The sequence below is a fragment of the Pseudorca crassidens genome, chromosome 19 (genome assembly GCF_039906515.1).
Source record: "Pseudorca crassidens isolate mPseCra1 chromosome 19, mPseCra1.hap1, whole genome shotgun sequence".
Classification (NCBI taxonomy): Eukaryota; Metazoa; Chordata; class Mammalia; order Artiodactyla; family Delphinidae; genus Pseudorca; species Pseudorca crassidens.
The window spans coordinates 12,972,363-13,107,887 of NC_090314.1; the positions used below are offsets into that span (position 1 = coordinate 12,972,363).

General features: G+C 45.4%; 2 long non-coding RNA genes across 2 annotated transcripts in view; both read left to right on the top strand.

Annotated features, from left to right (window-relative positions):
* The first annotated feature begins 21,465 nt into the window (after positions 1-21,465).
* Positions 21,466-115,607, top strand: LOC137212736 (uncharacterized). Its single transcript, XR_010937603.1, has 4 exons — positions 21,466-21,663; positions 78,409-78,483; positions 82,740-82,799; positions 114,635-115,607. It is a non-coding gene; the product is annotated as an uncharacterized lncRNA (long non-coding RNA).
* Positions 115,608-134,870: 19,263 nt separating this feature from the next.
* Positions 134,871-135,525, top strand: part of LOC137212737 (uncharacterized) — a 2,468-nt gene continuing 1,813 nt past the window's right edge. The window contains exon 1 of the long non-coding RNA XR_010937604.1: positions 134,871-135,525. This exon is cut by the window's right edge and continues 517 nt beyond it. This is a non-coding gene — a long non-coding RNA (uncharacterized lncRNA).

Here is a 135,525-nt window from a genome sequence, read left to right on the forward strand (position 1 = left end):
GAGATCAGCTCGGTGCTTTGTGACCACCTAGAGGGGTGGGATAGGGAGGGTGGGAAGGAGGGAGACGCAAGAGAGAAGAGATATGGGAACATATGTATATGTATAACTGATTCACTTTGTTATAAGGCAGAAACTAACACACCATTGTAAAGCAATTATACTCCAATAAAGATGGAAAAAAAAAAAAAAAAAAGGCAGAGCAACCTGCTCCCTGCCCGAGTGGCTCAACGTCCTTTGGCTTTTCTTGAGAGCGGTCGGTCGCCTTCCGTTTCTGAGAACTCAGCTACTCTAGTGTGGGTTAATTTCTATATTCCTGGGCCAGTGTCCTGGCTCTCCTGTGGGCACTGAACCCTGGGCAAGTAAGTCCCCGAAATCAGGCCTCACTCTCTCTGGACTGCAAAGCCCACTCATATACATGGTTTTCTTTGATTCCTCCAACAACCTGTCAGGTGGGCATTAAGGTCCCATCTGAGACAGGGAGATGCAGAGAGCTGCTTTGTGATTCCGGGCCTCTCTTTCCCCATCTGTAAAATGGCCAGGTTGGGCAAGATGCTCTCCAAGGGGCTGTCCACATTCAGCCTCTCCCACGTGGTATGCATTGGGACTGAAGGGTTTCGTCCTGTGTGGGTCCACAGGATGGACCCTTCCCTGGATAGCGCTGGTGGGCACTGGACCACAGCAAGCTGCAAGGCATGGTGGGATGCTTTGGTCTGAGGTGTAAGACAGATTTGGCTTCAGTCCCTGGCTCGATCCGTTTTTAGCTGTCTGGCCCCGGGTAAGTCACTTGATTTGGCTGGCTCTCAGCTTCCTTCTCATCCACAAAGTGGGGGGTCACAATCCCTTTTCTGCCTGCCTCACTCTAGCGTGAGCATCAGATTGATAGGAGAATGCCTTGTGGACTAGACAGATGTAAAGGTGGTGTTTGTTTCTTCTGTGGAAACAATACACGCGAATTGTACAAAATTTAAACATTGTGAAAGGATGATGAAAGATAAGCTTCACCCTCATCCTGATTCTTAGTTTCCCAGTTCTGCTCCCTGGGAACCCATTCTCTCTCTCTCTCCCTCTTTTTTTTTTTTTTTTGGCCCTGCCACGCAGCATGCGGGATCTTAATTCCTCAACCAGGGATCGAACCCTTGCCCCTACAGTGGAAGCATGGAGTCTTAACCGCTGGACCACCAGGGAGGTCCCAACCCATTCTTAATTTCTCGTGTGCTCTTCCTTAGAGATTCTCTACATGTCAAGTGTATAAACATGTATCTCATATGTAGAGGATTTTTAGGATTTTAAGGAATATTTGTCCCTAAATATTCCCTCCCCTCCTCCTCCCAGGAGCATACTTCCTGGCCCTATTGATGTTGGGCTTGGCCATGACTTGCTCAGGCTAGTGGCATGTTAGTAGGTGTGACATGAGTAAAGATTTGAAATACACTTACTTGGTGGAGCTCTCCTCTTGTGCTTCTGTTCTGACCATGAGAGAAACACACCCCAAGTAGATGGTTGGTCTTAGAAGAATGAGAAACATGTGGCTCACAGCTGTTCCAGCCTCTCCTCAGACTCCCAGTCTGAAGAAGTAAAGTTGCTCCAACTGACTGCACACCTTTGAGGCTGATAATAAATGCTTATTGTTGTATGGCACTGAGTTTGGGAGTTGTTTGTTATGCAGCAATAGCTGACTGATACAATGTATATGTCCACTTAAAAAAACCCAAATCAAGGTATATATATATATATATATTCACACACATTATTAAGGACCTTGCTTTCTTGCAACATAATATATGTTGGAAGAAATATGTGTTGGATGTTGTTCTATGTTGAGACATGTTCATGTCTCCCATTCTTTGCAATGTCTGTATAATATTCTATTGTCCATTGTGGAGCATGTTCCTTACTGATGGACATTTAGGTTGTTTCTGTCTTTTCCTATTACCAAAAATACTGTAACAACTCACAATTATATTTGTAGGACAAATACCTAGAAGGAGAAATTACTAGATCAAAGGATATGTTCAAAGAAGTTGAACCAGTTTTTGCTCCTACCATCAGTATATGACAGCTGCTATTTCCCCACACCAGGGATAATATTGGGAGGATGACTCTTTACCCCAGCAGTAAGCCTTTTGACTTTCCATCTACAGCCCCATGGTCTTCAAACCTCACCACAAGGTTTCAAAAAAGCAGTGTTTTCCCAAAGTGGTATATGATTTTAGGTGACACCAGAGATAATTTTTCAAAGGTGCACAGGGCTTCCCTGGTGGTGCAGTGGTTGAGAGTCCGCCTGCCGATGCCGGGGACACGGGTTTGTGCCCTGGTGCGGGAGGATCCTACATGCCGCGGAGCGGCTGGGCCCATGAGCTGTGGCCACTGAGCCTGCGCGTTCGGAGCTGGTGCTCCGCAACAGGAGAGGCCACAACAGTGAGACGCCCGTGTACTGCAAAAAAATAAAAAATAAAAGGTGCACAGACCAGGCACTCACTAACACTGAATCATGCGGTAAGAAAACTTTTCCCTTTTCAAATCTCACTTCTCTGATTACATTAAGGGGATAGCCCCAATTGGATGCTGATATATTTTAACACTATCTAATGGTTGCGAATTTCCCTTTTATCAAAGAGGGAAGAGGTCTTGAGCTCAGAGCCTTCAATGGGCAGCAGTACCCGACTTTCACTGTATTCATTTTTACCAGTTAATTTTATTGTGGCTAATGACCCTCGTTTTTCATTTTGGGCAATGATAGCAAGTTTCCCTTGAGAAGAAAAACTTATTTCATGAACAAAAAGCTACTTTTGAAAAGTTATAAAATATACATACAAGTGTATATGTAACTTATACAGTTTAAGAATAACAAAACCAAACCCATGCTCCTAAAACAGTATCTTGAAGCTACCTGTGGCACAGGACATTTTCTATCAGAAGGATGGCCACCGCTTCCCCCCACCCCTGAACCTCCAACGCAGGAATCACCGGGGCAGCACTTGTGTTTGTGCTGTGACAGCTTCTGGTTCCCCTGTCAATTGCACCAGCTTCTGATTTTAAAAAATGACAAAAGCAAACATTACTGACCACTCTGGGTTTTTTTGTACCAAGCCCCATACTGAGTACTTTACAAAGAGTGTCTCACTTGACTCTCACAGCAGCCGTGAGGTGGTAGTAACAAAAGAAAAAAATTCAGTACAAAATAAAAGTTTGTGGTCAGATTCTTTTTCTTTTTTTGGAACTGATTTTAGACTTACACAAGAGTGGTAAGGATAGTACGGAGCACCCCTGTATACCTTTCACCCAACTTCCCCTAATGCTAAAGTCTTATGAAACCATAGTACAATGATTGAAACCGGAAAATTAACATTGATTCGAAGCTATTGACTAATCTACAGATCTCATTCAAATTTTGCCAGTTTTCCCACTAAGATCCTTTCTCTGGTCCAGGATCTAATCCAGGATCCCACATTGCTTTCCGTAGTCCTATCTATCTAATCTACTTCAATCTGGGATAGCTCCTCAGGCTTTCTTTACCTTTTGTAATCTTGATACTTTTGCAAGAACTGGCCAGTTATTTTGTAGAATGTCTCTCAGTTTGGGTTTGCCTAATGTTTTCTCATGAATACCGCGGAAGTGATGTTTTGCCCCTACTCATTGCATTATACGAGGCGGTATCTGTTTTCAATGGTGTTTTATTTTTCAAAAATAATAGCAAGTGATATTAGTATGTCTAAACAGAGACTGCAAAGTTTCATTTTTTTTAATGGAAATATAGTTGTTGTACAATGTTGTGTCAATCTCTGCTGTACAGCAAAGTGACTCCGTTCTACACATGTATACATTTTTTAAAAATATTCTTTTCCGTGATGGTTTATCCCAGGAGATTGGATATAGTTCCCTGTGCTATACAGTAGGACCTTGCTGTTTCTCTATTCTAAATATAATAGCTTGCATCTACCAACCCCAAATTGCGTTATACCAGGAGGTATCTGATGTCCATATGTCTTGGGGACATATGTGTGGCTGAGGTTTGGGAAACCCTTCCACAGGCAGAGGTAGTTGGTGGCTGTCCCCTGGTGGCATTTGCGACGTGGATTCACGTCTGAACAACAGTTCCCCCATCCTGGCCTCCTGCAGAAGCCTGACCATCCTTGGCCCGTGTCATAAGTCATGGCCCAGCTCCATAGTGGCCCTTATGGGGCTTTTTGTTGGGGTGGTCGCCCCAACCCCAGGAAGCCAGTGTCTGCATCCCATCCCCCTGCCCCCACAGTTGATCCTGAATGGTGACTGGGCTAAGACTCTATTTAGCTTTGATTCCCGTGCTTTCTCAGAAACGCTCCTGCGAGTTCAGATGAACCGTGTGAGACAGCTCTTTGAATTTGATCTTCCGTCGGACGAAGCTTTTTAGGTTAGAAAATAAAGACGTCCCAAGCAGGTGGGAGCCATGATGCCCTCAACGGAGGCATCTCTGCAGTTTTTCCTTTCATCCCCCAAAGCGATTTTCCCAACTGATCTTGTTCACCATCTGTTGCCAAACTATTGCTTTGTTTGACTTTCTTTCCCTTCATGCTCAGGAAAATGTACTGTGAAATCACAACCTGTCTTCCCTCTGTGATCTGAAGAAACACTCTCTTTCGGCTTCTTTCCCACCTGGATTCTCCCTGGAGCTCGGGGGAAGCTGCTGGGGGCTTGGATCTGCTGCTGGCCCCTGGGCAGCCTGCATTGGTTCAGGTCTTGGATAATATTGTCCTGAGGAGAAAAGCCGATTACCCAAAGCTATGACTAATTAACTGCCACAGAGGGCTGAATCTCAGAAGAAAATACCTGACTCTCCCCAGGGCCTGTTTAATGAGATGGTGGCTCCACAGGGAGGCCTTGGACAATTTCAAGGCCTGAAATGCATCCCACCACTCCACTCTCCCTGAATCTGGCCCCCCCCGAACATCACCTCTGCTTAACTTCTGTCTCATGCACCGACTGGTTTCATATGCGGTCAAAGCTGACAGATGAAGATGAGAAATAAGTTAGCTACAATTTTTTTGTCAAGATGAGTCATTCCCTCATTTTTCTCTCTCGTGTGCAAAGTCCTGGTTTAGGTACCAGAAAATGCGCAGGAGACTTTGAAGAGCCTCTATCAAGTAGTGGGAGGCAGGGAGGCCAAGTGGGCACAGTAGAAGATGACTGGCTGCTCCAGTAGAGTGATTGATTAACTCAGCAACTATTTATTGAGTAACTACTATGTGCGGGGCATTGTAGTTGCTGCTGGGGAGACCGCAGTGAATGGGCCATAAATATGATTCCTGCCCTCTCGGGGCCTGGGGTTTCGTTCGGAATTCCAGATAACATCAATGAAGAAGGATGAGGTTTAAGACACATGCTATGGGAATGAGGAGGAAGAGACCTAACCCAGTGTGAGGGTGAAGAATAAACTTCCAGTCGGAACTTGGATGATGGGTAGGAATTATGCTAGAAGAGCCAGAGGTGGATGGGTAGGTGTGTTTCAGGCAGGAGCAACAGGCCACGCTGCTCAGAGATGAAGAAGCATGGTGCATGTGAGGAGCTGTTGGAAGGTCAAAGTGGAACCAAGAATTCAAGGAGAAGAGTGGAGAGAGGTGAGGCTGGGGAGGGACGCAGGGAGGGCCTTGTAAGCTCAGGGGTTTTGACTCTTTCTAAGAGCAATGGGGAATGATTTCAGGGTCTCATATGAGGGGGATGGGATCAGATTTTCATTTTAGAACAGTCAACCTGGCTGCATTGTGCAGGATGGAAAAGAGAAGGCAGGAAAGGGGGCAGGGAAAACAATAGGGCAGATGTTGCAGAAGACCTGGGAAGAGATGATGGTGGCTTGGACTTGGGTAGGATGGAGAGAAATGAATGGATGGAGAAGAGGTCTTTAATACCACCCCAACCCCAGGAATAACAGCATGGGAAGTACACTGAGTCTGAGTCCTGCTAGGCCCTACACTTTTTTTTTTTAAATGGTCGTATTTCTCTGTGAGGTCAGAATTTACTCTTCGTGGCAAAACCACTGTTATTGTTTAACACACAATGAGTTATAACCAATGGAGCGTGTGAGCAGAAGTGATGTAAGCTGCTTCCAGGACTGGTTTAAACACATCCCACATAACCCTATAGTCTGTACCCAAGAGGGTGATTTTATAAGATGGAAAGAGCCTGGATCCCTGAGTCCCCACTTGGAGGAGAGCCCCAAGGACAACTTCCTAGCTTGCTTTGGCTGTGACATGAACAAGAAACCAACCTGTATTTTGTTAAGTCACTGAGATTTTTTTAAAAATTCAAGTATAGTTTTACAATGCTGTGCTAGTTTCTGGTGTGCAGCAAAGTGACTCAGTTATATATATGTATACATATATATGTATACATGTATATATTCTTTTTCAGATTCTTTTCCATAATAGGTTATCACAAGATATTGTATATAGTTCCCTGTGCTATACAGTAGGACCTTGATTTTCTATCTGTTTTATATATGAGTGTGTACCTGCTAAACCCAAACTCCTGATTTATTCCTCCCCCACCTTTCCCCTTTGGTAACCGTAAGTTTTTTTTTTTTTTCTCTGTCTGTGAGTCTGTTTCTGTTTTGTAAGTTCATTTGTATCATTTTTTAGATTCTACATATAAGTTATATCATATGATATTTGTCTTTCTCTGTTTGACTTACTTCACTTAGTATGATAATCTCTAGGTCCAACCATGTTACTGCAAAGGGCATTATTTCATTCTTTTTTATGGGTGAGTAATTTTCCACTGTATATATATGTGCCCCATCTTCTTTATCCATTCATCTGTCAATGGACATTTAGGTTGTTTCCATGTCTTGGCTATTGTAAATAGTGCTGCTATGAACACTGGGATGCATGTATCTTTTCAAATGAGAGATTTATCCTTATATATGCCCAGGAGTGAGATATATGGTTCATGCGGTAACTCTATTTTGAGGTTTTTAAGGAACCTTCATACTGTTTTCCATAATGGCTGCACCAATTTACATTTACCACCAATAGTGTAGGAGGGTTCCTTTTTCTCCACACCCTCTCCAGCATTTGTTTTTTTGTAGACTTTTTCATGATGTCCATTCTGACCAGTATGAGGGGATACCTCATTGTAGTTTTGATTTACATTTCCCTAATAATTAGCCGTGTCGAGCATCTTTTCATGGGGTCACCGAGATTTTGAAGTTATTCATTACAGAAGCTGATGTTAATTCCCAGGCCAACCGTAAACCAGCTGGACTCATAGTTTTCCTACCTCTTCCATGGCGCTTCAATGGCTTCCAACTCCCTTCAGCCAGGGAAGAGGCAAGGGTCACATTTCAGACACAGATGGAACAGGACTGGGATGTCAATGAGGTGGGGAAAGAAGTAAAGACAGTCATACGGATACGGAAATGTATATACACACAGAGATGCAAGGCGTGATCAACCAAGCTCCCTACACAGGTCTGGAAAATCACTTAGCAATAATGATAAAGATAATAATCAAATTGAAATCTCCTTGGTGTCAAGGACTGTACTAATATTTCATTAAACCCCACAACAATCCACCAGATGGATACTCTTATGATCCTTTTTTTTTTTCACATGAGAAAACTGAGGCCTAGTGAGGGTGGGTAACTTTCCCGAGGCCATACAGGATTTGAGCCTAGGATCCTGACTCAGGAATCTGCCCTCTTAGCCACAACACAAAGACAAAGACACGACGACAGAGTGCTGGGGATGGGAACACGCACGCACACATGACAGAGACAGAGAGGGTCTTGACTGTCCTTGTCCCGAGTGTGAATACCATTCCATTTTTGGGGAAGAGATGGCCCGATTGCAGTGGTGACAAGAACAGAGTATTACTTTTAACAAAGACTTACTTTAATGAAATCCTCAGCTGGCTCAGGACATTTTGTTTCTCTCTGGATAACTTCCTGATGCTATCATTTTTGCATACCCTGTTTATTTCACCTGCTCTGTCTTTCCCTGGCCCATAAAGGTTTGTTTGATGTTCCTTAGATACAAATGCTCCTTCCCCGAATAGCAAATAGGAGGCACCCTTCAGAGGAATTTATGCTTTTCCTCTTGTTCTTCCAGTTTCTAAGTGGGATACTTCCCTAGAAGGTGCCTCTTCTCTGTCCGGTCCTGAAATTTCTTAGCAAATGGGTTGTCTGCTGAGTACATGGGCTTGGTTTTTCAGACCCTGGGCTTAAGGTGTCACTCAGACTCTGACCTCTGAAGCACTGGGGTCCTCAGAGTGGAGAGGTCATTAGCAATGAGCAGCCCTGTCTTGGCATATTTGTGGGTGTGGGGAGTAGTTCCTATGGGTAGTGACTGGGCTAAGAGTTTCCAGGTTGGTCATGACTCTGAAGGTCACCTCTTCCAACGCCCGTCAGTTCCAGTCACTAATGCCGCAAAACCGAATGGTATAATGCAACCATTTTATTACGCTTAAAGATTCTGTGGGTCAGGAATTTGGACAGGACCCAGCAGGGATAGTGTATCTCTCCTCCACGATGTCTGGGGCCTCAGCCGGGCAGACTTGAAAGCTGGTGGAGGTAGGGGATTGCTACTTGATGGCTTTGGAGATGTCTTCATTCATATCTGAGGCTGACACAGGCCGTCATCTGAGCTGTGTGCCGGAGCACCTGTACTTGGCATCCCCATGTGGTTTCTCTACATAGGCTGCTTTGGGATTGCACACAGCACGGTGACTGCGTTCCAAGAGTAAGCATCCCAAGAGAGGCAAGGCAACGTGCGTGGCACTTTGTCATCTAGCCTTGGAGGTCACATAATGTTACTTCTATCGTGCTCCATTGGCTGAGGCAGTCACAAATGTCAATGGAGAAGAGGCGAGATTCCGGAAGAGGGTGTGGGGCAGCAGACATCATCTGAGCCAACTTTGGAAAATACAGTGTCACACCACTTTATATGTGAATCCCTTCCTTGTAGCTTATCCTATGTCCACGTGGCCTCCGTGCCTCCGGCGGGGAATTAACAACCGTGACCAGTTACGGTTCTTTGATTTTAAGCAACAGAAGCCAATTCTGGGTAACTTAAGCTATAGGGGATTTACTGGCACAAGGTGGGGGGTATTGAAGGCTTGACATAAAGAAGCACCACTGCACCACCAGAGGCAGAAGAGCGGGAATGTCTTATCTAGGCTCTGTCTGGGGAAATACATGAATCCCAACTCACATTTGAGTCTCTTAGTCACTCTGTCCACAATTCAAGTAATGGGGAGGGAAGATCTGAACGGACTTGCTTGCTCCATGGACTGAACCACTTACTACCTGCTTAACTTTGAGCAAGGCACTTAGCTGTTTCGTGGCTCAGTTTCCTCACCCGTCAAACGAGGACACTAATAGTAGCTACTTCCTAGGGTATGTGAAATTAAATAAGATGCTGCTTACAAAGTGCTCAGCCCAAGGTCCAGCACATGATAAATGTTCAGTATTAACTAACAACAACTACTACTGTTATTACTGCAACAACTATTATTATCCATATTTTGGTTGGCTTACAGAGTTAGGCACAGAGTGGATGCTCAGTCAATAGTATTGAATGAATGAACGAACAAAGAAACGAATGGCTCTGCTCTAATACATGGCAATCAGGTTATTCAAAGCCATCTTTGGACACTTTTTATAACTAGATCAGAACAAGAAAAATCAACCTACAGGAATCTCAGTGCATTTAAATACTGGATCCACCCTCCTTAATAACTGATTTCTACCTCTCCTGTCCTCATTCTGAAAAATAATCCCTGGGATTGCTCCTTGCCGGAGTCCTTGACAAATGCTGCAAACAGTAAACAAAGAACTCCGTCCCAAGGAGGTGAATAATCTACCAACAGGTTTGCCTGTCCTCATTCTGAAAAATAATCCCTGGGATTGCTCCTTGCCGGAGTCCTTGACAAATGCTGCAAACAGTAAACAAAGAACTCCGTCCCAAGGAGGTGAATAATCTACCAACAGGTTTGCATTCCACATCAATTCTTGTGTCATATTTGATTAATTTTATATCTAGCTTCATTACATCTCATCCCTCATTTCAAAGGTGTCCTTCAGACGGAACACTGAAGGAGGCAGAGAGGGGCGACTGAACAGGGAAGAAACAGATGCAGAGAAGTCATGCACGCACCAAAGGAGGAGTGACTGAGAAATTTAGCACTCTCAGAGTCTCCCTGGTGCTCACAGAATGAGCTCATTGCTGGCGCAGCGGCATCTCCCGGGCTTGAGTCAGGGCGCCCCAGCCACTGCAAGAGAGATGGCCACTTTACACACTATTAATCAGCAGAGTGGCCGGGAAATGCTGACCCACTTAGCTGTGATACCCAAGCAGGTGACCGCTCCTGGAGCTAACAGAACCTGGCCCGGGGGGCACATATCTCCAGGCGGGCTGTCTGGGGCTCTGTGATCTCTGCTTGGGTGACCGTGCAGCCAAAGGTAAAGAATCTAGCTCCTCGGCTAAGAAGTTGCTTAAATGGGTCAGGGCAAGATTTAACTCTTTCTGGAATACCTCAATTCTGGATCCTTCTTCATCAGGGCTGACGACATCCTCCTTCCCATCTCCTCTCCCTCCTGCTTCTCCCCGTGTCCCACCTCATCTTGGAACTCTGAGGAATCATCTAGCATTTATTTAATTCATTTCAATAATTATTTATTGAGTAGTGTGGCAGGCACCTCAGGTGTTGGTGTCAGGTCTGTCCCATTGGTTCACCTCTAATTTCAGCTGCAACTATATAGATGTGTGACCATAGCTGTGACTATGGGTGGAGGCTGAGCTTGGGTCTTGGCCCTAGACGGTGCCCTGATACTGGTCACAGGCTGAATCCCAACTCTCAGCGTAGACTGAGCCCTGATCCTGGTCACAGGCTGAACCCCAACTCTCAGCATAGACTGAGCCCTGATCCTGGTCACAGGCTGAACCCCAACTCTCAGCATAGGCTGAGCTCTGATCACAAGAGAACATGGTGGGAGAAGGATTGAGAATGGCTCAGCTCAGGTCACCCCCACTTCTATAGTCACAGGTGGGATCCATGCCCTCTCAGTGAGACACAAGGAGAGGAAGAATCAGGGTAAGGGCCTCCTGTTCATGTCCAAAGATAGTGACAATTATGGCACCTTGCATTTTCAAGTTTCTAACTCAGAAAAAGCCACTGCAGTTCCAGGCAGAGCCTAATGAGGTTTTTAGAGCTGCATCTTTCCTTTAGCTTACGGAGATTATTGTGTTTTGCAGGAAAAGTAACTGGCAATTAAATTTCTGAGAAAGTGTTTGAAACTCCTACAAGCTGTGCCTCATTGTTTTTCCAGATTGGGTACACAATGTAATAACTCCATCTGCAAATTAATTTTCTCGCACTCTCAGCTTCTGATGTAACTGCAGTGTCATTCATTTAGTTATTCATTCATCCTTTTATTCTGTGCACATTTACTGTGTATCTCGTGTGGACCAGGCAGTCTGGGGAAGACAGAGGTTGGTCAGACACAGCCTCTGTCCTGCAGGCACCTCCCTGTCTGGAAGGAAGGCAGAATTTTCTCAGAAATAAAGGTCACAGGAGACAGACTGTGACCATTCCTTTCAAAGGACATGGATAGGGCTTTGGACTTCCAGATAGGGGAAGGATAACTCCTGACTTTCTGTGGACAAAGAATAGAAGGAAAGCTGAAGATGATAGGAACTGACATTTTTTTCTCCTTTTTTGTTGAAATATAGTTGCTGTACAACATTATATAAGTTACAATATAGCAATTCACAATTTTTAAAGGTTATACTCCATTTATAGTTATTATAAAATATTGGCTGTATTCCCCTGTTGTACAATATATCCTGGTAGCTTATACCCTAATAGTTTGTACCTCTTAATCTCCTACCCCTATATCGTCCTTCCCCCCTTCCCCCTCTCCACTGGTGAACACTAGTTTGTTCTCTCTATCTGTGAGTCTGCTTCTTTTTTGTTATATTCGCTAGTTTGTTGTATTTTTTAGATTCCACATATAAGTGATAGCATACGGTATTTGTCTTTCTCTGTCTGACTTATTTCACTTAGCCTAATATGCTCCAAGTCCATCCATGTTACTGCAAATGGCAAAATTTCTTTCTCTTTTACGTCCAAGTAGTATTCTAGTGTGTGTGTGTGTGTGTGTGTGTGTGTGTGTGTGTGTGTGTGTGTGTACCACATCTTTATCCATTCATCTGTTGAAGGACACAGGTTGCTTCCATATCTAGGCAATTGTGAATAGTGCTGCAATGAACATTGGGGTGCATGTATCTTTTTGAATTAGTGTTTTTGTTTTTCTCAGGTATATATCCAGGAGTGGAATTGCTGGGTCCTATGGTAGTAGCTAACATTTATTGAGCACATGCTGTATGCCAGACCCTGCCGTGGGTGTTTTGCACATGGGATCTCATTCAATCCTTAGAACAGTCCTGTGAGGTAAGGTTGTTACCCCCACTTACAGATGGGGAAACTAAGGCTCAGACTGGTTAGATGATTTTCTTGGGATCACGTAGCTAGCAAGTATCAGAGTCTGTACTGGAACTCAGAACTGTCTGATTAAAACATTTCCCACTAAACATGCTACTTCTCTAAGGATGATTTCTTTGCCATGTGGTTTGTAGCCTTCCTGCTTCCCACCAGCACAAATGAAGGAGCTGGTGAGGGTCTGGGTGGCAGGTATTCCAAGAATGAAGTGACTTGAAATGTGCTCTGAAGAAAGAAGCTGCTGAGATTGGAGGAGAGATGGATAATCTATCATGTTTTGAGTATCTGCTGCGTGTCTATTTGATGGTTTCCATACATTTGTCCGTTTAATCCTCACATCCGCTCTGTGAGTTAGGCACTATTATCTGCATTTTTTAAAAAAAGAAATGGAGACTTAGAGAAATAAAATGACCTATCCAAGGTCACATGACTGGTAGATGGTGGAGGCCTGATTCAAGCTCAGGTCTGTCTGATTCTGAAATCTGACTTTTTTTCATCTCACCGTGTTACCTTTTATGTGGTGTGGTGTACATTCAACCTCAGAGTGTGATGGGCTGTCACAGGGTGTACGATGGACGTTGTTCTTTTGGTTAGTTTCTGTGGTTAGGAATAAAGAAGAAGGGATGATTTATTCTGACACTACGCCCTGATAGAGTCAGGATTCATCCTGATTCTATGTTGCTGTCCCTAGCTGGATCCTCAGACAGAGCCAATCATCTTGTCTACCTCTTTCTGCGAGGTCCTAACCTATCCCATGGTAACTACTAATGCCTGGACAGAGACGATACTCTATCCTACCTGGATTCTTGCCCTGAGCTTCAGACCTACATGTTTGTCTCCTGGACACCTCCCTCCACATGACCTAGGAATGTAAACCCAGCCCAGGAATGCAAACATGGCATGCCCAAATGATATCACCTTTTCCTTTATTCCTGCCCTGCCACTACGTTCATCAGGACCGTTTTTTTAGATTCCATATATATGCATTAGCATACGGTATTTGTCTTTCTCTTTCTTCAGACTTACTTCACTCTGTATGACAGACTCTAGGTCCATCCACCTCATTACAAATAGCTCAATTTCGTTTCTTTTTATGGCTGAGTAATATTCCATTGTATATATATGTGCCACATCTTCTTTATCCATTCATCCGTTGATGGACACTTAGGTTGCTTCCATGTCCTGGCTATGGTAAATAGAGCTGCAATGAACTTTGGGGTACATGACTCTTTTTGAATTATGGTTTTCTCAGGGTATATGCCCAGTAGTGGGATTGCTGGGTCATATGGTAGTTCTATTTTTAGTGTCTTAAGGAAGCTCTATACTGTTCTCCATGGTGGCTGTATCAATTCACATTCCCACCAACAGGGCCGGAGGGTTCCCTTTTCTCCACACCCTCTCCAGCACTTACTGTTTCTAGATTTTTTTAATCATGGCCATTCTGACTGGTGTGAGGTGATACCTCCTTGTGGTTTTGACTTGCGTTTCTCTGATGGTTAGTGATGTTGAGCGTCTTTTTCTGTGTTTGTTTCTGCCTCTGCTCTTCATCCAAGCAGTCTTTATGTTGTAGCCAGAGCAGTGGTACTGGGGACATGGGCTCTGAACCAGTCATGTGCTTTCACCTATGGCACACTACTTTATCTCTGCGTCTCATTTTCCTTGTAAGTGAAATGAAGACAACAGAATCTACCTAGTAAGGTTGTTGTGTGAATTTTCAAAGTGGTAAGTGGGAAGCATGTAGAAAAGGATCTGGCTCATAATCGACATTCAATAACTGTGAGCTAATGCTGTTATTATTTAGGTAAATTTGAGGATGCCCTACTACTGCTCACATTTTCTTTCTTTTTTGATTGTTTCTCATTTCCTCCAGAATGAAATCTAAGGTTCTTATCAGGCCTTTTTTTTTATCAGGCCTCTGACTATCTGTCTAGTGTCAGGTCCTGGTGTCATGGAACTCATCCCTAGCCCCTGTCTCTAACTCCCATCTTTCCCCACGTTTAGTTATTTATTTATTTAACATCTTTATTGGAGTATAATTGCTTTACAATGGTGTGTTAGTTTCTGCTTTACAACAAAATGAATCAGTTATATATATATATACGTATGTTCCCATATCTCTTCCCTCTTGCGTCTCCCTCCCTCCCACCCTCCCTATCCCACCCCTCCAGGCGATCACAAAGCACCGAGCTGATCTCCCTGTGCTATGCAGCTGCTTCCCACTAGCTACCTACCTTACGTTTGGTAGTGTATATATGTCCATGCCTCTCTCTCACTTTGTCACAGCTTACCCTTCCCCCTCCCCATATCCTCAAGTCCATTCTCTAGTAGGTCTGTGTCTTTATTCGTCTTACCCCTAGGTTCTTCATGGCATTTTGTTTTTCTTAAAGTCCATATATATGTGTTAGCATACGGTATTTGTCTTTCTCTTTTTGACTTACTTCACTCTGTATGACAGACTCTAGGTCTATCCACCTCATTACAAATAGCTCAATTTCGTTTCTTTTTATGGCTGAGTAATATTCCATTGTATATATGTGCCACATCTTCTTTATCCATTCATCCGTTGATGGACACTTAGGTTGTTTCCATCTCCGAGCTATTGTAAATAGAGCTGCAATGAACATTTTGGTACATGACTCTTTTTGAATTATGGTTTTCTCAGGGTATATGCCCAGGAGTGGGATTGCTGGGTCATATGGTAGTTCTATTTGTAGTTTTTCAAGGAACCTCCATACTGTTCTCCACAGTGGCTGTATCATTTTACATTCCCACCAACAGTGCAAGAGGGTTCCCTTTTCTCCACACCCTCGCCAGCATTTATTGTTTCTAGATTTTTTGATGATGGCCATTCTGACTGGTGTGAGATGATATCTCATTGTAGTTTTGATTTGCATTTCTCTAATGATTAGTGATGTTGAGCATTCTTTCATGTGTTTGTTGGCAGTCTGTATATCTTCTTTGGAGAAATGTCTATTTAGGTCTTCTCCCCATTTTTGGATTGGGTTGTTTGTTTTTTTGTTATTAAGCTGCATGAGCTGCTTATAAATTTTGGAGATTAATCCTTTGTCAGTTGCTTCATTTGCAAATATTTTCTCCCATTCTAAGGGTTGTCTTTTCGTCTTGTTTATGGTTTCCTTTGCTGTGCAAAAGCTTTGAAGTTTCATTAGGTCCCATTTGTTTATTTTTGTTTTTATTTCCATTTCTCTAGGAGGTGGATCAAAAAGGATCTTGCTGTGATATATGTCATAGAGTGTCCTGCCTATGTTTTCCTCTAAGAGTTTGATAGTTTCTGGCCTTATATTTAGGTCTTTAACCCATTTTGAGCTTATTTTTGTGTGTGGTGTTAGGGAGTGATCTAATTTCATACTTTTACATGTACCTGTCCAGTTTTCCCAGCACCACTTATTGAAGAGGCTGTCCTTTCTCCACTGTACATTCCTGCCTCCTTTATCAAAGATAAGGTGACCATATATGCGTGGGTTTATCTCTGGGCTTTCTATCCTGTTCCATTGATCTATCTTTCTGTTTTTGTGCCAGTACCATACTGTCTTGATTACTGTAGCTTTGTAGTACAGTCTGAAGTCAGGGAGCCTGATTCCTCCAGCTCCGTTTTTCGTTCTCAAGATTGCTTTGGCTATTCGGGGTCTTTTGTGTTTCCATACAAATTGTGAAAGTTTTTGTTCTAGTTCTGTGAAAAATGCCCGTGGTAGTTTGATAGGGATTGCATTGAATCTGTAGATTGCTTTGGGTAGTAGAGTCATTTTCACAATGTTGATTCTTCCAATCCAAGAACATGGTATATCTCTCCATCTATTTGTATCGTCTTTAATTTCTTTTATCAGTGTCTTATAATTTTCTGCATACAGGTCTTTTGTCTCCTTAGGTAGGTTTATTCCTAGATATTTTATTCTTTTTGTTGCAATGGTAAATGGGAGTGTTTTCTTGATTTCACTTTCAGATTTTTCATCATTAGTATATAGGAATGCCAGATATTTCTGTGCCTTAATTTTGTATCCTGCTACTTTACCAAATTCATTGATTAGCTCTAGCAGTTTTCTGGTAGCATCTTTAGGATTCTCTATGTATAGTATCATGTCATCTGCAAACAGTGACATCTTTACTTCATCTTTTCTGATTTGGATTCCTTTTATTTCCTTTTCTTCTCTGATTGCTGTGGCTAAAACTTCCAAAAACTATGTTGAATAAGAGTGGTGAGAGTGGGCAAACTTGTCTTGTTCCTGATCTTAGTGGAAATGCTTTCAGTTTTTCACCATTGAGGACGATGTTGGCCGTGGGTTTGTCATATATGGCCTTTATTATGTTGAGGAAAATTCCCTCTATGCCTACTTTCTGCAGGGTTTTTATCATAAATGGGTGTTGAATTTTGTCAAAAGCTTTCTCTGCATCTATTGAGATGATCATATGGTTTTTCTCCTTCAGTTTGTTAATATGGTGTATCACGTTGTTTGATTTGCGTATATCGAAGAATCCTTGCATTCCTGGAATAAACCCCACTTGATCATGGTGTATGATCCTTTAATGTGCTGTTGGATTCTGTTTGCTAGTATTTTGTTGAGGATTTTTACATCTATGTTCATCAGTGATATTGGCCTGTAGTTTTCTTTCTTTGTGACATCCTTGTCTGGTTTGGCTATCAGGGTGATGGTGGCCTCGTAGAATGAGTTTGCGAGTGTTCCTCCCTCTGTTATATTTTGGAAGAGTTTGAGAAGGATACGTGTTAGCTCTTCTCTAAATGTTTGATAGAATTCTCCTGTGAAGCCATCTGGTCCTGGGCTTTTGTTTGTTGGAAGATTTTTAATCACAGTTTCAATTTCAGTGCTTGTGATTGGTCTGTTCATATTTTCTATTTCTTCCTGATTCAGTCTTGGCAGGTTGTGCATTTCTAAGAATTTGTCCATTTCATTTGCATAGAGTTGCTTGTAGTAATCTCTCATGATCTTTTGTATTTCTGCAGTGTCAGTTGTTGTTTCTCCTTTTTCATTTCTAATTCTATTGATTTGAGTCTTCTCCCTTTTTTTCTTGATGAGTCTGGCTAATGGGTTATCTATTTTGTTTATCTTCTCAAAGAACCAGCTTTTAGTTTTATTGATCTTTGTTATCATTTCCTTCATTTCTTTTTCATTTATTTCTGATCTGATTTTTATGATTTCTTTCCTTCTGTTAACTTTGGGTTTTTTTTTTTGTTCTTCTTTCTGTAATTGCTTTAGGTGCAAGGTTAGGTTGTTTATTCGAGATGTTTCCTGTTTCTTAAGGTAGGATTGTATTGCTATAAACTTCCCTCTTAGAACTGCTTTTGCAGCATCCCATAGATTTTGGGTCATCGTATCTCCATTGTCATTTGTTTCTAGGTATTTTTAAATTTCCTCTTTGATTTCTTCAGTGATCCCTTCGTTATTAAGTAGTGTATTGTTTAGCCTCCATGTGTTTGTATTTTTTACAGATCTTTTCCTGTAATTGATATCTAGTCTCATAGCGTTGTGGTCGGAAAAGATACTTGATACAATTTTGGTTTTCTTAAATTACCAAGGCTTGATTTGTGACCCAAGATATGATCTATCTTGGAGAATGTTCCATGAGCACTAGAGAAAAATGTGTATTCTGTTGTTTTTGGATGGAATGTCCTATAAATATCAATTAAGTCCATCTTGCTTAATGTATCATTTAAAGCTTGTGTTTCCTTATTTATTTTCATTTTGGATGATCTGTCCATTGGTGAAAGTGGGGTGTTAAAGTCCCCTACTATGATTGTGTTACTGTCGATTTCCCCTTTTATGGCTGTTAGTATTTGCCTTATGTATTGAGGTGCTCCTATGTTGGGTGCATAAATATTTACAATTGTTATATCTTCTTCTTGGATCGATTCCTTGATCATTGTGTAGTGTCCTTCTTTGTCTCTTCTAATAGTCTTTATTTTAAAGTCTATTTTGTCTGAAATGAGAATTGCTACTCCAGCTTTCTTTTGGTTTCCATTTGCATGAAGTATCTTTTTTCATCCCCTTACTTTCAGTCTGTATGTGTCTCTAGGTCTGAAGTGGGTCTCTTGTAGACAGCAAATATATGGGTCTTGTTTTTGTATCCATTCAGCCAATCTGTGTCTTTTGGTGGGAGCATTTAGTCCATTTACATTTAAGGTAATTATTGATATGTATGTTCCTATTCCCATTTTCTTAATTGTTTTGGGTTCGTTATTTTAGGTCTTTTCCTTCTCTTGTGTTTCTTGCCTAGAGAAGTTCCTTTAGCAGTTGTTGTAGAGCTGGTTTGGTAGTGCTGAACTCTCTCAGCTTTTGCTTGTCTGTAAAGGTTTTAATTTCTCCATCAAATCTGAATGAGAAAAAAAAATCTGAATGAGATCCTTGCTGGGTAGAGTAATCTTGGTTGCAGGTTTTTCTCCTTCATCACTTTAAATATGTCCTGCCAGTCCCTTCTGGCTTGCAGAGTTTCTGCTGAAAGATCAGCTGTTAACCTTATGGGGATTCCCTTGTGTATTATTTGTTGTTTTTCCCTTGCTGCTTTTAATATGTTTTCTTTGTATTTAATTTTTGACAGTTTGATTAATATGTGTCTTGTCATATTTCTCCTTGGATTTATCCTGTATGGGACTCTCTGCGCTTCCTGGACTTGATTAACTATTTCCTTTCCCATGTTAGGGAAGTTTTCAACTATAATCTCTTCAAATATTTTCTCAGTCCCTTTCTTTTTCTCTTCTTCTGGAACCCCTATAATTCGAATGTTGGTGCGTTTAATTTGTCCCAGAGGTTTCTGAGACTGTCCTCAGTTCTTTTCATTCTTTATTTTACTCTGCAGTATTTATTTCCACTATTTTATCTTCCAGGTCACTTATCCGTTCTTCTGCCTCAGTTATTCTGCTATTGATCCCATCTAGAGTATTTTTCATTTCATTTATTGTGTTGTTCATCATTGTTTCATCTTTAGTTCTTCTAGGTCCTTGTTAAATGTTTCTTGCATTTTGTCTATTCTATTTCCAAGATTTTGGATCATCTTTACTATCATTATTCTGAATTCTTTTTCAGGTAGACTGCCTATTTCCTCTTCATTTGTTAGGTCTGGTGGGTTTTTATCTTGCTCCTTCATCTGCTGTGTGTTTTTCTGTCTTCTCATTTTGCTTATCTTACTGTGTTTGGGGTCTCCTTTTTGCAGGCTGCAGGTTCGTAGTTCCCATTGTTTTTGGTGTCTGTCCCCAGTGGCTAAGGTTGGTTCAGTGGGTTGTGTAGGCTTCCTGGTGGAGGGGACTAGTGCCTGTGTTCTGGTGGATGAGGCTGAATCTTGTCTTTCTGGTGGGCAGGACCACGTCTGATGGTGTGTTTTGGGGTGTCTGTGGACTTATTATGATTTTAGGCAGCCTCTCTGCTAATGGGTGGGGTTGTGTTCCTGTCTTGCTAGTTGTTTGGCATAGGATGTTCAGTACTGTAGCTTGCTGGTCGTTGAGTGAAGCTGGGTGCTGGTGTTGAGATGGAGATCTCTGGGAGATTTTCGCCATTTGATATTATGTGGAGCTGGGAGGTCTCTTGTGGACTAGTGTCCTGAAGTTGGCTCTCCCACCTCAGAGGCACAGCACTGACTCCTGGCTGCAGCACGAAGAGCCTTTCATCCACACGGCTCAGAATAAAAGGGAGAAAAAGTAGAAAGAAAGAATTAGTAGAAGTATAAAGAAAGAAAGAAAGAAAGGAGGGAGGGAAGGAGGGAGGGAGGGAGGGAGGAGGGAAGGAAGGAAAAAAAGAAAGAAGATAAAGTAAAATAAAATAAAGATAAAATATAATAAAGTTATTAAAATAAAAAAATAATTATTAAGAGAAAAAAAAAACGTACGGATAGAGCCCTAGGACAAATGGTGGAAGCAAAGCTATACAGACAAAATCTCACACAGAAGCATACACATACACACTCACAAAAAAAGGAAAAGGGGAAAAAATCATAAATCTTGCTCTCAAAGTCCACCTCCTTAATTTGGGATGATTCGTTGTCTATTCATGTATTCCACAGATGCAGGGTACATCTAGTTGATTGTGGAGATTTAATCCGCTGCTCCTGAGGCTGCTGGGAGAGATTTCCCTTTCTCTTCTTTGTTCTCACAGCTCCAAGGGGCTCAGCTTTGGATTTGGCCCCGTCTTTGCGTGTAGGTCACCGGAGGGTGTCTGTTCTTCGCTCAGACAGGACGGGGTTAAAGGAGCCGCTGATTCGGGGGCTCTGGCTCACTCAGGCCGGCGGCGGGCGGGGGGTGGGGGGGGGGCGCGGGGAGGGAGGGGCATGGAGTGTGGGGCGGGCCTGCGGCGGCAGAGGCCGGCGTGACGTTCCGCCAGCGTGAGGCGCGCCGTGCATTCTCCCGGGGAAGTTGTCCCTGGGTCCTGGGAACCTGGCAGTGGCGGGCCGCACAGGCTCCCCGGAAGCGGGGGTGTGGAGAGTGACCTGTGCTCGCACACAGGCTTCTTGGTGGCGGCAGCAGCAGCCTTAGCGTCTCATGCCCGTCTCTGGGGTCCGCGCTTTTAGCCGCGGCTCGCGCCCGTCTCTGGAGTTCCTTTAAGCAGCGCTCTTAATCCCCTCTCCTCGCGCACCAGGAAACAAAGAGGGAAGAAAAAGTCTCTTGCCTCTTCGGCAGGTCCAGACTTTTCCTCGGACTCCCTCCCGGCCAGCCGTGGCGCACTAGCCCCCTTCAGGCTGTGTTCACGCCGCCAACCCCAGTCCTCTCCCTGCGCTCCGACTGAAGCCCGAGCCTCAGCTCCCAGCCCCGCCCGCCCCGGCGGGTGAGCAGACAAGCCTCTCGGCTGGTGAGTGCCGGTCGACCCTGATCCTCTGTGCAGGAATCTCTCCGCTTTGCCCCCCGCACCCCTGTGGCTGTGCTCTCCTCCGTGGCTCCGAAGCTTTCCCCCTCCGCCGCCCGCGAAGGGGCTTCCTAGTGTGTGGAGACCTTTCCTCCTTCACGGCTCCCTCCCACTGGTGCAGGTCCCGTCCCTATCCTTTTGTCTCTGTTTATTCTTTTTTCTTTTGCCCTACCCAGGTACGTGGGGACTTTCTTGCCTTTTGGGAGGTCTGAGGTCTTCTGCCAGCGTTCAGTAGGTGTTCTGTAGGAGTTGTTCCACGTGTAGATGTATTTCTGGTGTATCTGTGGGGAGGAAGGTGATCTCCGCATCTTACTCTTCTGCCATCTTCCCCCAGGTAAGTCTTGATTGTTCCAATTTCTCCCTTTCCCCACTTTTAATTCCATCCATATTGATTGGGTTTCCAGGCTTCAGCACAGGGAGGGGAACCAAGGCAGAGCCCAACAGATTTCCTGAGTTGAGGAACTGGTACTGAGAGTCCAGGAGATGTGGAGAGGAGAGAGCTGCACAGACAGAGAGCTCTGGAGATCTCCAGAGGGTCCCACTCAAGTGTTCAATTGAGAACTGACCAGGGCCTGCATTTGAGGAAACTACCTGAGACCAGGGAAAGAACCATCCAATGGATTCGAAGTAACAATGCTCAGTGCTCGCACAGGGCTGATAATGCCTATTCCCACCTGCCAGATTAGAAACCCTGTGATTCACAAGGTGTGTTGAGCGGAGCATTAAGAAGGCTCCAGCCTCAGCAGGAGGGAATGGTGAACTGGTATCCAATAAAAAGTTATCAGTCAGGGCTTCCCTGGTGGCACAGTGGTTGAGAGTCCGCCTGCCGATGCAGGGGACACGGGTTCGTGCCCCGGTCCGGGAAGATCCCACATGCCGTGGAGCGGCTGGGCTCGTGAGCCATGGCCGCTGAGCCTGCGCGTCCGGAGCCTGTGCTCCGCCACGGGAGAGGCCACAACAGTGAGAGGCCCGCGTACTGAAAAAAAAAAAAAAAAAAAGTTATCAGGCATGCAAAGAATCAGGAAAATACGACCATAATATTCGTATATTTAGACCAACCACTATCCACAGACTCTCTGGGCTTAAGAAAAACTATTCCTTAGGGAGATTACAAGAAGGAAATTGCAAACGTTTGTCAAAATATTTGGCTGCCAGAACGTTCCTGTTTGCTTAACAGAGACAAATGCATGCACGTCACAGCACTATCTGTTCGTTGTTTCATGATCCTCCCCCAAATAACAGCCTCTGTTGATACGCACTGGCAATTTGAGAATAAGAAACTTTAAAAAGTAACTAGATCACCAATTCAAGACGGTGGACAATGAACGTGGGGCATCACTAGATCACCAATTCAAGATGGTGGACAATGAACGTGGGGCATCCCCCCCCAAGCTAACTTCCGACACAGTTAACGCTTTGTGTGTGTTGAGGATGCTTAAGATTTACTCTCAGCAATTTTCAAGTATATAATACCATATTATTAACTCTAGGCACCATGCTGTAAATTAGCTACTCTGAACTTATTCTAATAACTGGAAGTTTGTACCCTTTGATCAACACCTTCCCATTTTCCCCTCCATCCAGTCCCTACAACCACTATTCTACTCTCACTTTCTATGAAATTGGCTTTTTTTAAAAGTTCCACATATAAGTGATACCATACAGTGTTTGTCTTTCTCTGTCTTATTTCACTTAGCATAATGCCCTTAAGTTCCATTTATGTTGTCACAGAAAGCAGGATTTCCTGTTTTTTTTTTCTTAATGGCTGAATAATATTCTACTCTGTGTGTGTGTGTGTGTGTGTATGTATGTGTAGTGTGAATAATGCTGCATTGAACATGGTGTGCGGATATTGCTTTGAGATACTGTTTTCATTTTCTTTGGGTATAGGCCCAGAAATGGGATTGCTAGATCAGATGGTAGTTCTATTTAAAATTTTTTGAAGAACTGACATAGTGTTTTCCCGTAGTGGCTACACCAATTTATGTTTCCACTGACTGTGCACAAGGGTTCCCTTTCTGCACATCCTCACCAACACTTTTTATCTCTTGTCTTTTTGATAATAGCCATTCTAACAGGTGTGAGGCGATATCGCATGGTTTTGATTTGCATTCTCTGACAATTAGTGATTTTGAGCACATTTTCATATTCTTATTGGCCATTTGTATGTTCTTCTTTGGAAAAAGTGTCTATTGCGGTCCTTTGCCCATTTTAAAATTGGATTATTTGCTTTTTTTGTTACTGAGTTGTATGAGTTCTTTATTTATTTTGGATATTAACCTCTTATTGGATATGTAATTTAGAAATATTATCTCCCACTCCGTAGGTTGCCTTTTCAATTTATTGTTTCCTTTGCTGTGCAGAAGCACTTAAGTTTGTTTATTTTAGCTTTTAGCTTGTTTATTTTAGCCTTTGTTGCCTGGGCTTTTGGTGTCTTACCCAAGAAATCATTGCCAAGACTAATGTCAAGGATAGTTTCCCCTATGTTTTCTTCTTTTACATAATGCTAATGAATAGTATTAGAAAAAAGTAAGTTTTTTAAGAACCACTTTATTGAGGTATGATTTACCTGTAAAAAGCTGCCATATTTGCACATATTTAAATATACAACTTATGAGTTTGGGGATAAGTATACCCCCATGAAACCATCACTAGTGTCAAGGCCATACACATATCCATCACCTCCCCAAATTTCCTCTCACTCCCTTTACTATTGTTATTATTAAAAAAATGTAAGTTAAGTATGTGTGATTAAAAGCTAAGAACACCAGTGAGAGAATACATAAAATGTGTAAATTCCAAACCTAGAAGAAAGATAAAACAAAGCAGATTTCATCAATTCAACCAAAGCCAGAAAGGGAAAAATAAGAACAACGAGAAAGTGTGGAAAGCACAAAATCATTTGACCGGAGTAAGTCTACGTAACCATAACAATGTGTTAAGTCGACTTATTAAAAGACAGAGACTCACAGAATGAGTAAAAAACCTAAAATCCAGATATATGCTGTTTACATGAGAAATTCTTAACCCAATGACAAAGGAATGTTGAAAATAAAGAAAAATATAAAGAAATATTAGCAAATAAATCTGGAATAGTGATATTAATATCAGGAAGAGCGGAATTTAGGTAAAAAACACTATAAAGGGTAAATTGAAGCCCTGTTTATAGAAAAAAGGAATAATCCACAAAGAATGCTCACTCGTATGAACTGTTACATGCCAGCAACATAGATTTGAAACATTAAAGCAAAACCAGGTAGAAATACAAGGAGAAACGTACAAAGCCACAGTCGTATATAAAACTAAAATGTGAATGCAAGAAAAAATGGACAAAGCCTCATACTGTACTCATAAGTTGACATAGCAAATAGATTTGAGAAATTAAGAAAAAAGGGAACTTGAATAGAAAACAAAAACCTTGATTTTGTTAGTTTTGTGCCTAACAGACAATATAGTTTTCTTTTCAATTATATTACTTGTAGTTATGTTTTAGATTAAAAATCAACCCAAGTAGGGCCACAAAGGAAATTTCAATAAATTCTGGAGGGCAGAAGCAGGCCATTTTCATATAGCCTGATTTAAACAGGCCATTTCCATTTGCAAAATGCAATAGAATTAGATATTAACAACAAAAGGATAACCAAAGAATCCTACATAGGTGAAAGTTTTAGAAAATCACATACATATTTTGAACCTCTCTTGGGTTAAAGAGGAAATCAGAAGGAATATTAAAGTCTCTTTATATACTGATAAAAATAATATTGTGGAGCAAAATTTGTGAGTTATAGACAAAATAGTATTCTGGGGAAAATTTGTAACCATAAATAGTACTTTTTTTTTTTTGCGGTACGTGGGCCTCTCACTGTTGTGGCCTCTCCCGTGCCGGCTCAGTGGCCATGGCTCACGGGCCCAGCCGCTCCGTGGCATGTGGGATCTTCCCGGACCGGGGCACGAACCCGTGTCCCCTGCATCGGCAGGCGGACTCTCAATCACTGCGCCACCAGGGAAGCCCCAATACTACTTTTATAAAAATAAAAGAGCTTAAGATCAAATTAATCTTTCAGCCCAAGAAGATAGATGAAGCACAAATAAAAAATAAGACCCCATTCCCTGTTAAAAATAATTTCCTCAAACTATATATAGTAGAAAACTTCCTTCATTTGATAAAGGATATTTACAAGAGACCTACAAAATAAGTCAGGAACAGGGTAAGGATGCTGCCTCTCACCTCCACTTAGCGCTCTACCTGCTCTCCTGGTTCAGTCGTCCTCAGTCCAGGTTGTCTATCAGGATCACATGGGAGTAAAAATAGCACACACACGCACACCAAAACACGAAAGAAGGATTTGTATAATTTGATACTATATTCATTATGTATGTATCTGTATATATATCTATATATACACAGTTCTGGAAGTATAGTCACCGAAGAGAGACCAGTGGTACCTTTGGGGAAAGGGCTTGGAATTAAGGGATATGGTAGAGGGAAGTTTGCTTTACTTTACTTGTAATGATTGAAATTTGTATTTTTCACTGATAATTATTTTAAATTACTTGTGTAATTAAGAAGATATAAAAAGAATGTAAGAAGGTAACTAGGGTCTTGTTGGAGTTGAGGCTACAGACAAGTGATACCAATGGCCTGCGTTTGACATCTGGAGTCAGGATCAGTAGAACTGGTTTCCAGTTCCATTCCTGAGTGGGCACTCATGTTCTCTGAGACAGAGTTGGATGGTGATACCCACCCACAGAAGAGTTGTTGAGATCATGTGGGACAGTTGATGGACAAAAGCTTTGTACGGTCTACTGGTGCACACAGATTATGATATACTATAATTATGTCTATTTATATTACATTGTATATAATTTATTATATAATTGTATTACAGTGTACCACTATGTAATTATATTGTAACGTGTAGCACTTTGGGGAGAAAGCAGAAGAAGTAGAAGATAAAGAAATATCAGTGAACTTTATGTGAAAGTACCAAGTAAAGGACTAGGTATTTAAAAGCTCGAACTCAAAGTAACAAAGTTGAATTTTAAACAGAGGTCACCCTACTCTAAGCCCAGATCTCTTTCCATGTAACTTAAAAATTTTATCTAGCCCACCCCCTTTTCAGTCTAATTATTATATCACAGGTTCACTGACTTGTTTTTCTTTTTCTTTAGATTCTATTTACCCTTATGACATGTTATGTCAACACTGGAATTTCTTAGGTGGCCAGTAACTTGCAATTCATTTAGTACAACACAAAGCTGTTGATTAGTTCTGTCGAGCCTAGGACCAACACATCTTTCCTGAACTAGGAGGGTAGAGTACTTATTTTATAGAGTTGTTAGTATCTAGGAAAAATATGAATGTTTATTCTGAAAGGTTTAACAGATTCTTTGTGTTGGACATAATTATCAATAGTTTTACTATGAAGTTGATATTTAAAAAGTTATCTGGAAATAACATGGAATCTATGAGCTTCCGGGATCTGTCTTGAAAGGAAGGTAGGGATCAGGGTCTGTGACTGGTATCTGGAAACTGATGCACATGATGAATATAAAATCATGGGGATTGTGGAGGAACTTAAGATACACTTAGTCACCAAACGTCTGGATGCATGAGCTAAGACCTGTGTATGGAGAATTAAGCCTGGTAGCAAGGAACTTCCATGTTGAAAATTTATGAATCATTATTTACTCAACTTCAAAAATTGCTTTTGTCTCGCTCTTAGTATTCACAACAGAGCAATACAGTAAATTAAATGCATCTTCAATTCTTCAAAGCTGCTCCTACCGAATTATTATACCTAAATATTGTGTTTTAATGAACTGTACTTAATTTCAACACAATCAAGTGACGGTCTGGGCTGCATCTTCCTCCCAGGGGTCTGAGACAGTCTGCCTGGCGCTGCCTTCTACGTGTGGTTTCCAATGTCGTTCTCGAAACCCCCTGCTGCTCCCTTTCTCCTGCTGTCCTGCTAAGCCAGGTTCAGCAAGGCTCTCCTTCTTTACTGCATAAGTTTCTAGGAGGTGAGTGGGGGCAGGGAGGGGATGCTGCTAGTAATTACCAAATTGGGAGGTCTTTATCCTGGAGAGAATAAATGAAAGTCTGGAAACCGTGAATGCCAGTGTATGCTCTTAGAAAAGGGAAGCAACAACAGATGTCACGCCACCGCCCCCTCCCCAGGGATTAAAGTCTGGAGACCATGAGATCCAAGCTCAGGAATGGGAAGAAAGTAAGGAGATAAAAACGGCACAGTTCAAAGTCAGCACACTTTCATAGTCTGCCTTTCTGTCCCAGGTACAAGGTAAATTCACGTCAGACACACTGGGACAGAAAACCTCCCTTCCTCTGCTCAGCTAAAGCTCTATCTGGCCTCGATGTTCCCCTCATTAATCCATGAAATGGACTCGTTCTCAGAAGCCAGAGCTGCAAAATTCACCGATGGCCTTGAAGCCTCCTTCATCTTTTCTCTCAGGGTTTCATGCAGGGAAGGAGGTTCTCCCAGCCAGGCCAAGAGAGGCCATGATCTTAGCCCAGATTTGGTTCTTAGGGCCCCTTCTGCCCATTTTCTGTTAAGGTCTAACCATACAGCTATTGTTAGCCAGGGTTACAGTTAAGATACCTTATTTTTTTCCATAACACAGATCCTCTTCCAATATACTATTTATTTAATTTTGTTTATTGTTTGTCTCTCCCCCACTAGAATGGAAGCTCCATATAGGACCAGCATTTTGATCATTTTGTTCACTAATGAATCCCTAGTACCTGCCTCATAAACATCTGTTGGATAAATGGATTGAATGAATGAAGTCCTCCCTATACTAGTTTAGCACCGCACGTACTCACCACTCAGACACCCATCCTCCCCAAACCACTGCATTAGCCAGGACAGGTTAGGCCATGTTGCAGGAAAATGAACTTTGAACTCTCAGTGGTTTAATGCAACTACAGTTTATTCCTCACTCATGCTGCCTTGGTTAGCAGGGGTCAGGGTTGAATTCACATGGTCACACAGGGACACAAAGTGATGAAGTTCTGCCATCTGGAATGTTGCGGTCACTGCAGCACAAGAAGAGTCGCCTAGAGGGCCACAAATGGGCTCTTCTGTGCTTTAGCCAAGAAGAGGCACAAGTCATGTCTGCCCACAGCCTATTGAATAGTCACGTGGGTCCTGCCTAACTGCAAGAAGTGGCTGGGAGGTGCGGGGAGAGAATGGACTGCTGGGGGAGCATCATTGTCTCTGCCCACTCAAGCCCATTCATACTCATTTGTATACACTCACACTCACCCACACCCATTCACACCCACTCACGCTCACGCTGACCCAGAGCTGTTCCTATCCACCCGTTCACCAGGCCCAACCATCATATACCCCTGTGCAGTGTCTAACTTATGCCTCTCCTGTTCTCCCCTCTCATTATACCCACCATACCTCTCATGTCTGTTCATAGCCAACCATATCTAATGCCCCAGTCTATATCTAATTCCTCTTGTTTCTTCCAAAACAAATTGCTCTTTGGCATAGGGGGACCTCTCTGGATAGAGCACTGGACGCCACCTTTTGAAATACGGGGATTCCTTTGTTTTGTTAAAAAATGTTATGGGCTCACATGTTAGCAGCAATATTTGTAGTCATTCTTTTTTTAAATTTTTATTTATTTTTTTAATTGCAGTAAAATTGCTTTATAATGTTGTGGTTTTTTTTTTACATCTTTATTGGAGTATAATTGCTTTATAATGGTATGTTAGTTTCTGCTGTACAGTGAAGTGAATCCGCTGAATGCATACCGACATCCCCTCCCTCTTAGACCTCCGTCCCCCCTTCCCCCCCAAACTAGGCCATCACATAGCACCGAGCTGAGCTCCCTGTGCTATATAGCAGGTTCCCACTAGCTATCTATTTTACACATGGTAATATATTTATGTCAAACCTAATCTCCCAATTCGTCCCACCCTCCCCTTTCCCCGCCATGTCCACATGTCTGCTCTCTACGTCTACATCTCTATTCCTGCCCGACAAATAGGTTCATCTTGTTGATTGAACAAACAATGTTAAAAAAAGCTGCCTTGAATTCAGCAACTCTGAAGCATCGGTACCGACTAGAAACTCAATTGTGCATTGATACAGAAGCGTACAATTTATCGAGGTTGCACACAATGCTTCGAGTACATACGGATTCAGGAGTCCTTTGCAGTATGCCATGGTTCTTGAGTTGGAAGCTGCTGAGGTAGAAGAGTGCTAACGAGCTTGCTGGCCGGTGAAGCCGGCCTCAGGGTGTGAATCTAATGTGTCGCTCCAAGAGTGGCTCGTGGTTGGTTGTAATCCTTAGTCAGTAGCCGAACGTCACTTTAACCACATCGCCTGCTCTCTCCTCAAGCACAAACCCCATTTGCAATACAGACCTCGGCTTGCCATGAATAGAAACTGCTATCTAGAAAGTGATCCATTCTCTCCCCTGCTGTGGTCCACTCACCTCCAGGGTTTCATTTCGCCTTTGATGCCCCCTGAAGATGCTAACATTATGTCAAGAATTTGCTGCAAGCGAAAAGGATTCATTTCGGGAGCTCTGCCTGAGCTGAGGAGAGATTCCAGGACATGTGGGTGTGACGTGGCCAGAGAACGAAGCCTAGACCCCTGGGCCCCCATAGTCTAGTGCTGATTTCATCACTTTCTCCCACTTTCCCACCCATCCTCCCTGTATCACCCAGACCACCTGTCTCGTCAGTCTTAAGGACTTCCAGCCTAGGGTCAGCTTCTGCCAAGGGCAGTGAAGGATGGTTCTGGAAGCATAGCTGCTTCTTAGAAATTCCTGAATCCTCAGTCTGCCCAAGGTTCTTTTGACTTTCAAGGGTGAAGTCAAATTGGTTCACGTCCCTTCTCGAGTACGGTGACTCTCGACTATGCACCCATCTCCACAGCTGAGATTGCCTCTTCGACTGTCGTGCAGCCCGTGTGGGGTTGCGTAGGGAGCTGGCTCTTTTTAGTGAACACTGAGGATGGTGGGATGGGTTATGCCAGGGGGCAGGGTACCTCAGTGGCTGGTTTTCTGCAGGTGACTGGTCCCCATTCTTCCAAGGTACGGCCAGCTTCCCTGGCCACTGCTCTCTGCCCCCCAAGTCCTCACGTTCACTGCACTGACTAGAGGCGGTCCACATCCCCGTCTTCCTCTTGTGTTACAATTTCTCCTGCGTGGTCCTGTATACCAGCAGCCTGTGGTTCCCTCTTCGACTTGGAAATGAAGATCCCTTCTGCATCTTTCCTTCTCGTACAAAGTCTTCTCAGTTTCCAGGTCTCTAACAAGTCCCTCCCCAGTTTTCAAGCGAGGCTGTGTGTGTACATACTTATTTTTATTTTGTATTTATTCTTCTTTTTAACCTTTTCATTGGAATTTATTTTTTAGAGCAGTTTTAGGTTCGCAGCAAAATTGGGCAGAAAGCACAGAGTTCCCATAGACTCCTCACTCTCACGGCATGTCTGTTTTTATAGCATCTACAGAATTTCTATGGATTTGGGGGTGTGGGGTTGTCCGCAGCCTGGGCTACCATCTTGAGACCAGAAGTGCATCCCATGTGCAGGAGGAAACCCAGCATCTCTCTTAACACCTCAAGGATGTGCTAAGCCCTAGCCTCTGCTGAGTTCTTGATCACCCTCTGGCACTCCTGAACATTCTGTGCCTTTTCTCCACTGAGTCGCCCCTCTGGGGATCACATCACCTCACCGGGCACTTCCCCATCTTCTTCACTGCCCCGAGCGTCAAGGTGTGTGTGAAGCACAACTTAGGAAAGTGCTGGGACATTGGGGAAGTTTCTTTCTCAGACCGGCACAGTAAAGGATGTATCATGGATATTAGGAATCCTTGGGCACAGAAGCCCCTGGGCCGTTCCTGGTTACTAAGTAATTTTTCTGGTATTCTTGTCTCTTTGGGCTCCAGGCTCTACTGCCTGCCTTCCTTCTTCTCTCTGGCTCCATCCCCCAGCCCCCCATTCTCCCCATAGTTAACACAGAGCTGGTCAGCCGCATCTTTATCCAGGTCCTGACCTTCCAGGCTATGCACAGAGGGTCTTGTTTTCAAAACCCAGCACCCACGGAGGTGTGTTTCTGCACAAAGACGCTTCTCTTTGTGAGGAGAGCTTGTGATCTGCTCTCTGTCCTTCTTTCCCTTTGCCTGTGATACTTTCAGCCATAGATTCACAGAAGCTGGGGCTGAGTGAGACCTCAGAGTCCATCTGATTAAACACCCCCACTTGATGCTTGGCAGTCAGAGCCAGCTTGCACCCCTCCCGCCTCCAGGGCGAGTGGTGGACCCCCTTATTTTGTCACGTGGACAGTTGATGCATCTTCTTGAGCTTCTGCTCCCTAATCCGTAAAAGGGAGACAATAGACTAAAATCTGCCTCCAGGGCTGTCCCGAGGATGGACTGAGGTGTCGGAGCCTGGTATAGACTCAGTGGTGGGCACGTGTGCACTATTGCTGGCCCGTCTTGGAGCAGATCTGACGGATCGAAGGAAGCGGTCTCACAGAGTGAGCAGATCTGTCCTTGACCCTGTTTGTTTTTAGCCAGAGCCACCGTGGCATGGCACACTGGGCAGCCAGAGATAAAGAGTGCCCCTTCTTGGAACTTCTGGGGGTGAGAGTGCCTGCCATTGGGCAGGGCTGATTTTGATAAAACTACAGAATTTCTGGGAGATTGGTGGCAGAAGGAGATGCAGGGGCTGGGGAGAGGAGCTCTCTGGGAGGCCCGGGGCTGGCGACGTAAGCCTGATGGCGTGTAGGCTTGGGTATCAGCTTTGACGGGACCTCAGCTATGTGGGATAATGGGGAGGTGATGTAGTCTGAGCCACAGGACTCCTGTAGGAATCTTTGTGCCTTCACGACTTGGCCTTAGAGAGTGGACTCTGCCTGACAAATGGCATTGGCCACAGACAAAGCTGCTATAGTCACAGGCTGAACCCTGACCTGGCCCCTCTGTCAGGCCAGGCACGTACTGGTTTTCACCTCTGGGTGAAAGCTTGTCATCACTCAGGGTCCCTTCCCACGCCTGCCCCTCCAGGGGCCTCTGTCACTGCCTGTTGGCGGCAGCTCTGAAGCTGGCAGATGGCATATGTCTGCCTCAGAAGGGTTCCCAGTTCCGTTTGCAGCTCCCCTAGGATACCACTGATGTTCTCCAGAGGGGCTGTGAAATTCTCGGATAATTCTCAACATAAAAGTAATTTTAATACATTTTCATTTAAAAATAATAAGTGCTAGACAGAATCAGGAAGTCGGTTGCAGAAGGAAGTCAAGAAATGAAGCCAGCCACCATGGACCACCTCCCCTGGGAGAGCAGGCGAGGTGCCTATGCTCACAGCCACCCTCCGTAGGTGTCAGATCCCCAGATCCAGCTGGGGGGGTGGCCCACACACTCCATCAGCACTCCTACTACATGGGAGCCTGAGCCCCAAACTCCTTGAAGGCAGAGCTCGTCCTTTGGCGCTGCTGAGACAGGTTTATTACAGATCAGGGAGTCCCAGGGACCCCAAGACAAATACACTGACTTTCCCCACCTCTCCCCGGCACTCTCTCCCTTCTCCTTCCTCCAGGTTAATGTGCTGACATCGTCTCTCTTCTCACCGCCTCATTTATCCCCACAGCTCCTTAATTTCTCAGACTTCCCCTTCCCTCTTCTCTCTTCCCCTCATCTGTCTCTCTACCCTTTTCTTCTGTCTTCTTTCTCCTCCTTTGGAGTCAGAGAAACAAGGACTCAAAGGCTGGATAGAAAAGAGTGGATAATCTGGTCCAAACTCCCCCTTCTTTCAGAGTATTCCTGTCCCCTCCCATCACTGTATTTCATTCTCATGGTCTTCGACCTTCATCTACTTTGACTTCTCCCTGTTTCTGACCCTGTCACTATTGCTGGGTCTCGTCTTGCCACTTCTCCCTGCTCCATTCTTGTCCTCCCCTCTCCCCCCATCTCTGTCCCTATCATGACCCTGTCTTTGTCCCCACATCTCAGAGGCTCTAATGCTTTATTTGTCCCTTCCCCCTGCTGCCACCTCCTCTGTCTCTATCCACACCACCTTTGCTCTCCCTGTCTCCTTTGTCTGTCTCTCCTCGTTCTGTCTGTCTCTGTCTGTGCCTTTGTCTTGTCCCCATCTCTGTTTCATGGCCTTTCTTACTGGAAGGCCTAAAGGAGGTCATGGCTTCAGCCCTCGTTTCTTAGTCATTTGGGAGATGTTGAAGACTGGGGGTTTCGGTGATATCTGACAGGGTGAGGAGTCAGGTCCTGGGACTTTCGTTCGGTCCTACAGGTGACTTTTCTTCATTCTCCCCCATCCCTCCCCCTTCTAGTGCCCCAGGATGGGACCTGCACTTACGAAGGAGCCGTCACACTTGAGCCCTGGGTCTGAGCTGCTTAGAAGCTGGGGAAGGACAGGCTTCCGTCGTCCTTGGGGCATCAGCTCTGAGGTGGACGTTTGTTGGTTTGGGGGTTATCTCCTGGCTGCCACCTTTCGAGTGGATTATATGGAGAAGGGCAGTGAGCTGTTCCTGATCTGCTCTGAAGGCAATTCTCAAGCTCAGACTCCTCTGTACTACAGTCTCCTGGAATTTTTCGTGGTCTTGAGAGATGGAAGAACACCTGGGTAGAAGAGACAGGGAGAGGTGGGGCTGGAGAGGGAGACACACACACACACACACGCACACGCACGCACGCACGCACGCACAGGCTATTTTTCAGTTTGTATGTGTGTGTTTTCTCTCTCCTGAGCCTGACGTGACTGCCTTACTATTTCCTTCCACCTGTCAGTATCTTATTCTTCAAGTCTTCCTGATTTGCCTTTCTCCCCGCTCAGCATCCCTGCCCCCTGCAGTAACTCCTTCTTCTCCTCCATCTTGGCACACATGACTTCTCCCTCTTCTCTTATGACCCGTATCCTGCCAATTTCCTACCTCCCTTTCCATTTTTTAGGGAGTGACTAATAGTAGGGGTGCAACGATAGTTGAATTGGTTTCTCCTCTATACAGTTGGCCGTTTGCCTCCATCAGCCCTGCTCAGCACCTGCTCACAGGTGACTTCCCTTCCCCAAAGGACCACCAGCACAGGAATTAGGTGTCATTGTATTAAAGGTTTGGGAGGGATAGAGGGATGTTATTAGATTGCAACCCTGAACAGCAAACAAGTTTGAATAATAGACGTTTCTGATCTTTTGGGGGGAAGTTTCTTTTTAAAATTTTAAAAGCTTTTCATTTTGGAACAATTTCAGACTTAGAAAAATACTGCAAGAGTAGTACAAAATATTTCCATGAACCTTTAATCCAGATTTCCCAAGTGTTAACATCATACACACAGTACAATGATAAAAATCAGGTAATTAATATTGATAGAGTGTTATTATTCAAATCATAGACCTTATTTGAATTTTCCCAATTGTTGCAGAATGTCTTTGGTGTGGCCCAGAATCCAACCCAGGATCACCTGTTGCATTTAGTTGTCACATCTCCTTAGTCTCCTTTAATTAGTCTTTCTTTGTCTGGTGAGCTGTATTGTAGAATGTCCCTCGATTTGGATTTATCTGATGTTCTTTATGATTAATTCAGGTTATATATTTTTGGCAAGAATACCACAGAAGTGATACTGCATCCTTCTCAGTGCTTCCTACCAGGAGGCACATGATGTTGAGATGTTCCATCACTGCTGATGTTACCTTTGATCCTTTGGGTTCAGGTGGTGTCTACCAGGCTTCTCTGATGTTAAAGTTATCAGTTTCCACTTGTTGCTTAATAAATATCCTTTGGGAGGATACTTTGAGACTGTAAATATCCTATTTCTTGTCATATTTTTGGCCCACTGATTTTATTTTATTTATTTATTTTTTAACATCTTTATTGGAGTATAATTGCTTTACAGTGATGTGTTAGTTTCTGCTTTATAACAAAGTGAATCAGTTATACATATACATATATCCCCATATCTCTTCCCTCTTGCGTCTCCCTCCCTCCCACCCTCCCTATCCCACCCCTCTAGGTGGTCACAAAGCACCGAGCTGATCTCCTTGTGCTATGCGGCTGCTTCCCACTAGCTATCGTTTTACATTTTGCCCACTGATTTTAGCACCCATTAATGATTCTTGACAGAAACATTACTACTATGGTGTTTGCCAAATGGTGATTTTCTATTTCCATCAATCCTTCTATTTTTTAATTAATTAATTATTTGGCTGCGTTGGGTCTTCATTGCTGTGCGCAGGCTTTCTCGGGTTGCGGCGAGGGGGGGCTACTTTCTGTTGTGGTGCGAGGGCTTCTCATGGCGGTGGCTTCTCTTGTTGCAGAGCACGGGCTCTAGGCACTAGGGCTTCAGTAGTTGTGGTTCGCGGGCTCTGGAGTGCAGGCTCAGTAGTTGTGGCACATGGGCTTAGTTGCTCCGCGGCATGTGGGATCTTCCTGGACCAGGGCTTGAACCCGTGTCCCCTGCATTGACAGGTGGATTCTTAACCACTGCGCCACCAGGGAAGTCCAATCCATCTATTTTTATTAGTTGGAACTCCAGTGTAAGAAAGGGCTTTCCTTTATTCATTCATTCATTTTATTCATACTAGTTTTGGCTCATGGACACTTGTTTTATTCTATAGATTATAATCCATGATGATCATTATTTATCCTGTTCAAGCTATCTTAGATTTGACCATTGTGAGCCTTGTTAAGTTAGCGCTTATATCCTATACACGCTCCATCAGTTTTATTTAGCATTTCCTTACTTTCCGATGATCCCAGGATCATCTTGTACTTTCCCTGTCCAGCTCTGGAATCAACCATTCTTCAAAGAGCCATGGTTTCCTTATGCTAAGTGAAATAAGCCAGGCACAGAAAACAAATACCATATGATCTCACTTACATGTGGAATCTAAAAAAGTTGACCTCGTAGAACCAGAGAGTAGAACAGTGGTTGCTAGAGACGGGGGTGTGGGGGAGATGGGGAGATGTTGGTCAAAGGGTAAAACTTTCAGTTATAAGATGAATAAGTTCTGGGGACCTAATATATAGCATGGTGATTATAGTTAATAATAATGTATTGTATACTTGAAATTTTCTAAGAGAGTAAATCTTAAGTGTGCTTACCCCCCCCACACACATGCAATGGTAACTATGTGAGGTGATGTATGTGTTAATTAACTTGATAGTGGTCTTCATTTAACTATGTATCCATATCTTAGATCATCATGTTGCACATCTTAGAAAAATTGATAGCTTAAAAAAAGGAGCTATGGTTCCAGTTAATGGAAAATGATATTTAGAAGCCAATATCTGGTTTTTCGGTATGCTTATAGATGCTGGGGTGTCATTCCTTCTAGGCCCTCTCTGCAGACAGAACTAGGAAACCTGTGTTGTGAGACAATAAATGTTTGTTGTTTTGAACTGCCAAGTTTTGTGTCAGTAATAATAGTTTTTAGGTAGCAACAGATAACTAATAAGAAGGTTTCGGATGGGAAGGTCTTTTCAAACATTTTTTAAACTAGAAATTTTTCTAACTTCTAATTTTATTGCCCTGTGGTCAGAGAGTGTTGTTAACACTATTTCTACTTTAAGGAACTCACTGATGTTTTCTTTGTGACCTAATATATGTTTGATTTTTGTGAGGTTCTGTGTGTGCCTGAGAAGAAAGAATATTCACTCCTATCAGAGTAGTATAAACTTTGAGATATATATATATATATATATATATTCATAAGGTCTACTTTCTTGATTATGCTAATTAATTCAACACTTTTGCTGAGTGCCTACTATGTGCCAGGCTGTATACTGGGCTCTGGGGGTAGAAATGAAGAACTCAGTTCCTGCTCTCATGGAGCTGATGGGTTTATACAAATAGGTAATCTGGACTGTAGGAATCATTCATTCCTGTAAGGTCCTTTGCTTTCCTCAAAGAAACACCACTGCGTCCAGATCCTCCTCCTCTCTCTCTGATGGGCCATGTATCGTGATCTTAGAGGGGTCTTGCCCCTATCACATGGAGGGGAGTGGCTTTCCTGGAGCTGGCTGTGTATCTGAAGGCTCTTTGTCCTTACTCTGCCTCTCATTACACGCAGCTGTACTGGCTGACCCTCTCAAGCAGGTTTCATGTCACAGCCATGTTTTCCAACCTCCTGACCCCCAGTTTGACTCCAGACAGAACCTGGTCTGCTTGGTGCCCATGCTGGACCTGGTGGTTCTCTCCCCCAAATTTCCTCCCTCCCTCACGCGTGGGTGAGATGACTACATGCAGTGACCGTGCTGTCTTTAGAGCATTGACACGACTCTAGTTCCAAGAGTTTATTCTGATTTCTTTTTACTCAGTCAGGTTCCTAATCTCACCCCCTTGCTACAGTGTCTTGTTCAGTTAACCCAGGCTTAAGTCAGTCAGTACAAGGCCTTTCCTTGGCCAAAGAGGTTAGCTCAGGGAGGGGCATATGACCCAGACTGTGCCATCTGGATGTGAGGAGAAGATTCCCAGGGGGTTATAGGAGAGAAGGTTCTTCACTGGCCTGAGGGATCCATTGAAAGCTAACCCTCCTCTCTCCAGATGGTGGAATATAGAAGGGATACCTGGAACTTCTGCAGCCATTTTGCCACCATGAGGGAAGCTGACACTAAAGAAGGCAGAAAGAAATAAAAAGTACCAGGTCCTTGACGATATTGTTTAGCCACTGAATCCAACCATCCCTGAAGACTGCTTTTCCTCAAGAACGTCCAAGTCCTGAGTGGATGAATCCTTATATTGTTTAGGCTGGTTTGAGTTGGGTTTCTGAACTTGCAACAAAGATTCCTGATAGGATCAGGGTCTGTAAAGATTTCTACTGACTGGTTCTTCAATCCCTGCTCCCTGCATGACTCTTCTCAGTCCCATCAGGGAGATGCACAAGGTTCTACTCTGCTGACAAGGCTTCTTGTCTGGTGCAGCATCATGTAGGGGCTGCACATGTAGGGGCTTTGGGTCAGATGCACATGGGTGTTCAGATTCCATCAGTGTCCCTCACAGCTGTGTGGCCTTGGGACAAGTTACCTAACCTCTCAGTGTTTAAGTTTTCTTCTCTGTAAAATGGAACCCTCCCCCCGAAATGAATGCCATTCTTCTTAGGGTTCTCGTGAATGGGGCCATGCATATAAAACCTGGCACACAGTAGGACCACAGCCAATGTTGCTTCCGTTTCACTCTGTTCCTGCCTCTTCATCATAGAGCGTGCTTTCCTGTGCATCAGGCCTTAGAGGAGACGCTGGTCCTCCAGATGTAGGCATCTCTGACTTAGAATCTCAGTGATTTCCTGAGAAGAAAACAAATCTCCTTTGCCAGAGAAGATGAACAGCTCAGCCATTTGCTAAAACAAATATTAGCTCAGTGTTGTCCGGGGAAAGCAAATGGCTCCAAGAACTGCTTGTGTTTGTATCTTTCAAGGAGCTGATGAATGTGCCGTTGAGGATAAACATCTTGGGGGGTTGTGGGAGGAGGGGCAGCCATTCTGAGAGCTCCCACCTCACCTCCTGTCCCTCCTGCAGGCGTCATTTATCTGGGACTGGGATGTTTATCCATCGCTGCCCTCCCTGTGTCTTAGGGCTGGTCTTCTGGCCGCCATGGCCACTCACACCTGGGGCCTAGAGCTGGCTTCACCAGTCAGACTGGCTGTGCATTCAGGTAAATCCTGGGAGTCTCAGGGGGGAATTCAGCCCCTGCTTATGGTGTTTATGGCACACATGTCAACCCAGGACTCATCCACACTGGCACCATTGATACTATGGGTCTGGTCATTCTTTGTCGTGAGGGGCTGTCTTGTACATTGAAGGATGTTGACAGTACCCCTGGTCTCTCCCCACTAGAGACCTGTAGCACATCTCCCCCAGTTCTGACAACCAGAAATGTTGCTAAACATCCTTGGGGAAAGGCATCGCCTTTGTTTGAGAACCACTGTTCTACCCGAAGGCAGGGAAGAACTCTGGAATTAGCTATATCTTGGTTCAAAGTCTGGTCCTATCACTCACCAACTGTAATGTTTGGCTGGTTAATTTAACTTCTCTGAGCCTCGATTTGCACACCTGTAAAATGGGCAGCACCATACTACCTGTTTCATAGGATGGTTGTGAGAGGATGAAGTGAGATCATTTATAGGGAGGTGCCTGGCATTCAGTCTCCTTGATACATTAGACCGTTCCTGGTAGATTATAAACTGCATGAGGGCAGGAATCCTGCCTGTATTGTTCACCACTATGTCTGCCTCACCAGCACAGGGCCTGGCATACAGATGGTGCTCAGGAAATAAATTTTGTTCTTGGGGCTGCTCTGCACCCCACTGAACTTTCACTTTACTGCTACTTCATCCTCTTGGCAAATCCTGGCCTCCCGGGGTGGAGGGAGGAAATCTTTTCTCCTTCCCATCTGGGTTTTATACACTTATCCTAAGTTCACACTTGCCTCCCTTGCCCTCCCCAGGACACCCTGAAGAAAGGTTCTAGAAAGCCCACTTTAGCCCTGGCTCATTCTCACCACCGCTGTCTCAGTTTCATGGTACCCAGGAGCATCTCTTTCTGAATTCCTATTGCTGACTCCCAGAGCATCCTCCAGATCATGGCTCATTGGCAGAGCAGAGATGACTGACCTGTATCTGTGTCTAATGATCAAATCCTTTCCTGCTCAAATGACCAGTTCTGCCCACCTTACCAGGTTCCCTGGATGACTCATACATAAGTACTCACATTGGTGGACTTTTTGTCATTTCTGTAATCTGAAGGCTAGTTTGAGAAGCATAACTAGGTTCCCAGAATTATTTCTGTCAAAGGAGGAAGGGCATCACACTCTGATAATACGTGTCTAGATCTGTACTAGACTTCTGAGGACTCTGGAGAACAAGACAGGCTTCTCCCTGAAGGGACTGACAATTAAGTAGGGAAGCCAAGACTGATAAGGTGACAAGTAAAGAACATACAAGCTCTAAACTGATGACAAGAGGTTGTAAGTGGAGATGGAGAAGCCTCTCAGGAGGCTAGTTTTTCTAATCTCTGTCCTCCACCTGCTTCACCTCTACCGCCAACAGTGGGGTTTAAGCTTCGTCATCTCTGACCTGGAATGTTTCAACCAGCTCCAACTGGTCTTACTGCTCCCATTTTCCTTGAATCTGCCTCCACAGAGCTGCCAGGGCAATTTTTCTAAAATGCTACTATGATTATATCACAGAACGCCTAGAATCTGTTTAAAGTTAATCACGGTGTTATCTGTAATCATGGAACATCGGAAACAATTGGGGAATGGTAGATAAGGAAATATTTCATAGCCATGAAAACCCACGTTTTAAAGACTAATTAGAGACATGGAAAAAGATTTGTACCATTACAAGAAAAAAAAAATCTGGATTCAAAACTATGGCACTATACAGATTTAGTAACTAGATATGAATATAATTGCATGGAATCACAAGATTGGAATTACCGGTATCTGGAGAAAAGAACAATGGCTCTTTCTAGTTCAGAAGATACAGAAGAGTTTTAATTTCTTCTAGACTATAAATTTTATGAGGTTTAGATATGGTCTATCCAGCTTGGCATTAATTTCCCGTGCCTAGCAGAGTACCTGGCATACAGTAGGCACTCAAAACATTTGTTGAGTGGAATTGAGTCTAGTTTTTATCATTTCTAAATCTTGTCCAAAAACATGGGCTTAGGTTGCATTTCTCCAGAAGCCGACACTGAGACAAGGATTTGAGTGCAAGTAATTTGTCTGGGAGGGGATCTCAGGTAGGGGGTGGGGAGGTGAGACAGGGAAGGGAGAGGAGCCACATGGAGAGGTTATCGAGGAGATTACCACCGTGGGCAATGTTGGTGTGGCCTTGCTGGGCAGCTCTGGAGACTGTGTAGAACACACTCTTAAAGTTATGTTATCAGAGGGGCCGGGAAGCTGCAGTATTGATCCTCCAGTTCCCGTCCTCCATGGCTGAGGGCAGCACCTGGGGGAGATGAGCCCCCAGGTGACCGCAGCGGGACGCACTCATCACACCCTGGAATGGCATGTGCTGAGGGGATGGGGCAGGGCACTGATAGGTCTGTTACGTGATGATTTAGAGATAATAAGAGAAATGTTTTTAAAAGATGAATGTGTCATTAATAATAGTCTTGGGTAAGTTGCTGAAACTCTCTGAGCCTCAGTTATCTCATGTCCAAAGTGGGAACAGCAGCACCCGCCTGGCCTTGCTCGTGAGGCTCAATGGGAGAGGGTTTGGGGTGTGTGCGTGTGATGGATAAATGTCTGTGTCTCCTTTGAATTCATATGTTGACGCCCTAACTCCCAGTGGGACTGTATTTGGAGGTAGAACCTGTGAGGAGGTGATAAAGGCTAAATGAGGTCATAAGGGTGGGGCCCTAGTCTAATAGGGCCGGTGCCCTTATAAGCAGAGGAAGAGACACAAGAGCTCTCTCTCCACCATGTAAGGACACAGCAAGAAGATGACTCTCTGCAAGTCAGGAAGAGAGTTCTCACCAGGAACTGAATCTCTGGGCACCTTGATCTTGGGCTTTCAGCCTCCACCGAACTGTGAGAAATAAATGTCGTTTAAGCCACCCAGTCTCTATGGTATTTTGTCATGGCAGCCTGAGCTGACTAGTACAGGGTATGTATTTAAAGCAAGAAAGTGATATAAATGTAGCTCATGCTTTCCTGGGTCTGGTTCTGCAGAAGGTGAAAATGAGATCATTGTAAGAGTCAGTTCTCACTTTGGGTGCAGGAACTGCTGCAGGTCTGGGCTCAGTTCCTCCTAGAGAATTCTGTGAGTGCCCAGGGGGTGGATTCCGGGTGCTCTGTAATGAGTCCTTTCAGGGACCCCGTGGAGCTGTGTTTCTCTCTCTTCTGCGCTGCTCACGGTGGTGACGTCTCGTGGCCCTGTCCGCCCAGAGGGAGAAGCAACAATGCAGAGGCCGTGCTGCCTGGGTCAGGACTGCCGGCGTGTGGTGGTGATGTTGGTACTGAGGGTGTGGTCCTTTCTTTACCTTGTTTTCTCCGAGGCTGCGGGAACCACTGCTGGGATGCCCTGGGCTCTTGATGCTCCCAGAAATGATCCCAGTGTTTTATTACTCTTGCATCTCTTTCTCGTTCTCTGAGTCACTGAGTGGCATGACCCATACTCAGAATCACTCCTCCTGAACCTGGGCCCTTGGTCTTTGAATTATGCGTGTGGGTCTGACTCTTTTGTCAGAGTGAGCTCTTCCACAGGAAGTTCCTCCATCCCTTGTGTACATAGATGCACAAGACCTTCAGACTGGCCCAGATATGACTGGGCTGTTCTAGGCTGACTCTAAGTTAGGCTGAGACTGGGCCTCTCCTGCTGCCTGCATCCTGGTTAAGCCTGTGTGCTCTCCAGTTACCTGCTATGTGGCTTTGGCAAAGTTAACCTTACTTAACCTCTCTAAGCCTTCGACTTTCTTATCTGTAAAATGGGGGTAACAATAGCACTTTTCTCATTGGGTTGTGAGGATTAGAAGCAATATTGCATGCAAAGTGCTTACCATGTGCCTGGCAGATGCTAGGGACTGAATTGTGTTTCCCCCAAATTCATAGGTTGCAGCCCAAAACCCCAGTGTGATGGTATTTAGAGATGGGCATTCGAGAGGTAATTAGGTTTAGATGAAATCATAAAGATGGGACCTTCGTGATGGGATTAGTCCTTTTAAGAAAAGACCCTGGAGAGCTTGCTTATTCTCTGTCTCTCCAAGAACATGTACCATGTGAATACATAGTGAGAAGGTGGCCGTGTGCAAGGCAGGAAGAGAGCTCTCACCAGGAACGAAATCAGCCGACACGTTGATCTTGGACTTCCTAGTTTCCAGAGCTGTGAGAAATAAATTTCTGCTCTTTAAGCCACCCAGTCTATGGTATTTTGTTATGGCAGCCTGAGGTGACTAAGACAACAGTTAGTAAGCTTTCTATATATATATATATATATATATATATATATATATATATTACATCTTTATTGGAGTATAATTGCTTTACAATGGTGTGTTAGTTTCTGCTTTATAACAAAGTGAATCAGTTATACATATACACATGTTCCCATACCTCTTCCCTCTTGAGTCTCCCTCCCTCCCACCCTCCCTATCTTAACTGTTGTTAAATAGCGTAGCAGTTGTTATTGTTTACTACTTTTATTAGGGAGAGAATACAAGTTTCCTGACAAGAGGCTGAAGTGATCAGAATTATTGCTGATCTAGTGTTGCTAAGATCAATAATATTTTCAAATGAAAATCAATCTGGAAAGAAGCCTAAATACCACCTGGGTCCAGATATAAGACCTGCTTCCAAGCTTACCTGGCAATTTACAAACCCTCAATGATCTAATTCTTTTTCTTGCCCTTCTGTCCTGCCTCCTCCCCGAGTGCAAACATTCCGCTTGGCCGGTCTTTCTGTTCCCTTATCTGAGACTCAGAGTTGAAAGGATCAGGATGGTCCTGCATCCCAGGGACGAGATGAGCTGATGTTCCCAGGAATCTTGGGTGACCAACTCTCCTGATTTGCCTGGGACTGTCCCAGTTTTAGCACTGAAAGACCGATGTCCCCGGAAACCTCTCAGTCTCAGGCAAACCTGGAGGGTTGGTCACAGTACTGGGAATGCATGTGATATCCATTCACTTCCAGGCTGGCCACCCCACGGCAGGACTCACCAGAACCTCCATCTTGACCATGCTGAGCAAAGCATCACCTCTCTCCCTAGTATCTTTCTGGTTGGAATCACCAGGACCCTACTTCTGGAAAGAATTCTTGGAGCCGTGGTGGGAAGACCACTGCGGGGTGGCATGGGGTGGATCCATCACTGACATTTAAGCTGAGCGGAGCCACCGTATGATCAGAAGTCTTCTCTACTAATCTCCTCGGTGCTTTGATTAGGAGCACTGAGAGGTGAGAGCCCTGTTGGGAGCCTGTGCTCAGGGCCACAGGGCCAGGGGAGGGGACGTTCCCCAATGGGAATGACACCACCTGCCTTTCCCTGGTGATGATTCCAAAGAGGGTCGAAACATGCCCTGAGGATGCCATAGTGATGGAGTAGTTTTAGTGTCTGTTTCAAAGTTTCTCAAGAGGTCTCTTTATACAGTCAAAGGCTGCAAGGTCAATCTCAAACTCTTCTTGTGTCTGCAGCAAGAAATGAGAAATACACAGGAGAAAAGATTCTGCCCGGGAACGTGAGAAGGGAGGCAGGGAGGTGCAGCAGATAAGACGGAGAAACAGACGGATCCTCTGTCCCTCACCCCAGGCTTGGAACAACTCAGTCCCCCATCCTGGACATGGGCCAGTCACCTCTGATTGGCCACATACTGACCTCTAACCCTGACCACCAACTGAGCTCTGACTCTCATCAAAGACCCAGGCTCTGGCTACACACTGACCCTTGATCCCTGACCCCCAGGCAGCTACTGGGAGAGTTGTCCATGGGTCTTGTTTGCAAATCTTCTCCAACATAGTTTAGTTTATTGTAACTGAGTTTTCTGCTCCTTTATTTTTCGTATATTAAAGGACTTAAGTATTATAACTAATTTGCTAAAATTTGATAACACATGAAATCTGCCATTATGAAAGGAAACATACATGGACAAAATAATAGATTTTATAAGATCCTTGAATAGCAAGCAATATAGTTATAGTTGTCACCATTTTGATGTCAAGATAGTTTAACAGCCTATAGTCGTAGCAAAGTTAGGTCTGGTTTAAGCTAGAAGTATAAAATAGCTCTTTATTTTAGGGTCACCTATATTTTAAGTTGAACATTTGTTTATTTAGAATTTTAGTGTATGGTTTTGGAAAGAGAAAAGGTGGTCCTTGATCCTGGGCACAGATAATTGTCAGCCCTGCCTGTACTGTTAGTAAGAAGAGGCGTCGCAAGCAAAGCATATAAGTGGTTTCTGGGTCAGTTGGTCCCTGGCTACCAATGATGCTGTCAGAGGAGGAAACTCAGAGGTGACCACAGGTTAGGCTGGAGGGGGCCCCAAGTCTTGGACCCCTTAGCCCAAGTCTCCGCCTCTGTCCTGTCCTGAAGTCTCACAACCTCTTCAGCTCCTCTGAAGGCTCCAGGATGGTTCCTGGGTCCAGCCAGAAGGGGTCTTAAGCTTCGATCCCCTGTAAGAGCAGACAGCGCAGCTCCGTGTTCACACACTGGCTTGCTGCTTTCCTTCAGCCTCCACCAATACCCCAATTACCAGCAAATTGCAAACCCTCGAAGCCACTCTCTCTGCATATTAATTCAGCAAGAGCGTGTGCATTAGGTAGCCCGGGCCTGCGCGTGCCCGCTGCTGTTATTTGCTCGGCAGAACCAGGTAATTTCCTTGCTGGACCTTGGTGGGAAGTTGAAAAGCAGTGTCAGCTTCTCCCACTCTTAATTAGGGCTGGGCTTTCTCCAGTAAATCACTGATCATTATCAATGAGCTTGTAATTTGATGTCCCAGAATTAGAGGCTGATGATGAAAGAGAAAAACTGAGAGGCTGCAGTGCAGACCCAGCCTCCGTAGATCTGGGCATTCTTTTAATCTACATAATTTATTCCACGGTGACCTTTTCCTACAGTTTTGCCTAGACTTCCCAGAGTTGCAATATCCCCTTCTCTTTGGGAAGGGGAGGGCAGTTTCCTCTTGACCTTCGGCAGCGGCCAGCCATCCTGACTTGTGCGGAGTCAGCTGGTGGCATGTCTGGCCTTTGTACAAAGAGGAGGCACAAGGGGCTGGCCCGGGAGCTCTCTCTCCTCTCTGCCTCGCTTCCTCTTGGTCCTGGGCGAGCTTAGGGCTGCCTCTACGTCCACTGCTGGGGTGGTTGTATGCAGTGCAGACAGAGCTCATGGGGCTCCATCCACGCCACACCAGAATGGCAGAGGCCCCAGCCTCTCTGGGCTCTGCTGCTCCATCAGGACCCTGAAGCCCGTGCCCCTCTGTGGGGCAGAGCTGGTAGCTTTACCTGTATCCAGTCCCCTTTCTTCCACCGTGACATCTCACTTCACCTCCTCTTCTCTCAGTCTAGTCGTCAGGGTGACATCTCCCTCACTTTCAGATGGTCTTGGGTCCCAGCCCCACCGTCCGCTCAGGAATGGGCCCGTGATCTGAGTAGTTTCAATGAGACTCAGTCCTGTTGGAATGGTTGGAAAAGGAAGCTCTCTTTCGGCTTCAGTTACTAACCTGGGACGGAGTAAGCGTGGAGCTTCCAGAGTGTTCTTTTTGATGACTGCATTTAAAGACCATGCCAGGATGACATTTACAGGCGGCTATTGAATGCCTACCATGTACTTAGTCTTGAAAGAATATGGCGGACAGAGAAGGGGCTTCAAATATCCTTGAGAAGAAAGGAAGGGTAGAATTTATAGAGGAAACCAAAGAAACATCAGTAAATCTTTAATGAACAAGTCTCTAGATTAGTGTGTTGACTAGATCACCCAGGGAGCTCCATCAGGATGGAGGCTGCTGGCTTGTTCAAGCCTGTGGCACGTTGCCACTACCCACCTGGCTCTCGGTGAGCACAGAGGGGTCATCTTAGTGCCACAGATAGGTCTTTTTTTTTTTTTTATCATGAATTTGCCTGTCTGCACAAGGCAAGTGTTTTTATTTCTTTTTTAAAAAAAATTTAATTTTATTTTATTTATGTTTTATACAGCAGGTTCTTATTAGTCATCAATTTTATACACATCAGTGTATACATGTCAATCCCAATCGCCCAATTCATCACACCCCCACCCCCACCCCCTGCCGCTTTCCCCCCTTGGGGTCCATACGTTTGTTCTCTACATCTGTGTCTCAATTTCTGCTCTGCAAACCAGTTCATCTGTACAATTTTTCTAGGTTCCACATATATGCGTTAATATACAATATTTGTTTTTCTCTTTCTGACTTACTTCACTTGGTATGACAGTCTCAAGATCCATCCACGTCTCAACAAATGACCCAATTTTGTTCCTTTTTATGGCTGAGTAATATTCCATTGTATATATGTACCACATGTTCTTTATCTGTTCATCTGTCCATAGGCATTTAGGTTGCTTCCATGACCTGGCTATTGTAAATAGTGCTTCAATGAACATTGGGGTGCATATGTCTTTTGGAATTATGGTTTTCTCTGGGTATATGCCCAGTAGTGGGATTGCTGGGTCATATGGTAGTTCTATTTTTAGTTTTTTAAGGAACCTCCATACTGTTCTCCATAGTGGCTGTATCAATTTACATTCCCACCAACAGTGCAAGAGAGTTCCCTTCTCTCCACACCCTCTCCAACATTTGTTATTTGTAGATTTTCTGATGATGCCCATTCTAACTGGTGTGAGGTGATACCTCATTGTATTTTTGATTTGCATTTCTCTAATAATTAGTGATGTTAAGCAGCTTTTCATGTGCTTCTTGGCCATCTGTATGTCTTCTTTGGAGAAATGTCTATTTAGGTCTTCTGCCCATTTTTGGATTGGGTTGTTTGTTTTTTTAATATTGAGCTGCATGAGCTGTTTATATATTTTGGAGCTTAATCCTTTGTCTGTTGATTCATTTGCAAATATTTTCTCCCATTCTGAGGGTTGTCTTTTCATCTTGTTTGTAGTTTCCTTTGCTGTGCAAAAGCTTTTAAGTTTCATTAGGTCCCATTTGTTTATTTTTATTTCCTTTACTCTAGAAAGTGGATCAGAAAAGATCTTGCTGTGATTTATGTCAAAGAGTGTTCTTCCTATGTTTTCCTCTAAGAGTTTTATAGTGTCTGGTCTTACATTTAGGTCTCTAATCCATTTTGAGTTTATTTTTGTGTATGGTGTTAGGGAGTGTTCTAATTTCATTCTTTTACATGTAGCTGTCCAGTTTTCCCAGCACCACTTATTGAAGAGACTGTCTTTTCTCCATTGTATATCCTTGCCTCCTTTGTCACAGATTAGTTGACCATAGGTGTGTGGGTTTATCTCTGGGCTTTCTATCTTGTTCCATTGATCTATGTTTCTGTTTTTGTGCCAGTACCATATTGTCTTGATTACTGTAGCTTTGTAGTATAGTCTGAAGTTAGGGAGTCTGATTCCTCCAGCTCCATTTTTTTCCCTCAAGACTGCTTTGGCTATTCGGGGTCTTTTGTGTCTCCATACAAATTTTAAGATTTTTTGTTCTAGTTCCGTAAAAAATGCCATTGGTAATTTGATAGGGATTGCATTGAATATGTATATTACTTTGGGTAGTATAGTCATTTTCACAATATTGATTCTTCCAATCCAAGAACATGGTATATCTCTCCATCTGTTGGTATCATCTTTAATTTCTTTCATCATTGTCTTATAGTTTTCTGCATACAGGTCTTTTGTCTCCCTAGGTAGGTTTATTCCTAGGTATTTTATTCTTTTTGTTGCAGTGGTAAATGGGAGTGTTTCCTTAATTTCTCTTTCAGATTTTTCATCATTAGTGTATATGAATGCAAGAGATTTCTGTACATTAATTTTGTATCCTGCAACTTTACCAAATTCATTGATTAGCTCTAGTAGTTTTCTGGTGGCATCTTTAGGATTCTCTATGTATAGTATCATGTCATCTGCAAACAATGACAGTTTTACTTTTTCTTTTCCAATTTGTATTCCTTTTATTTCTTTTTATTCTCTGATTGCCATGGCTAGGACTTCCAAAACTATATTGAATAATAGTGGTGAGAGTGGACATCTTGTCTTGTTCCTGATCTTAGAGGAAATGCTTTCAGTTTTTCACCATTGAGAATGATGTTTGCTGTGGGTTTGTCATATATGGCCTTTATTATGTTGAGGTAGGTTCCCTCTATGCACACTTTCTGGAGATTTTTTATCATAAATGGGTGTTGAATTTTGTCAAAAGCTTTTTCTGAACCTATTGAGTTGATCATATGGTTTTTCTTCTTCAGTTTGTTAATATAGTGTATCACATTGATTGATTTGCATATATCGAAGAATCCTTGCATCCCTGGGATAAATCCCACTTGATCATGGTGTATGATCCTTTTAATGTGTTGTTGGATTCTGTTTGCTAGTATTTTGTTGAGAATTTTTGCATCTATATTCATCAGTCATATTGGTCTGTAATTTTCTTTTTTTGTAGTATCTTTGTCTTGTTTTGGTATCAGGGTGATGGTGGCCTCATAGAATGAGTTTGGGAGTGTTCTTTCCTCTGCAATTTTTTGGAAGAGTTTGAGAAGGATGGGTGTTAGCTCTTCTCCAAATGTTTGTTAGAATTCACCTGTGAAGCCCTCTGGTCCTGGACTTTTGTTTGTTGGAAGATTTTTAATCACAGTTTCAATTTCATTACTTGTGATTGGTCTGTTCATGTTTTCTATTTCTTCCTGGTTCAGTCTTGGAAGGTTATACCTTTCTAAAAATTTGTCCATTTCTTCCAGGTTGTCCATTTTATTGGCATAGAGTTGCTTGTAGTAGTGTCTTAGGATGCTTTGTATTTCTATGGTGTCTGTTGTAACTTCTCCTTTTTCATTTCTAATTTTATTGATTTGAGTCCTCTCCCTCTTTTTCTTGATGAGTCTGGCTAATGGTTTATCAATTTTGTTTATCTTCTCAAAGAACCAGTTTTTAGTTTTATTGATCTTTGCTATTGTTTTCTTTGTTTCTATTTCATTTATTTCTGCTCTGATCTTTATGATTTCTTTCCTTCTGCTAACTTTGGGTTTTGTTTGTTCTTCTTTCGCTAGTTCCTTTAGGTGTAAGGTTAGATTGTTTATTTGAGGTAGGCTTGTATAGCTATAAACTTCCCTCTTAGAACTGCTTTTGCTGCATCCCATAGGTTTTGGATCGTCATGTCTTCATTGTCATTTGTCTCTAGGTATTTTTTGATTTCCTCTTTGATTTCTTCAGTGATCTCTTGGTTATTTAGTAACGTATTGTTTAGCCTCCATGTGTTTGTGTTTTTTACGGGTTTTTTCCCTGTAATTGATTTCTAATCTCATAGCATTGTAGTCAGAAAAGATGCTTGATATGATTTCAATTTTCTTAAATTTACTGAGGCTTGGTTTGTGACCCAAGATGTGATCTATCCTGGAGAATGTTCCGTGCGCACTTGAGAAGAAAGTGTAATCTGCTGTTTTTGGATGGAATGTCCTATAAATATCAATTAAATCTATCTGGTCTATTGTGTCATTTAAAGCTTCTGTTTCCTTATTTATTTTCATTTTGGATGATTGGTGTAAGTGAGGTGTTAAAGTCCCCCACTAGTATTGTGTTACTGTCGATTTCCTCTTTTATAGCTGTTAGCAGTTGCCTTATGTATTGAGGTGCTCCTACGTTGGGTGCATATATATTTATAATTGTTATATCTTCTTCTTGGATTGATCCCTTGATCAGTATGTAGTGTCCTTCCTTGTCTCTTGTAACAGTCTTTATTTTAAAGCCTATTTTATCTGATATGAGTATTGCTACTCCAGCTTTCTTTTGATTTCCATTTGCATGGAATATCTTTTTCCATCCCCTCACTTTCAGTCTGTATGTGTCCCTAGGTCTGAAGTGGGTCTCTTGTAGACAGCATATATATGGGTCTTGTTTTTGTATCCAGTCAGCAAGCCTGTGTCTTTCGGTTGGAGCATTTAATCCATTCACGTTTAAGGTAATTATCAATATGTATGTTCCTATGACCATTTTCTTAATTGTTTTGGGTTTGTTTTTGTAGGTCCTTTTCTTCTCTTGTGTTTCCCACTTAGAGAAGTTCCTTTAGCATTTGTTGTAGAGCTGGTTTGGTGGTGCTGAATTCTCTTAGCTTTTGCTTGTCTGTAAAGCTTTTGATTTCTCCATTGAATCTGAATGAGATCCTTGCCAGGCAGAGTAATCTTGGTTGTAGGTTCTTCCCTTTCATCACTTTAAGTATATCATGCCACTCCCTTCTGGCTTGTAGAGTTTCTGCTGAGAAATCAGCTGCTAATCTTATGGGAGTTCCCTTGTATGTTATATGTCATTTTCCCCTTGCTGCTTTCAATAATTTTTCTTTGTCTTTAATTTTTGCCAATTTGATTACTATGTGTCTCGGCGTGTTTCTCCTTGGGTTTATCCTGTATGGGACTTGTTGTGCTTCCTGGACTTGGGTGGCTATTTCCTTTTCCATGTTAGGGAAGTTTTCAACTATAATCTCTTCAAATATTTTCTCTGGTCCTTTCTCTCTCTCTTCTCCTTCTGGGACCCCTATAATGCGAATGTTGTTGCATTTAATGTTGTCCCAGAGGTCTCTTAGGCTGTCTTCATTTCTTTTCATTCTTTTTTCTTTATTCTGTTCCGTGGCAGTGAATTCCACCATTCTGTCTTCCAGGTCACTTATCCGTTCTTCTGCCTCAGTTATTCTGCTATTGATTCCTTCTAGTGTATTTTTCATTTCAGTTATTGTATTGTTCATCTCTATTTGTTTGTTCTTTAATTCTAGTAGGTCTTTGTTAAACATTTCTTGCATCTTCTCGATCTTTGCCTCCATTCCTTTTCCGAGGTCCTGGATCATCTTCACTATCATTATTCTGAATTCTTTTTCTGGAAGGTTGCCTATCTCCACTTCATTTAGTTGTTTTTCTGGGTTTTATCTTGTTCCTTCGTCTGGTACATAGCCCTCTGCCTTTTCATCTTGTCTATCTTTCTGTGAATGTGGTTTTTGTTCCACAGGCTGCAGGATTGTAGTTCTTGCTTCTGCTGTCTGCCCTCTGGTGGATGAGGCTAAGAGGCTTGTGCAAGTTTCCTGATGGGAGGGACTCCACAGATAGGTTTGATGTCCATCCCCTTCTAGCTCTGATCTCCTGCACTACCTTCTAGTAACTAGAGTCCTGTTTGATCTCTGCTCACATCTGTCCCCAGGGGGAAGCATGATGCAGTGGTCAGAGCAGTGAGGCTGGAGTCGGGAGAACTGAGTCTCCATCTGGTGGGGTCACTCATAACTAAATGACTTTGGACAAGTGGCATAACCAAAACAAACTTCCACTCCCTGAAATGGCTCTCCTTCCCTCCCTGCATTGCGGGGAGCATCCAGGGAACCATGGAAACAAATATAAAAGTTCCAGTGGACTTGGTGCCTGATGGCGTAATCCTTCTGAACTCAAGGCCTGCCTGTCAAATACCCACCCCAGGGAGGCTGTGATACTTGCTAGTATATCTCCTTCCAAAATACTCTGGCAAGTTGCTGTGGACTCTGAACACAATTTGGAGCTTACTTAGGAACTCAGGAACTCAGGAATTGCCCTTGTTCTCCCGATCATCACATCACTTCAGGAAGGAGATTTCCCTTTGGATACTGAGATCAATAACAGGTTTAGATCACCGAGGGCCTACCTGGGTCCTCTTCGGTTTTTGACTTATTAAATCTTGAGGAAACTGAGGCTGAGAACTTGGGCACTGCTTTCTGTCAGCTCTGCCTGTAGAGTGAGTCAGAAGAGGCTTTGCAAGCAAAGTACTTGAATGGCTTCTGAGCCCGAGTTGGTCCCTGGCTGCCACGATGATGCAGCCAGAGGAGGAAGCTCAGAGGTGACCACAGATGAGGCTGGAGGGGGCCCCAAGGGTTGGGCCCCTTAACCCAAGTCCCTTCCTCTGTCCTGTCCTGAAGTCTCAGAATCTCTCAACTGGGCTCAGCCCTCACCCCACCAGTGGGCTCAGCTCCTCTGAAGCTCCAGGATCGATCCTGGGCCCAGCCAGAAGGGGTCTTAAAGCCTTCATCTCCTGTTCTGGGATGCAGTCTAGTTCTGACCTCGTGTACCACTTCACATCAGGGTCTTCTGCTGTGTTTTGTTCCCCATGGCTTGGCCCCATGTGAAATCTGACTCTATTTCCTCTGTGACTCCAGGCATTGTAGGTTTTGTCTGATATCAAATTTCACGTGTATTTCAGCTCCTCTGGGAGTCTGGGGACTCCTGTCCCCTGGACCTAGCCTATTCATACTGTGATCTTCCAGTCAATCTTCTCTTAAGTTAAGGCATCGTTACCAGACAGAGTGGGTGCTTGGTAAATAGTAATTGGATGGATGGGTGGAAAATGACTTGGAGGAAGAATGGTTGGCTGGCTGGGTGGGTATATGAAGTGATGCAGTGATGATGGATGGATGAACTGGAGGACGGACATCGAGTACGTTGGTGGATGGATGCATAGGTGGGGTTCATTTTGGCAATGGTGAGCTTGGCTTGCAGCCCCAGATCCCTTCACTGTCACACTCCACTGCCTCATCCTGGCACCTCTGGCCACAGCCAGCCTGTCCCCGGCTCCTGCCCGCCTGCCTGTATCTTTGCCTGGTGCCCCCATTCAGCTGTATGGGGTGTGCTGGCGGGTCTGGTTGGTTTCCGGTCCCTGCCATCCTCAAATTTGGCCTGCCGTGTGCCAGGCACCTCCAGCAGTGCCACTCATGATCAAAGCCATGGATGAGAGCCAGCCTGGGCAAGGAGGTGTGGAGCAATGTCTTGAAACGCTGGAGGAGTCAGCCCGGGGCCCACTCGCCATTCTCCATTCTTCTCTCCAGAGGGGCAGGAGCGTGCTTCTGTCAGGAGCTGTTTCTGACAACTAGCTCTGCTTTTTCCTTTATGAAAAAATAATCAAAGCCCAAATGTGGCTGGCAGAGTTTCTGAAAGTCAACAGAAAAAAGCAAAGGAAAGGAGCCAGCTGAGATGGAGATAACGTTCAATGCCTCTGACTGAGGCAGGCCTAATGAAAACAAATCTTTAAAGCACAGAACTTGGAAGTTGGCCCCAGAGGGAACGGAAATCTCTGAGATGGACACTCCTCCTGGGGTGAGCGGGTAGTGATGCTGGGGTACACACCCTGACTCCAACTCCCCCGGCTCCTCCTAGAGCGTCCTGGCTACTGAGCAAAGGGCCCAGGTCTCAGGTCTCAGGATCCTGATCCTTACGCCCCGCCACCCAACACCCCCCCGCCGCCTCCCTGCCCACAAGGAACCTGCAACCGGGGCTTTGGGGAGACACAGTGCACAGCCTGTCAAGACCTCCCTGAAGCCGGCAGCTCAGGGACAGGACCTTGCCTTCCCAAGGCTTCTGAGGGGCTTTCTGAGTCCAAGAACATTTGGTGTTTGTCCTTCAAATGTGCCTGTTCCTCACCCATCTTTTTAACTCTTACTTAAAACACTCCCCTCTGGCATCGGCCTCCTGATGGGTTTTGCTGCCTCTCCTGCACTCCTCCTGGCCCTTCCTATTTGCAACCCCAGGAAATGTCCTGAAGTACCTGAAGTGATGTCACTCCTCTGGCTGAATGTTCTAAGACTGGGTTGAGGTCCTCAAGAGCCCCTCATCCCCCATGAGACAGAGGCAGCAGCATGGAAGGCCCTTGGTTATTTGGCCCTGCCCAACTCCCACCCGTAGGCTAAACCTCAGCTGTGGCTTCTCTACTTTTATTTTTACTTGATTTTATTGAGGTAAACATTGTATAATCTAAAATTAACCACTGTCCCTTTAAAAATGTACAATTCGGTGGCATCTAGTACTTCACAATGTTGTGCAACCATCACCTCTATCCAGTTCCAAGACACTGTCATCACCTCAGGGGGAGACCCTGTACCTACTAACAGTCACTTGCCCCGCCCCCTCCCCTGGCTCCTGGCAACCACTAGGCTGCCTTCTGCCTCTGTGGATTTGCCTGTTTTGGACATTTCGTACAAATGGAATCATTCAATATGTGACCTTTTGCGTTGGGCTTCTTTCACGTAGAATAATGTCTTTGAGATTCATCCATGTTGTAGCGTGTGTCAGTACTTCATTCTTTCTTTGGTGGTTGAGTAACATTCTATCGTACGTACACATCACACTTTTTTTTCTCCGTGCTTCCGTTGATGGACATTTGGGTTGTTTCCACCTTTAGGCTCTTGGGAGTAGTGTTACTGTGAACGTTTGTGTACAAGTATCTGAGTCCCTGTTTTCAGTTCTCGTGGGTCTATACCTAGGAGTGGAATTGCTGCGTCATATGGTAGCTCTATGTTTAACTTTTTGAGGAACCACCCTGGCTGTGGTTTCCTGATGTTGTTTGCGCCCAGTGTGCCCTTTCACCTCTGTGTGCCTCCCAACATGACGCTCCTCCGAATATTACGCTCATTCTCCCTTCTTCACCTGACGAACTTCTATTCATCTTTCCAGACTCTGCCCGAATGTCACCTCTGTGAACCACGCCCCCTTCTGCACACCATGTGCAGAATTAGGTGCAGATGCTCTGGGCTCCATGGTGCCGGGTACTAGAACTCTTGTATTATATTATAGTTTTATTTTTGCTCTCTCTTCCTTCCCAGACTGGGTGTTCTTTGCATACAGGTATCCTGTCTGGGTCAAGTTCACCTCCTTAGTGCCCAGGCAGGTGCTTATGAGAATGTTTTCTGGAGAATGAGTGAATGGGGGTGTCCATGTGTGGGGCCCGGGGTGGACATCTCTGAACTCTCCATCACAGAGGTTCTGGGAGGCTGTGGCTGGGCTCTTGGCGGCCCAAGGTGCCCCAGAATGGCCTCACTTGGCTCCTGGCAGCTGTAATATTTGTATGCCTTCCTCTTGCATGCAGTGGTCAGCTGCCGGCTTTGCGCCAAGCAGACATTGTCATGCTTCATTAGGATTGCTTTTGTTGCTACGAGCTGAGGTTTCCACTGTTGCTAGGTTGTCTTTTGTTTCATATATATCTCAACATTTTTTTTTCTCCCACTGGCAAATAATCAGCACCCAATTAATTCTGAATTTCTCATTGTTTGTTCCAGCAGTTGAGCTCCTTGCATGAGCAGAGAATGATCATTCAATGTTTTCCCTGCAACGAACCGGGAGTGTCAGCAGGGTCACACCTGGTCTTGAGGAGAAGAGCAACTGGGAGAGACAGAGAGAGACAGAGAGGTTTGAGAGAGACAACGAGAGAGGGAGATAGAGACAGAGACACAGAGAGAGGAAGACAGAGATACAGAACAAGAGTGAGGCAGAGACACAAAGATAGAGACAAAAAGATTTGGAAACAGATGCACAGATACATCAGAGCCATAGTCACAGATGGACAAAGAGAGACACACTTGCAAAGAGAGAGACAGAGACAGGGACAGAGAGACGGGACAGCTGGCTAGGAGGAGAAATGTCAGAGGCTTGGCCCTCCTCCTCCAACACAGAGACAGCGCTCTGTGAAGAGGCATAGCGGGAACTCAGCTTGCCTCTTTTGACAGAGGGACAGAGCTCTATGAGGAGAGAGGTGGGTCGCCAGCTCTCCTCCTCAGACAGGGACAGCACTGTATGCAAAGAAATGTTGACTGTGCAGCCCTTCACCTCAGAGAGAGGACGAGCCCTCTAGGAGGAGAAATGCCGCAGACTCAAACCCTCTTTTCAGTCAGAGACAGCACCCTATGAGGAGACATTCGGGATGGCCAGCTGACTTTTTCAAACAGAGGGACAGAGCTCTACGCGGAGGAATGCTGGATGTCAGGCCCTCCGCCTCAGACAGAGGATCAGCCATGTATGGGGAACGATTCAGGAGGGAAAGCCCACTTTTCAGGCAGAGACAGCGCACAATCAATGAAGTCAAAGGCTGAATGGCCGGCCTTTCTCAGAGAGAAAGCCCTCTGAGGAGAAATGCCTGATGTCCGGCTCTCTTTTGCAGGCAGGGAGGCAGCTCTTCATAAGGACAAATGCTGCTGGGTGGGATGGGTCCTCCCCCTCCCCCTCCCCTCCCCCTCCCCTCCCTCCCCTCCTCTCCCCTCCCCCTTCCCCTCCCCTCCCCCTTCCCCTCCCCTTCCCCTCCCCCTCCCCCTCCCCCTCCCCATCTAACATAGAGACAGAGAGAGAGCTCTGTGAAGAGAATAAGGCGGTGTGGTAGGTCAGCCCTCTTTTTTTGGACAGAGAGATAGAGCTCTATCAGGAGAAATGCAGCTGACCCACTCTCTTTTTTAAACTGGCCGCTCCCTCTAAGGAGAAATGCCAGAGGGTTTTATATTACGTGTATTTTACCACAATTAAAAAAAAAAAAAGACCTGTAGAAGTCCAATTAAAAAAAGGCAGGAAGTGGCAGGATGGATGGATGTAGGCCTGGCCAGTGGGCTGTTGGTAGAGAGGAAGGAGGGAAAAGCTTTGGGGACACCAGGTGGGCGACCCTGGACAGAGGGTGGGGGCTCTGAACGCACAGAGCGAATAAAGAAGGCGAGTCTAGACCGAAGCTGAGTTCACAGCCCTAACAGTGAACCCTGAGGTGCAATTGAAAAAAATGCTTAGATGAAAATGACTTTTCCTCAGAAGAAAGAAAAAGCAAGAACCACAGATATTTCCTTCCCCAGCCGAGGCTCTATGGCATGAAACTGTGAACAGTATATAAACACTTTTTTTAGGGAAAAATAGACTCGTAAGTATGTTTCTTAGTGAATCAAGCAATAAAAAGCAACCGTCACCTTCTCCCCTGTAGGAATGCTTGCCTGTAGGGTGGGCCCTCCTCCGCGGTGCCCCACCCTGGGATATTCTTCTCTCCTGTAGGAATGCTTGCCTGTAGGTTGGGCCCTCCTCCGCGGTGCCCCACCCTGGGATATTCTTTAATCTGGGGCCTTGTCCCTATATGGTCTGGCTTGGCTTCTCACGGGGAGGCAGACAGTCAATATTTAGGATTTATTTGCCTTTATCAATGTGGCTTATAACCTGCGGGTTTCCTCCAGTGATGGCCATGTTTTGCTGTTTGGTCGTCCAGAGGTTTCATTGAAAGATTAAAAAAGAAAGTACCTTGGTAATGAAGCTTGTTCACGAAGCGCTGTGTCCACCTTCCCCCCGCTCCCCCAGCAAGGGTGTAGGGGAGGCGAGCAGAGAGAGGGGAAGAGAACCAGAATCTGCTAAATACCTACTACGGGCTGAAACCCTGGTAGGTGCTTAGTCTTGTGAGTTAGGAAATGTTCGTCTCATCAAACTGTGGAAGCCGAGGCCCAAAGTCTAAACTGTTGATTAGTTGGCAGGTGAGGGTTTGGAATTGACTCCGTGCTCAGTGTTCTGCTCGCTCCGTCCGATTCACGCCGCTTCTGCTTTGGAGTTTAACCTGCGAGCCACAGGCAGCCACCAAGGGTTCTGAGCAGGGTGACGTGGTCAGAAATGAGCTTTAAGAAGTTTCTGGCAGTGGGGTGGCTGATGGACGGGAAGAGGAGTGTCCGGAGGCAGAGAGATCAGTTCTGAGATCGTTGCCGTTGATTTGGTAAAAAATGATGCCTGCACTAGGGCAGAGGCAGCCGGAAAGGGACGGGGAGAATGTATTAACCGTATGCGCATATTACGTCATTTAGTTCTTAAAAAATGATTCTTGGGAATTTCCTGGTGGTCCAGTGGTTAGGACTCCTCGCTTTCTCTGCCGAGGGCCCAGGTTTGATCCCTGGTCAGGGAACTAAGATCCCACAAGCTGTGTAGTGCCACCGGCAGCACACCAACCCCACCCTCACCCCCCCAAAAAAAGACTCTTGGTGGTGGGAATTATCATTGCCATTTTATGGATAAGGACACTGAAGTAACCTGTCCCAAGTTCACAGCCAGAATCTGAACTCGGGTTCACATGACTCCAAAGCTCCTGCAGTTTCCTCTAAAGCACGCTGCCGTAGCTCTTGCACGGGTGGTGTCGGCTGGCACTGGATCAGACTCAGGAGAAAGGGAAGATGGAGGAGAGTCAGAGGTTTCAGCCTCGGTGGTGGAGCCTTACTCTGAGAAGGGGGGAGTCTGGGGGAGCAGGTTTGGACCCAGCAGGGCATCCCAGTGATGACAGTGAGCCAGCGTCTGGACGCTGGGGAGGCTGGTTTGGGAGTCTTCAGGGTAGATGTGATCTCTGGAACAGTGGGAGTGAAGGGAAGGGAGGAGAGACGAGGGAAGGAAAAGGAAAGAGAACAGAGGAGGGAGGAGGGGAAGAGAGGTGCTGTGAGGACCTCAGGGAGGTCAGTGCCCAGGGGTTAAATGGGGGAGGAGGGAGACTGCAAAGGAGACTGTGGGTGGAGGCGAGGCGGGGAGAAGGGCAACAGGGCAGTCGGGCCAGGAAAGGGGAGAGGACGATCACAGTGAGATGCTGCCCAGAGGGGCGGAGCAGGAGGCAGAAAGGACGTCTCTCGATTGACCCTCATTGGCGGGGGGTCAGCGGCCTCGGAGAGCTGGGGAGGAAGGTGTCTGGATGGGGGCTGCACTGCAGCGTCCCCTGAGGGTCTCCCGTGAGGACTCAAATCAGACAGTCTTTCTGTGCAAGTTATTTTTGCTGTTAACCCACGTGGTCGTGCCTGGTAATTATAGGGTAAAAGGAATTAAGAAAGACATAATTTCCCCCCATCAAAGCCTGACGGTTTTACATCTCCACCTCGCACTGGCAGCCAGGCTTTCTGACTTCACAGGTGCCACTTTGATTTCAGTCACGTAGGAAGGGAATTTGAAACACTTTCAAAGTGATTAAAGAGAAGAAGCTATTGCAAATTGGGGATAAATGCAATAATCACATTAACTGTTTGTGGCCATGGGGCTTTCAGGAGGGGGGTCCTTGCGTTAGCGGCCAGTGGGGCTGGGGCAGGTCAGAGCAGTGGTGGCAGATGTGGCGATGGCATTGCCGATGCAGGTGGGGGTGCCCTCACTAACCAGAACGTTACTTCTTCTTGCAGCTACTGTTTACCGAGCATTTCCCCCTCATCCCATGTTCTCCCTTTAACCTTCATCAAAGCCCCATGAGCAGGGTGTTATGATCTTTATCGTAAGGACACCGAGGTCCAGAGAAGTTCGGTCTCTTGTTCTGGATACACAGCTGGAAAGTGGCCGAGTACGGATACAGAGTCATTCCTGCCCGGCTATTGAAACCGCTCAGCCTCCCACCTCACTGTGTGGGGTCTGTCTGTCCTCTGCGGTGTCCCAGGGTGTCCCTTTTTCACGTTTAGCAAAACAGACCTGGACTGAGTGGGTGGGATCCTGGCTGATTATTCCCCCGATGCTCCCGGACTTGAGGGAATTCGTGTGGCTCAACCCCTCCATGGGGGAGGCAGCTGCGAAAGCTCAGGAAGGGCGATAAGAGGCTGAAAGCGCCACCCAGAGGAAGGATGAAGTGAGGTCACGGCATGAAGAGCCAGGTGACCAGGCCCATGAGGAGGGTCCAGAGGAGCTGATGTGAGGAAGCAGCATCTTCTTCTCCCACGGGACCCTGCCGTGGCCGCAGTGACGGCATCTCTGAGCTCTGGCTGTGGGTCCCAGGAGCCCTTCCATTACCCGCACATCCTCTCGACACTGGGATCAAATCCACACATCTCTCTCCGTCACTGAATGTTCAAGCACCAATATTTTCTGGAATGAGCAGGCGTCTTGGACATCTTCATGGCGCAACTTCAGTTTTTCCCCTTTAAACCGTCACTGGGGGCCTGACTGCCCCCTGCTCTGATGAGATCTCCAGGAACCCCACACTTCTCAGCGTACACTTGGATCATAAAATATCCTCTGGTCACCTTAGCCCCCAGGATGGTTTCAGTTCAGTAATTAAAATGTCCTGTGTCTGGAGTAACACCCAGAGCTCCAAACTGCGTTTCAAGCTTGCAGTCGGAAAAGGGAGTAGCGAGAGGTCTGTCTCTTCACCTCTCTGTATTAGCTTCCTACTGCTGCTGTAACAAGTGGCCATGATTTTGTGTTATGTATCATCTTACAGTTCTGGATCTATTATCTTACAGGTCTGGATTTATGATACTACAGTTCAGAAGTCTAAAATGGGTCGCAGGACTGCATTCCTGGTAGAGGCTCTAGGGAAGAATCCATGTCCTTGCCTTTTCTACTTTCTAGAGGCTGCCTATCCTTGGCTTGTGGTCCCACGTCACTCCAATCTCTGTCTCCATGATCACATCTCCTTCTCTCCAGGGCGTGCTACCCCGACAGCGAATCCCCTAATTTTATCATGTGCAATGTGAATAGGCTGAGATTTTCCCAAATCATTTCTCCAAAGAGGTTTTTTTTTTTTTTGCGGTACGCGGGCCTCTCACTGCTGCGGCCTCTCCCGTTGCGGAGCACAGGCTCCGGACGCGCAGGCTCAGCGGCCATGGCTCACGGGCCCAGCTGCTCTGCGGCACGTGGGATCTTCCCGGACCGGGGCACGAACCCGTGTCCCCTGCATCGGCAGGCGGACTCTCGACCCCTGCGCCACCAGGGAAGCCCCCAAAGAGTTCTTTTCCTCAATTTCTTTCTTTCCTCTTGCATTTTACTAGAAGCAGCCAGAAGAAACTAGCCTGAAGCTTCAACACTTTGCTTGGAAATTTCATCTCCCATTCCAAGCTCATCGCTTACCAGTTCTGCTGTATTACCAGTTCTTCCACACACTGTAGGACACAATTCAGCTAAGCTGTCTGCCACTAGGCAGCAAAGATCCCCTTTCCTGCAGCTTCCAATAACGTGCGCCTCATTTCCTCCTGAGCCCTCACGAAGCATCCTTAACATCCGTATTTCTTCCAGCAGTCTGTTAGCGATGATTTAAGTGTTCTCTAAGAAGATACAGGTTTTCTTACCGTGCCCCTCACGTCCTGCTAGACCCTGACTGGCAGAGCTTTAACACCCACATGTCTACTAACAGTCTGTTCCAGACAATCTTGGCTTCTTCTATCATGTTCCTCAATTTTCTTCCACCCTCTGCCCACTGTCCAGTTTCAAAGCCACTTGGACACTTTTGGTTGTTTGCTACAGTGGCACCTCACTTCCGGGTACCAAAATCTGTATCAGTCCGAGTGCAACCAGAGAAACAGAACCAGTATTAGATTTGTATTAAGAGGTTTACTGAGCAGAACTGGCTCACAGAATTGTGGGGCTGGCTAGGCCAAGCTGACATCTGGAGGGCAGGCTGTCAGGAGGAGCAGGGTGAGTTCCCTGGCCTGAGCTCCCTGCTCTCTGGAGGTGGAATTTCTTCTCCTTCAGGGAAGTTTCGGCACTGCTCATAGGGCTTTCAGCTGATGGAATCAGGCCCGTTCAGATTTTCTAGGACAGAATCCCTGAAAGTCAACTGGTTATGGACTTCAATCACATCTATGAAATACCTTCAGAGCAACCCCTTCGTTAGTATCTGATTGGATAACTGGGGATTGCAGTCTAGCCAAGCTGCCGTATAACCCTGACCACCGCGCTCTCCCCCTCTCCCCTCCCCACGCCACTAGCTATTGAGGCGCCCGCGGGGCTGGGCTGGGGCAAGAGGAAAGGTCAGAGGGCAGGAATGGTCCCCATAACCGGTGGGGAATCTGACAATTATTTCTTCTAGTGTTGGCTGCTGTTTACAACTGACCCTTTCTCTCCTGGGTGCTTTTGAGAGCTTTCAGATCCCTGGTACATCAACATTTGCCGGATAACGCTGCATAACAAATGGCTCCAAAACTCAGTGGCTTAAAAACCAGCATTTATTCTCATGGTCGTGAGTCTGCAGGTCGACTGTGATTCTGTTAACTGAGACTGTGCTGGGTTGGTGCGTTAGCTCCAGGCTGTGGGTCCGGTTCACCGCTCTTCCATATTCATTCTGGGGTCTGGGTTCAGGGCCACCCGGGGAAACTTCTTCCCATGGTGGATCACTGGAGGGCAAGAGGGGAGGCCTAACCAAGCAGGCACATCTGTGGCCCCTGCTCCAGTAGCACGCTTTCCTCCGGTCACGGGCACTTTTCTCCTTCTCAGTCAAGCGTGTCCCCCATGCTGCTTGCTTTCTGCTGGACACTGCATTTGTGTTTGGAGATGAGACATTTCCTGTAAGGTCCGCTGTGCTCCACTGAGCTGGGCGTTGTGTGAGCTGTTCATTAGGGCTGCCCGTTAGCTCTGATTCCCTCAGTGACTGAGAACAGTTTATTCTGCTGAAGGACCAGAATCTTGGCCCCTCCCAAACCTCAAACCCAGAGGTTTTTGGCCACCTGGGCGCCATAAAATTAGGGTAAAAAGTCCTGGCTGATGGCTGGATGTGTGTTTTACACCATGTGACACAGAGAATTCGTTTGGGTAATGACAGGAATGAGTGTGAACACTGATTACATCTGCAGGTACCAGCCAAATGAAATGAAGTGTAACTATATAATGTTAGGCAAATTTAAAAGATCGTTATTTCTGCTGGGCCAGACTGATACTTCCCAGCGTCGAAGAGTCACCTCTGAGGTCAAATCCAAATTGCCTGGTTTATGCTTCCGTGAATCTAAGTACAATGCGAGAACACTTTCGGCTAAAGAAGCGGGTCCTGCTAGCCAGCCATCTGTGCCTCTGTACCGTTCCCCACTGTTAAGCCCCCTCTGAGTGGTGGCCTTGCGTGGCCCAGCCGGGTAAGTTGCATCTTTCCTCTGTGAGAGGAAGAGAGGCTGGCTGTCCCCCAGGGGAGGGGAGAGCGCTCGTGTGGCTTCCCACCCTGCTTCTGAGGCTGGAAAGTTCCAGGGCTCAGCAAGGCCTCAGCAGTCTGCTAATGGCCTCACCTTGCCCGAATTGGCCACTCACCCTTCAAGTCCCAGTGGGATTCAATCCTTGCAGAAGCCTCCACGCTGACGTGGATGTGTCTTCCTCCCGTCTGCCACAGTGTCTGCTCACCCGTGTGCTGTGACACGGTCCACATGGCATTGTAGTCACTTGTGGATTTATTCTGTTTCTCCTAAGCTGTGGGCCACTGCAGGCCTGGCTCGGGAGTACCTCTGGGGCCCCTGACAGGCAGCAGACGCTCACTGGGGGCCAGCTGAAGACGTGGAGACAAGAGGGGAGGCAAGGAAACATCTTTCCCCCTCAGCATCCAAGGGACCCAAACTGGGCTTCTGGGTTGAGGCTGAAATGCAGCCCTGTTACAGGGTTTCTGTGGAGATGCCGGGTGGCTTGGTGTTTGGCCATGACGTTGAGGTGATGAACTGAACATTGCTTTTCTCTCTCTGGGGATGCTGAGGCATCAGCCCATCTCATCCCAGCTTCAGTCGCCCGGTGGCAAAGCAGACCTGTCTAGCAGGATCCATTGGTCCCTGACTGCTTGTCAGGCAACACGGACCACTGGATGGAACATTCTGGCAGAAAAGAACTATTAAGTCATCCAAATGATGAGCTGACTATTCAAAAAATTGTTTCAACTCCCTCAGGAACTTCACAGCTTTTTAGCAGTGAGACCTGGAGAAAGTGACTTTTTCTGCAAAATGGGGTCAATAATAAATCTACTTGATAGGGTAGTAGTGAGAGTTAAATGAATTAATATATACAAAGTACTTAGAAGCCAGCCAGGTACGTAGTGACTGCTACGTAAACGTCTGTGATAGGTCTCTTCTTTATTATCATCATCATCACCATCACCACCGTCATCAGACTAGGTTCTTAGCCCCAAACATGGGTCTCTGGTCTGTGGCTGGTCTGGGAGGGAAGCTTTCACCAGCTAGTCAAAGTGAGAACTAAATGCCCGTGTATTATATGTATAGCGTTGCCAACTTTTCTTTTTGTGGAAGGTTATCTTCTTTTTCTGCAATGATGTCCTTCCTATGCTCTTAGTGCTAACATGGGATTCTTCAATGAAATATTAATAACTGCAGATTTTTTAAAAGTCCCATCTGAAAACAAGAAGCTGCCCATGCTGAGGGTCTTAGACATCACGAAGTCCAGCTTACTTGTTCTTTGGGTGAGGAGGCCCTGCTCAGCGGGTAAGTGACTTGACCAAGGTCACGAGCCAGAATCTCAACCCATCAAGAATCTCGGGAGTAAACTTGCTCTTTGCTGGGTTTAAAGTCGTTCCCTCCGAAGGAAAGGAAGGGACCCTGAAAGCCAGGTGAAATTCTCCTCAAGCATCAGTAAGTCAGAAAGTATAACTAGGAGAAGTTGTAAACATTTAGGTCAATTCCACAGAACTTGACTGAGCACCAGTTAAGGCCATTTGCATCCTAACGAATGCCTGTCCGACCCCTGCTGCCACCTCCCTGCCCCACAAGGCCAGCATTGCTTGTGCCCCTAGGAAGCACCAGACTTCACAGGGAGGGATGCATGATTAGCTCCATTTGACAGGGGAAGAAACTGAGACTTGGAGAAGTACCGTAACTTACCCAGGGTCACACAGGCAGAGGCAGAGCCGAGAGGAGCCCAGGTTTGCCACCACTGCAGGCGCTGAGCGTGCACTCGGCTGTACCCAAAGTCTGTAACTGAGTGCATGTTTGTGTGTGTGATTATTCGATTCACGTCCATCCCCTAGTGGCTCTCCGGGGGAACAGAGAGTGAATGCCTTTTGCTTACCTCTTCTCCCCAGCACCCAGCACAGTGCCTGGCGCAGAGTAAGAATTCACTGAATACTTAGCGAATGAATGAATGACTGTGTTGAGAATCACCTGGGGAAGCTGGTTAAACATCAGAATCCAGCCCCTACTCCACCCCAAGATTCAAATCCAAACCTGGGAGGCGGGGTGTACACATCTGCCTCTTAAGCAAATGCCTGGGCAGTTCTGGTGCCCACGTCCTTTGAGAAATCCAGCAATTGGGAAGTGAACTTTTCTGATCATCAGATGGGAGGAGTTGGTATTTTGTTCTGCAGGCAATGGGGGACCACTAGAGGTATTTGAGGAGGGGAAGGGAAGCCGTCCGGAGTTGTGCTTTATAGAAATTCCCTGATGGCTGTGCTTGTCTCCTTACCTGTTACTGATGCCCACTGCCCCACCTCCCCCTGCCTCTTTTTGACAACCAGACTGACTCTGAACAAGAGAGATTCATGACAAACGTCATCAGGCAGCAGCACAGAGAGGCCTGTTCACTCCCAGCCTTTTCCTGCCTCTCTGACAGCAGGCAGGCCATTAGGGGCTCCCTGGCCTTCCGAAATGCCTTGTAAGCACATTTAAGCCCTTTGTATGAGGCTCTCCTCTGCCGTAATTGGGCCTTCACTCCGCTGCACTTCCTGGCCACAGAGCTTGTTAGCTGCCTGGCAAAGTTGTGAATTCACGGAATGGTCAGCGAGGCTCATCTTCCATAGGCAGCCCCTCGACGTGATCACCCACGGGACTCCCATGATCCAGGAGGGTGCCCCACTGCAGAGGAGGAGAGAGGAGTTAGGGTTCAAGTTGGGAACGAGGTACGTGACAGAATGGAGGTCTCAGCCCTGGGGTTTCTACAGATCTCAGTTCAGTTCTGTGCATGTTTGCTGAATGTCTGTGTCTAAGGCTGCTGTGTTGGGTTTGCTGCCAACCCAGTTACCACAAGGGAACAATAACAGCGTCTTCTGATCCTAGGCTGCGTTTCCTTGGATGCTTTTGAGAAAGAGTCTCATTTGGGCTGTGTGTCAGCATGAGGGGAGTAACCCCCCTGGATGGAAGGGGGCTGGCAGCAGTGCTGGACTTAGAACCCAGCTTAGTGGAGAAGGCTTCCGCGGGCCTGGCTCCATGGCAGAGGGGACCCTGTGGAGCCCTGTGTCTATCCAGGGCTCCTAGATCCCGAATTTTTGGAGTGGATCTCACGTGTTTTTTCTTCTGCTCCTTGGTTGACATTACCAAAGTGCTCTAGGCTCTGCAAAGCTGCCTTGGACTCGGGACTTAGGTAGACCGTGTATGCGAGGGAATGAGAGGAATCTTTGTCCAAAGAGAGTAGAAAGGAATTTGTAAAGAGAGGAAGAGAGGACAGGAAGCTTCTGCACCCTCAGGTTTGAGTCTGCAGGTGGCCTTGTAGACTCAAGCTGGGGCAGATGGACAGGATTGCAGAAGCAAGACAAAGAGCGAGAAATGTTTTCACAGCACAACTTACACCCAATGCATTAGGAGGTGTGGGAATTACCTTCAAAGTACTGTCTTTGAGTCACATCTCATTCTTTTTTTCTCTAATAATTCAATACATAATTTTTGAGTGACTATTATGTCATATTATCCTAGGGGCTGGGGATATAGTAGAGAAAATAAAGACATATACCCTCAGGGAATTTATATTCTGGAGGCACAGACCAAAAAACTGAATAGATATTTAAAATAATGGCAGATAATAGGTGCAATGGAGAAAAGTGAAGCGAGAATGATAGGAATTGTTGCTATTTTAGATGCAATGGTCAGAGAAGTCTCACTGGAGGGAGTGACATTTGAGTAGGAATCATGAAGCAAGCCATGGGAATACTTGAGAAAACATTTTGGGCAAAGGGAACAGCGAAGACAAAGGGCCTGAGCGGGAGCCTCCTTGGTGTGTTTAAGGAAGGGAGGAAGGCAGTGTGGCTGGAATGGAGTGAAGAGCAAGGAGGGGAGTGAGAAGAATGCAGTCAGAGAGACAACATCTCTTTCCTCCTCTTTGACATTTAACTCCTTAAATCCTGAATATTATCATTTTTGAAAAAACGTTTTCTGGAAACTCCTGGATTCCACATTAGCGGCTTCCAAAAATGTGCTCACTTCTGGTCCTGTATGGGGGTCTCATAGAGCTGGGCTGCCATACCATCTTTTACCAGCAGTCGTCACTAGTGCACCTAATGCCTTCAGTTCTCCCCTTCCCCTTACTTCCAAGCCGCAAACATTTATTGAGGGCGTGCCCGGGGCTAGGCACTGCAAGGCTCCTAGGCTATGATGACAAGTTAGATATAGTCTGGTGGAGTTGAAGTTCAAGGCTCCCGTGAAGTGACCCTTGTGATTAACTGACTTCTGACTTTACTGAAACATAACTGGCTGGTGCCCACTCTGCTCTTGTCCTGCTGTTGGGGACAACGCAGGCTCTGTCCCCCATCTTCCTGCTTCCTCAGTCTGGGCCTCAGACTACTTCCCAGTCGAGTCAAGGCCTTTCTGCAACCTCAGCTACCTGACATTTTGCTTTTCGTCTGAGGTCAGCCTTCCAGAAAGAGAAGCTCCCTTGTGATCTTTCTGAGAAGCAGTGGAAAAGAACAATCCTTCCCACCTTTGAATCTTATGCTTTAAACCCCCACCCAGTCCAACTCGCTGGATTCTCACCACAACCCTGAGGACTGGGTGTTATTATTTCTATTTTGCAGGGGAAGCTAAGGGTCAGAGGGGCAAAGTCATGTTCCCCAAAGTATTATATTGGTTACAAAGTGACTGCCTCTCCCCTCCAGACCTGCCCTTCTCTACTCTCCTTTGCAAAGCTGGGACTGAGACCACATTCTCACTTGGCCAGTTGCTTTCCTGTTGGGTTTTGCCTATAGGGGGTGCTAGAAGGGTTCTGGAAGGCAGGAGAAGGGAGAAGAGACACAGTCCTTGTTTTGCCTGAAATCTCTTCCTTTATGGTGGGGTCATCTTTTGGTCTAGCTGTCACAGATGCTAAATGTCCCCTGGGCTGATTCTCTGGTTCCTGGGATCCTCTCCAAAGAATCGGGGGGGACTCCTCTCCTGCCACAGCTGCCTGGAAAGTGCCGCAAACTCACTCGTTCTCTTAATTTGTGTAACCTCCTCAACTTGTCTGTGAAGAGCTCCTCAGAAACACCCTTCTCATTACAGTGTTAAATTAAAATTTAGTAGACAAGGCACATAGCAGAATAAACTTTCAATTAAAATATACACACTGCAATGGTGGAGGGAGGCTGGAGAGAACTTGCAGGCATCTTTGCAGCGGATGTGCTCGAGATTTAATTTTGCTATGACATCTCCTTGGAATTACGCTGCTAATTGATCACATTGTGTCGGTCTGTTATTTAAACTTTCAATAAAACGGAGATTAATGGAAGGTGTAATCCTCCCGGGCAGAACAAATATTCCCATTCCTCATGTCAGGTACAGAAATGGAAATCCTCGGCTAACAGCCTTTTGCATTCAATCTGGGAACATGAAGTTAATCTTGAAAAATGCAGTTATTCTTTAATTGCGTAAATGAAATTTTTTCTGCCTGCCCCATTTCTCACCCAAAATAGCCACCCTTGTCAGAGACTGGAGTGAAGTGGCAGAGAGGCAGGGGCAGTTTTCAGAGGCTGGGGCTCTGGGAGGGGCTGGCTAGGGTGGCCGGCGTCGGTCTCTGAGGGCAGCATCCACCACCCCTGAAGAGCATGGCTGTCAGGTGGGATTGGAGCTGGGAAGGGACAAAACCCAGCTACTGCAGGGGCCAAGGGCACCCCCTGCCCATTTGTGACTTTGATAAGAGTGTGTAGCGAGCCATTGGGAAAGGTGTGTTTGTACCTGAGACTTCTAAGAAGGGAGTCACAGATGCTGGAATCTAGAAGGCCACTTAGATAGAGACCCTTGCGTCCTAGTTCAGGTTGGGGTGGGGGGCAGTGTAGCAGTTAGGAGCATTCCAGCTCCACCGCTTACTAACCAGTGACCCTGGACAAATTGCTTAAGTTCTCCATGCTCTGTTTCCCCTCTTGTAGATGGGAATAATAGTCACTGTCTCCAAGAGTTGGTGAAATAAGTGTTGTGATATATGTAAAACACTCAGGATCCGAAAAAGAATATATATACCTATATGTGTATATATAAAACCAAATCACCTTCCTGTATACCTGAAACTAATACAGTATTGTAAATCAACTATACATCAATTAAAAAAAAAATTGGGCCCATCCCATCATATGTGCCATGCAGGTGTTGGCTATCACCATTACGATTCTCTCAGCTGATGCTTCTGTCTTTTTCTGTGGTACCTCTGCCTAGTTCAGTAGCATTTAAGCACATAATTTGGGGTCAGAGGATAGGGTCTTGATTCCCAGCTCTTCTGCCATCTAGTTGCTTAATCTCTCCAAACCTCAGTTTCCTTCACTGTAAGTGGGACCTAGCCGCTGGGGTTGCTGTAAAGATGAAATACACGTAGAGTGCTTATTTCATATCAGTGTGCAGAAAGCACTCGATGAGTGGGAGCTGTTATGATTATGAGCATTGCTTCTGTCCAGGCCCTGCAGAATCCATGCAGCCCCCTTCCTTTTAAGGCAGCTTAAGCCAGGAATATGGGAAACACAGACTCAGGTTTAGTTGTGATCCATCTCTCAGTGGATTCCATCGATTTGGATTCCTGAACTAGGTCTGGATAATGAGAACCCACAGCTGAAGGCTGTTCGTTCTGACCCAAGACAGCCCTTCAGGTCCTCGAAGCTGGTCTCCCGTTCCCTTCTGTCTTCTCTTCTCCAGGAGGAACACTCCCAGCTCCTCCAAATGGTCCTCCAACACAGTGGATTCTGATCCTTGATATTATCTTCAGCCACTTTCGTTTGGTCAAGTCCAGTTTGCTCATGTCCCTCTGAGAGTGTCAGAGGCTCAGTACTTCGGGTGAGCCTGGAGCGGTATAAAGGAGAGTGACATGGCCACCTCCCATATTCTGGACTCCACGTTTCTATTGATGTGACCCAGATGACACTTATTTCTTGGTAGCCATCTCACACTTCTAATTCAATGAAGTAGAACTTAACTTGTTTCTTCCCGAGTTCTTTTCTGTGCCTTTTGACGCAGAGCCACGTTCTTGCATCCTGTGCTAACACAGCCAGATTTCTGGACTCAGATGCAGGTCTTCACTTTGTCCTTCAGGGATTTTCTTACATTCTTGCCTGCTGGTACTACTTGGGCTCCTGATTCTGACACGCATCCTGTGAACGTCATGTCTTTTAAATATTTCAAAGCATGACATCCAATCTCTTTCTATACAGATGAGAAAAACAAGACCTAGATTGAAAGAAAAGGTTTGCTTAGGAGCAGACAGGTTCTCTAGAAAACTGAACCTGGGATGAAAACGTATGCGTCATTGCAAAATACAACCTCAGGAAGCAGGAGTGAGGGAAAGGGTGTGAGTAGGAGTTGAGGGAGGGCACCTGGAGGAGAGTGGCTAAGCTGCCACAGCTTCCAACAAGCTGATTCCTTGGTACTGTGGATCAGAGAGGCCATATGAAACTACAGCGTCTCCAAAGAGTCTGTCTAGACAGTGGTTCTCTCCGGGGGTGATTTTTGTCCCCCAGGGAACATTTGACAGTGTCTGCAGATATTCTTGATGGTCATGACTAAGGGGAGTGCTATTACCTCTAGTGGGTGGAGGCCAGAGATGACGCTAAACATCCTACAATGCCCAGGACCCCTGCCCCCCAAACAAAGAATCATCCAGCCCAAACTGTCCACAGTGCTGAGGTTGAGAAGCATTGATCTAGGCTAGATGCGAAGGGGAGCAATGGACAGGTTGATCTGTTGGCTCCCATAGCCCTTTGGTTAAAATTCGCCCACCCCAAGGGTGTTAATTCCTGACATTTCTGGGTTGTTGGTGTGGGAAATCCGGTTGGGTCTGGTGGTGTCTCTTGTCTCAGCAGCAACAAGGAAGTCCTAAGTCGGGAGGCAAGAGGCCTGTGGAGCAGGCATAAGGGGGGCCATCGCCCTGAGGGATTTAGGCAAGTCCCTCATCCGTCCCAGTGGTGGAGGCAAGGGCAACCTGAGACCACAGGAGCAGGATAAGCTACGGCTGCAGCCGTTCCGGCTAGAAATCAAGGCAATTTGCATGTCTCCAGTGGCACATCCACTGAACCCTCTCTAGGCTCATCATTTTGAGTCAACAGCTCTAAGACACGGTTTTCTGGCCAGTGAATAGATTGGCAGCATGTCAAGTGCCCAGCCCAGGGCAGTCAGCCGTGGCTGTATGTGGGGAAGAATGGCTCAGGGTCACGGGCACATGAGCTATAGAACACGACTACTTATTCAGCAGAAACTGTGGGTAGAAGAAGTTCCATTAGAAGTAGAAGTAGGGCTTCCCTGGTGGCGCTAGTGGTTGAGAGTCCGCCTGCCGATGCAGGGGACACGGGTTCGTGCCCCGGTCCGGGAAGATCCCACATGCTGCGGAGCGGCTGGGCCTGTGAGCCATGGCCGCTGAGCCTGCATGTCCGGAGCCTGTGCTCCGCAACGGGAGAGGCCACAACAGTGAGAGGCCCGCGTACCGCAAAAAAAAAAAAAAAAAAAAGTAGAAGTAAGTGGGACTGGCAGTGATTAACATCCTTGATACTCTAAACTTTGTAAAATCCACCTTGTATTCTTGGTGGAAGGAGATGGATGTAAGCAGTGGTGTGCTAGTAAATGTTTAACAACCGGCTCTGTGGAGGGGAGAGGTGTGCCCCCACCTGCAGTGTTGGCCGCTTTTCGTGATGTAAATACTTTAACATGGCTGATTTCAAGTTATGAATAGATTACCAGTCAGCTTGTGGATTCCCTGAAAATGGAACAATTAGCTCTGAGAGCCAGTGTGAGCTGCTATAGCATGCAACTGCATAAGTAAATCAATTAATTAACAGAGGAAGAGCTTTGCATGGTAGGAAAGTAGTTGTAAAACGTTACAGACCTTTCTTTACCTCCTTTAGTATAACCTTCCCTCCAATTTTAAGCAGCCCCATCATTCTTTGTTCCTTACTTCAGAGAAGGGGCATGGTATGGCGGAAAGGAAACAGTTGTGAATTTCTTCCTGGAGGTTATGTTATAGAAAGCTCTTTTGGACATTTAGACAAAAATGTTTAAATCTAGGAGGCTGAGAGAAGTAGCTGCCATCTGGTCTCTGGAACTGAAAAAATTCCAAATGCTGGGAGAAGGAAAAAAAAAAAAAACCCAAAATGGTGGCGGAAAAGGCTGAGAGTATAGTTGTACGCGGGTCCCAGGTGGGGCACCCCCAGCCCTCCTGGAATAGCCCTGAGGAGGCAGCACCACCTGAGAGGTCCATGGGATCTGGGAGCGGAGATCTGTGCCCCATTCCCTGGGTGGACCCAATGGAAGCCCAGAGAAAGAAGGTCCAGCTATGACGGAATTCCTGCCGTACCATGGTGTGGAAGTGGCTGACTGGTTCCTGGGTTCTCAGCGACCCACCCATCCTGGCAGGCCCACCGATACCTGGGAAGGGCATGGGAGGGGAGACACCTGCAGCCCGCAGGTTGCTGAGCAAGTGGAGCTACCTCTCTAGCCAGGTGGGACAGCAACCCAGCTGAGGGTCTTGGCAAGGTCATGGCGCCAGCAAAGCCATCCCAGAAAGCTGATCTCGGGTCTCATTCTAACGCTTCCTGAAAACAGCCAGGCGCCTAGTGGCTGCTGGGGCACTAGTGGCCTGGCAATCCTTCGCGATTATACTTCTTCTCCATGGCAAGCAGAGCATTTGCTCCTAACTTCAAATAGCTGCAGCATAATCAAGTTGCATCAACCTGTTTTATGGTTTTTATTTTACATTTTTTTATCTTTACCTTTTCATTGAAGTATAGTTGAGGTGCAGTATTATATGTTACAGGTGTGGAATATAACGCTTCACAATTTTTAAGGGTTAGACTCCATTTGTAGTTATAAAATATTGGCTGTATTCCCTGTGTTGTACAACGTATCCTTGTAGCTTATTTTATACGTAATAGTTTGTACTTCTTAATCCCCTCCCCCTAGATTCCCTCCCCACCCCCTGTCCCCACTGGTAACCACTAGTTTGTTCTCTATATCTGTGAGTCTGCTTTCTTTAAAAATAATCAATAGTTGTATTTTTTAGATTCCACATATAAGTGATATCATACAGTATTTGTCTTTCTCTGACTTATTTCACTTAGCATAGTGCCCTCCAACTCCATCCATGTTGCTGCACATGGCAAAATTTCATTCTTTTTTTTATCAGCCTGCTTTATGTTTAAGGCCAGTAAGTTTCATCTAACTTGGAGGACAGTCTTCAAGCAAAAGGAAAGTACCTGGTTACAAAATGCTGTATTTAGGGCACTCGTATCCCCCAAAGAGGACTTTTCTGGGGACTTCTACCAATACATGGGTTCACACGTTGGCACTATTACTTCCTACCCATGTGATCTTAAGCAAATTTGCCTTGGTAAACTCATTTTCTCTTCTGTAAAGTGAAGATAGTAATTGTGTCTACTTCAAAGACTTTCTGTGAAAATTAAGTGCATAAAATTAATTTATTAAATTTATAAATTTAATTATAAATTAAATGTATATGCATATAAAGCACTTAGCACCACACTTGGACACACAGGAAGCACTCGGTGAATATTCACTACTACTGTTACTATTTTGCACTGTGATGCTGCCGTCAGTCGGTCAGTCGGTGTAGTGGCTGCAGAGGGTCAGGACCAGGGCAGAAAGCAGCTTCTTGGAATTCTTCCAGCAGCCCCGTTTGTCGATACCCTGTTAAATTAAGACCCATTAATTCATTGTGAAAACAAGCCTTCAAAAGGGCCTGGAATTTGCAGCTCCTTGTCCTGAATTAATGCTGCACAGCACTGCCTTATTTTAAGAGTAATAAATGCTAACTCAAGGGTGGAGAAAAGCTTGGCTGCTGTGTTCACTGGATGGCCAAGCTGGTGGCTCCTGGTGTCATCCGTTCGCTGGCTGGAAGCGGCCACGTTTTCCCGGCAGTGAGTCAGCCCAACGCCACGGTCCCCAGCACACACTGTGGATGTGAAGTGGGTACAGATGCCTTGCCAGTGGTGAACAGGTGGTGAAGACAAGGCTAGTGCCTGACTGAGCTGGATCTGTGCTGTCGCAGGGAATGTACTCGGCAGCTCTGTGAGGATGCAGAGGGAGTGCTGGGGAGGGCGGGGCTAGGAGAGTCCCCAGTGCAGGCAGGAGCTGCCCTTGACTGGCCAGGTTCAGGGGTCCATCTGGGGTAGGAGTTGGGGGGAGTCTGCGGAAAGCTGACCTGCCTCCAAATCTCATCCATCCTATGCTTTACCACCGAATCACATGGCTCAGGGCAGCCGTGCCAAGATGAACCCAAAAACCAAGCACACAGAGAAATGAGCATCTGATCTGTTTGCTGACTTAAGGGGGTCATTTCACAATCGACAAGTGACCCTGAAAGCCCTCAAGTTCAAGAAAGCTGCTTATTGTGATTCCTAAAAAAGTAACTTCGAGTTACAGACGGTTATAGCTGAAAGAGACTTCAAAAATCCTTCTGTTCAAATGCCCAATATAAAAATGTACAATTTGTTTTTATTTTTATCAAAGTTATACCTAATTTTTTAAAAATTAATTAATTAATTAATTTTTGGCTGCTTTGGGTCTATGTCGCTGCGTGCGGGCTTTCTCTTGTTGTGGTACGCGGGGGCTACCCTTCGTTGCGGTGCGCAGGCTTCTCATTGCGGTGGCTTCTGTTGTTGTGGAGCATGGGCTCTAGGCACACGGGCTTCAGTAGTTGTGGCACGCGGGCTCAGTAGTTGTGGCTCGTGGGCTCTAGAGCGCAGGTTCCGTAGTTGTGGCACACGGGCTTAGTTGCTCCACGGCATGTGGGATCTTCCCGGACCAGGGCTCGAACCCATGTCTCCTGCATTGGCAGGCGGATTCTTAACCACTGAGCCACCAGGGAAGTCCAAAGTTATACCTAATTTAAAGAGCCTAATATATCTATGAAGCTTGTTACTAGAAAGAGTCCCTCTCCCTTTTTTCTTTCCCCAGGGGCAAAAATTTTCAACTTCTCAGTGCGTTATTTTGGTATTTATCTTTTATCTTTTAAATATGGAGCTTGTAGCAACTTCTTGATTTTTCAGTTTTAGGCACTATCTACTGGTTTCCTTCTGTAGATGACAATGATATTCCTCTGTCACGTCCCCCTGGCCACCCCATTCCCTCTCCTCCCGGGAGATGGTAATGGTTTTGGTGAGATCACCCAGCAATGTTCACATTATGATGCCTCTGTAAGTCCCTTGACAGCAGCATCATCTAATCTCTTAGGCTTACTTTTCCTTCCTTGCCCAATCTTCCATGCAGTTCATTATTGTCTTGGTTTTTTTTTTTTATTTCATTGATTTTCTATGGACTTATCACCAACCCAACACCAAACTCTCTGCCCATTGTCTAAATCTCTCCTTAAGGTGTTCAGACATACCGGGAATTCTGGACTTTCCATTTCTTTGACCAGTTCTGGTCTGAGCTGTGCGTCCTCTCAGACTGCTGCTTGGTTGTTATCTGGGACCTCCTGTCCCAGCATCCTGGAGATTCGCTCTGCAGGGAATCTCCCCTGTTGGAGCTCCTGTTTCCTCTGTTCCATGTTTCTCTTTCTCTGTTTACTCCCCTTGTTTGCTGAAACACATCTCCAGTGTCTTCATGAGAAATACTACCTGGGTAGTAGATTTGTTTTGACATCTTACATGTCTGAAAGTACTTTTATTTAATCTTTACACATAATTGTTAGCTTGGCTGGGTAAAGACTTACCAGTTGGAAATCATTTCCTTCCGAATATTAAAGACATCACTTATTTGTTGTCTAGTTTTCCAGTGTTGCTGTTAAGTTTTAAGCCATTCTACTTCTTGATCCTTTGTATGAAGTCTGGAAGCTTGTGGAAACTTCCTCTTGTTCCCAGTGCTCTGATGCTTTGGGAGCACGTGCCTTCGTATGGGCTTATTTTATCCACGTTGTTGGGCACCTGATGGCCCCTTTCAGCTTAAGGCCTGCAGTTTTGAAAATTTTTATTCAATTTTTCCTTTCATGATGTTCTGTCTCCCACCCCACTTCTGAAACTCCTACTTTTTTTTTTTTTTTGGCCACGTGGTTTGTGGGATCTTAGTTCCCTGACCAGGGATTGAACCGGAGTCCTCAGCAGTAACAGTTCAGAGTCCTAACCACTGGACGACCAGGGAATTCCCTGAAACTCCTATTGTGTGCATGTTGGACCTTTTGGACTACTCCTCCAAGATCTTATTTTTTTTTCTCCTATTTTCCTCACATCTTTGTCTTTTGTTTTACTTTCTGGAACATTTCACTCAACTTTATTTTCTGCCTTTCTATTTTCATTTCTGCATAATTTTAGCTTTCAAGAGCTATTTGTTGTTTTTTTTGTTTCATTCCTCTTTTGATGACAATCTTCTCCTCCCTGCTATGATTGATAGCTTCCCTCCCACTCCTTGCATGGTCTCTGCTTCCTCCAAGTTGCTTTTGCTCCCATGTTTGTTTAAGTTTCTTTCACATCAAAGTTTTCTTCAAATATCTGGGGGACTTGGTTGTGGTGTGTAGAAGCTATGCTTGTGGGGGAGCTGGTAGATTATAGCTTTACTATAGTGGTCTTTGGGGACCCCCCCCCAATGTTAGCATCTTCAGGTTTTTCCTTTGGGGATTGTCAGATGACCTAGAGAAGGTCTTCCCCTGTCCTGCTTGGCTTTCTGGGAGCTGAGGGAGGGAAGAGGCTGGCAGTGGGGCAACATCAAACATGTGAAGTTTTACTAACCCCCTCTGCTCTCAATTGTTCTTGGTGTTCTCCAGTCCCTATGCTTTTTGTTTCCCCAGAGAATAGACCTTCCAGAGGCTAAGTCTTCAGTCCTTCGGTGGGAGTGAAGAAAGGGTCTTGGGATCTAGCTATTACTACTTCAATAGACTTTCAGCCAATGGCATTGTTTTAGTCACATTTTAACCCCCATTTCCAGGGGCACAGGGTAGTAGTGGTGGGTGGTCTGAGATGTAAACCAGGTTATTTCTTTACTCCTAATTGAGAATTCAGATTTCTTAGTTATAACTCCTCCAGCTTCCAACATTTTGTTGCAACTGTATCCTTTCACTTAAAAAAACAAAGCCAAAAAACCTTATGGGCTTATGCCTTAAAAGAAAATAATTTTTTTGTGTGTGTGATACACGGGCCTCTCACTGTTGTGGCCTCTCCCGTTGCGGAGCACAGGCTCCGGACGCGCAGGCTCAGCGGTCATGGCTCACGGGCCCAGCCACTCCGCGGCATGTGGGATCCTCCCGGACCAGGGCACGAACCCGTGTCCCCTGCATCGGCAGGCGGACTCTCAACCACTGCGCCACCAGGGAAGCCCAAAGAAAATAATTTTATTGCTCTTTTAGTGGGGTTTGAGGTAGAACAGAACAAATGTATGTGTTTCATCCACCACCTTTCATGGGAAGTTTCTTTTTAAAGTCACAAATAATACATGTTTACTGTAGAAAAACTAGAAAATAAAGAAGAAAATATAATCATAATAATAATACCTTTACTCCAGGAGGACCAGTGTTAATATTGTAGAGGTAGATCCTTCCATTTTTTTCACATATATCAATTATATATAAATATATTATGCATATATACAATGATTAGGAATCAGTAAACATGTTTTTTAACTAGTTTCCTCACTTACCAATATATTATGAACACCTTTCCAAGTCACTAAATATATTCCTAAAATTATTTTAATGGTTTATAATACTTCACCAAATATCTCATAATGCAGTATATTTTGGTCCATTTCTGTATTATTGGACATTTCGGTTTTGTTTACCAATTTTTTAGGATCATAATAATAAAAACTCTAACAAGTCCATTCCCCAAGTTTTCTGTAATCCTTATTTCCTGAGGTGAAATTTCTAGAATGGCTGCACCAAAAGTGTACTCATTGTAATTCTGTTAATTCTCATTACCCAGGTTTCCCTACGGAAGAGGACACGCATTTCGTCGTCAATATAGCAGAGGCTGGTTTCTTTGCCTTTGCCGACACAGGTATTAGATTTTAAAACACCTCCCAGCCAGGGGCCCAAATGGTGTATTACTGGTGTTTTGATTTGTGTTTCTTGGATTATTGCTGAGGCCCAGTATCTCTTCCTATTCACTGGCGGTGTATATTTCTTCTTTTCTGGATGGACCTCACAGTGGGTTTGAGGTTTACAGTTACACTCAGATGTGCAGAAATGTAACTTTCTTAATTTTTTATAAGTAAGCTTCACTCGTTCCTGGGCGCCCCCATTTCCACTCAGCAGAAACGAACCAACTTTTGATTCAAAGTAACTCACTGCTCAGTCACCTCTAGGTGAAGGCATCTTGCCTTCTGGTCTTCTCTCTCATCCCTTTGTGGGAAGGGTGCTTGGTCCCTTTACTACTCTCAGGCAGCCTCTGTACCTACTGCTGGTGTCCCCTGCTCTCCAGACCCCTCCCCAAGCTGAAGCAGGAGCTGCAGAAGCCCATGAGGTTTGGGTACAATAATAGTCTTTAGATGCAGACAGGGGACAGGTCTCTGGGCCACATGGGAGGACAACTCAGAAGGAGGGCTCTTTCTGCCACCACTTCTATCCTACTGATATCATCCCCCCACTCCTCCAGGTAGTTGCCAAGGTTCCAGGTGGAAAACATAGAGAAGACCCTCTGCTCTCCACCTTATCTGGTAGCGAGGGAAATTCATCTCTGTCTCCCTTGCTTGATCTCCTTTCTAAGAGTCCTAGAAATTCTGTCTCCCTTGCTTGATCTCCTTTCTAAGAGTCCTAGAAATTCTCTCCTAAGAGAATTTAATTGCCTTTGGAGTGGAAAAACTGCTCTCACCTCCTGTCCAGCATCCTTCCAACTCTGTTTTCTTGGCCCTCCAGACTTTGATCTTTTTTTTTTTTTTTTTTTGGTGGCATTTAAAAAGAGAGCTGTTTCTCTCGCAAATCAAAAATGCTCTATTGTTCCATGGAAGTCTTTAAAATCTCCTTTTTGAAAGTTAACTCTGAGCAATAACCTTTTTTTCCTCTAAGCCAGTGGTTCTCACCCCTGGGTGCTCATATACTCATTAGGATCACCCCAGAGCTTTAAAAAATCCTGATGCCTAGGCAGCACCCCAGAATTCAGAACACCTGGAGGGGTGTCTCAGGCATCTGTATACTTTTAAAGCCCCCCAGGTGACTCCAGGGTATAATCAGGACAGAGAATAGCTCTTCCAGGCTGTGACTGCCCTCCCCATCCCTGGGGCAATGGATTTGACCTCCCCGTCCTTGAAGGGAGAAGGGCTCCAGGCACCTGGGTGACAGAGCTGGGCTCTGCCACTGAGGACATGAAGGGTTGCCAACTCCTGGGGCTCACACCTTTATCTGGGGGGACTGGAGGCAGAAGAGGCCCTCAGCTGGGTGTGGAGTCCTCCTCAGCTGGGTTGACAGGCCTGAGACTGAGGTTCTGTAGATGCATCCCCACACGGGCCGGAGAGGACGCCTCTGCCCCCCAGGCAGGAGGTGGAACAGGTTCTCATTAACTCAGCCTCAGCCCGTGCATGAAGGAAAGGGTTTCCTTGTTGCTAGAGCCTGTCAAGGACCGATATGTTACAACATATGTTTTACAGCTTCCTGGGGTCTCTGATAAACCTTTCGAGACTCCTTTATTTGCCTTTTTTCCCCCAAGGTTACGAAGCCAACTGTTTCCCTCTGCTCGCAGATGCTCTGAGGCTGAGAGCTCATTTCCGTGGGAAATTAGCCTCCGAGGAGGGAAGCTTCTGGGGGCAGCTGGTGTCGCTCTCACAGGATGAGGTTGCAGGCAGTCGTTGGGGTGGGATGACCCCCTCCCTGGCCATGATTTTCTGCATATATGCTCGGAACCCAGGAGAGAAGGGTCTCACAAGAGCGAACCACCCCCTACCCCACAAAGCTTGGTACAAACTACTGTGTTCTTTCCTTCCCAGCTGCGAACTTCTGCTTTTTCTGTGTAAGGCATTTCAATTAGGCGCATACCCTGCCCTCAAGACACTGGCCAGGTAGCCGGGGAGATAACATGTAATGACACTAGCTACCATTATTTCCAGCATTTACTCCATGCCAAGCACAGGTGATAGAGATAATAATTGTACAAAAAAGCCTCCAACTTATTGAGCCCCTAATGTGGGCAGGCCCTTTAGAACACTCTGTACTCCTCACTGGAACTGAATATATCACTTCTTGCTACTGGAAGGGTGGTCCTGAACCAGTAGCAGTGGCATCACCTGAGACCCCGTTAGAAATACGGAATATCAGGCTAATCCCAGACCCACTGAATCTGAATCTGCATTCTAACAAGATGCCCAAGGGGTTTCTGGACAGATTGCTACCCCTATTTTACAGATGAGGAATCAGAGGCTCAGTGGGAATTGAGTGACTTGAAGAAGGCCACAGGGTAACCAGAAGCTAAGTAGGGATATAAACCTGCTTCACAGGACTCAAGTGATATGGGTAGACTGCAGCACAGCTGGGAAACTGAGTGCTGGAGAAAGAGCACTCCCTAGATTTCAGATGGAGGAACAGCCAGAAGGGCTTCCTGGAAGAGGGGGCATTTGAATCAGACCTAGAAAGGTGAGCAGGACCTGCCAAGAAGGGGGCTAGTCTATCTGAGGTGGCGGAAACAGCAGGAGCACAGACAGGTTGGTAGAAGAGTGAGTATCATTCGCCAGAACCTTCCCTTGGTGGCTGCTGGTACGTTAATTAAACATGAGTCCACCAGATCGGGGTGGTCCCAGTCTGGCAACCACCTTGGCCTATATACCTTGGCAGCATATATAAGTAAACCAGACTGAAGCCTGTATGTGCCTCAAGGTTGGGAAATAAAAACCTGAGGGCAACCAATCACAAACAGCCGACCAGGCTTTCCCAAACCAGACAGCCACTTAAACTATAGCCAAGTCGTTTTCTTGCTTTGCTTCTGTGTCTTTTCCAAAAAGTCTTGCCTCTAGCTCCTGTTGGGTGTACACTGCTAACCACTTCCAGTTTGAAACTGTCAGGTTTGAATTGATTTTTGCTCCAATAAACTCTTAAAAATTTAAATACATCTCAATTTATCTTTTGACACTGTGATCTTCTATGTTCAGAAGCAACAAAGCATTTGAGGCGGGATGGCGGTGATTCAGGAAAACTTTGTTTTCCCCTTGATCTGTGGCTGCCGGAGGGCGCCGCCACACAGCTTCTGCCTGGGCTGCAGGATGCTGAGATGGACCTGCCTTGAGATGTTCCTGGCCCTTGGTCCCTGCTTTTTGGGTCTAGTGACCCCTTTCCTCCCCTGATTTCCTGCTGTAGTATGCTCCCTCAATGGCCCACGCTCAGAGAAGGGCTCACAGAGCCCCTGGCCCTTGGACACAGAACCCCTCTTCTGGGCAATAACCAATGGTCCAACTGGAGCCCGTGTTGTAACCTTGTCTCCTGAGCCTGTTCTCACTTCCAGGTCTCTCCACTCAGCCCAGAATTTGCCCTTGACTTTCCCCTGACTGTCACATCCTTCTTATCCCGACTCAAGGTCACCATCTTGGAAAGCACTCCCTGATCTCCCCAGGCTGGGCTGGGCACTCCTGCTTTGTGCTTCCACAGCCCCTATCCCGCCCGCTCTGCTCAGTGGTGCCTGTCACATCACACTGCAAGTGTCCACTCTGCCTCCTCATGAGGCTCTGGCCCCTCCTCAGTGGCAGGTTCTGGGTCTTTCTCCTGTGCTCCCAGCATCTGGGGGAGCAGCTGACATAGGAAGTGCTGGGTGAGTAACTGTTAGACAAGCAAGGGTAGGTTTCTCTGCCTCTAGTGTCCGGGCATGGAGCGCTGATGGGAGCAGCAACGTGGCCGCTTCCATCCGGGTAGCTGTTCCTCTCGGGATACTCTCCTCCCAGCCTCTTCGTTGTCTCGCCTTTGGCTTTAAGGCTTGTGAGACCATCCAGGATAATTAAGAGAAAGAAGTTTTATGGGGCTTCGATCAAAGATTTTAATTAACCTGCTTTAAGCCTTTGAATGTTCAGTCCCCAGGGCTGACCATTTGATAATGGAATTAATGCTTCTAGGCAGAGTGGGGGGAGGGGGAGGCTTCAACAAGGAGGGCCTAGTGATGGTCTCATTAACTCTTCCCAAGACAGATAGATTTCAGCTCAACATAAGCGATTGATCTCAGGTGCTTCTCATCATAAGCCCTTCTGAGTCGCTTGTGTTTTTAACATATGTGCGTATATTAACTTGACTTTAAAATGTATGTTAAACAAGTGAACTAATGGCGTTTCCTTTCCTCTCCCACAGAAATCACCTACCAGAGGGCAGAAAGCCAGACTCCAGTTGGCTAAGCTAAGCGTCAGCCTGGTAAGGGTGCCCTCAGCTCCCCATTTGGGTGGGCTAGATTTTGAAAGAAACCCCTGTGTATGTCTAAATGCCTTCAATTCTTTGGAGAAAAAACAGCACCATTTCTATAGGAAGCCGTTTCTGGGAGAGTTGTGTGACGGGTATAACACACCAGATTGGAGAAGGGGACCCCTTCCAGGCCTGCACATGGGGAGGGCGAGGGTGGCCCAGGAGGGGGCCTTGGAGAGGAATGCTGAAGAGAGCAATGTTCCTGAGGCAGGGGAGGGCTGGCATCCACCGCAGATGCATGAGAGATGTGCCCAGGCATCTCCTTCCACATCCAGAAATTGGGTGCAAGGCCTGAAGTTTCCCTACACCTTCCAGAAGTTCAGATGAAGAAAAAGTGCAGGTTCTCTGCTATAAAGATAGGACACGTTTAGAAATTGATTAAGCAATGAAGGGGAACGAGGGCTGGAGTTATTTGGGACAGTACTTATTATAATGCACACGTTATTAATGTGTGGGTTCTGAGAGCTCCTTCCCAGAGCTGACATACTCCTTGGCTAAGGGGACTTCAGAGATCCCGGGGTTCTAATCAGGGTCCCCAGTACCCTGACTCTGATCTCACCCCAACCAGGAACATAACTGAGTCTTTTCTCTGGTCACAGAATGAGCCACAGGCTGAGCCCTGACCTTGGCCGTATACTTATCCCTAATCCTTACCACGTACTGACCTCAGCCCGTGACCTCAGCCTCAATCCTGACTGCGGTCACTGATTAAGCCCTGACTTCACAGACTAACGCTTGTCTGTGACCCTTCTTAAGGCACAGCCCCAGACAGAATCGCAGCTCAGCCGCTGGCTCTCACATCAAGGGGGATGAATGGGGGGACGTGATGGAGCTGGGCAGGTGTCCTCCTCCCTCACCACTGGAGGCTCAGATGAGAGCTCCCAGCCCCCCTGGTGGCCCCTGGGTCGGGGCAGGTGGAGGGCTCAGGAACTTAGGGGCTGTGTGGGGTTTACCAGGCTCTGTCCTGGCTTCACATGCAAAGCTGATTAACATGCACCACGCTTCCCTCCATCCCCAAGTGCCTTCACCACATCATTGCTTCACTGATTAATTCCTCAGAACAAAGCACCCGGCACTTATGTGCAGATTGAATGGAAGATCCCAGAGGCCCTTCCCAGTACCGGCTGTCCAGTCCTTTCCCGAGCGCTTGCTCTGTTGAAGTGTCTAAGGAGCCAGGAGGCCGTTAACTGAACCAGAAAACAGCGTTCTGCCTCCAGGATGCAGGGTTTGCTGGTTCCTGGGAGATAGTTCCACCCTAGAGCCAGCTTAAGAGAGTGACATTTGACATTCTGAGTAACTGATGTATTGGGTTAAAATCTGTCAGTACGTGAACGTGGTCCTTCTTTACAAACACAAGATAAATGTAGAAGTTATCCTACCACCAACATGACTGTCGTTATCATTCCCAGCACCATCATCCCCATCATCATCATTATCATTATATCATCATCATGGCTCTCTATGGGAGATGCTTTACCTGCATCATTTAATCTTTAAATACCAGGAGTAACTGTTTAAATATTAAAGAGTAAATTTGATACTCTTGTTGAGTATCACTACAACAAGAGAGGCCATGGCACTCCATTGAGTTCAAGACCAGGAAAGCAAATTCCTCAGTGAATTTGTAGGTTTCCCATTACCAGCCTCAGAAGCATGTGAAATCCATATAATTTTCCTTGTTTCCTTGGCTGCAAGGAAATTCCAGAATTTCTTTCGATTGCTGAAGCTTTCCTCAGCTGGAAGTTTCTCCATATACCTTTCCTCTACCCATCTACCTTTATTTTTGGGTCCCCTCCTCCCAGTCTCCAAATCTTGCTTTTATGGCACCTGAATCTACACTACAAATGTGTGTGTATAAACACACTGTGTCAAATATTATTCTAAAGTCAATGTGTACATCATGTTTGGGTTTCTCTTCCAGTGTTATGGAGTAGGTGCCTAACACTGACCCTCCTTTGGATAATAATTATAAAGTACAGATAAAATATAAAAATCCTGTAGGCTCTGAGGAATGAACAAAAGCAGGCAGATTTTGTATGGTTTTTGAAACTTGGAAGGGACAGGCATGTGATGAGTTTCCCATTTTCATGACTTTTAATCTGAGGGAAACTGTAGCCATGATACAGCATAAAGCAGTGAAAACTCTGACTGAAAACCATTTATGCAACTGGATGAACAGGACAGAGCCAGAGGACAGCTGCTGGAAAGTGAGGGAAGAATTCTAGAAAGGAGAAAATCAGAGAGGGGAGCCCCAGTTCTGTAAATACATTCTGCTCCAAGTCTCTGGCTGATCAGAGTAGCTTGCAGCTAAGGCTAAAAGAACTGAAATGAAATTTGCTCTGTCCACTGCACACTAGACAGTTTGTGGTTTGAGTCTAACCTAGTTAGATGCCTGTTAAACAGACACTAACACTTTTCACACATTTCAGAGTCATATGAAGTACACAGAGTCTTCAGAACGTAATCTGCAGAATTCAGATACAATGCAAAATTATTTGACATATGAAGAGCCAGGAAAATGGGACCAATGCCTTTATTTGGAATTACCAAATAAATTTGGAAATTTAATAAAATAGTTGCTTTAATAAAAATTAAAGCAGCTTTTACAGTCATGGCAAACATGCTTATAATGAATAAAAAAGGAGAAATCTTGGCAGATATATAGAAGCTACAAAAAAGAACCAAAGGCAAATTCCAGAACCAAGAAGTAAATATATAAAATAAAAAATTCACTGGGTGGGCTTCACAGTGGAGTAGACGGGACTGAAGAGTGAGTGACCTTGAAGATAGATAAATAGAAATGACTCAGTCTGAAGAAGGGAGAGAAAGAAGATTGGGGAAAAAAGAACAGACCTTCAGGGATGGATGAGGGCAATATCAAAATCTCTAACATACAAATAATTGGCATCCTGGAAGTGGAAGAGGGAAAAAATGGGATAAAAACTATTTGAAGAAATCATGGCCCAAACTTCCCAAAATTTGGTGTAAAGACATACAGATTCATGAATTTCAGCAAGTCCAAATCAGAATAAATAAGAAACAAACCATGCCTAGGCATATTGGAATTTAACTGCTAACAACAATGAATCAACCAAAAGGGGTTTTACTACAAAGGAGTGTTTTTTTAATTCAAGTTTCATTGAGCATATACTGTGTATCAGGCACGGTTTGGGTGCTGTGAGCATAACCTAGGGCTGGAATCTTCTTTAGGGAAGGAAAGGGTAGTACTGGAATTGGCCCGAGATTGAGTTTCGTTCAGTAAAACCAAATTGACATGAAGAATACAAGTAGAGCACACCCAGAGTCCAGGACATAGAGGCAATTCAAGAACACCGGACGGTGTTGAACTGAGTATTTTAGAAAAAGAGCATCACGGACTTTTGGGGGAAGGGATTGAAATCTCATGGTGGAAGAGACTTTTTTTTTTTTCCCCGGTACGCGGATCTCTCACTGTTGTGGCCTCTCCCGTTGCGGGGCACAGGCTCCAGACGCGCAGGCTCAGCAGCCATGGCTCACGTACCCAGCCGCTCCGCGGCATGTGGGATCTTCCCGGACCGGGGCACGAACCCGTGTCCCCTGCATCGGCAGGCGGACTCTCAACCGCTGTGCCACCAGGGAAGCTCAGTGGAAGAGACTTTAAAAGACCAAAAACTCAGGAGATGAGAACCGGGGGCTGGGGGCATGCGTTAGCATTCAACACAAGTAACGATTTTCTTTTCCTCTTAAAGGCTTGAGTCTACCTAGTGGGGAACATAGCCCTGGAGAAGGAGGCCTCAGGGAATCTGCTAACACTGAGATGAAAACTTAAGAATTGGTGTCCTGGGGCTTGGTGTTAGTAACGTCTTGGGTGAAGAAGGATGGATTTCTGGTTCTGCAGAACGTGGGTGACGCTTGCCACTCCGTGTGTGTGCATGTGTGTCCAGATGCAGGGCGCTGGGGCGTGTGGATCAGCAGTCTCGGCTCGTTCTTTCATCTCTTCACTATTTTTTGAGCCTCGAGGATGCGCGGGAGCTGACAAGGCAGTGATGAGCAAGGCAGACGAGGCTCCAGCCTACTCTAGGGTCTGCCGGGAGAGACAGAAAACCTGCAAGAAAACACAGCCCTATGACAAGGACGTAGGTGCTTGTGGTTTACATGGGAGACCACCTCGAGAGGCAGTTAGGAGGTGGGGAAATTGAGGCAGGGAAGGGAAGAAAGCTGACAACCTGTGTGTTAATGAAGGGGTACTACTGGGGGCACCTGGAACTCCATCAGGCGGGGATGCTCCGAGCACGGTGACGTCCCAGGTGGAGATGGGAGCTGGGGAGTCACCTGCTTTCTTCCTTCTCTCACTGGTTGAGGTCTTTCTTCAGGGGAGTTAAGTTCTCCAGCTCCCACGTGGTGTCTGGTGCAGCTGGGGTGGAGGACCCCTTAGGCTGAGAAGCAGGGAGCCTCGCAGAGGGGCTGGACCTGTCCTCCGCTGCTGAAGGTGATCTGGAGGTGGGGGGCAAGAGCCCACTACCCAGCCACCCACGGCCAGGACTTTGGTTGTTCTTTTAAAGTGTAAAGGGAGCCACGGAAGCTTTTAAACAGAAGAATGAAATGACCTGAGTTAATGGTAAAATTCGAGCGAGGCGCAAACTCCCGGAGAAGGTGAGGGAGGATGGAATCCAGGCACACTGGCCCCTGAGAGGAGCAGAGACATTCTTCATTGAGGCAGGAATGAGGGTCTGAGTGTGGGGACGCGGCGAGGGAGGGAGTTTCTGTTGATGGTTACCTTTTTGTCCTCCGTGAAGAGTGAGGTGCCCTCCTGGGCTGAAATGGGGGCGGGAGGAGGTTGGAGGGGAGAAAATGTAGAGGACCATTTTCTGCAGGGCTCACCTCCCCGTCTCTTCTCCTGTTTGAATTTTGTCAGCGGCGTGAATCTAAATTGTAACTAATCAGTTCATTTAATGTGATTTGCTCTGGCAGCATTTAGCTGCCCCACTGCTGGCAGTCAGAAATGAAATAATTGGGTTCAAGCAGGCTGGGGTTTTGCCAGGAGAGCACAGCCCGGGCGGAGGGAAGGGTGTTGGGGGCCACCCTGCAAGGAAGACCTGTGATTTGCAGGCCCCTGGAATCAGGGAGGTGGCTGGCACCCCAAGGCTCATGTCTGTGTGCTCAGGGCATTGGAAGGATGTGCATCTCAGGGTGAGTCAGGCTTTGGGGATGGTCCTTCCCTTTCTTGGACTTATGCTCCACAACTGAAAATTTGTTTATTTCCACACCATCCCCTTTCCACTGTACTCCCTTTCATCCACTAGAAGAGGAGTGAAAAACACATACGTGAACTAGCCCAGTGTACATTGTTGAATTGCAAAAGCCTATTTTTGACATCAAAATGTTTTCTGAACGTCCAGATGGGAGAGTTATTTAATAGCTGTTGATTAAGAAGATATCTAATAAGAGGCTATACTTTGGGGACATTTATTTATCTAATTGTATATTTCATAGGTATTATGTTAATACGTTCTTCCTTTTATAAGGTTTAAGCAGTACAGAGCAAACCGCGGTAAGTTAAAATTTCCAGACGCGAGTCAAGGTTAATCGCGTGTTAATGACAAATCTAGTGTGGATAGTAAAGGGAATGAGCTGGGTCCAGATACCCTGGGGAGAGACTTACCTTTCTGAGCCAGACACAGACCTCTTCCTCCTCTCATGCCGACTAGCTGGGCATCACTCGCTGTTTTGACTTCACGTGGTCCCAAGAAATCCTATTCCTGTCAGTGGTGGGTTAGATTTGTGGCAAGGATAATTTGGAACCATCATCAGACATGATTCATTCATCACAAATATCAAGTCATATAGCTGAAAAGTAAAGGATGACAAATCGATCTGGGGCTATTAATTGGATGTTCCCAAGCAACAGGGTTTCATCTCTGACAAGGAGCCCCTTCACCCAGGGGTGTCAGTTCTCAGAGACCCATGGCCCTGCCTTCCCTCAAACCTCAGAACCCTACCATACTGACATCCTGATCTCAAACTTCCCAGCCTCCAGATCTATGAGAAATAAATTTCTGTTCCTAATGCAGCTCACCCTCAAAGATGCTGAACACACAGTTCGCTTCAATCTGAGTTTTGGGCAAAACATTTCTTCCACACATGGAAGTCATCCTTTCTTGGGTCATTACTCATCCCCCTTCCCTACAGATAACCACCGTCAATACCTTGACGTGTGTTCTGATATCCTGTTGCTCTTTATGTAGGGGAGTGTGTGTGTGTGTGTGTGTGTGTGTGTGTGTGTGTGTGTGTAAACAAGTGGTATCATACTGTACAAATGATTTTCAACTTGATTTTACTTGATGATATGTCTTGAACATCTTTCTGCATCAGTACACGAAAGTCTACTGCCTGATTTTAACATTTGCAGAGAATTCTGTTGTTTCAGAATTTATTTAGCCATTCTCCTATTGATGTATATTTACAAATTCCCCAACCCCCTGCAGTTTTGTTATTACCAACCAGGCTACAGCAACTATTGTTGTATGTATATTTTTTGCACATAGGCCAGTATTTCTTCAGGCTGGGTTTCTAGAAGTGAAATTGCTGGGGTAAAGGGAATGAATATTTAAACATCGGTTGATGATGCCGGATGGCTTCCAAATGACCTCAGGGTTCACACTGCTTCCAGCAAGTATCTGAAAGCACCTGTTTCTCCATATTCTTGCTAACGTTTGTTACTATCAATCTTTTTAATTTTTGGCAGTATAATGAGTGCAAAATCATCTCTCATTATTGCTTTAAATTCCATTTCCCTGGTTCCTAGTGGAAGCTGTGTATTTTCTCATATGGTTATTGACATTTGTATTTTTCTTCAGTGAATTGCCTACTCCATATACTTTGTCCAATTTTTACTGTGTTATGTGTCTTTTTAAAAAATTACTTTGTATAAGATCTTGATGTATTCCAGCTATAAATTCTTTGTGTGTCAAATGTGTTACATATAATGTCTCCTCATTTGCTATTTGTAATTTAACTTTGTACATAAGGTATCATTTTTCAAGAAAGTGTTCTAAATTTTATGAGATTACATATGCTAATTTTGGGCTTCCCTGGTGGCGCAGTGGTTGAGAGTCCGCCTGCCGATGCAGGGGACACGGGTTCGTGCCCCGGTCCGGGAAGATCCCACATGCTGCAGAGCGGCTGGGCCCGTGAGCCATGGCCGCTGAGCCTGCGCATCCGGAGCTTGTGCTCCGCAATGGGAGAGGCCACAACAGTGAGGCCTGCGTACCGCAAAAAATAAAAAAAATAAAAATAAATAAATATGCTAATCTTTTATTGTGCGGCTTCAGGGTTATGTGTCTTGTTTTGGGATAGTGTTTCCAACACCTAGATTATAAGAATTACTTCACAGTTTTATTCCAACCCTTTTATAGTTTCCTTTATTTTTTTTATGTTCAGCTTTATCATCTGACTGGAATTTATGTTTATGGTGTAAATTATGTATCTAACTTATTTTTTTTTCAAACAGATATACAGTTTTCTTTAAACTATTTCTTGAATAGTTCTTTCTGTCCTAGGGATTCAAAATGCTGTCCTTATTGCAAATAATATTTTGAAACGGGCTTCCCTGGTGGTGCAGTGGTTGAGAGTCCGCCTGCCGATGCAGGGGACATGGGTTCGTGCCCCGGTCCGGGAAGATCCCACATGCCGCAGAGCAGCTGGGCCCGTGAGCCATGGCCGCTGAGCCTGCGCGTCCGGAGCCTGTGCTCCGCAACGGGAGAGGCCACAACAGTAAGAGGCCCGCATACTGCAAAAAAAAAAAAAAATTGAAACTAATTATAAATGTATGTATTAAATTATTTACAGTAGAATACTTTGAATAGCTCCTACTTCTTATATTATTATTTACATTATAGATGAAATTGCCATATAGACACAAGATATATGTATATATATATATACACACACAAGAGTGTTTATAGATTCTTTTCCATTTCTGTGGTCAGTTTCAGTCAGTTCATGATGCTAGAACAGAAGACCGCAGACTGGGTGCATTAGGAACAGAAACTTATTTCTCATAGATCTGGAGGCTGGGAAGTTTGAGATCAGGATGTCAGTATGGTCGGGTTCTGATGAGCATCCTCTTCCTGGTTCACAGATTGGCTGTCTTTTTGCTGTGTCCTCACATGGGGGAGAGCAGAGAGAGAGAGGAAGCAAGCTCTTTTGTGTCTGTCTCTTCTTAAAATGGCACTAATCCCATCATGAGGGCCCCACCCACATGATCTAATTACCTCCCAAAGTGCCCATCTCCAAACGACATCACACTGAGAATTAGGGTTTCAACACATGAATTTTGGTGAGAGAGGAGAGGGAGGAACACAAATATTTAGTCCATAGCACTATTCCTATGCTTGCACCACATCATTTAAATAAATATAACTTTAATAGTTTTTCTCATCTCTGTTCAGACAAATTTGCCATCATTTTTATTTTTCAGAATTGTCTTAGATATATTCATACATAAATTAATCCAACTCCATTCTTCCATTGATTGGAAATAATATACTCTCCTATTCATTAGTGATCTTTAGATTACAACATGCTTCTTTGCTTAGTCTAATGTTGATCAGAACTTTTATTTCCCTCCTGCACAATGTAAGGACCTCAGAACAACTTTATTCCATTTATTCTTCATTCATGTACTATTGTTGTGTATTTTAATTCTATACATATTTCAAATCTCACAAGGCAATATTATTAGTGTTTTATATAATTGATATTCATTTTTAAAAATTAATTAATTGATTTATTTTTGGCTGTGTTGGGTCTTCGTTGCTGCACACAGGCTTTTTCTAGTTGTGGCGAGTGGGGGCTACTCTTTGCTGTGGTGCACAGGCTTCTTATTGCTGTGTATTCTCTTGTTGCAGGGCACAGGCTCCAGGTGTGCAGGCTTCAGTGGTTGTGGCATGTGGGCTCAGTAGCTGTGGCTCGCGGGCTCTAGAGTGCTGACTCAGTAGTTGTGGTGCACGGGTTTGTTGCTCCGTGGCATGTGGGATCCTCCTGGACTAGGGCTTGAACCCATTTCCCCTGCATTGGCAGGTGGACTCCTAACCAGTGTGCCACCAGGGAAGCCCTTGATATTCATTTTGATTTATCTACATATTCACCTTTTTTTCCTCTTCATTCTTTACTTCTGGTGTTGCATCTGGAATCATTTTTCTTTTAGTATTTTCTTTAGTGCAAATTGGTTAGTGGTGAAGTCTCTTCATTTTTGCTTTTCTAAAATTGTCTCTATTTCTTTGTTCTTGAAAGGTGTTTTCACTGGGTTTAGAATTCTAGATTGGCAGTTCTTTTCTCTCAGTACACTGAAAATACCATCCTTCTGTCTTTTGTTATTGCTGTTGAGAAGTCAGCTGTAGGTCTTAACTGTTCCTTCTTAGATGTAATCTGATTTCACTCCCACCCCTAGCTGTGTTTAAGATTTTCTCTGTCTTTGGTTTTCTGTAGTTTCACTATGATGTGTATGAATGTATATTTATTTTAATTTATTTTGTTAAAATGTCATTGGGTCTTAAATCATGGATTGGTTTCTTTCATTAATTTTTGAGATTTTAAAGCCATTTTATTTGTTCAAATATTGCTTCTGACCTATTCTCTACTCTCCTTCTGGGACTCCAGTTAAACCTATGTTAGTCATTATCATGGAACCTATGTCTCTTACCCTCTGTTCTGTAATTTCCATCTTTCTGTCTTTCTGGGCTTCATTCTAAATATTTTCTTCGGACATATATTTCAGTTCATTAATTCTCACTTCAGCTGTGTCTTGAGTTCTGAATTTTAAACATTATCTTTTTCAGTCTAGATTTTCTGGTTGGCTCTTTTTCAAATCTGCTCTGACACGTTATATGTTGTCAGATCCTTTTCATTTGGTTCTGCCAGGTGCTAGCAATCTTGGATCACCTTAATGCAATTTCAGGGCTTAAAATATTCTGGAACACCTAGTGATTTGAAACTGAGAGGCAGTCTGTGTGATTGATTTACTTCAGGTTCACCTAAGAATGTAACTCTTTGGCATCTCAAACTTCAGTGTGAGTGGTTCATTAGGGTCCCTGACCAAGCTTTCATAAGTGTTCCTTAGCTTATAAATCACCTCTTCTAGATTTGAAATTGAGGTGGCCTCCATTTCCAGGTTCATCTCTTTGTATTTCTCTCTTCTTTCAGATCTTGGTGTGATAATTCCTCACTATTTTCTTTACTCTTTGATGCATCTAGAAACCTGCTTTTAAATACTATGTCCAGATTTTTTTTGTTTGTTTATCTTTGAGGTGTGTGTGTGGGGGGATGTTGGTTTGAATCAACAAGGTTTGCTATTATCAGAAGTGGAAATCCTACATTTTCTCTTTCATTTACGTTTCGGAAGCAGTTTGTCAAGTTCTAACACATTCCTGTTGGAATTTTGAATGAGACTATTTATAGAGTCACTGGAGGAGAATAGACATGTTTACAATATTGAGTCTTGCCATTCAGGAATATAATATATATGTTAAAAGTTCTCTTATGGGGCTTCCCTGGTGGCGCAGTGGTTGAGAGTCCGCCTGCCGATGCAGGGGACACGGGTTCGTGCCCCGGTCCGGGAAGATCCCACATGCTGCAGAGTGGCTGGGCCCGTGAGCCATGGCCACTGAGCCTGCGTGTCTGGAGTCTGTGCTCCGCAATGGGAGAGGCCACAACAGTGGGAGGCCCGCGTACCGCAAAAAAAAAAAAAAAAGTTCTCTTATGCCTTAGAAAAGCTTTATACTTTTCTTAATAGATAAGTTGTCCACTCATTCATGAATTAATTTCTAAATATTTTATGGATTTCACTATTAATGAGAATGGAATGCTCTATTCCATGGCTTGGCAATCTTTGTCTGTAAAGGGCTAGACGGTAAATATTTTAGGCTTTGTATCTCTGTTGTAAATAATCAACTCTGCCTCTGTGATGTTAAAGCAGCCACAGGCAATGTGTAAACCAATTGGCATAGCTATGTTATAATAAAGCTTTATTTACAAAAACAGGTAGTGGGTGGGTTTGGTTCACATGCCAACTCCTGCTCTAGTCTATTACATTTTTTAAATTGTTTATTTCTGTGTATTTTAAAGCTACTGATTTTAAAATTTTGATCTTATAGTTAACAAACTTAACGAACTCTCACATTAGTTCTAGTGCCTTCTCATTTGATTTTCCAGAGAGATGATTATATGATCTGCAAACACTGACAAATCCTCCTCTTCCTTCCCAATGATTACACTTCCCATGTAATTTTCTTGTCTTGTTACACTCCCTAGAACTTCCAGTACAAGGCTGTATAATTATGGTGATAGCAGTCATCTTTGTATTTTTAATCTCTTTTTTGGAGGAAACATTTCAGATGTTCTCATCATTAATTGTGGTGTTTATTGTAGGTTACTAACAGATGGGCTTTGTAAGATTAAGAAAGTTTTCTTCTATTCTGAGAATACGAGGGCTTTAAGAATGTTGAATGAATTAAATGGGTAAAGATGGCCAAAGGTACAAACTTCCAGTTATAAGTAAGTCCTGGGGGCATAATGTACAACATGGTGGCTATAGTTAACAATACTGTATTGTATATTTGAAATTGCTAAGAGAGTAGATCTTAAAATTTCTCACCACAATAAAAAAATTTTTGTAACTGTGTGTGGTGATGAATAACTAGATTTATTGTGTAATATATACATATAACCAATCATTATGTTGTATGCCTGAAACATGTCATATATGTCAATTATATCTCAAAAAAAAGAAAGTTGAATTTGATCAAATGTATTTCCACCCTCAATTGAAATAATTTTTTGTTTCTAGTCATTTACTTTATTAATGCGGTGATTTACAATTATAGATTTCATAATATTGACTGGTTCTTCTTGGTGATAATATATTATTCTTTTAATACAGTGATGCATTTGGTATGCTAATGAATTCTTTAAAAATTTCCCATTTAAGAACTTAAGTGAGATTGGCTTGCAGAATATTTTTTTGTGTTACCCTTACTTGGTTTTGGTATCATGGTTATGCTAAATTTTATGGAATAAAAAAGGGTGATTTCTGTATACTTTGGAATATTTTGTATAGTTAGGTATTTTCTGTTCATTCACGGTTTTAGTATAACTGGCCCCCACGTCCTGATGGAGTGGTACCTATTTGCAAGGTAATTGTTAACTGTTACTTCAATTTCTTCCACAATTAGTTCATTCAGAATTTCTATCTCTACTTGAGTACGTTTAGGTAATTTTCCTAGGAAAGTATCTATTTTATCTATATTTTAAAATTTGTTGAATAAAGTGATTAGTGTTCTCTTATAGTTTTAAAAGTCTTTTCCATATCTGTAATTAGGTGTAATTTCTCATTTTGAATGTAGTTTATTATGCCTCTTCTTTCATTTCTTCATCGCCACTGGAAATTTGTATATTTTACTGGTATTTTTAAAGACAGCTTTGATTGTACTGATTAGGTCTACTTTTTTTTTCCTGCTTTGGTTGTGCTTTCATATTTTATGGTGTTTATTTACTATGTCCAGGGAGAAAATATTTTAGTTTATTCTTTTTGAGTTTCTTATTTTGATGCTCAAAATTTTAATTTTCAAGCTATTCAATCAATTTTAAAGAGATACCTTTATTCCTCTTTGAAAGCATGTTCTGAGTTTGTTGAGTTTGATTTCTTTCTTTCATAGAGTTGGTTTTCCATAAATACTTAATGAACTTTTGATGTAACCCCATACCCCGAAACACAAGCCTATTGTGCCTGCCTGTGCTGCTTTGAAGGAGGGGTGGCAAGCACTCGTTGAGGAGGGATTGACTGGTGGTGTGTTTTCTGGGTATATAGGTTCCCATCCTTCCTGATGGTCAGTATTGTCAGGGGCCTCACTGAATATGCGGGACAGGGCTTCCTTTCTTGGGAGAGGGAAGGGGCTGACCAGTCTGGCTGTCCTGAGTGTGCTGCCCAAATAACCTTTCTCTGAATAACCAGGGTCCACTGTCTCTTCTTCCATATTATACCTCTGAGTTTAGAGTTCCATGAGACAGCTTCTCCCTTCAAAATTGTCTTTCTTTTTGGCAGTTTTCCTCTGATTTACTTTTTTTCAGATCAAATCTTGTTTATTTATATTCTTCTAAATTTCTTCACCATTTCTGAAATACTAGCATCACTTGTTTTGTTTTCCTGGGCTATTATAGATTTTTTTTTTTTTTTTTTTTTTGCGGTACGCGGGCCTCTCACTGTTGTGGCCTCTCCCGTTGCGGAGCACAGGCTCCGGAGCGCAGGCTCAGCAGCCATGGCTCACGGGTCCAGCCACTCCATGGCATGTGGGATCTTCCCGGACTGGGGCACGAACCCGTGTCCCCTGCATCGGCAGGTGGACTCTCAACCACTGCGCCACCAGGGAAGCCCTAGTATAGATTTTTAAAATCGTTTTATTTCATTTTGTAGAATTGTATATTCCCACCTTCACTACTCCAAATGCAATTGTACTTTTAAATAAATTCATGTTTTATTAACCTCAAGCACCCATATATATTTCAAAAATAGTTGTATTTCTATATAAGGTGTAAGAGTTATAAGAGATATATATTATTTATCACATAGGTAAGAGTTTTTCTATGTACAGAGAATATTTAGTACCTCTGTGAATTCACGACTTCCCAATGTCTGTGATCCAAAGGTTGAGAATAATACACTTGACAGCCAGGACAAATAGTGTGGCCACTGATTAGAATATTAAGATAGGTAAATATGGAAATGAATATAATCATTTGTCACTGTAATTTTCTCTTCTGAGATTTACCAATTTAAAAATTAACTTTTGGATACTCATGTGGATTATATAAATTTCGTATGGGTGGTGGTAAAAGTGATGATGTATACTGATTAAGATAAGAGAAGAATATGTTTGCTGAATTGGGGTTTGGTTGTTTTAAGCCTGTTTGTATAATGAGTGTTAAATACGACACTTCTGTCGGGAGTCTCCAAGATCATCTCCAGGTCCGATTTGCTAGAAGGACCCACAGGATTCAGCATATAGTTGTACTCACAGCTGTGGTTTAGTCCAGCAAAAGTATCCAAAGAGAAGTCAACAGAGGAAAAGGCACATGGGACAGAGTCTGGAGGAAAACGGGTGCAAGCTTCCAAAAGTCATCTCCCATTGGAATCACACGGGATTCACTTAATTCCTCCAGCAACAAGTTGTGACAACATGTGTGAAGCTTGTTAGAGATCGGGGTTTTTATTGGGAGAACCTCTGCCTAGCACATACCAAAGTTCCAGCCTCCTAGAAGGAAAGTAGGTGTCCATCATAAATCATATAATTTGTGCAAACGATTTAGGCACAAGGAGTCACTCTTCTTTTTTAGGGAAAAGCTTTATTTCAGTATAAGGAAATGTTTACCATTCAAGTTTCCGGATGCCAGCCAAGGGCTAACCTTGCAAGCAGGCCTTTCTAAGGATAGGGGTCTCAGCCCTACCATGCAATCTCCTTTCTACACAACTCCTAACCTCTGCTTTTGAATAGACGTGATGGAACAAATAATATGTTACTGACTAAATCTGCAAGAAGTTTTTTTTTTCCCCTTTTTCCTACTCACAAGCCTAAAGACATGTCAGTTAATAGCATATGAGAGTCCTGGGATGTGCTTTTACAAACGTTTCTTAAGTATCTACTATGTGCCAGGCACTCTGCTAAATGCTGGGGCTGCAGGGACCATGGGACTCACAAACTTACGAACATAGTCCTTCGCTGAGACACGCATGGCCAACCCTGCTGGCCTGCCCCAGGGCTGCCATGAACCTGAGAGTTTTTATTCTGGGAAGGACTGGATTTTCAGTTGAGGCTTTTATTGAGCCTGACGATCTAGGCTCAGAACGACATGATCTCAGGAAGGACACATAGAAACTGTCCAGTCTGAACTATTCGGGTGAGATTCACCTGCCAGGAGTGGCAGGCTTATTTCCCCCGACCATCTTTCATGTTTTATTCGGTTTTATTTCACTGTTTGGGAAAGATTATCCCCTGATTTGTTTATTTTTATCTGCTGAGGTGTTGGTGGCAATACTAAATGACATGAAAGGCATGTACACAGGGGCTTTGAGGAAACCAAGGGCCTGAAAGAGCCCTTTTGTCTTGGTTTGTCTCCAAGGGCATCATTGGAGCCCATGTAGCGCTGCTCTGAGCTTAGAAACCATCTCTGGGCCAGTGACTGGTGTCTTGGACCTCATGACCATCAAGGAACAACTCTCTCTGAGCTCCTCTGGGCCCTGGGTTTCTTATTAAGGGGATTTTGGAGTTTGGAGGGTGATGGTCAAGTTTCAACCAAAGATGAGAAGGAAGTGCAGTGGGACCAGGGCCAGGAGACCTGAACAAAGAGGCAGCACGGTGCTTGGGTTGCGTTTCCCCAACACACTTGGCAGGAAGGATAAAAAGGAACTTACAGGACTCAAGTCAGTGTTTCTGTGCTTCTGGAGCTTCTCTGTTGATCTGTATTAGGAACGTGGTGGGCGATGCTCTTTGGTAATCCTAGGTGAGGTGGGGGGAGACTCTGCACCCCTCTATGTCTTTTCCTGGGACAGGCTGGTAGATTTCATTCCAAGTGTGCAATTGTGTGGTGTCTGTTTAATGCTGCTGGTGGGGAGAGTCCAAGCCTGGCCGTGATGGGGGACAACGGCAAAGCATGTGGCTCAAGGCCCAGAAGGCAGACGACCCTTTCGGAGGTCTCTCCCTGTGGTTTTGTATGTTATAGGTTTCATGTGTGCATTTTGGTTTATTTCTGAATTGCTGCAGCCCCTTTAGTGGCCATGGGACACGACTGCTGTAGGGAAGTTGTAATGAACTTTCCATCTGAGGAAGTCTTGGTTGTAAGAGGCAGACTGTAATTTCGGAGTCAAAGATGAGGAGATGGGTCAAGATGTGGTGACAGGTTCAGAGAAGTATCCCAAGGCTCTTCAATGTCAGCGAGTCCACTGAGATCAGTTGGTTCTATTTATGTTATATACAACATTGAGGTACAGAAAAGAGGATATCGGGGAATTAGTGGTTGGAGGGGGGGTGATGGTTTGCAGACCAGCCAGAGAGAGAGAAATAGAGGCAATGGGGCAAAGCACACCTGGGTTCTGCCCCGCCCAGGGTGCTCCGTGCAAGCTGACTGATTACCCCCCGGAGCCTCTTCTTTAGCTGCACGTGGGGGGATAATCATCGTCCCTACTTCCCACAGTCATTATGAGCACCGAGAGAAAGCATGCACAGGAAGTCGCTGGATTAGTGCCCAGTGTACAGTAATTACATTTCATTGCGGACTTGTACTATGCCTGTTACTACTACTATTACTCCTGCAGGCTCTTACCCAGGACGAGGCTGGTGCAGTAGAGTCAGGGCACGGGGCCATCCCTGGGAAAATGAGGGTCTTAGAACTCTGTCTGCGGGGGAGAGGGCTTGGATCCTTTGTTGGGGCAGCTGGGGAGAGACCTGCCCAAGGAGAGAGGAATAAGTCTATGCATTTGATCTCCAGAGTCTAGATCAGTCTGGGACTCCTGGGCCACAGAGGTCCTTCCTTTTCCTGTCAATCTGGGGGCGTGGCTTTCTCTCAGTCAATCATCCACTGGCTTATAAGCATTGAGATAAAGCAAATGTAAAGTGGGAACAATACTGCCCAACTGTGGCTGTGATTACACTTTTCTAATGTGTCTCTGAATTGGTCACTTAAGTCAGCAGATGCCTGACGTAAATGGGCCTCCACCCTCCTCCACAAAATATCCCAACCCATAACACAGAAGTCGATGGTTGTTTTTGCTTTAACTTTGACTTTGAGGGGTGCATCTCCCACAATAAATGAAATATTGTGTGACTCGTGTGCAGGGTGCTCACTCAGAGTCAGGTGAACAGTGGTGCCCTTGCCTCTTGGAACCTGTTCTGAAAAGAGCTGCTAGAGGGATTCTGTTAAAACAAGAATCAGATCAGATCTGTTCTCTGGTCAAAATCAACCTCCCCTCCCCCGTCAAATGCTCCACTCCAACACCTCTTATTCCCCCTCCTAATTTATATTTCCACTAGCACTTATCACTGTCTAACATCACAGTCATCCTTCGGTATCCACGGGAATTGGTTCCAGGACCCATTGCAGATACCCAAATCCGCAGACGCTCAAGCCCCATAGTCGGCCCGCCATGTCCACGGGGTCCGCATCCACGGATTCAACCAGCCATGGATTGTGTACTAAGTCTGTGATGCTACAGTCAGGTCACAAGCCAGTCACTATAAGAACCAAATATGTTTGGTCAACAGATGACTCTTGTTACGAACTCCAGGTCCTAAGGAACTTACCACTTGGGAACTAAGAAATTCTTTAAAATGGAAGAATTGAGACCAAACGCACAACTGTGCAAAATAACCAGGGATGCTGTCTAGAAGCTTCTGCTAGTAAAATGAAAAATCTTTCAGTGATGCCAGGTGGTGCTATTAGGAAGCTCACATACGCATCAGATTCCTTACATCAACAGCTTGAGCAATTTAGATTTTCTTTAGTGTACTTTCAACCTTTGGGCCCAACGATTTCTTCGGTAATTTTGCAAGAGTTTGTTATACCATCTCCTCCCCCAGTAAAGTCAACCCCTTCAGACCTCAGTTTCCCCAGGGAGTAAATGGGAAGTGGAATACGATGACCCCTCGGCTTCCTCAACCCAGATTTTCTGTGATTCTGTGACAGGAGTCCCAGCTTAGGTGAAGCAGAACTGAATAAAAGCTTTCCGTGGCCGAAGATGGTGAGGCCCCTAATGCAGCTGGAACTATGCCCCTCTTTTGTCCATTTCATGCTTATGCTTCTTAGCTTTTCAAATCATCCTTGAGCCAGTCCTGCAGGGGTCTTCTGCAGGGTCTCCTTTTTCCTAATCACCTTTCCCTGGGCATCTTCTGTTCATAGGGGTTCTCTGCTTGGATGTTTGACTCAACCGATGTTGATTAGCCCAGATGTTGCAACCTGGAAGGGTTGAGAGAAGAGGTCCAGAGGGAAAGGCCTCCTGGTACTGCTGCTGGCCTCTGTTGTGGGTGAGACTACGTCCAACTTGTCAGGATCTTGTAGGACCAAAAATTACTTTTACATATCCTAAGAGCGAGAATGATCTGAAAATTACTGGAACACCGGAAACAAAGTCAGTGTTCTATAATCGGAAGGATCTTTAGAGTAAGTTAGTCCAACTTCCCCATCCCGGCTAGGAATTTCTTCTCCATCCTCCGCAAGAGGTGGTCAGTGAACTTCTGCTTGCACAGCGCAAGTGATGGGGAGCTCATTACCACCTGAAACAGCTCATTCAATTTCTGGACATCTCCAACGGCATCCATTTGTTCCATCCACAAAGCTGAGATTGGTTTCCCTTAGGGGACACCCATTTGAAGATGAATCTTGGGTCACCAGTTGGACTCCACAGAGAATGTGTAACCCATTCATCAGCATCTTCTTGCCTCCAGGCTCAACTGCTCTTTTCAGCACATGGATTTCCATTCTGTCCTCCTCTCGGAGGGCCCTTGAAGAACTCTATTCTTCAGTCCTGGACTGATTCACACAAAATAAGCAGTGGGGGATCTGAAAGGTCTTTAGAGAGCTGTCCACGCACAAGTACTTGCCAAGGAGGGAGAGGGTGTGTTTCAGCCACTGGGTTCTGGGCAGGGGCATCTGGATCAAATAACCTGTTGAGAACAACTGGCCTGGCTCTGAACCTCTGGGCCAGAACCAATGCCCATTTGCCGTCATACCTTTCCAGGGCACTTCTTAGAGAATATTGGAGCAAATATAACCCTCAGAGAGAATCTGCTTCACCCTTTTATTCCATTTGTCACATGGGGAAGACTGAGTCCCAGAGAGGGGGACAGCTTTGGCAAACGTCATCCCGCAGAAGAAAAAATTGAAGCCCAGATCTTGTGCTTCCCGATTTCAGTGAGATTGCATTTCATTTAAAAGAGAAACACTGGGCCTTCCCTGGTGACACAGTGGTTGGGAGTCCGCCTGCCTATGCAGGGGACGCGGGTTCGTGCCCCGGTCCAGGAGGATCCCACGTGCCGCGGAGCGGCTGGGCCCGTGAGCCATGACCGCTGGGCCTGCGCGTCCGGAGCCTGTGCTCCGCGGCGGGAGAGGCCACAGCAGTGAGAGGCCCGCGTACCGCAAAAAAAAAAAAGAGAGAAACACTGAAGATCTCAATGTGTCTTTGGTTCCGGGAGTCCTCAGAGAGCTTTGTCCTCTGGAAATTACCTCTTCTTCCCATTGTCTGTGGTTTCCCCATGCTGATCCTGTGTCTGTGTCCTGAGCTCAGGGGGCAGTGCCCCAGCCTGGAGCTTCCTCCCCCATCCCTGAAAGTCTGCAACCCAGCACCTTCCTAATTCATGACCCCCCAGGGCTTATCATCGCAAAGGTACGATGAAAAGAAAATCTGTTAATATTCAAGCAACTCTGCTAAACAAGCAACTCTTTCAGGGTGACTATTTATTGCTATTTATGATGACAGATTATCTTTCTGATTTCCCCCAGCACATGTCTCCAGAGGAAATTAGATACAGTACTTTCCTTAAGCAGGACCAGGAGAGGATGTTTCTATAAATACTTAACAACTTGTCAGGGGAGATTACAAATATTGGCATGTCCTTCACAATGTCATGTTGGTTACTGAAGCTGTTGTAAGAAATCAGGATAGTTTATTTTCTTCCTGTTTGAAGGTAGTGCTACATTTTCTGAGGCCAGAGGAGGTGCTTCTAGAGGCAGAAGCTCTAGGATCAGACTCAAGGCCAGGGGCCCGGCACCCCCCAGTCTTCTCACGGGACTTTCCAAGAGCACGGGCTTTGGGGTCAGATGTCTGAGTCCACTGGCTCCACTATTTCCCAGCTCAGGGACCTTGGGCAAACCCCTGAGCTTCTCAGAGCCTCAGTTTTCTCCTCTGAATGATGACTGTATCATGACTCATCTCAAGGTGTTGCAAAGATTAAATGAGGCAACGTGTGAAAATTCCCTGTCCTGTGGTGGGTGATCCACAATACGGATCTCGTTCTCTTCTCTTTCCAGTCCATCGAGAAGACCTCCCTCATCAGCAGACATGGGTGGCCCTCAGTCCTATTGTCTTCTGACTTCCTGTGTTGCTTAGGAGAAATCTGACAATGATGAGAATAATAAATACAGTTAATGAATGCTAACACTTCTCAATCTCTTACCATGTGTCAAGAATTGTTCTAAGGGCTTCACGTGGATTCAGTCATTTAGTCCTCCTAGCAACCTTATGAGGGAGGTGCTAGTAGCATCCCTCTTTTACAGAGGAGGAAACTGAGGCAGAATGATGTGCTCAAGGCCACCCAGGTAGAGGGAATGGAGCTGAGGTTGGCCTCAGGCACTCAACTAGCCAGCTTTGAGATCTCTGAAGGATGGCCCTCACTCCTTTTTAGCAATCTCTCTCCTCAGTACCCTTAAGAATTTTCTCTTTATCCTATGTGTTCTGAGTTTTACCATCATGAGTGTAGGTATGGAGTTTTAATTTATCCTTCGTAACACTTGGTAGCATTTTTAGATCCAGGGACTCATGGCTTATTTAAGTTTGGTGAAATTCTCAGCTGTTAGCTCTTCAAGCACCGGCTTCTCTGGTAGCTCCCATCAGACCTATTTTGGAGTTTTGGAGTCGCGTTTCCTGTCTTTCAACTTCTTCTTTCATATTTTTAAATCTCTTATCTCTGTTTGGCTCTGTTCTGTTTGATCTCTGTGTTCTCAATTTCCGCTCTTCCACTCTGTCCACCATTCTGGTCAATTTCTCCATTGAGTTAAAATTTCATGAACTCTCTTTCATTTCTAAGATCTCTAATTGGTTCCTTTTCATAGTCACTTCCTTTTTATTTCATCATCTTATTTCTCGTGTCACGGTTGTGGCTCCTTTCTTGACCCCTGTAAGTCTATTATGGTGCTTGTTATGTACGTAGTCCTTCCCGGAGGGTTCTGTTTGATCCCTTTTCCTTCAGAGGTAAGTGATTTCCTTTGTGGCGTTCGTGGTGGTGATTTTCCTCGGCTACTTTGTGCCTCCTGTTTTGGAATTCACCTGCTGGATTTCTCAACAGCCTCCACCCGGTCCCTAGGTCCTGTCCTCTCGGTAACCGGGTGCAGGAAGTCTCAGTGTAATCGTGGGTGGACGGGAAGTGAGTTTCTGATTCTTGGCCTCTTCGGGGAGGCATCCATCTGGGCTGCAGCCTGGGGAAGGCTGTGTAGTTTTAGTCCCATTTATTGCTGCTAGGCACGCGCCAATGTTTCTTTTAGGAGTCTTGCTTTAAGATCTACAGGGATCTCTCTTTCTTATTTTTGAGCACGCTTGTGTGTTTTTCCTTGGCACTAGGAGTTTGGAGCAGAAAGGAGGGGTTTTAGCACTGTCTTAGTCCAACATCTTGAACCAGAAACCCTCCCTCATTATTATTCTTTGTTAAAATGAAATAATCGACATATACCAAAAAAACCGTATATAATATTGACTGTGAAGCATAATAATAAATGTAATAAGACATACACCAGTGCTTAAGTATTAGAACCTGACCAGTGCTGTTGAAGCCACTGTGTGTTCCTTCTCAACCCATCTCTTTGTCTCCTCCACCCGCAGGTAACCACTCTTGGGTATTTTCTGTTTATCTTTCTCTTGTTTCCCCCTCCATTATTTCTCACCATTTTTTTTCCTGAAGGGAAGTACCATAACATTGGCTTCTTAGAATTGTGCTATGAAGTTACAAAAATAATTAAAACACATTTGCACATAAATGACCAACAAGTCAATGGAACAGGACAGAGAATTTAGGAACAGACTCAAGTTTGTAAGGGAATGTATTAGGCAATAAAGGAGGTATTCTAAATCAAGAGCAAAAAGGGTGATCTATTCAGTAAATTGGTGTTGGGCAATTTGTTACCTATTTGGAACAAAACACATTTTAGATTCTTATCTCACACCTTACATAAAAGTGAACCCTTAATTGATTAAAACAAATCTAAATTACAAAAAAGACCCAAATCATAATAGAACTAAAAGAAAATTTAGGAGAATGATTTTATAATCTTGGGGTAGAAACGCCTTTCTAAGCAATACACAGAGCCTCAAAGCTGTGAAGGAAGAGATTTATACAGTTAACTACATAAACATTTAAACCTTTGACATAGCAAACGATGCAAATAGAATCTAAAGACAAACACCAGAATGAGCGAGAATATTTGCGACACATGTAATAGATGCAAACACACATGTATGTGTGTTCATATATGTTTTAAATGCATCTAATGGATTAAAAAGTTCCTACGCCATAAAAAACAGAAGTCGCCTGTAATTCTGCCCCTTAGGACCACTATTTACATTTTAGTATATACTGTTTCAGACTATTTTTTCCCTCGTGCATTTTTTTCTTAAGCACATTGCTTCCATATCTGGGATCATGCTGTATAGGTTTTTTTTCCTATGACTTTGAACTTGGTGCAGTGTAAATGTTTTTTCACATAAGTAAATACACGCAAACGATAAGTTCTTCTGCAAAAATCATAACGTCTATTTATTGTATCAAGTTACTAAAACTTGTTTAATAAATTAATTAATTTTCTAAAGTTAATATGCCTAATATAGGAGGGAATCCTACAAATCAATAAGTAAAAAACAAACATACAATGGAGCAAAAGAAATGAACAGGCCATCAATCCACAGACTGAAGAAGAAAAACGGCAATGGCCAACAAACGCAAAATGCCATTTACCTCACTAATAATTAAAAACATTCAAGTAAAACATTTCTGATTTATAGCACTGGGAACATTTTTTAAAATGTAGGTAATGCCTAGGCTTGGCAAGGATGTAGGGAAACAGGCTTGTAAACCTCTTGGTAAACTGATGTAGTATTTCTCAGGTAACTTGGCAGTATCTTTAAAAATTAAAAAAGGGGTTTCCCTGGTGGTGCAGTGGTTGAGAGTCCACCTGCCGATGCAGGGGACACGGGTTCGTGCCCCGGTCCGGGAAGATCCCACGTGCTGCGGAGCGGCTGGGGCCGTGAGCCATGGCCGCTGAGCCTGCGCGTCCGGAGCCTGTGCTCCGCAACGGGAGAGGCCACAACAGTGAGAGGCCCGCGTACCGCAAAAAAAAAAAAAAAGTGCATACCTGGGTTCTGGCTTAGCAATCCCACTGAAATCAGAGCTGGACAGATGGTCACTGCGGTGTTGTCAAGGGTAGAGGGGCGGATGGTATATCAGACGGAGGGAGAGGTTTCTAATTTTGATTGAGTATACTTGAAAATGCTCTTGGATTGTGAATCTTTTTTTTTTTTTGACTTTTTGTACATTTTCAGTCTTCTTAAATTTTTCTTAATAAATATATTGCTATCATCAGAAAGTCAACATTTTTAAAGGAAAGTTTTTAATGGGAACTAATTCGGTGTTTGAAGTGCTTACACTGTACGTGCACTCAGTATAAGGTCCCCACAAAAATAATAGCAATGGGGCTTCCCTGGTGGCGCAGTGGTTGAGAGTCCGCCTGCCGATGCAGGGGACACGGGTTCGTGCCCTGGTCCGGGAAGATCCCACATGCCGTGTAGCGGCTGGGCCTGTGAGCCATGGCCGCTGAGCCTGCACGTCTGGAGCCTGTGCTCCGCAACGGGAGAGGCCACAACAGTGAGAGGCCCGCGTACCGCAAAAAAAAAAAAATAATAGCAATGACAAAAAAGAATCACAAAACTATACAAGAGACAGACAGAGGTCACCTCATACCTCATTATTTTCAGAAAAAAACCCCAGTTCCTTAGAATGAGATACAAAAAGGGTCTGGGTCTGCAGCCTTCTGTATCTTCCCAGTTCATCTTTCCTCCATGCTCCGACTGTTACCGAACCCAGGTCCGCTGCTCACCGCTCAAAAGCCAATAAAGAGGCCAGGTTGGTGGAAAGGAAAGTTTGCTTTATTTCGGATGCTGGCAACCGCGGTGGGAGGGCAGACGCCTGTCCAAAGGCCAACTCCCCCCCACCCCCCAACAATCAGGGGGCAAGAGCTTTTATAGACGGAGGGAGGGGGCTACATGCAGAAACAGCACAGTCACCTCTGACAGTCACCTTGAAATTGGTCATCGGTGGTCTGACCAGCATCATCTTGATTGTTCAGTTCCAGGGTCGGTTTGTTCCCATTTTCTTGAGACCAATTCTCAGAATTGCGGCAGCTTATGTCATGGCAACAGTCTGGTCACCGTGTAGTTAACTTCTTCCACCTGCTGGGGGTTTCAGTATCTACAAGACAGCTCACAGGATACGGCTCAGAATATTATCTACAGCCCTTGAGGAGGAACTAAAGGTCCTTGACTATGCTTAATGACTAAACTATTATTATCTGGTCTCCTTTGACTTTTCCTCTGTTTCTGTATTTTCTCACTTCTCTGATTAAACTTATTCTTTGGCTAAAGTTTTTCCGCAGACAAAAGATGGACTGAGGACATGGGGGGCAAGGACCATGGGGTCCCGCTCCGTTTCATGAGCACTTAGGTCCAAGCAACCCCCAGCAGTTCCCTGGATGTGAAATGCTCTTTATTGACTGGGCTCAACGCACATGCTTCCCTTGCTGCCTGACAGACCACCCTTCCCATCTGGGCAACACCCTTGGAGAGCAGACGCTAGCCTGATCCATCAGTGTGTTCTTAGGACCCAGCAGAGGGACTTACAGACAGCAGTCATAGTAAATATGTGCTTTATGAATGAATGAAGGAATGAAGTGAAGACTCAGAGTTTCAGCTAGAGACAGACCCAAGACCCCAGTGAGTCAGTGGTGGAGGCAGGGCTACCTCTGGCTCTCTGCTAACATGTGCTATTTCCCCCACATGCGATCCCTGCTGCTTCACAGTTATCGTGGGGAGACAGTGGTAAGAGCAGAAGGGCAGGCCCTGAGAGCAGAAACGGCAATGCAAGTTCACGGTGACTCACTAGCTGCTAGATCCCCATTACGTGGCGAAAGCCCTGCCAGCTAGGGGCCCCCAATCTGTGGAGCACCCCTTCTCTAAGGAAGTCAGACCTGCTGGGGGTCCTAATTAAACACGGACGGAGTCGGAGACTGCAGGATGCCTTTGATGGAGGGGAGGGCTGGGACAAGGCAAACCCCGCCGTGTGTCAAATGTACACAGGTGCATTGCTCAGCGGGTTTGGGGGTCACGTGAATAAATCAGTATTTTATTTGACAGCAGCTCCACCCACACGGAAGAGCCACTTGGGTTATCTGTCTGTCCAGGACTTGGCATCCACAGGGCCATTCTGACTAGCTCAGTTATTTTTAGCTGCTATGAAAATCATAACATCCAGTGATGTGGACCCCATTTTTGCCAACTGATGCACAAATAGTTTTTTTCTTAATTATCAAACTGACTATAAAACCTTTTTAATTTGGGGGTATTTCCAGTGTTAAGGTGGAAGGCACTCTAACGTTCGTGCAGGATGACAGGTAGTCAGTGAGGAGAGAAAAAGCCCCATGCTGGCTCTGCCAGTCCCTCTGTTCTTGCTGCACTAAATTACAGAATTAACAGGCTCTTAGAAAAGGCTGACACACAGTTACCGTGAGAAAGACAATTAAATGTGGAAACTCACTTTTCTCACTGCATTGAATTTTAACGGGAGGCTTTGAGACTCAGTAAATCTCTTCCCTATTTCTTCTCCCCTGTCCCATAAGTTCTTCAAAAAAGCATCTAGAACACTGAAGAGGCTCCTCTCTCTCTTGATCCTCTCAAACTCCTCGTTACGGCTGTGTTTCGTTCCAGAAAGTTTCTTTTGAGATCAAGGAGAATGCTAAATACCCATATAGTTCAGTCGTTTCCTGGATGGTCTTTTTTTTTTCTTTTTTTTTTTGCGGTACGCGGGCCTCTCACTGTTGTGGCCTCTCCCGTTGCGGAGCACAGGCTCCAGATGCGCAGGCTCAGCGGCCATGGCTCACGGGCGCAGCCGCTCCGCGGCATGTGGGATCTCCCCAGACCGGGGCACGAACCCGTGTCCTCTGCATTGGCAGGCGGACTCTCAACCACTGCGCCACCAGGGAAGCCCTGGATGGTCTTCTTGTTCGTCTTTACCGCTTCCAAACAATCTAGGCCAAATTCATTCATTCATTCATTCTCTTGCTTATTCACTTGACAAATAACCCTTTGATCTTGCATTTTCTAGAGGCTAAAGGTCTGATCTTGATTTGATTCAGTCTGAGAGAGAGAGAGATGTGAGTGGGTGATTATATACCTGGGGTAAGAGCCTCGGAGATGGACGTAGAAGGTGCAGGAGTCCGCAGAGGAAGAGTTAGTCCTCACACAGGCAGTCCTTCCTGCCCCCCTGCATCTGGACACTCTAGCATCATGGCCTCTGTCTGCAGATCCTCGGCCCTCCCCTGGCACGAAATTGGCTCTTGCTAAATGTGTCCTGAATTGACTCGACTTGTTAACCTTTCACCTGAGTCCTCCCAAGGTTATGCATCCAACTCAAATGAGTCTGCACTCTGCCCCAGGGGCTCTCATGATTAATTGCGAAGAAAAGTTCTTTTTGAGGGGAAGAGGAGGAATTTTTTTTTTAATCCCACTTTTCTCCCAGCCCCAGCTGTTCATCAGTCAAGCATTTGTCATATTGTAGTCCTTTAACCACTAGTCATTTCTGACTAATACCTGGCAGGCCGACAGGGGGTACGAGTTCCAAGATGATAAATGCTTCCCTTCTTATCTTTTGATATCTGGAAGTAGAAAATTTCAAGGAAAAACGGTTTTACACCAAGACGACCATAAATCTCATTGTGTTCACAACAGAAGGCTGACCAGAGAAGTTTATTAAATCCGTAAGGGATTTGATGTATATCAAACTGTTACATAAAGTCAATACTTTGGAGAGAAGCAGACAATAAATACTCAGCAAGAGGCACTATTTCTATCAGGACGAAGGCAATCGCATAAAGATTAGGGGAGCAATTTCAATAATGCCCGTCTCTCTGCTGTAAGAAGACATATCTTGTTTTCCAGAATGATCACAGGGGAAGGAGCCGGGCTGGGGCAGGCGGCCTTCAGGACCGGGCTAATCTCACCGTCAAGCCCCAACTAGATGTTAAGCACTGAATGTTAAGCACTGAATGTGCATTTTTTTGTAAATCAGTTATATCTCAATCAAGCTTCAAAAATAAAAAATAAATAAAACTACGAGGGAGAAAGGACAGCACTGCCCACACTTGTGAGTACACGCAACAGTGCTTTCAAAGGGAGGTTCCCTGTGCCAGAAAACGGGAAGCTGTCCCTGAATTACTCCAAATTGTCGGGGTTTCTGGAGGCCATCTGTGGTCACCTGGATTTGTTTTTTTTTTTGGCGGTACGTGGGCCTCTTACTGTTGTGGCCTCTCCTGCTGCGGAGCACAGGCTCCAGACGCACAGGCCCAGCGGCCATGGCTCACAGGCCCAGCCGCTCCGCGGCACGTGGGATCTTCCCGGACTGAGGCACGAACCCGTGTCCCCTGCATCGGCAGGCGGACTCTCAACCACTGCGCCACCAGGGAAGCCCTCCCCTTGGGTGTTTTGAATGCAAGTAACAGAAAATCCAGCTGGTTAAAGATAATGCCTTGGTTCATGATAGGGTGTGTCTTCAGGGGGGTCTTGACGATAATATGACCAAGACCCAGGTTCTCTTTCCTGTCCCCTCCTCCTCTGTGACGGTTCCTTTTTCATAGGCGTCTCCTCTCGGGACTCCAAGATGCCTGCCAGTTTGGAAGACTGTTTGCTCCTTGCCTCATATTCCCTGGGGAGGAGGGTACGTTTTTTCCCCCCCAACCAGCAAACAAAATCCTCAGGCTTCAGCTGTTGGATCCACTTAGGTGACAAATCTCCAAGGGGATGGAGCACACAGATTAGTTTAGGGCTGGCACATGGCCCCAGTGCGGGGAGGGAATGAGAGCTGGCGGATGGAAGCAGCTTCCTCGGAAGCACCCAGGATGTGTGAGGGAGAGTAGACTCCTGCCTGAAAACCCTGGGCTGTCAACCGAGAGACGGGAGGATCGTGCTGGGAAGCTCCAAACAGCACATGCTCAGAACAGAGACGCCCCTCTTTGCAGAATTGTCAGTGGTGGACCAAACCCAGAGACAGAGATGAGGAAGGAGACAGACCAGGAAGTCAGAGGGTCACCAGGCCCGACACTCTGATCTTACAGATGGGAAAGTAAAGGGTCAGAGAGGGGATGAAGGGGCCCCTGGACTGCACAACAGGCCATGGCGGAGCTGTGATCAAAGTTCCTTCTCCTGAGGCTAATTTCCCCCCCACGGTAAAGCGCAGGCGAGAGAGAGAGAGAAGGAAGGAGGAGAATGGGGTAGGGGGGTGCTCTCTCAGATTTGTGGCTTTTCCCTCCTTGGTGGGTAGGAAGACTTCAGCACAGCTGCCCGTGAGGCAAGGCCAGCTCAGTGGTTTGTGCTTGCTGTGAGATTTGCCTTGTGGAGTCAAGAGTGTAAAGAGCAGAGAATGACAGAAACACACACACACACACACACACACACACACACACACACACACACACACACACACACACACACACACACACACACACACCAAACAACACTCCAACTGGAAAATAGGCTAAACACATGAATAGACATTTCACTGAAGGAGATACACAGATGGCAAATAAACCTAAGACATTCAACACCAGTAACTGTTAGGGAAATGCCAGTTAAAACCACACAGAGATATCACTACGCTCCTATCGGAATGGCTAAAATAAAAAAATAGTGGCAACACCCCAGTGAGGGTGCTGAGAAACTGGATCATTCAGGCATTGCCGGTGGGACCGTGAAATGGTCCTGCCACCACGGAAACATTTCAGCAGTTTCCTGACCAGCTAAACTCGGAGCTACCGTACAACCCAGCAAATTGCACTCCTAGGTGTTTAGCCCAGAGAAACGAAAATGTATGTTCACACAAAAACCTGTACACAAAATTTCATGGCTCTTTTATTTGCAAGAGTTGAAAACTGGAAATCATCCCAGATGTCCTTTGACGGGTAAATGGTTAAACAGACAGGTGCCTCCATACCGTGGACTAATTGCTACTCAGCCATGAAAAGGAATATACTATTGATTCAACCTGGCTGAATATTCAGAGAACTGTGCTGAATGAAACAAGTCAATCCCCAAAGGTTACATACTGTACGACTTCATTTACATAACATTTTCGAGACAGCAAAGCTATAGAAATGGAGAACAAATTAGTGGTTGCCGGGGATTAGGGGTGGTGGTGAGTGGAATGTGGTGAGTCTGGTTTTAAAAAGGCGAGAGAAGGGTCAGTATCTTGAGTGTGGAGTTGTATACAAGGTGATACAGCAACCACTACTAAAATTATCACTAGCAGGAGATAAGACTGTACAGAACCTAATACGTACACACAAAATGAGTACAAGGAAAACTGGGGGAAACTGAACTAGATCAGTGGATGGTATCGGCGTCTGCATCCGGGTGGTGATGGTACAGTACCGTTTTGCAGACTGAGCAAAGCGGACTGGGCTCTCTCTGTGTTCTTTCTTACAGCAGCATGTGAATCTACAATTATCTTAGAAGATTTTTCTAAAGAGCAGAGAGGACTTTGCAGCAGACGTTTTCACCTTTTCGTTTGCTAGGAATGTCCCATCATCCCCGAAGCTGCTAATGCATTTGCTTTAGGGACTTTGAGACAGGAAATCAGCTGTTGGTCCGGGATCTCAGAAGGGCCAGGGTGGCCCTCTGATAATTGTCCCCATGCTCCCCATGGCCAGAAGTGGGGTATGGGGGGTTCACTAATGATGGGTCTCTGCACCATTAGGACACCTGTTGCCAATGACAAACTCATCCTGAAAGGCCCCTGCACTGCCCAGGAGGCTGAAATAAACAGCAAGCACAGGTTGGAGGAAACCAAAGCCTTTCACGAAAGAGACTTGGGATGGAAAGTTGTTTTATTTTGCCAGAATCTTTGGGAAAAACACCCTGACATAATCACTCCCAGGTCCAGGATAAATGAACACAGAACGTGCTTCAAGGATGCAGTGAGCCTGATGGACTTTATTGATCGGCTCTTCCCTGGGTTTCTTCGGGAAATGCTCTGGCTCCCTCGTCTCAGGCCCGGTGGCACAGACACGACTATTTTCATGACAGGAGGGCATTTCCTCGGAATGAAATATGAAGTGGGGTGCATTCCACTCTCACCTCAGGCCGGTATGGTGCCCAGGCTCCGATAGACATTTCATTATTTCCAGACACATATCGCCTTCCATCAAGTATTGGTTTTATATGAAACCAGACTGATCAGGAGTGCTTTTTGGTACCAAAGGAAAAGAAGGGTGAGCAGCCCAGGAGTCGTTAATTTCTTCACAGAAGAGCAGCCGTGTGTGTGTGTGTGTGTGTGTGTGTGTGTGTGTGTGTGTGTGTGTGTGTCTGATTCAAAGAGCAAGGGGAGAGAGTTAGACCAGAAGAGCAGTCACCTTTTCATTCTGACTCTTGATGTTTTTGTTTTTGTCTCTCCAGGTGGGGTCACAGCCCTTGCTGGGTTTGTCCTCCTGTCTGGAGGGAAACAGAAATGCAGGGGGTGCGGGGTAGGAGTGGGGTCCGGGAGGTGGTGTGGTGGTGGGTGGGATGGCCTAGGATGGTGCTGCCCAGTGCCTGGGATCTAAACAGCTCTAAACAGACCTGCTGTGTGTCCCCAGCACACACCTGCCCTCTCTGAATCTCCATTTCCTCTTCAGTAACAAGAGGATAGGAGCCTAAGTGGCCTCAAGGGTGCCCTGGCTCTTGTGTTCTAAGGCGTTTACAACAGCTTGTGGGATTTTTCCCATCTGCACTTTCCTTTGGTGAAACCCACTAGGGGTGAGGGCTGGTCCAGGCTGTAGGAACTCCAGGAAAGGCCTCTGGGGCCACTGAAGTTTCTGACCCCCATCAGTCACCTGCTTATTGTATTTCTGCCACATCCTGATTTTTTTTTCCCCACCTTCTTTCAACCTCCTTCTTCATATCAGACAACCGCAGCTCCGACTTAGGCTTGAGTATCTGCAGTGACGGGGCACTCCCCGCATTACAGGCAGCCTTGTGTATTGTTGGGAAATTTCACACTTGCAGAGTCTTATGCACAATAAAGAGATGGTTTCCCAGTACTCTTCATCCAGCTCTCTGTCTTCACGCGGAGCAAGGCTCGTTTTTCTCACAAAAGACAGCTCTCCTGTGCTGAAGGATGGTGATCAAGACCCCCTTTGTCTGTCCGTCTCCAGACTAAGTACTCCCAGATCCTGAGTCATTTATGGACTGTAGTCATGAGCGTCTTTATCATGCTGGTTTGGTTCTTATAAATATGTTACACAGCTGAAAATGTCCCTTCTTATGTATATAAAAATTGATCATAGCAGGAATTTAATATCACTATAGAAAATTTGTTTACTAGGGGATAAGAAAAAAGTCACCAAAGTTCTCATTTTTAACCTAATTATTATTCATATTTTGGTATATTCCTTTCTGTCTTTTTCTCCGTCAAATTTCTAAATTTGAACGCTTTTCATCCCTTTCTCCACTTCATATCACACCAGAATTGTTTTTCATATTTCCTCCTAGTCTGTATAAGCATCGTTTTGAAAGGATGTGGATTCTTCCGTCTATTGATGTATTATAATTTATTTAACCAAACTCATACTGTTGGACATTTAGCTCATTTTTATGCAATTATAATGAATGCTGTGATGGACATTTTCACATGTGGCTTCTTCGAGAAAAATGTCAATGAGATGCATCATTGGGTCTGAAGGTTTGAATATTTATGTTTTCCTAGGGATGGCCTCAGTGCTTTGCAGGAGGGTTACCAGGTGCCCACTGTAGGAGATCCAGCATCTGGACTGAGCTCTGGAGAGAATGTTCTGAGTTGGCTGGACAGTGCTGGGCAGTGGAGGATGACCAGCTCCCTGAGGCTGAACCCTGGGTGTCTACTGATGGAGACGGTGTCAGATAATGGGTAAGAGTTTGGGCTTCAGAACGTGGCAGGACTGGGTTGAGCCCTGGCCCTGTCATTGGCCTGCTGTGTGATCCTGGGGGATTTACAGAGACTTGATTTTCTCATCTGTAAAATGGGAACAATACTTACCTTAATACCTTCACTTAGCACGATCGCCAATGGCCTATGTACTAGATTCTGCTCTAACAAATATCCACAAACTTGATGGCTTTAAGCAACAGAAATGTATTCTCTCACAATTCTGGAGGCCAGAATTTGGTGGTGTTAGCGTTCCAGATTTTGGCCATTCGAAAAGATGGGTAGTGATATCTCATTGTTTAATTTACACTTTCCTGATGACATAGTCTGTGGAGCATCTTTTTATATGTTTATTTGCTACCTGTGTATCATCTCTGGGGAGGTGTGTACTAAGGTCTTTGGCCCATATGTTAATTGGGCTGCTTGTTATCTTGTTGAATTTTAAGAGTTCTTTATATATTTTGGATAGCAGTCTTTTATCAGATGTGTCTTTTGCAAATATTTTCTCCCAGTCTGTGGCTTGTCTTCTCATTCTCTTGACATTGTCTTTCACAGTTCATTCTATTTTTTGATGTTATGAAGTGAACCATCAAAATAACTGAAAATAAGGCTATAGTCTCGACTACTGAAAGATAAAGGGAAAGACGAAGTGTGTGATAATTTTCTCATCTTTTAGAGCAGAAGTAGGCACATGAAGGCCCATGGGCCAGATTCTACTTGTCACCTGGTTTTGTAAATAAAGTTCTGTTAGAGCACAGACATGCTCATTCAATTACTTATTGTCTGTGGTTGCTTTCATGCTACCACAGAAGTGAATAACTGTGACAGAGACCATATGGCCTGCAAGGCCTAAAATATTTACTCTTTACCCTTTATATAAAAAATTTGGTGACCAACGTTTTAGAGCAAGACCTCAAGACATCCAAGAAGCAGGGATTACATGTCATTCAAAAAATTATGAAGACAACTACTAGAGGGTTAGAACGTATTTTGTGTACTTTGCAACTCACAAGAAAGAAAACGTATACTCAAGACACGTAAGACAATTCGTGTGGGAAATAATGAGTATAGAGAAAGCATTTAAAGCAACAAAAATGAGGATAAAATAAGACCCAGAAATATCTATTATTTAAATAAAATAAAGGAGACAAGCTTACTAATTAAATTAACAAGTTGAACGTTAAGTTGTATTTAAGAGATGGATTAAAAATAAAATGATGCAAAAATCAAGAGTGACTTGTGGTTAAAATGACTAGATACTATCTTCCCCCAGAGACCTACTAAAATGATAGCAAGAGGGGAAAAAAAGTATAATTAACCATGTCAAAGAGAGTGAGTGAAAGCTCGGCCATGGATAGATGACTTCAAAAAATTTCTTTGAGACAGAAGAGAGGTAACTGACAATGCAGGGTGGAGAAAGTGCAGGGGAGAGTTAAAGTAGACAAGGAGAGAGGTTAAGAAGACTCTCCTTCGCCCTCTAGAACCCAGAGAGACTTGGGATCCTGAAACCCTAGTAAACTGAGTGAGAGAACAGGCTGAAAGTAGGGACTAACTGAACACCTACACAGTGTCACACCCCCTGCTCCTTTTCCCTCCACAGAAACCCCAGCGGTCAGGCATCCACCTCCTTCCCTGGGAAACAAATCAGTGTCTTCTTTTAAATACGATGAAAGATCCCAGAGAAAAGGCCACCTGCTCTTTCTATCACTTAGGGACTTGCCGTTGTTTTGGCCACCTCCTTACCTGAGTATCCGAAAGCAGCACCTGTAAGTTGAGAAACTGAGTATGTGGGCAGGAGGTCTCCGTTCATTGCTGGCTGATGGCAGGAGGCTTTAGTTCCTCACCACGTGGACCTCTCTACTCAAGGGCTGCTTGAGTGTCCTCATGACATAGCAGCTGGCTTCTTCCAGATTGATGGATCAAAGAGAGAGAGAGCAAGCACTGGGAGGAAGGCTTTCACAACCTAATCTTAGATTGTACACCATCGGTTCCATTTTCTTCTATTATTAGAAACAAGTCACTGAATCCACATTCATGCGGAGGGGAATTAGGCTTCACCTTTTGAAGGAAGGAGTACCAAAGTATTTGTGAACAACCGCAGGGCTTCCCTGGTGGCGCAGTGGTTGAGAGTCCGCCTGCCGATGCAGGGGACGCAGGTTCGTTCCCCGGTCCGGGAAGATCCCACATGCCGCGCAGCGGCTGGGCCCGTGAGCCATGGCCGCTGAGCTTGCGCGTCCGGAGCCTGTGCTCCGTAACGGGAGAGGCCGCAACAGTGAGAGGCCCGCGTACCACAAAAAAAAAAAAAAAAAGAAAAAAGAAAAAAAGAAAAACAACCACAGACTCTAACACAAAGAAGAGATAAAAATAAATAAATATCTAAAAATAATTTTAGAGAAAACTGAGATATTACAAAAGAGAATAAAAGAATTTAATGAGTATCCTCAGAGGTATCTGAGAGACTTACATTCATTAAATAAATGACAAAGTGGATGTTATGGAAAACAAAACGAGAAGAACCAGATAGAGATCCTGGGAATTAAAAGTTGCTGCTTTCTTTTTTTCTTCACTTGCTTTTTTGAAAAATTTGCTTTATTTTTTTTTTAACTGAGGTGAAATTTACATAATATGAAACAAACGATTTAAAATATATCAGTGGCATTTAGAACATTCACAGTGTTGTGAAACTATTCCCTCTGTCTAGCTCCAAACATTGTCCTCATCCCAAAAGTAGACCCTGTACCCGTGAAGCAGGTGTTCCCCAGCCCCTCCCCAGCCCCAGGCAATCACCAGTCTGCTTTCTGTCTCTACGGATTTGCCTGTTTTAGACAGTTCATATAAATGGAATCACACAATATGTGGCCTTTTTTTGTCTGGCTTCTTTCACTTAGCGTAATGTTTCCAATTGCTGACTTCTTTTTTATTTCAAATTAGTAGAAGGGCTGTACGCTAAATTAGAAGAAATGTCTAAGAAAGGAGAACATAAAGGAAAAATGAGGGAAATACAAGTGAATAGCAGGATTAGGAGATCAATCCACGTGGTCTGGGATCTAATATACGTTCCAGAATGAACAGAGAAAAGGGAGGGGAGAAGCTTATGAAAGAAATAATATAAGAAAATTCCCCAGAAATAAGTCTAAAGGACCAGCATAATACATAACAACAGACCCACATTAACACAAACTATTGTGACATTTCAAACCACGGGGGATAGAGAGAAGATATTAAAGGTATCCAGAGGATGGGGGAAAAACAAAGTCCAGCTAATCAACTACCTGGAAATTAAAAAAAGAAAAAAAAAAGCTCTCTCAAAAATAACTCCTGGTCAAAGACTAAATTAAAACTGACATTGAAGAATATCTAGAAAATAAGAATATATGAGAATGAAAACACTAAGTAATGATGCTTAGAAATACCGCTGGGAGGAAAATTTTACTCTTAAAACACTTATACAACCAAACAAGTGTAACCAGTATGTTGAACAAGCAGAGCTCATTTAATTCTAATTTAATCAGAAAAACATCTTTATTTTTGCCTTTAATCTGTTTGGTTGGGTTGTTCTTTCCCTAACACCTAATGGATACTTGAGCATACCCAATACTTTTCTGATAACTCTCAGGTAGTTAAAATTGTGTATAATCACTTGAGAGCACAACTATAGTCTTAAGTAATTCAAAGTGTTTCTGACACCTCCCTTCCCACCCCAACCCCCAGCCCATTTTGCTGTGAAGCTCAGGGAGAGGAGGGGGAGAGATGGGGTACAGAAAACTCTTACTTGGTCAGTACTGTCCTAAGATGGGTTCACATGCTTTGTACCTGGAATGTGGTTAAAGTGAACGCTTTGCCTTATGAGCACTTTCCTCATTTCTTAAGAGGTTCCTCTGCTGCATCCTTTGGCTACAACTCTTGTTTCTGGGGCAAGGTCTCTTTGTCTGGTCCTGCTGGCCTCCCTCAGCCTCATCTGATGGCAATGCTGTGACTTTCCAGGTGCAGCCATCTATGCTTCTCAGGGGTGGGTCAGACATCAGTTCTCTGTGTCCCCAACTGCAGAGAACCCACAAACTCCTCCCTAACCCATCCACCAGCTCAGGCTCAGGAGATTGCATTGTCCATGCCACCCCTTGGAATGGGGTCTGACTTAAAGTATAGCTCTCTCCAAATAAATGCTCTCCCAAAATGGGCTCCAAAACTTGTCACTCAATCCTATTGCACCCTTGTTGTGGTCCCTCATGTAACTGGTTCTTGACAATTGTGTTCAAATGTTCTGCATCACGCTGCATCTCTTATCTCATTTTTGGTATATTTTGGTGGAATATCTTGTTTACTCAGCCAAACCCTGCAATTTAGGAACATATTACACGAGGAAGTATTAATGAATTAAAGAATTAAAACAAACAGATTAAGTATGCAATTCAAAAAGTTAGGAAAGATCAACTAAGTTAATCCAAGGTTAGGGAAAAAAAGTATTAATGAATTAGAAAACAAAAATGACAGAGGCTGATAAATAAATTTAAGAAATAGTATGTAGGGCTTCCCTGGTGGTGCAGTGGTTAAGGATCCGCCTGCCAATGCAGGGGACACAGGTTTGAGCCCTGGTCTGGGAAGATCCCACGTGCCCTGGAGCAACTAAGCCCATGTGCCACAACTACTGAGCCTGAGCTCTAGAGCCCGCGAGCCACAACTACTGAGCCCGAGTGCCATAACTACTGAAGCCCGCATGCCTAGAGCCCGTGCTCTGCAACAAGAGAAACCACCGCAATGAGAAGCCCACGCACTGCAATGAAGAGAGTAGCGCCTGCTCGCCGCAACTAGAGAAAGCCCGTGCACAGCAACGAAGACCCAATGCGGCCAAAATAAATAAAATTTTAAATTAAAAAAAAAATTAAGAAAAAAAGGAAGTAGTATGTATGGGGGAACACACAATAAAACTGATAAATCATTGGGAGCTAGCTCAAAACCACTACATTAGAAACAAACAAGAGAAAATACCACTGATCTAAAAGAAATTGGAAAAAAACATTTTTTGCAAAAAATTCAGTGGAACTAAATTTGAAAAGATGAGTGAAATAAGATATTTTCCAGGAACTATAAATTATCAAGATTGACTTCATGAGAGATGGAAACCTAAATAGACAAAAAACAATGGAAGAAATTGAGAACATTATTAAAAAGCAACCTCTCCACAAAAGCCCCAGATCCAGATGGTTTCAAAGGTAAGTTCTTTCAAATATTCAAGTAACAGATGAATCTGATACTATTTAAACTCTTCCAGAACCTAGAGAAATAAGGACAGCTCCCAAATTCTTTTTATAAAACTATCATAACATGGATTCCAAAATCTGACAAAGTTAGCACAGAAATAGAGAACTTTAGACCAATCTCACTCAGCACAACCATGAAAAAAATAAAATAATGACAGAAATTTCTACAGCCTATTAAAAGAATAAAATACCGCCTTCAAGTGGGATTCTTCCTACAATTCAAAGGCCTTTCAAAATTATGAAATCTATTAATATGATATATTATGTATCAAAGGGAAAAACACCAGAGGATGAACTCAATTAGATACCAAAAAGGAATTTTAACTGAATTCAATATTCACTCCTAATTTAAAACAAACAACAAACTAACTAACTTCACATATGGGAGTAGATGGTACACTTCCCCAGTGTCCATCCACCCTTCCCCCATTGGGGCAGCCAAGGGTTTGAGTTGTACTGACCTCCACCCTGTGCTAAGGGAGGCTCCTTAACCCCAAGTTGGTGAGAATAATTTCACCATCACAAGGAATAGTTAAGGATGGACAAGTCATTTCTTGACCACAATGATCATTCCAAATATGAAAAAAGAGTCCTGGATGGTGCAGGGTAAACCTCGGGACTTCTTATTTCTTTAAAAGTTGAAGGAACAGAAGCTATCTCTCCTTCTGGGCTCTGTGGTGTGCAAATGTCAGATCTTAAACTGGGCAGTCTTTTTTTTTTTCCCCAAGAGGAAAGGCAACCAGACAACAAAGCCAGAGTGTAGAGGAGGGTAGAGCTCAGAGAGTCACAGTGAAACTGGAGCCCGGATCAAACTGCACCTGAAGCATACTTTACCACTGGGCTATTTTTTACCCAAGCTGATAAATTCTCTTTATTGTTTTAGCTTGAGTGAGTTTTCTATGACCTGCAGCCAAAAGCATTCTGATTCAGACTGACATTTTCTTAGCATCGTTTAAAAAGTTGAGCTCAAATCAATCTAATGGTGAGAGACTAGAAGCATTCTCATTAAACCCAGGGCATATGAAATGAAGACAGCACCTGCCAAAGATGGCCTGGGAAAAATCCTGGGTTTCTGGGAGTATGAGGTCAAAGAGGGGTGGATAAAAATGAGGCTGAAAGGTCCTGACAGCGCTGGGGACTCTGAAATGAAGAGCTCAGAAAAGACAGATGCCTTTTGCTGATTTGCTCAAAATCAGCTCCAGGGTCAGGGGACTCTAGCTACTTTCCCTAAAAAATTATATTATATATAAATATTACAAAAAATCTAGAAAAGTGCAAAACACTTGACTATATATTTACCCTGAGTCGATCAGTATCCCTGTGAAAAAGACTCTAACCTCTGTTGAGAGACATACGGAAGGTCACGTCAAATCAGAAGCAAGTCTTTGCTGTTGGGTAGTAATAATATTCAACATCACAGGGGCGCATGATCTCAAAGTAAATTGATCAGTGAAATTCCAACTAAAATTTTGCAGGATTTTTTTTAATCCAGTGAAATAAAACCGAAGTTTATCTGGGAAAAAAACCTGCAAAAATAACTGGGAAAATTCTGAGGAAAAAAAACTGTTGACGTGGGACCAGCTTGATTAGATACTAAAACATCTGAAACTCGGCAATTAAAGCAATTTGATACTGGAGAAGGAGTAGGCAGGTGGATGAGACAATAGAGAATCCAAAAATAGACTCAAGTGTACCAGAGAGTTTGGTTTATGGGAAAGGTAGAATTTCATGGGACAATCCTCTGGGATAAAAGAAAATCTTCTCAACCCTCCCATCTGTAATTTATATTTCCAACAAAGGATTCATTTTCAGAATATATAAATAACTCATCCAAATCAATAAGAAAAATGCAAATGAACAAGATGGACAGAATACTTAAATAGCCACTGGGATGAAAGAGGCTGTCCCAATGGCCAATAAGCATTTGAAAAGGAGCTCAGCCTTATTAATCAGGGAATTGCAAATTAAAATCACAGTGAGATGCCATTACACACCCATCAGCAAGCCTGAAATTTAAGAGACAGTACAAAGTGTTGGTGAAGACACAGAGCAACCCAAACTCTTATACTATGGTTGGAGTGTCCATTTATGTAGCTACTCTGGAAAGCTACTTCCTAAACTATTTGGAAAACTGAATTTAAACAGAGTCCACTACACCATGACACAGAAATTCCACTCCTAGATGCATAACCAACGTAAACCACTCAAATGTCCATCAGCAATGGAAAGGATCAATTTTTGTGATGCTCAGACAATGGAGTACACAGCAGCGGAAATGAATGAACTCTAACCACATGTAACAAACGTAACATTGAGAGGAAGAATAGTCCTGAATGATTGCATTTATAGAATGTGAAGGCATAGGCGGAACTAGTCTATGATGACAGATGCCAGGTTACCTTTGGGGAAAGGGAGGGTGTGATTGGATAGAAACAGGCAGGGTTGCTGGCAGTGTTCTATTCCTGATGCAACTGTGTTTCCTTAGTGAAAATTCATTATATATTTGGGCGTGTAGGGGAGGAAAAAGTTTTCCTTGAGCCTCTTAGGGTCCCTGGCTGGTCTGAAAATTAAACTGACAAGAACAGATTAACAGAAGAAAAGCATACACATTTATTTAACGTAAGTTTGACCTGACATGAGAGGCTTCACGAGGAAATGAAGACTCAAAGAGAACTGAGTATTATGCTGGTTTTGATGGAGAATGGGCAGTCAGGGAGCCTATGGTAAGGTTAGGAGTATGAGGTTAGAGTAGGAAACTGGGGGCAACTTAGCAAGGTCCGTCTGTCGGGATGTTTCTCGGCATCCCTCTGTAAGAATAAGGATGCTGGGGCTTCCCTGGTGGCGCAGTGGTTGAGAGTCCGCCTGCCGATGCAGGGGACGCGGGTTCGTGCCCCGGTCCGGGAAGATCCCGCATGCTGCGGGAGCCATGGCCGCTGAGCCTGCGCGTCCGGAGCCTGTGCTCCGCAACGGGAGAGGCCACAACAGTGAGAGGCCCGTGTACCGCAAAAAAAAAAAAAAAAAAAAAGAATAAGGATGCTCCTTTCCTCCAGGTATTGGGAGGGCACCTCTCACATGAAGGCTTTATGACCTGTTTCAGAGAAGAAGGAGGAGAGGTGGGGGAGAAGGTCAGAGTGACCTTCTCTGACTTCTGCCATTTTTCTCAAACTCCTTCAGCTTAAAATATCCCATGTTGCCAACGTGCCACATTTGGGGCACTGTGTCCTGAACCCTATCAGGCACTTTTCTGTGTGTATGTCATGCATCAATAAAAAGGTTAAAAAGAAGTACAGAAACGTAAAGCTTATTGTGAACCGGCTAATGAAGACTCCGTGCTGGGTTAAAGGCCAGTTCGGCAGCATGTCTGTGACTCCCGGTCGCCCGGTGATACACAGAGAGAATAATGCTGACCTCAGATGGTTTTTACGAGAACTAAATGAGACAATGGATATGGAAGTGTTTTGTAATCTGTAAAGGGCGTTGTAGTGATTTTTATCATTACTGCGTGTTCCCATCGCTGAGAAGGGCACACGTGGAATTATGACGACCAGCGCTGTCTGGGCCCACAGCCCTGTTCAGTTATTTTATGGAGAATTCTCTCTTCAACATTTAAATCTGCCCCGGCTTTCCTCTCTTCACTGCCTCACCGCCACACTCCTGAGATTAATTCTTCCCTAAACAACGGAAGATGGATGCCCTTCGTGTTCCTTCAGCTGATTAAAATCATTTCCTCTCTGTTGAGAGTCCATTCATGTGAAACTGTGCTTCTGAACGCCGGCCTTAGAATCCAGCCCTGTGCGCTGGAATTACAGCCTGTGATGCCTGAGAATTCCCCTTCCTTCCAGGCAGCGTTTCAGGGACCTTGCAGATGCCCGGTCCACAACTCCCTCTCTGGGCACAGGTGGAGGATGGCCAGCTGAGCCCCACGGCCTCCTCTGCGGAGAGCTGGCTGCGGATGTAGCTGCATCCGCGTGGCATCCTGACCACACAGGTATTAACACACAATCGTCATAGCAACAGAAACCGCCATTCATTCCGTGCACTGTCCCACTGGGTCCTCACAACAGCCCTGTGGGGGTAGGTAACACAATCCCCATTTTACAGCTGTGGAAACTGAGGTTTAGAGGCAGGAAGTGACTAAAGCAGAGCCACAGAGTCACAAGTCGCAGACAGAAGATTTGAACCTAAGTTTGTTTAACTCTAGAGCCCAGGTTGGTTCATTTATTCGACAAATATTTATGAGGTGCCTGCCACGGGCCAGGTACTTGGATATGTCAGTGAGAAGGCTTCCTGCTCCCACGAGCGTACATTCTATCGGAGGAGATAGACAACGGATAAACATGATGAATCGATCCATCATGCAGTACGCTAGAAGGACAGATGCTTTGGGAAGAAAGAGAGCTGCGTTGAGTAAGGGGCATCGGGAGTGCCTGGAGGTTGGGAAGGGGGGTGTCTTGGCTTTTGCAGTTGAAGTATAGTGGTCAGGGGAGACTTCCTTGAGAAGGTAACATTTGGACAAAGTCTTAAAGAAGGTGAAGGGATTAGCCATGTGGCTACCCGGAGAGAGAGTGAGCCAGGCTGCAGGAAAGCCCTGTACACAGGCCCTGCTGAGTAGACGCTTGGCATGTCTTGGGAGACAGAAAGGAAGCCAGAGTTAGGGAGGGGTTAGTGGTCGTAAGTGAGGTCAGCCTGTACGTGAGGGTCAGGCGCCACAGAGCCTTGCAGACCACTGCAAAGACCTTGACCGTCGCTCTGAACAAAGCGGGGGCCTAGTGGAGTTGGGGCAGAGGAACATGGCTGTCTGACTCGAGTCTAGTGCCGTGTGACTCCCAAACCTGGCTGGGATGCAGGCATCACTGGATGCCTGTTATTAGTGCCAGACCTACTGCAGAACCCCACATCCCTATGACCATGGCCAAGGTCCTGGATACCCCTCTTCCTGTCCTTGGCTTGCTCCCCCTCTAATCCTATTTCTGTCCTGCTGCCAAGCCTGGCTTGGGGACCTACTTGGGTTCTGGCCTCTCTTCCCTGAGTTCCTGCTTTGGGCCCCTCTGGTAGCACCTTGTACCCTGAGCTTCATCGTCCCTTGACCCAACAGCAGTTGGACCAAGGAGAAACATGCTTCCTCTCCAGACCCCGCACCCGGGGGGACTTGAGCCACAGCCCTGCCAGCCCACAAGCAGATGTTTGGGCTGGAGAGTCCACACCACAAAGGCCCAGTGGTCAGCCAGCCTGGCCCTGGCGATGGCGGCTGGGATCCTGAGCTCGGCCAGCAGGACGCAAAGGAACATCTGGTATGCGACTCTCCTTAGCAGGGAGAAAGGCATGGAGTCAGGGGGGATGTTCAGACGGGCTTGGGGTCAGGGGCGGGCGGAAGCGGGAGGCAGTGGCGGCGGAATCACAAATTGTAACCCAGGGGCAATGACCAAATCTGGAGAATCAGACCCAGAACGGCATCTCCGCGAAGTGACCTGAAGGGTCCTCTGTGGCTGGGGAATGTCCGGGAACACTGGGAGGTACTCTCTGGAAGGGGTAGAACAGGACCAAACCCGCCAGAACCCGTGGATTCTGATTGCGGGGCTGCAGGCCTGGGTCTGCCGCCCTCTCTCCGATGGGCTGATATTTTTTCACTTTAATTGGGAACATAAGTAAACGGCAATGAAATCTGTATTCCTGTGAGACGAGATGGAAGTGACTAAGGTGGGGGCATCACTGCCAACACTCGCCACTTCCGGCCCGTGGGAGGTGGGACAGGACTTCCTGGTTTTGAAAATGTTTGTATCTATGCCTCCTCCGACCCCACGACAAGAAATGGGCTTCACAGAATCGTCTGCAGTCTCACTCGGGCCCCTTGGGGCCAGAGCAGGTTTCGGGAGAAGGATGGGAAGACACAGAATTGTGTCCACAGCCAGGATCAGGGCTCAGTTGTGCCGAAGGTCAGATGTCAATCCAAGATCAACATTGGAAACAGGGTCGGAGCTCAGTGTATGAGGGGGCAAGGTTGGGTCTAGGCCTGTGTCCAGGTCGGGGCTTTGTCAGGGTTGGGATATGACTCCTTTGCTAGCCTCCTGTCTGCTTTGGTCTCCTGGTTCGCCTCTGAGCAAACCCCAAACATGGTGAGCAAGTGCCCCTCACCCCCCCAGACTCAAGTGCAGCAGGCGTCAGCCTCCTGGGGAAAGGCTGATTTCCAGCTGGAAACAAACCTGCTTCTGGGTCCTTCCCAGACCCCCTTGGCCCTGCTCATCTTCTGTAAGGCCCGCACTGTGTCCCACACTTTCATAGGTGAGCTCTCTAGATCTTGAAAACAGTCACTCGAGAGGGGAGGGTAAGAAATACTATCCCCATTTTATGGGCAAGGAAAACTGAGGCCCAGTTCTTTACTGCATCCAGGGGTCTGCGTATTCCTTATTGTTTGAAGTTGTTTCTACCCTCTTTTGCTTCTGGATCTAGGACACATTTCTTCTTTCACCTGAGTGCTCTCAGGTGGGAAACCTGATGCAGAGGCCGGGGGATCAGGCCTCATCCCACCTCTACTCAGCCTGAGCCAGCCTGGGAGTCCTTTCCTCCACAGGATTCCATATTGAGAAAAAACAAACAAAGAAACGGGCAAAGCAGATTTTCTGCCTGTGCAGGGAAGGCCCCAGGCAGCTCACCCCAGGGAGGTTTGGGCCTGGGCAGGTGGGTGGGGGGAAGGTGTTCTTACTTGCAGAGGGCAGGGATGACCCTTGGTGAAAGCAGCAGATCTTCGCGCCATGGATCTAGCATCCTCGCCAGGTTCTCAGGGTGTTAGCAGGGCGCGGGGAGGAGTGATGATTAGGGGCAATCCTTGGGCCGGCGGTACCCACCTCTGAAGAGTGCACAAGGCGGGCCATCTGCTTGCTCTCCCCTCCCCCATAGCTCCCCTGCCCCCACCTCGCTCCAGGGGCTGGGGGAGGGGACAAGGGCTGCTCACTCCCTGTCCCTGGGGTAGCTGTGAGAAGGCGAGGAGACACTTTTGCAGCGTAAGTCAGAGAGTACCAGGGTCTCAGGGACTTCTCATTGCTGCCTTCTCCCTCAGCATAGCCTTCTGTCGCCAAGTCTCCAGGCCCCTTCCCTTTCGGAAGCCCCTGCCCTCTTTCTTCACCTGAAGACCCCCGCCTGGCTTTGCAGAGCGACTTCCCCCTTGCGGGCAGGAGGAGGCAGCTGGGTCGTCCGCGTGTGTACAGAACAAAGAGGCCCGTTGTAACTGCCGTTGCACCGACGAGAGCTCCCGTCAGGGCCTGACAGATGAGCGTGGGCACGCCCAGGGACAGAGATGGATGGGGACCCCTGTGCTGGAGCCCCGCGTGCGCTGCCCGTCTGTGTATCCCTCCCCTTGGGAGCAGGCTAATCAGATGGCCGTTTATGGAGCCATTACTCAGTCATTTAGTTATGCTTGGACGGGGTGGGGGGAGGGGAACATGAGATTTCACCTAGAAGGCAATTAGGACCCCTTCCTGGTGTCTGCCAGAGGGGGCCACACGAGTCCCATTAAGTGGCGACGACCCACTGGCTCCAATCATATTGGAGGCCCACCTGTTCCTCCCCAGGGCAGGGCCTGCACTCCCTCCATCCACAGTCAGCCCCACTGGGGTGGGACCCAAACAACCAGACCTCCGCTGTGGTCCAAGTGGGCTTTCTGAGCTCCACAACACTGGCCCCAGAGAGAGGGAACCTGGATGCTTTCTTGAGCACTTGCTGCTGTTGTTTTAAACTGGGAATCCGAGCGGGGCACAGCACTTGGTATGCAGGCAGTTCCCTGGGAAGAGATTCTTTCACATTTGTGTGGTAATATATTCTCTGTCCCAGGGCCTGCTATTGTACCATAAAACAAGAAGGCCGGGAATCAATATAGAAATGTTAAAAAAGAAGTGCTCTGAATCATTTTCATAACCTGCAAGTATGATTTTCAGCTGAGAAACATTTTCTTTTCTATTCTGAAATGGTGGAGCAGTTTTCAAGCCTGGGCTCTGGGACTGAAGCTTTTAGCTGCTTAAAGGTAAATATTACCCAGAGGAGAGGCCACAATAGACTGGGCTGTGATGAGCTGAACTTGGCTATAATAATAATGGTATATGTTATTGCCTGCTTTGCAAGCATCTGTTGTATGCTAGCTCTGTGATGGGTACGTTCGTGTTGAATAAGTTATATGTTTGAACAAATCCTTAGGGTTCATCTGCTCTAGCCCTCTCAACATGTAGAAATTCCCCTCTGTGACACTCCCAACAGATGGGCCTAGAAGTTTTCTTTAAACACTTGCAGTGGGAGCAACTCACTACTTCCAAAAGCCCATGCCATTTTCTTTTAATAGCTGTTAAGTATTTTTAAAATGCTTTTGACTTTTGGTCATGGTGTTGGAATCAGCACACACTGGAGCCTTCCTAATCCTATTTGTTTTGTAATAAATTTATTTATTTATTTTATGGCTGCATTGGGTCTTCGTTGCTGTGCGTGGGCTTTCTCTTTGTTGCGGTGAGCAGGCTTCTCATTGCAGTGGCTTCTCTTGTTGCAGAGCACGGGCTCTAGGCACGCGAGCTTCAGTAGTTGTGACACACAGGCTCAGTAGTTGTGTCTTGCAGGCTCAGCAGCTGTGGCGCACAGGCTTAATTGCGCTGCGACATATGGGATCTTCCCAGACCAGGGATCAAACCTGTGTTTCCTGATTGGCAGGCGTTTTCTTAACCACTGCGCCACCAGAGAGGTGCCCTCCACTTTTTAAACATAACGCAAAGAGTTAAAATATAAATGCCATGTAGGTACAAATGGAATTTTGTCTTGTTTTTGATAGGACTGGCATTATTTAAAACACGGTAATAATTTCTATAGGCTAGAAGTTAAATGGAGATACCAGTGTGTACGGGATGGACCTCTGTGACCTGCAGTGCGCTGAGACTGGAGATGGCCTGTGGGCCAGGAGTTCACTCACACACACACAAAAAAACAACAGGAAAATGGAACCGATAGTCAAGAAAAAACTCATTGGTTGGATTTAATAGCAGGCTAGAGGTGATGGAAGAATAATATATGAGTCTGAAGATAGATCACTAGAAATGATCCAGTTGGAGAGAGCAGACAGGAAAATGATTGAAGGAAAATGATTGAAGATGAATGAACACAGCCTTGAAAGGGCACAGGACAATTTCAAATAATCTAACACACTGGTGATAGAAGTTCTAGAAGGAGACTATAATGATAATTGGTCAGGAATAATATATGAAGAAATAAATAGCTGAATTTGAAATAAAGAAGTAAATAGCTGACCATATCATAGTCAGACCACTCAAAACTAAATATAGAGAAAATCTTGAGAGGAGCCAGAGGAAAAAAGATACATTCCTTATAGGGTAACAATAGTTAGAACCACCACGGACTTCTCAGAAAGAGTGGAGGCCAAAAGACAAAGGAATAATATCATTAAAGTGATTAAAAAAAAAAAAAAAAGACCCAACCTGTCAACCCAGGCAGTTTTACTATCTATATTCGTGAAATATCCTTTAAAAATGAGGATGAAATGGAGTGATTTTTAGACAAATGAAAGCTGAGAGAAGGTTTTGCCGGCAGACATACAGAAGATCTGCTAAAGGGTGTTCTCCAGGCTGAAAAGAAATGATGGGAAGTTACCTGATGGAAAGTGCGTCTCCAGGAGGGAGAGAGCACAGCTAATGTTTTACTCTCATAATTCTGAGAAAAGACAGCTGACTGTTTAAAACAAAATGATAACATTTTAAGCATCGTTTAAAACATATGTAAAAAGTTAAAGATATGACAACAAAAGCAGAAAGAAGGGAAGGTGTTAATACACTTATTATTCTTGCGAAGTGGGAAATGGGAAAGAGGGGTGTGGGAAGGACCATGTGGGAGGTGGAAAGTGGTTCAGAATTGACTAAGGATGCAGAAGGTGAGCCCTAGACTTTCTCCTTGTCGGGTCCTAGTCCCTCCTGCACCCGCCCCGAGGTCTGCCCCTTGAGGTTGGACCAGCCATTTCCTACAAGAGCTCGCTGGCTGAGACCTGGCCTGGGCCCGTTAGCATTCAGCTCAGAGGCTGGGCAGGAAGGAGAAGAAAATCAGGGCGGCAGGAGGAAAAACCTCTCAGTAGGGCTGGGAGGAATGGGATGAGAAAGAGGAATAGGAACGGGGGACACACGTGCTGCTCCCAGCTGTCTGCCTGCGGGTGAAGCAATGAATCGCACTCAGTCATAAGGCCATGAATGCAGAGACTACGTGGGACCAGTCACTCGACATCCGTTAGCTCACTTCGTCCTCAGAGCATCCAGCCAGGCTGACTGTATTTCCCCATTTTACAGAGGAGGACACTGGGGGTTCAGAGAAGTGAAATAACTCGTCTACCCAGTTAGTGAAAGGCTCTAAGTAGAGCAAAGGCCACTCTACCTGCATACAGCCGGAAATCTGTCAGATGCAAGGGCCCTGAGAAACACGTCTCACTGGATCCTATCAGCCTGGCACGGGCGAGGTATGTGCCACAAGGGGAACCTCCCCATAGTGAGTCTCTGCCCAGAGCCTTGGAGAGATGGGGGGACAGTGAGCCCCAGAGACTCAGGAAGGCGCTGGCTCTGAGCTGGGCTGGCACACCTGCTTGGGACAAGCTCGTTGTGTGGCAGGTCAGCAGGCCATAGGCACAGAGCAGGTAGCGCTGGGAGCTAACGTGAGGTCCCTTCAAGTCAGCACCACACAGGAAGGAACGCTGAGGACCCGCCTCGTGCTGGCTTCTTTATACACCTTGTCTAACCCTTTCTGTCATCTTGCACAATTATCTCCTAAGGTAACTGTTTTCAGCCCGATCGTACAGATGAGGAAACTGAGGCTTAAAGGGGTTAACTTCACTTACCCTTCATCAACCACAGTGTCTGGATTCTCATGGTTTCAGTCCTGTATGTCTGCCCACTTCTCATAGCAGGCTGTTTCATGCCCCAGAACCTTTGTGTATGGGATTCCTTGGGCGCACGAGACTCAAGGCCTGGCCAGCTCCTATATTTTCGGGGGTGCCCTCTTTGCTGGTCTCTGGATTTCCAAGTTTCTCATTCCCAGGCCAGAGAGGAGGGTCTTCCAGAGGGGAGGAGTGCTATTCAACCCCAGGCCTTGGGAGGGTGCTATATTGCCAAGAGGGTCAGAGGCCTGGCTCCTGGTCGCAGCTCTGCTTCAAGAGCTGCGACCTTGGGAGAGCCATTTCTCACCTCTGCTAAAGATTACATCCCACTGTACAGTGAGGGGCTGGGTGTGTCTCACCCTGGCCCAGGGGTGGGCAAACATTTTCAGTTAGGTCCAGATAGCAAATATTTTTCGGTTTTGCAGGCCATGCAACTACTCAACTCTGCCTTTGTGGTGAGAAAGCAGCTGTACACAGCATGTAAACAAAATATGCGGCCATGTCCCAATAAAATTTTATTTACAAAAACAGGAGGCAGGTTGGATTATGGTTCTTTGTCTGGGACAATCTCAGATTTCTGGGTGCTAGAGAGATGGAGTTATATCATAGTCTAGTGGGGGAGGCATGCAGGCAAACCCCAAATTAACAGTGTGGTGTGAAAAGTAGAAATGGTTTAGAGGAGAGCACAGGCACAGCAGTAACTTTGATGGTTCAGCTGAGCGTCAGTGGGTGACACATAGAGGGTTTGGCGGATGAAGGGAAGAGCACGCTAGGCAGATGGAACGGCATGTGCAAACACCCAGAGGCATGACAGTGCGTGGTGTCTTGGCAAAAGCTGTGGAATTCGAGGGCTAAAGCTAGAGGCACAAATGAAATCCAGGAGAATCTTAATTGCTGTGCTAAGGGGCATACAGTTTTCAGCAAATAATCCTCAGTTATTTAACTCCTCTTCAATGACTAACATTTTTCTTGGAAAGCGTCCACCCTACTAACAACTACTAATCTCAGTAAGGGGTGCTGGACATGCAATTTCTTCTAATTACATGGAAATACCGGTTGTTTCTACTCTGTGGGTGCTGAGACCCCAGGGGCAGTGATGGATGCCCAGGGTAGGCAAAAGGGACGAGCTGAGCGCTGCTGATTTGCACCACAGTGGAGCCCGGGGCTCTGATTTCACACTCTGCCTCAGGCCAGAGCGGTTCTGCCTGTGTCATCATTATACTCATCAAGGGATGCTTTGTCTTCCCCTGATCGGCCTAATTGCTCTCCTCATTTGGACAGCCCTGGAGTCATTTAGTAATGAAAAGCGCCACACGCTAATACGGCATCAGGAGCTCACCTGCTTGTTGGCATTTGGAGCAGCATGGAGAGAGGAAAAGGCTCAGCTTGTCATTATAGGTGCAGAGCCTCGCGGAGCTGCTCGTGTGCAATTACCACCCAACAGTCTGGAAATTGCAGTCTGGTTACAGTGGCTGCTAACGAGGACTAATTGCACCACCACAGAGCCGTCGGGGACACTTAAAACAAACGGCCCCTGTGGGAACGTGGCGATGGGTCGGGAAAATCCCATCTATTCTTGAAACAGAGGGAAAGGCTAGTTGGGGTTGGGAAGGGATCAGCTGGGGGCTTCTGGGCATAAAGATTGGTTTCTCAATCAGTGTAATTAAACTAGAGTTTCATGAAGACATCCACCCATCCATCTATCTACCCATCCACCCATGCGTTCATCTATCCATGCGTTCATCCATCCATCTTCCCCCATCCATCCACCTATCCACCCTCCATCCATCTATCCTCTGTCCATCTTCCTCTGTATGTTTTTTCAACTGTTAACCCAGACATGCATCCATGATGTATCTATCCATCCATCCTTCCATCCACCCAACCATCCATTCATCTATCCTACCGTACATCCGTCTAGCACGCAACTGTCTATCTCTCCATCCATCCAACAAATTTTTGCCAAACTCTTGCTTAGTACAAGGCCTACTTTTTTTTTTTTTTTTTTTTTTTTTTTTTTTTTTTTTGCGGTACGCAGGCCTCTCACCGCTGTGGCCCCTCCCGTTGCGGAGCACAGGCTCTGGACGCGCATGCCCAGCGGCCATGGCCCACGGGCCCAGCCGCTCCGCGGCATGTGGGATCCTCCCGGACCGGGGCACGAACCCGCGCCCCCTGCATCGGCAGGCGGACTTTCAACCACTGCGCCACCAGGGAAGCTCCCAAGGCCTACTTTTGATGCTGTGAGTCAAGGATGAGTCAGGAGTGATTCTGCACACAAGAACACATAATAGACGCTCAATAAATATTTTTGAATAAATTTTTAAAAAGAATAAATATTTTCTCAATGAAGAGGAGACCATTTTAAGGACTCAGCTAAGTGGGAGGATAAAGAAAAGGGATTAGTAGGTGTGAAGACAGAGAAGGTGTAAAGTGTTCTCAGTCATACATGCTTGTGAGCCTGTGTTTGAGCGTGGTAAGATACTTCATCTCCTTGAGCCTCAGTTTTCCTACCCATAAAATGGGGATAACCCTAGCTCATAGGGTTATTATGTGGATTACCTAAAATATTGCATGTAAAGTTCTTAGAACAATGTCTAGTACATAGGAGGCACGTAAAAGTTTGGACTTTCCCTAAGTGCTGCTTTCCTTGACTCCTCTAGGCTACTACCCCCTACTATGGATCCTCCCATCTTTCTGCCCACCCTACTCTGCCTAGAAAGAGAAAAAGGCCATCCTAGGAATTAGAACCCAATGTAGATGCTTGTAACACAAGGGAGGTCTTGGAGTTTGGGGAATGTTAATTCTTTCCCTTGTGATTGGAGCCCAGGGAGTGAGGGGCAGTGACCAGGGAAGGACAGTAGGGTCAAGGCCATATCAGTCTGGGAAGAGCTGAGAGGTTTGGGATTTGCTGTGGGGAAGATAGGGGATTGCAAGCGATCTGAATTTGGCCTGGGGAATTGATTACTATTCACTGATTATTACTCTGTGGGTAATTGATTGGAAGATCATCTGGTCATAGTGATTCAAGGGCAGAGGCTGGATGGAAACTGGTCCAGTGCTCTTTCCTGGTCCCAGCTGCTAGATCTCTGGTCCCTGGGCTCCCCCGCTATAGTTTTCTGGCCTGGAGCTCAGGGCTGGGGAAGGAATTTTAGAGCCACGGGTTCCTCTGCCCTGTCAGGATCTGTACAGGGGTCTACAGGTCCCCACGTTCTCCCCCGACCCCGCACACACTCACAGAACTCTGCTAAGTGGCCATTTCAACTGTCCTTACATACCTCCTGTGACAAGGACATCACTCCTTCCTGAGGTAGCCTGTTTCCTCTCTGGCCACCTCTGACAAAGTCTTTTGTGAGATTAAAGTTCCCCCTATTTTTCTTGGATTCTCATTGTTCACCCTCGCCCTACTCCTGAGGGGCTGGGCAGAGTAGGTCTCAATGGCAGCCGTGGACACGGTTCATCTGGGGGCCAGGACACAGGCTCAGTTTGTGGTCAGGGGTCGGTGGGCGGCCGGGTCAGTGCTTGGGCTGCAGCTGGGCTCAGGGTGGGGCATTTTCCAGGAGGGGCGGGGGTGGACTGACCGATGAACTGGCAGCCCCTGTACCCCCTGCCTCCTGGTAGGCTCCCTCTGCTATAGTCTCCTCCCACCTGGATGCTGGGTTTGCCATGGGATTTCCACCAACAGAAAGTGTTGGAAGTGGTGCTGCGCTAGTTCAACACTTGCCTTTACAGGCCTGGCAGCCTCTGCTTTTGCCTGATGAATGAGGAGAGGCCCCCCGGAGGAGGTGGAGAAGCCACTTCGGACATTCCAGCCCCACGTGAGCTCTCCTCAGAATGCAGCCATGGGAGTGGCCTCGGCTAAACCACGTGGAGTAGAATGGCCCCGCTGGGCCCATCTGCCCTCAGCATTAGAAGAAATAATACCAATGTGATATTGGTATTGCTTTAAGCCACCGAGTGTTTGGATGGTTGGAAAGCATCAATAGATAACAGGTACTGGGGTCCTAGGTAGCACTCCCTGTCCACTCCCAGGGCACCGTCAAGTCCCAGCTGTAGCCAGTCTGAGTTCAGATCAGGCCCTCAGCACTGATTCCTGCACGACCCCAAGTACATCACAGATGTCATGGGCCTCGCTTTCACTGTCTATAAAGTGGAGAGATGTCAGTGTGATGATTCCATCTCTTCCAGCTTTTCTTTGATGAGGCCAAGGGATTCTGGGTGAGGCAACGGCGCCTTCATTCCCAGAAGGCCCCTTCTCAGGGGAGGTTTCCCACACCCGTGGCCTCACTGCCCACGGAACAACCTGGTACCAGTCTCCTGGCCAGTTCACTTGGAATGACACACCTCTGCTTCAGCTGTGTTAAATTCACCCTGATGGTCCATGTGGCACCTGGAACAGGGCTGTGCCCTGGGGTGGACGCTTGGCTAACTGGGCATGGGTTAGTTTTGTGCAAACAGTACAAAGCCAACCCCATTCCCTCTGCTTCATTGTTCCTCGTTGGATTTTGGCAACAAGTGATTCACTTAAAAGGCGAGAT